Source organism: Simochromis diagramma, unplaced genomic scaffold (genome assembly GCF_900408965.1).
Source record: "Simochromis diagramma unplaced genomic scaffold, fSimDia1.1 OVJJ01000304.1, whole genome shotgun sequence".
NCBI lineage: Eukaryota > Metazoa > Chordata > Actinopteri > Cichliformes > Cichlidae > Simochromis > Simochromis diagramma.
In genome coordinates this window covers 15,145,379-15,285,866 of record NW_024387030.1, presented here as the reverse complement: position 1 = coordinate 15,285,866, position 140,488 = coordinate 15,145,379, and the positions used below count along the sequence as shown (strand labels likewise).

Genomic DNA, 140,488 nt, shown 5'->3' with positions numbered 1-140,488 from the left:
CTGCAAAGTCATTTCAAACTGTGACATTTTGAGGGTCAGAAAAACATCTTCTGTGGCAAAACACTGAAATATTAGATCGCAGCTGCAGTTTAATGATGAATTCAAATGGTATTTAAGATGCTTGACGTGTGTTTGATTGATGTGAGCCTCAAGAGAAGAATAAAAACATTCAAATTTTCTTAAATAATGTAACAAACACTCGCTGGCCACTTGCTAAGACAAATACTTAATTGGCGAACCTCATGGAAGCAACTTTGCATTCAGGCGTGTAAACATGGTCAAGATGACCTGCTGAAGTTCAAACTGAGCTTCAGAATGGTTAAGAAAGGCATTTTAAGTGACTTTGAATGTGGGACGGTTGTTGGTGCGAGACAAACTGGTGTCCTGTTTTGAACCATATGGTTCAAAAGAAGACTGGAAAAACACTGCCTGGTCTGATTAATCTTGATTTCTGCAGAAACATTTAGATCACAGGGTCAGAATTTGGTGTAAACAGCATGACAGCATGAAACCATCCTCCTTTTATCAGACAGCGGCTGTTGTGTAATTTTGTGAGGGATATTTTCTTGGCACAATTTGGGCTTGTTAGTACCAACTGAATATTATAAACACCACAGCCCAACTGAGTATTATATCCATCATTTTATGACCTTTTCAGATTTAAAAATAAATATTTGTATTTTCTGGTATAGTGCTAGTGTGTGGTTGTCCGTCTCTCTTGCATTTAGCCTAGCATGGGAGAGTTTTGAGCTCCCCGTTAACCGATGTTGGATAAACCGTTAAGAAATGATGGGATGGAAGGGATGGATGCCATCGAATATTTCCTGGCATGCACCTATATAAACCATTGTTACATCTACAATAAAACAATCCTGTTTTGCATATGTAACATGGTGCTCCTGACATTTAATTACATGCATTCTAAAATCCATTCGGTATGCCTTCTCACGAGAAGCACAGACATACTCCAAGAAAATGTACATGGTAAAACAGAATACAATTTCATGGAGAGAAGCCATGGAAAATCTCCTTGTTAAGGAGGATAGATTAGTTTCTGTGGTTGTCTTTTTCAGTGTTTCTCCTGTTGTGTCTGTTTACAATGGGGCTTTAATAGAGAGCGAATAATCTGGATGTTGATGAGTGGAACATTTTATCAAATTCTGATGTGTTTATGGCTGTGCTCTCTTCCACTTAGTAATATAATGAATGCCGTCATTCTCTGAGAGGAAAAAGCCAAACCGCAGGCCTGTTCATGCACAAGCACAAACCTCAGTATAACCCTCGGGGCTGCACTGTCTTAAATAATGGGATTTTTTTAATTTATTGACCGATAGTAATACATCAGGTGAGGACAAGATACGTTTTGTTTTTAAATGCTTGAGACCATTTAATTTATTTCAAAGCATGTTACAAATTCTTTCTGGCCACAATGGTGCATAACTTATGACACATGTTAATATAAGCCGATTAAGGAAGCTAATAAAAGCCTATGGAAGCCCATTTCCGCCATTAAAAAAAAAAAAAAAAGTATCCACGACTCAAAATTTCGAGTTATCTTTCTCGAAATTTTGACACGTTTAGAAAAGTAACTTGAAAATTTCGAGAAAAGTAACTCGTAATTTCGAGTTAGCGCTGCCAATCAGTAATCTACACGAATGATGTCATTTCCTTGTTACCCGGAAACTGAAGCCCTCAGCTACAGATGCTACAGCTAAGCTACCGGTATTACAGCCAGTCATGAATGCATATTTGCTGAGTATTTTCAGCGTGGCTTCACAAATGATGAAATCCTCGTTTTATTAGCTGAATCACATGGCGTTACTATCAGGAAACGTACTCTCAAAGTCACCAATTTGTTGTGATCTGGTTTATCCTTCCGGGTAACAAGAAAATGACATCATTCATGTAGATTACTGATTGGCAGAGCTAACTTGAAATTTCGAGTTACTTTTCTCAAAATTTCAAGCTAATAAGTGGAAATTTCGAGTTAATGAGTCAAAATTTCGAGAAACTAACTCGAAATTTTGAGAAACATATGGATACTTTTTCTTTTAGTGGCAGAAACGGGCTTCCATAAAAGCCTATTTAGATATTAGCAGATTTAAAGGCTATTTCTCTGTCACTCTGACCAATAAGAATGTCAGTTAATTTCTTGAACCCTTCTTTTGTTTTTTTGCCACCTTCTGAGAATTTGTGGATGATTCTGATAGACTTCTTCCACATTACATTTAGTCCATCTGTTATTTCATTTGGGAGAGATCCATAGAAAGAATGAACTGATTTACTGATGTACAGAATTTAGAGGTATTTGGTGGTTAGACTCTGATGGCCCGTTTCGATAGGGATTAGACCAGGACCGGAGATGCTGGTGGTGGAGATGAAGATGGAGTGATGAGAGGCGGTGATGGGGAGGACTTCGGCTGCACAAAGGCGTCTGCAAAGGAGAATGACAGATCCACAGCAAGATAGAGCATGCAGCGTGAATGCTGATTGGCCCGACGAAGGCGAAGGAGAAGATGACTGGACTAGACTGGTGAGGTCACAAACAGCTTGACTGCATGTTTGTCAAAATGCAATAATTTGCAAATCTCATATTTATTTTAACAAATTGGTGTGATTTAGATTTGTCAACCCTGGAGTTTCTAAATTTGGTTTGGTGCCATGGAATCCCATTTGTTGGGAATGCACATACTCCTCAGAATTTGAATGAATTTAACTGAAACTGTGATGAATTTGAATACCTCATCACCTAAAATTTCACCATCTGATACATCATGAAATGAAAAATATGACAAAAAAGAACCAGGACTGCTAAGCAACAAGAGTGGTATGTCAGACAACAACCGTTCTCCTTAGTTCCCAGATGTTTACAAGGTTTTGTTAAGGGGAAGCTATACAATGGCCCTGTCTCAGTTTTTTTTTTGGGATACGTGTTATTGTTAAGTACGTTTTTTTTTCTTCTTATTAAAATTTTCTCAGTTTAAATATTTGAATTTTTCTGCTTTCCTCTGTGAATAAAATATGGGTTGTGATAAATAAAGTCTTCCTTTATTTGAACCCTATTATGTCTTTTATCAAGGGCTTTTACAGGAACCACAAAGCGAAACACTGCCTATCAGCCAGCCAGTATTGGTTTGAATTAGGCTGAATGGTGACTTCAAGCAAACTCACAAGCAGCCACTGTGCAGTAATCTGTGAACCTCAGACATGACGTGTTGGAGACAACTTATCCATTGAGAAAGCTCCAAATGTTTATTAATGAGCCCTTCAGACTCACCACAGTTATGTTGCTGGATGCTTAAAAAGACATGATCTAACTCCATAACCCTCTCAGGCTGTCCGATTACAGCTTTACTCTTCCCTGCGCAGCCTGAAGATCACTTTGTAATGTCATCTAAGATGGTATTGTCTCAGATGTTAATCGTCATAGTACATCGGGGCTATTTGAGAGTGAGGTACTGGTCACGTTCACTGAGATCTCCCAGCTTGCCGAGGAAGTTGTGTTGGAAATATTAACATTATTGTGAGTCCAAATGCAAGTCAAAATCATTAGCGGTCTGATACCCCGTCTTTGTGGTATGGATATATCTTTCGCCATTTCTCAAGAGCAACACAAAGGCAGTGACCCTATCAGAGCACTAAGTGATCTAGCAGAAGGAAATTGGCTGTCTAATGTCTACAGAGAGGTTTGAGCAGAGATATGCTCCCAAGTTTTCCATGATTGCATGTTCAAATCACAATAAATATCTCTCTGTTGAGCCACTGAGCACGAGGTAAAATGTTCTGTTGCTCTGCTGCACGAGATTGCCATTTAAAGAGCCTGGCAAAGTGCTTATAGTGTAAAATACCTGCAGTGGTGCTTACTGCTCACACCGCTAGATGGGGGAACCTGGAGCCTGGCTGCACTGCTGAAAGCACTGAAGCTGAATTCACTGGAGCACAATCTGCTCAACATTTATCCTTAGAAGAACAAGAGCCAAGAGTTACCCTCCACGTGTATTTATGTTATATCAAGTCTGCAGGAAAGTTCACAAAATGTGCAGCCATGTTTCCGATAATTTTAAGGGAATAGGTGAATCCCTCTAGTTATGGTTCTTTTTATTAACCTTGCCGTCTCCATGTTCTCCTACTGAACAACAGAAGAATTTTCCTCCTCATGCGAAAACTGTGTCATAAACCAAGCCTTTCGGTAAAGGAAATCATCAAAATTAAGAAGGAAACGGGGTCTGAAAATAGCTTAAAGGGCTCCTGACATTCTTTTAGCTGTAGATAATTTGCTGTGCAGACAGACACCACATGGAAATGTGTTTTTGGGCAATAATCCCAACACAACAACGCAGAAAAACGTGACAGCAATTTCTGCTGTTGTGATTTTTGTGTGCAACACGAAGATCAGAAAAAAAAATAGCCTGCCACAATTTATTTTTTTGCTCAAACACAAGGTCGGAACAGCAGAAAAGAGCTGGATGCAGGAGGTTCAAAGCACTAATACCACAACTTTCCAGAAGCCTTTTTTCAGCTCAGTTTGTTGAACCTTTGGCTGTTAGGCCCCCTATTACTATAGAGGTATAGACACATTCAGCTTTTCCATGTGGTGGACATTCCAGGCCACATCTGCTTTCTATATATACACACATCCAGCTGTTTAAAGCCTATAGTCTAACAGTCATTTCCCAGTCAGTCCACCGCTGCTATAAATGTGAATGGCATTAAATGCATGCACTGCTGCATCATTGTTTTAATGTAAGAAAGTAGAATAAGCAGTAATCACTGCATACAATACTATATTGGGAACATATGCAATCAGATATCTGTTTAAACGACATCACACATTTCATTTGCTGTAAACAGCTTACTTATCACTATAAGTATTTCGTACTTAAGTATATTCGATGTATGTTCATTTATCATGTTACTTTTTGTGTTCATGGTATCAATGCATATAGTCAGATGGCAAAAACAGCTGTTCATCAAAACCAAGAACCTGAATAATAAAAACTCCTCTTAGATGCATTTTTCAATCTGGGTGAAATTACTGTATAAACTGCCTGGGGTACGTCATAGCAGATCCTGGGTCTGCTGGAGGAGCTTCCTGTTAAAAGGGAGTTTTTCTTTCCCACTGTCGCCAAGTGCTTACGCAGAGGGAGTCTTATGATTGTTGTGGGTTCTTTCTGATATTGTAGTGTCCTTACCATAAAACATAAAGTGCCTTGAGGTAACTGTTGTTGTACTGAAGATGATTTTAGATTTTATTTTTGTGTCCTCTGTCCACGTTTGTTATTTAAGTGTGGGGCGAGCATATTCTTTGCCTTGATTTATCAGAAAACCTGCATCTAATCAAGTTTCTACTTGATCAGCTTGATCTCTTTCTCCAGAAAGGCCCAGTCTGTTCCGATTAGTCAGCTGGTTGCACGCTGTGAGTCAGAGAATTTACTTGTTGTCTTCTAATGAAATCTTACACATTTGAACCAGAACCAGGCCCAGAAAAAACAGACTGCAGAAGTTGTTAAATTACACAAGAAATAATGGCTGCCATCACGTTGCTATTTCAGGAAATACTTGCATCGTGATCATTTGTTCCTTAACCAAAAGTTTAAGCTTCAGCTATTTCAGCTATTTTTACAGTTCCGTTTGTAAGTCTGTTGGAAAGAATACACAAATTCCACGAAACTTGGTGGAGGTGTGGGAGATGTGGCAAAAGTAGAATACAATACATTGTGGTATAGAGCCGAATCACTTAATTTAAAACGGTGGAAGAGGTGAAGTGTCCCATCCTTATTTTGTCGTGTCTGACATCAAAGAATGCTAACAAAAAAGCCAAAGTTGAGTCAAGACACGAATAACAGTAACCCACACCCAGTCCATGTTTACTGAATTTGTGGACATGCAGTTAAAGTGAAAGGCCACATTAGCCACATTAGCTGCACGTCATCACTGAAAATCCACTGTTTCTCAAATGATTTTAGTGCATGGTGACTTCTGTCCTCTCTTGCACCCAGTGGTTGTAACAGTGTGTCGGCTCTGTCTGCATTTGCTTCTGGCAGGACGCTAAAAGAGGTCTTCTAAGAATTTGTTACACAGTGCTTTGGATAAAGGTAAAAACCATTCAATTCTTTGCACCGTTGTCAATTAATTGTGGTTTGTCGCCCATTTACTGTGCACAGTGCGCGCCAAAAGATAAAACTAAGTGACATTTTTGCATCTTCCCTCCCTAGCTGGCTGTCTGCATTCATGAATTGCATGTTTGAGTCTGTCTTATCTGATCTCGACTTGCTGTCAAACAAATATTTCCTCCCTTCATGAACCCAAAATAGCCTTTTGCCATCAACTCAAGTTGATAGAGTTGCCGTGCTGATGAGACCCTGGTTCTCATCTGAACTTCAGAACCGTGTCAAGCTGCCCTGCAGGCAGCGGGCCGGGCTGGAAAGACCCTTTTCCTGGACTGCTGCAGAGGGACTTCAGCCAGTTGTACTTTTGCTGTTTATTTGTCTTTCATGAAGCATTTTTTGATGCTTTTCTTGATTTTTATTTACAAGTTTGTTGCTTTTGATTGTTAAAGATAAGATTAATTGTTGCATGGTTGTGCATATTGTGACCACATATCTTGTGGTCAAACTAAATAACAGAAGTGAATCCAGAGCCCTGATTTACAGCAAGTCTTTATCTGCTCCCAGGCTGCCAAAATGTTAAACTGTTTCACAGATGAAGAGCACAATGCTTGTTTCTCTGTAAATACGTGTGCCTGCAGGAGCAGCACAGGTAATTTTAAAATCACAGTTCACAGGTCAAGTTCTCACGGACAAGACATTGTCCTCACTGAGCCTTAAGGCCAAAAACAACCAGCTTCCACTGGTTGCTGGAGATGGTCAGGAATCACCCAGTGTTACTATCACTCAAGTAGCTTAACCTGTCGCACATATAGTTTAGTATTAACCAGTTCATCAAATCATTTAAACTTGGGTACCACACAGCTCTAAATGCATTTTAAACTTTCGTTCTGAACTTTAAAAAATGAGGATAGGCAATAGATGTAAAAGGATTCTGAGAGACAAATAGAAGAACTATAAAGCAGCTGCTGTGTCAGCAGTTTGCAATTTGAATTCCAGCTAGAGTCCTCCCATAAGGGAGGGAATTTCCAGCTTGGAAACTGCTTGTTTTTGGCCCATTAAAGGGCTTGTAAATGTAGAAAGATGCACAGCAACAGTTTCCTCGCTCCTTATAGGGTCTATCTGCAGCACCCAAATAAAAATTTCTCTCATCAAAGTTTACCAACCACCATGGCCTTTAAACCAGCACAGGCTCCGCTGCATAGTTTTTCAAGATATTTTGCATTCTCTTATTTCAAACATCACAGAAAGCTTTCCAAAGTTCTTCTGTGGATTTTTGTCCATTCATGTAATCAAAGAATGACTCGGTTATATTAAGACCGCAGCCAAACCAGTCTCTTGCAGGACTCTATGTTCTTCTTGTCACTGAAAATTGTTTGTTATGACTGAAATGGTACTCTTTTTTGCTGTCATGGACTGCGAGGAACTGCACGTCAATGGAACAGTGGAAAAAGACAAGCAAAAGAAGAGAAGCGAGTTACGTTTTTAAAAAATCAACGACTTATGGCAACTTATGACACACATCAAGAGCCTGGATGGCAGATTGGGGATATGAACTGAAACCGTATATGAAAGTAAATGTTTTGGTTGTGGGTAATGGAAGAGTGGATCAAACTTAGTCACTTCCCATTGTTATTGCCAAGCAACATCATTTATAACCCTGCCAAAAAAATGACAATGTCAAATGGAAGCAAAGACAGAGTTTAGTGACTTATAAATCATTAGAAACCTACTGCCATACACCAGATCTAAAAATGCTAGGATACTGCTAGGATACTTATCAGTTACTGTGTGTAACTGATAAGTATGTACCATTTAAAAAAAATAAATGTTTCATGTGGTGAATTTTAATTTTTTTGGCGCCAACATGTCTCAAAAAAATTGGGGCAGAGGTGAAGTTAGAGACGCAGGCTTCGAGAAGGTGGCAACATTTTTGATCACGTTCACTTGTGGCTTTAACTTTGTGGTTGGCACGGTGAACTGAGTTGACAGCAGTCACTTGAAAATAGTAATTAGTGATTACTGATTACTTCTCCAAGAAAGCAATCCCATTACTTTACTGTTTACTTATTTTCAAAAGTAATTAGTTACTTTATTACTTTGTTACTTTTTAAAAACATGACACACAATCTGAATACGTAATAAAGCAACAGACCTTTAAGCCCAATTCTAATTTTTCTGTGTAATTCATCATATAGAATCAATAGAATCAATCAATGTAATCAAATGAAAAAGTCTCTTTTAAAAACTTGTTTTATTAGTTTTAAATCTTTTAACTTTATGCACATTGCATCAAGCAAAAATTAAATTGTATGCAACAGTTTCTGACTGGAAGACATTTGTTTAACATTTAAACCTATTTTCTACATATAAAATAACATAATTTTTGTGTTTACACTCACTCTTTCAAATAGATTCAAGTAAAACACAGCAAAAACCTGTATAGCAGGAGTTGGGCGGGTCGAGGTTTGCCGCAGCGGTCATGGGGATCCGGGGGTTTCTCTGTGAATTTTATATTCCCGTGGCAGCGTGCGAGGTGCTTGCTCAGATTTGAGGTATACATTTTTGCTGTAGAAAGATGTTTTCTTCCCACAGAGAGTGGACAGCGCTAATTTTTTTTGTCACTTTTTAAAGAATCAAACTCAAAGTAATGTCAGTACTTCCATGCTTTAACACTGCATGGTCGTTCTCTCTCCCGCTCTCTATATTATCCAGTGTTGAGCTACACATGTCTGTTGCTACTAGCGACGTTGCACGCTTGTACGTCATTGTCATGAGACACACTCACAAACAAAACCACGGTTTAGTAGTGCAGTAACCCAGCGTGCTTACGGGAAAGTAACAGTAATCGAATTACTTTTTTTGCAATCGTAATCCCTTACTTTACTCATTACTTGAAAAAAGTAATCAGATTACAGTTACTGCCCATCTCTGATTGAGAGACGATGATTTCAGGAAGTTGAAGAACATTATTATTTGCACTATTTTTGTTCCACAATAAGATTTTGGGTTTGAGAACATCTCCTTGTTTAAAGGAGTTTTTTGACAATAAGCAGAAAAGGTTGCCAAACATTCCCAATCACATCCTTCCAGCAAAGACGCACTTTCATGTTGATGTTACAGTCGGCCCATTTTTTCTGTCAGCACATTATAAAATTTCCTGGACTGTTTGTACTTAATCATTTTGTGATTGCTATCCTAGTGGCGCTGAAGCCGGAGCTTGTCAAACCATCATCTAAACAGGAATGTCCAAAACTCCAGTAATTTCCACTTTGGAAAACTAAGCAACTACAGCCACATAAAATCCCATCCCTGTATTTCTACAGTTGCATAAAAATATCACTCAGTCCGGACCGCAATCTCTGAAACAATATTATGATGGAAAGTGAACAACGCAGCTGTCTAATCGTGAGACGTCGACCCGATGATTTTTAAGGTGATATTTTCCATTTCTACTGGCTCCGAGTCGTTTCCTTCACAAACCTACAAAGCCATCCGTTTCAAAGAGTATTCTCAAAGTGCTTGTATTGATCCTGTTTTATCTAAGTTTTCCTGCCAAAGTAGGTGATGTCAAACTCCTATATACCTTTCACTTGAGCTCATTCAAACATCACACATCTGTTAGATGTGTTGCAGGGTGGATGAAAAAAGAGCAGTGATTGTCTGTAAAGTCATAATAAGAGATGTTAAAGTGATCCAGGTACTGATAAGGGATGCGAAAGTCATTTATGCATCTGCAGTGTGATAGCTGTATCAGGCATCTGTCCTGAAAAATAGGCAACGTTCCTTTTGGCTCTCCAAGAACAGGGAACATACATACAGCTGTGTTTTGTAGAAAGACCAAAATGGAGAAAAGAACCAAAAGCAGACCACAGTCGAGTGACATTTCTGTTGCTATACATTTTTGCGCGACGCTCAGTTGTTACTAAGTTGAACAATGCGTAAGCACTTGCAGATTCCAGGTAACCTTTCTACCTGCCAGCTTCCACACATCTCTCTGTTTGTCCGACAAAACTCTTCAAACCAGCAGTTTTCTTTAAATTCAAACCTCTGTGAAATGTAGTCTTAGCAGCTGATTGCTGTGCAGTAAAGAATCCTTCCAAGCTCTGCATTTCCATTTATGCAGATGATCCTTTATTACGTGGACATGGATCTCCTCCAAGACAAGTCTGGCATAGATTATGGCAAAGCCTTTACTTTTATTGTCGGGCATTGGCCTCAAACTCTTGCTTAACAGTAAGACAAAATTTCTCAAGTGCTATAAGATTTAAACTCAAGCAGTCAGGAGTGACTGACTCATCCTCTTTGCTCGAACTTTTATATAACTACAGATTAGATCGAGAAATGAATACGCACACTGGTATTGTAAAGTGGAAAATAGGCAGCCAAATTAGCCCGCGTGGCTTAATGATCCTGGAAAACAAAGACAAAAGTGAGTCAAGGAAATGCCGGTGAAGACTGGGGTCGAGAGCAGGCCTCGCACAGTGTTGTGTAAAACAGAACTTGTTATTCTATTTTTTAAGACGTATCTTTTGATTCTCAGTAAATGGACTGGTTCTTATAGAGCTCTACTCTATTATACATATTTAGACTTCATTAGCAACCAAGGAGACTTTAGCATGCAGGCTGGAGCAGCCAGGGATCAAACCATCAACCTTCTGATTAATAGAGGATGTGCACTAGCTCCATGCTCTTCTTTAGAAAAGTAACATTTCCAGCCTCTGTGGTAGACCACAACAACCCAACACATCTGTCAAACAACTGCTTTGACGGACACTACCTGAGACTAAATGCATATTGCATGAGCAATTAACAAGTAGGTGAGAAAGATGAGTGTTCCTGTGCACATACTCTCTCTTACAATTGAAACTTTACTCAGAAGTGACTCAGTGAGGGTTTTCTCAAGAAGGTATCCAAGTCTGGGAGGATATGTACTGTGTTACTCAGACACTAACTGTGGTGATTAATCAGTGGACAAGTATGTAATAAAAATACTACGCTTATTTCTGATAATTATCACAATATGAAATTGTATAACTGATGCTTATGATATGTTGCTGTTAATAAAACCACTTATCAAAATGAAAAGCTACATGCACTGACTTTCTGATTATCAACACTGTGTATTTGATAGTCTTTTCACTCAAAATGCCACATCACACCTTACACTCGCTGAGCTTTGTTTTTCTAAGGTGTGCAGTAGCAGGACTCCTGTACTGAGGCTGTGGCGCTGGCTGGGAAACATGAGAGCCCCTCAGGAGGAAAAGGGGATTCAAATAAATCCTTCAGCTGAGGGAGAGGGAGCTCTATAAAAACTGCCCTCCATTTAAAACACTCAGCTGTCACGGCTTGTCTTTGTGCTCGGCACTATGAGTGATTGCACTCTCAGCCTCTATACTGTTGGTGCCATTCTGAGAGCAGAAACGAATGAGGGGATTTTAAATGTCTGTTTGTTTGGGCACTTTGGCATAGAGGGCTGTTATATAATTCTGTGTGACAGAGTTTTGGAAATTGGGTTTACATTCTTCTCATATATAGTAAAACCTTTTTTACATGTTGGAATTTGCAGCCACAAAGAAGTTATATAAGCATTAATATTTGCATAGAAGCCCAGCAGAAAATAACCATTCTCAAACAGACGAGCAAAGTCTAATCATGCAAGAAGTCGCACAGCAACAACTCGTTATGGAACGCACAAAAGCACAAATGCTCTGTCCAGCCCAGAAATCAGTAATCAGAAAAAGAATATCAATAAATTAAATGAAATAAACAAATATCATAAATAAATAAATAATATGAGAAGAAAACACAAAAATTAGGATAGATAAAATAAAGACATTAAAGATAATTGCTGACAGTTAGTAACTGAGACAATATCCAGGATAAATAAGGATGTTTATGCGTGTTTTTGTGTATTAGAGCAGCGGTCCCCAACCTTTTTTGAGCCATGGACCGGTTTATATCCGACAATATTGTCACAGCCCGGCCTTTAAGGTGTCGCGGATAAATACACCCAGGGAAACCGAGTTAATGATAAAAACAATTTAAAAAATAACGATTAAACCCCTGAAAACCATCAATTTCACACCCAAACCTGAACTCTTGTGCCCCGGTACCAAACGACTCACGGACCAGTGCCACTGCATTAGAGCCCCGACTTCAGTTAAAGCTTTATGCAAGGAGGAAAAGGATGAAAATTTATTAAAATGTAGTTTTTTCCTTTACGTTTTCGCTTCTTTGGTAAAGGGAACCCCTTTTCTGATGATAAAACATAGCCACGAGTTTCTGAGGTGCAAATTTAAATGTCCCTCCATGACAAGCGAACGCCTATAACTATTATCTTCTCCTCGCCTTTGGTGTACTACGTATGTGGCTGGTCCCTAGCCATTAGTAGAAAGAGGGTCCTTCCTGAGCACTGTAGTCAAATATGGTGGGGGGGCATTAAGTGACCCAGACGACCCCTTGATTATTCAGCAATAAGCTTTCTTCTGCTGGGGATCTGGAAGAAGGCTCTTCCTGTTAAAAGTAAGTTTTTCCTTCCCACTGTTGCCAGCTGCTTGCTCAGTTGTGTATTGTCTTTACCTTACAGTATGTGCAGTAGACAAATATGGGATGTGTATGTGCAACTATGTGATGCTTTCATGTCAATATGACCCAGAAATCGGAGGAACATTTCCAGAACTTTGTTGAATCTATGCCAAGACGAATTAAGCAGGATCTGAAAGCTCGAGGATCCAACCAAAGGTGTACTGAATAAAGTGGTCGCTGAGTGTGTTTCACTCAAATTGTCTGTTTATTTTGCTGAAACATCATCCAAGATAGCAAAATGACGTAAAATATTCCGAGTAGGAATATCACGAGTGACTTATGGAAAACTCCTTTTGTTTTCATTATTAGAATTACTCTTCTTAAGGGGCTAATTTGTCATAATATGTCTACCCCTTGATATCTGCATTAACTTGGTCAGAGATGTTGTGATTCAGGCCCCAGAGGAGAGGCCTTTTGACTTGGCTGACTAACTAATTAACTTGCAATTATTTTCAGCAGTTGCATGGCATCATTTTGCCTGTTTCCACTTATTACATTTACATCATTTTCATCAGGACAGAATCTCAGTCCTGTTTTGTGTCAGTTGTGTGTGTGACACTCACTGAGGGATTTAACATTTTAAAACATAATTACAGTCTTTAAAAGACAAGATTTTTCATGCTTTTTACACCTGGATACGACAGATAGTTATTTTAAAAAAAATCATGGAACACAAATAACAGCTTTTTTTCCTACAGTGAATCTTAGGCGTGCTAGCAGCTTTTCTTGGCCCTGTTTCTGCCTCCTAGTGAAGTCTGGAAAACATATATCACTGCAGGAGGCTCCAGTAGATGCTGCTGCACACTGGTTTGGCCCAGCAGGCAGCACACCACTGTATTATGTCTCCCAATGGGAGCACCACCGGAAAGTGTCAGTCACAAGTATTTGGCACGTGCAACCCGAGGGAAGCAAAACTCTAAGCTTCTGTTTCTCCACTTTTCCTGACACAGCACATTACCAAAGGCTCATGCACAACTTCGCAAGACCTCCAATGGAGTGTCACACAAAATGCTGTAGGGAAGAGATGGGGGGGGGGAGCTAGACATGAATACCGGCAAGCTTGCGTCTGGCTCCTTTGGAGAAACTGCTCTGCTGTACGTCGTTTCATATTTAAAGTCTCATCCATCAGCGGCCTCGGTTGGCTTGTGCTAAATCTCTTTTCAGCAGATGACAAAATATCCTAAAAGGGCCAACGCTCATAGACCCCACCATCTCCAAACACACATTGCATGATTGGATTGTCAGTTTAATCGACTTGTTGTGACACACGGAGCTTGGTACTGCATATCTCTTATCCTGGAGTCGCAATTTTGATGCTGGTGTGCACATTGGAAAGATCTTAGTGTAAATATCAAAATTAAACCAAAATGTTAGAGGAAACATCCTCAATAAATGACAGGAGGTGGAATGGAGGGGGTTAGATATTTCCTGGCGCGCTTGTCATCCAATCAGCAGTGTCTGAGGAAAGTTGTCAGGGAAAACAAAAGGACTTCAGTGCAGGGGTGCTTCTTGGTGCACTCTCTCTAATTGAACTGCCAGTTCGTCTTCATGAGCATTTCAAGTTTGATGAAAGAGATTTTGACCTTTCTGTTGCTTTGGAACATTACTCATCCCTCGGCATGTCTTAAAGCTCTAGATGGAAGTTTTTCTTCCTCTCATATATCTGGAATAGTTTGTGAAAGAAATCCCGAGTTAGCTTTCAGAATTGGATTTGGTCAGTGAAGCTGCACTAATAACCTGTGCAACAGAGTAAAACTTGCTGACACAAAAAACACATTATTCATGATTTTTTTATCTAGCAAATTAAAATCTTATGCCTTATGTAAGCTGGTGTATACTGCAGCTTAAGAAACCCAAATAAATGAAAGAAACCTCTTTTTAGAACCAGCTGGAAGTAATGGAGCAGATGCAGGAATGCATCTGAACACGTGTTTTTGTTTAGTAGCTTTATCTGTTACCTCTCCCCAGAGAGGATCACACCGATTCCTAATGTGCTACACATCTATGTCCACTGTCATCTTGCTTCAAGATCTAATAGCGTAAACGCAACTCTTTAGATCTGTTCACCGACTTTCAAGCAGATTCCCGTTTATACTGTCCAACTTGCCAACGCTCCCAAAGTGGAAAATGTTGCCTGCAGCTGTGTGGCGACATGGTTGCAAGTGTTCCTCGTGTGCAGAACAAATCACAAGGCGAAATAAAGTCCCTGACATTTGTTTCTGGCAGCTGATCAGATATTATCTGATTGCCTATATGAACTGCAGAAGTGCAACATGATATTGTTGCTGATAGTGTCATAAGGAACATGTGCGTATTTCCATTTCACGCTTGAAATAGTTGGTTGCACACCGTAAAGAAGCTCTAACATTCAATGATCTGTATTTTACTCGTGGTGTGGTATGCAAAGTAATTATTTGCAGCTGAAACAACGCTACATTCCTCCTAACTCGGTGAATAAACCTCCTTTTTTTTCATTGGAGGAAACCGTTTTGTCCAACCTGACATCCACCCTCACCTCTCTTCAGAAGTGCCGGCCAAAAAATGCAGCCTCTCCATTTGGTCCCCTGAGACATAACTTGAGCATAGTTCAGCTTTTACCGTGAATGCTCAGACATGACAGCAAGAGTTACAACTCCACCAGTGGAGGGAACCACCGATGTGGGGCATGGAAAGAAAATGTACAAAAGGAAGGGGGCGGGATGGGGTTCCCGTTACTCTCCAAGGGTGACGTCCCGATATTTTATGCCCTTTTCAGAGAAATCACCTCTTTTTGTGAGGTGGGGAGGTGGGGAAGTCCTAAAAACGTCTGGAAAATGTTGGAATCTTTGTTTGGCGATCAGCATGTTCTAATAATTTCTTCTCTTTTATAGATGTTTGAAAAAAATGAAATAAAAACCCTCACCACGCAAATAAAATCGAATCTAAAAAACAAATATTTATTGACCGATATTTTGTGAAATAAACCTCACATGTGGCACACACATTGAGCAAGAATTGCTCACCTTTAAACCTGTACACACATAAAATTACTCTTGATGTTGTTGTTGTGTTTTTTTTAATCAGCCAATACTCTTAATAAATAAATGTAGTTGTGATTATGGGAGAAAGTTTTGGCAACAATGAATCTGTGCTGACAGCGTTCCAGTCGGCCTGATGTGATGTACATGAGACACATAAATTTAAGCCCCGGGTCTTCGAGTGAACATCTGCGTGTTCTGGCGTGTCCCACATTACGAGTGACTGGAAGTGATGCACGCTCCCTCTGAGACCTGCTAAAACTTTTTGGAATTAATCTTTTTTCACAACATGCGTGTTACCCAGAATGTAGCCAGTACACAAGTCATTGGTTTGGCTCGATAAAGCACAATAACATAGTAGTAATGCGCTTTTAAGGACATTGGCTCAGTGTTAGTCAGACAATAGCAATGTACCATGAAGTTTAATTGGGATATGTAACACAAAGTCCTGGTCAAAGGTAGCACCTGCTATTCCTGTTAGTGGTGTGAAATCCCCACTAACTTCCATTAATCCCCAAAAATTGAAAATAACAAACATTAGAAATAATTTTTTGCTAGTGCGAGTCGGGGATGGAAATGACTTCAAAGAAGGAAAATACATGTATTATATTCTCCACATGTCTGAAAGTGAAGCCAGGGCAGAAAACATGAAGAGGCTCATCATTCTATGTGTTATTTTCATCTTAACAGGACTGATTACCCAGCAGTCATGTTCAGCTCTGTACTTATCGCACGGCCGTATTTCAGACGCTGCTGTGGCGGTTCACTGATGTTGAACCGTGGGGAAAACGATCAGTCACGGTTTGTTTTAGCGCCCTCCAGAGCAACCAGGGCAACACAAAGGTAAGCTCAGACCCCAGGCTGCTGCTGAATACAGCTCAAGTTTAGACAAGTTATTGTATGTGACCTCTTAAACCTGGCATTACAATAAATCACCTGTTATTGACTTCATAATAATGCTATATGTTTCATTGTAATGGAGGTGTATGAGGGCCTCCGTTTGAATCATATATTTAATCGTTTGCTTGCAAAGGATTCCTTTTTCATCACTGTTGTTCAGTAAAACAAGTTAAATCACATTGGGCTTACAATACCAGAACCCCTTGTTGTAAGTCACTGTTGCACATACTTGATGCCTACTGGTGGGAACTTCCAGTTCTCAGAGACCCTTTGCAAAAGTGGCTGAAGGAATGACACCAGTGAGGAATTGCATTGATGGCTTTTCAAGATGCAGGGACTCCAAACAGTAGTCCGCTATTCTTCCTTTAAGTGCTCTCCAAGCTGTAAAGAGGCGCTCGCAGGCCTCGTGGTAACAGATTCAGTTAGTGTTGAAAACAAAAAAATAAAAAAATCCAAGACGATAGCTGTATTTGGGTACATTCTTCGGCAGCATTCCCAGACACCGACAGTGGCTTCAGTGAAGTCAGAGACACTGGTGAGTTTGCCAGGTTTAGCTAAAATACAGGAACAACTGACAGATTGTCCACGTTGGTGAATGATGGAAAGATTGGAAAGTAAATGGAATGAGATGGCAAGCACGGTAACCGAATCAAGGGAAAAAAGATAGCACGGATCTGTATACAGTATATTGAATACAGATACTTTTGCAAATGGTTTTTTTTTTGGGTGTAAAGGTGTCTCAGTGGTACTTTGCCTGTTTGGCAGACGCAGTTTCTGCTGACTGGAAGAATCATCACAAGCAGTCATAAATTTAAAAGGGCCCTTGTCTCTATCAAGCACAAAGAACATAATAAACAGAAGCTGCTGTTATTAATTAGTTTCTTCACTGTGGACCTGACAGAAACCGTTCATCCGTTTCCAGGAGAAGAGCGGTGGAATGGCCTCAGATGGCATACGCCCCAGAACACGGTGGACACTTACCTTACTTAGCCAACCGTTTTGAATCAGCAGTAAATACTCCATGGTACATTTACAGACCCTAAAAGTGGTGCCAAATGGAGAAAAAGAAAACTTTTAAAGTAAACTGGACAGAATTGTAAGAGTGCGTGCCATCAGTCTTCACATGCAAATCTCTGCATAAGGACAGCATGCAAATATGGAAGGGTAATATTTTTCCAACGTATCCCCAAAAACCCCCAAACATACATGAGGTGTCAAAGATTTGCATATAGATGTTAAGTCACGTGAGAGATAAACTTATCACGTTGAGTCTGAGCCAGAGATTCCTGAACAAATGGAGCACGAACTGATGATCTATAGCTTAAGGCGAATCTGTGCAATGAAGCGTTTTGAAAATATGAAAACTGCACCTGGTTCTTCTCAGCAAAAACATGTGTAAGAATGTAAGGAATAGGATGACTTTTGCCTGACACCCCAGGCTTTTACATCATTAAAAAACAGCAACAAAAAATTTAATTTAAATCAGCGTACTTGCTAGCATAGCATGCTAGCAACATGCTAACATACATGGACAATGCACCCTGGAAATTTGGGAGGAGCAGCATTACACTTTCAGTTTATTTATTTTGATCAGTATCAAGAAGGTTACAGCATCAAGAACACCATGCTGTAGTGGATTTGTTGTTGTCTTCGAAGTAGGTCAGCCAGGTGCCATGACTTGCTAAAGGAACATGAATGTCCCTGTGCACTGGTGGGTAAAGGGATGGAGATTGATGCCTAGCTTCTCCCTCTTGGCTCAATCCTCTCTGATCTTCTCACCTACATAATAAAGAATGTTTATCCCACACATGACCTATGCTTTCCAAGTGTGCATACAACTTGGTTTCCACACCCTCTTATCTCAAAGCACACACGTGATTAAGTCTCCACATGGGTCTGCAACAGGTCTGTGTAAAGCAATTCCACAAACAGACACGTGATCCAGGGATGCATGCATGTGTAACTTTGTTTTCTTGAACTTTCTGCTAGTATGTTGAATTTGGAAGTGATATTTTAACCCTTATAAATGAGAACTGGTCTTTTTTACCCAATAATGCATTACTTTTACGAACATATTTACTTTATTGGCGTCATATTATTTTGGTTTTACAGCCCACAATTTTTGAGTTAAGTGCTGGAAAAAAATTTAAAAATGCAAAATTCTAAATCTTTCTTGCACTGACACAATCCAAGTATACAAAAGGACAAGCAATTATACTGCATGTATTTTCAGTCTGGGTGGGTCAATAATGCTACTGCTTATCAAGTGGACAGAAAGGAAATTCTTCATTGTCAAAGCAAAGTTGAGTGCTTATCAGTTAACCCATCCGCCCATGGTTCGTTTAATTTTCAGGGTCATCGCAGTCTGGGACAGTCTGGGACAGTCTGGGGCAGATATGAGCAGACACAACATCCCATGATATAAATGTTAAAAGGAATGAACTGCATTTAAAAACACCCTTTTTCCCTTTTTAAGACTTAAAACATTCAAAGTCAAAAAACTAACCACCGCCAATCTGGCTGCACATGCAAGTGCAGTGTAAAGGCCAGCGAGTATTTTGGCTAAACTTGGTGAAAATATATGGTGGGTGATAATTTACTTTATCTGTACAGCATGACTTAATTAGTCTGTCAAGATTGTATTGACTTAACTAACATCTTTATTCAGATATAAGGAATAACTAGGCCAAGGGTCATTACTTCAGATTGTGAAAGCTCAGAGCTCAGTAGAAGTGCACACCTTAGCAGTTCTCCGTGGGTTTCCATCCAACTCCATTATGTTATTTTGACAGGATTAGGCCTTGTACTTTATCAGAGGCCCATGATGTCATGAGAAAGACATACTGGCTATGGACCACTGAGCTGTGAAAGACTGTTCAATATCTGAGGAGGAACATGTCAGCATGAAGGTGTCTTTGCCTCACCTGCCTGCCTCCGCTGAAGGTTGTTACATTAAAAGTTTAATATCCTTCAGGGTCGACATGCTGAAACACTCTTCCTAAAAGCTGTGGAGCGAGCCAAGAAAAGCAAGCTGAACTGGAAGTTTGTGCATGTGGGAGGATAAAACAGTACTGTTAACTCTTAGTTTGTTCTATACAACCCAATGCAAAAAACAATCAAGGGGATATTTTGTCTTAAAAACACCCCCTAGTATTTGGCACACAGAGACAGTTGGAGAAACGGGCTCCAGTGGTGCTCTTTGTGAAGGCTGCAAATGTTCTTTTCTCATACAGATTTAAACAAGGGGTGTTAAAACAATACTATATTCACATAAACCGGAAACTAATTTAAAGTTCCAAGTTTGTAATATTTTCAGGTAGATTTTGTATTTCATAGTAGAACCAAGAGCTAACAGGTGTAGCTCTTGGTTATTAGGTTCGTTAGATTAGGTTAAATTAGCCTTTATTTTGGACAAATGAGGGAGACATCATATAGGATAATACACATCCAAACACAAACTTACAATTTCACCTATTACCACTCAATAATGACAAAGATAAAAATAATAATGGCACAAGAGAAAACCTTTACTTATTTAACAGTTTGGTACCTTTTCCCTGAGTGCATCAACTCTTACTCTTTATATAGGATGTGATTTTTATCCGTAGTGATTTCAGACTCTGCTTTGTCACCAATTATTCAAATATCTCCCAGAGGGGAGACGAAAGGAGAATTTCAATTATCTTTCCGGCCCTTTTTATCAGATTTTGAATTTTGGATCTGAGCTTAACAGAAAGGTTGTATTGTAGTATTGTAATTTAACAGGGATACATTACCAGCTGTGTCCAATCCATAAACTTTGTGCAAAATATGAAAATAGACCCCAAAAAATCAAAGCATTTCTAAAGTCCAGCAGGGCATGACCTCTGTGGTTGCAAAAAGAAGTCTATGGAAAGACAACCCTTGACCTTGACCTCAGGAGACAATTTCTTTGGAAGTCTTAATCAGCAGTTTTAAGTCATACTAAATGCAACAGGCTTATGTTTTGTGATTGATGAGTCAACTGACATTAAAGCATAAACTTCTTGGAACATCAAAGCAGGTCATATTTTTTGCAACTGTTTGTAATTCCACTAAAAGCACCAACAATACAAAGATGGTCTGTTCAGAGTTTCCAATTAGTGGAGGTGAGGCCTTGCTTGTCAGTCAAAGCAGTCATGCGCGAGTATATTATAAAATGATCACCCATCCTACAGTTTTTAATGCCATGAGAAACTATTCATTCAATCTCTATTTTGGAGTTTAATGCTGTTTAGTTGAGAATTTGGAAGCCTATTTGGACTGACTTGCTGTTTGGGTCTTCCGAGTTGACTTTTTTCCAGATGTTGCAACTGACTGGTGTAACAGGACCGTCTGGGGTGCAAGGTAGCAGGAAGGAGTGAGGCAATGGTGACCAAAGTGTTGTGTATGATACTGTAGGATGTGTTGTAACCCATTTTGTAGAACACTTCCACAACTTTCCCAACACCTTTATACATGATATTTGGGAATGCAGTTGCTGTATTTTTCCACTCTTATTTACAACCAAATGTCTTAAAGGTCTAAAATTAGCTGGATAAAATCACGCAAAGAGCATTCTCTTTGTTTTGCTTTAAGGTGGACTTGTTATTAGGAAGTATAACTTCTGGTCAAACCATTTCGATACACTTTCCAAAAAGTCATTATCCATTTGTGTGGCCATCAGGAACTCCAGCCTGACGGGCCTCGGGGTCTCTCACAAACCACACACTCTCTTGTTCTTCTTCCAAAACATCTTTAACATTCCTGGGTACAGTTCTTGCAGCTAAGGGGCTGATGATCTGTCAGCTCATCAGTCAAAGGTTTGCATTCAGCACCGCAGCAGAACAGTCATGGCACAGCAGCAAACATTCACCATCATCACTCACTGAAAGGGCCGCTTGGACAACTAGCATGCCATGAGCAGCGTGACTGAGTCGATGTCCATCTGTAAACATTAAGAGGTTGTCAGAGCGCCTGTCCAACATAATCAGACTCTGACATCACTTGCCGGAATCATGCAGAGTCACTGAAACCAATTAATTATTTTCTTCCGTGCATACATCCAAGGACAATGTAGCTCAATGCCACAAAAAAGTGGCATCTAAATCCACCAAAGGTTCTTTGCAGTTTTGGTGTTAAGCATATTAAAAAAACTAGTGATCAGTGGTGTGTTGCAATTGAGCAGAAATGCTTAAACATGTAATATTTTCTACACAACAGACAGAACAGGTTCTTATAAATTTCTGTTTCACAGAATATCATTTTTGCCAAGCTCGAAAGCCACCGGTAATATCCACATTTCCTTCTTTCATCCCTCCAAGGCCAAGCATGGATTATGATCAATGATTTACAACGGCCAGCGCATCCAAGTCATTTTCGTCTCCTGTCTTGTTCCAAAGACAAAACAGCTGAAAGAATTAAAACAAATAGTTTAGTTTGGCAACATGCATTCTGTTCTTTTCATAAAGATACTATTGATTCCCAGATTTCCTTGGAAGAGCCTTCAACCACTCTGTTAGATAAGATTCCTTGTTAAAGCATGTGCCACGCAAAATTCAATATACACCTGACGAGGCAAGATTTCAGGATGAGTGTTACTGTGAAGATTAATCACACTTTTTATCACGAACTACATTTTCTGACTAGTTGGCACATTTCCTTCTTACTAACACTTTCTATTTTATTTATCCAGATTGGACGGGGGGTGTTGAGCGATTTTCGTAAGCTTGCACCACCCTGGGCATGTCTTGTGACAGATAAGATGATGACTGACACATCATCCTGCTAATAAATGAGAGTCTTTCATAAACATCTTTTTTTTCTCATTTAAATAATAGATTTTATTCTGTGTTTAAAAAAAATAGCTGCAGGGAACACAGACTATGCCCAGGCTAAAGCTGGTATTTGACACTTGATGAATTAGTCATACAGAGTTTCTAGTGAAAGCCTCAACCTGTCAATACAATACCAGCGATGTGCTACGTCATACATTGCTTAATATCAGTCCCATAAACTGCCCGTTGTCAGATGTTAAGCACGCTGTTGCCAATGCGGTTGTAAACACACAGTGGATGGAAAAACCCCAGAGCGGCTTGGAGTTAATAAACAATGGAGGAGAGTTTGTATCCAACTACAAAATAGTTCAGATTTAACATTCAAGGCTTACAAGCATTCAAATTAGAAGTGAACGTCTCAGCTCTTATTTTTTATTTTTTTGTAGTAACTAAAATGGGATTTGCGCCTGTCTCTATTGTAGTGGCACCTCTGTAACACACTATCATGGACCAAGCAGCCAGGAACACACAGGCACAAATTTAATCTTCAAAAAATGGGTTTTATTATACCCCAAAGTCACAAAATGATTACAAAAATTCAAAAACAAACTTTTTTAAGAACCAAGTGAGCCCATAAAAGAGGTTAACTTAACAAAACACAACTCAACAAACTCACTATATGTCAAAGGTGAAAAGTACAGAGATAACCAATAACCATCATTCAAGAAGAACCCCATTCGCCCCGACATTATCACAACAGATGGTTCAGTCCATTTTATTGGCTTCTGCATTTAAACCAGCTTCACCCTCAGCCTGCTCTTTCACCCAAACCAGGAAGGACTGGAGCGGCAGCCAGGTAACTCAAAAAGAACAGAAATCTAATTAACATAACATATACCCATATAAAATAACAAACAAGGCAAAAAAGAGTCTATGCCAGCATTTGGACTATAGCTTAGTCATGCATTACAGGTAAACTCAAAATATTAAATTGGCTAACTTATGATCACAGAAGCTTTAGAGCACAATGAGAGAAAACGATAAAATGAATATTACCCAAGTATTTCAATTGTGGGGTTGCATGCAGCCATCACACACCCAAAGGTTCATTTAGCGATTCCATTCAATTCAATTCAGTTTTATTTATACAGCGCCAAATCACAACAACAGTCGCTTCAAGGTGCTTTATAATGTAAGACCCTACAATAATACATATAGAGAAAAACCCAACAATCATATGACCCCTATGAACAAGCACTTTGGCAACAGTGGGAAGGAAAAACTCCCTTTTAACAGGAAGAAACCTCCAGCAGAACCAGGCTCAGGGAGGGGCGGGGCCATCTGCTGCGACCGGTTGGGGTGAGAGAAGGAAGACAGGATAAAGACATGCTGTGGAAGAGAGACAGAGGTTAATAACAAGTATTCATTCACTTTCTAAACCATGAATCAAACCTATTGCAGCTGGGTGACAGACACAACTGCACCGCCACAATCTAGTTTTAGAATCACTCGTTAACTTAACATGCATACCTTTTGGATGTGTAAACCAGAACAGTGCTGTGGTTTTTGTATTTTTATAATAATACTTGCAGTTTTCCCCCAAGCTCCAAAGCTCAGCCAGGTAAGCTAGCTGAGAAGGCCTTTTATAGAAGACAATGGACTGGAAGCAGGGGACGTCACACTGGGATATGGGGACTATCTGGAATTTGTTGACTGTAGTCCTGGTAGGGTATCAGGGTTTATGTATTATTGTTTGTGTAACACTCCTATCTTGTATCTGGCAGGCTGCCCTATGTCTAGATATGCCCTTTTGTGTTAATTGCCAGGGAAGGCCAGTTATGTTCATGTAACTATAGTGTTTTTTGCTAATCTTTTAGTTGACCTCATTTTGAGTTGAGCTACTATTGGATCCTTTATATCATTTTGGATGTGAATACTGTTATTTAACTTTCTGCTTGTGCTTTCCAACTAAAACCACCTTTTGCAATAAAGCATATCTTATCTTTGTTTTATAATTTCTATTACTTTTTCTTTCATTTTGTTACTCTTCACAAGGTGTGTTACTGTGCAGCGCGTGTGTCATCACTTCTCCTTTGTATATATAAAGCGCAGCTCTCGCTGTAGTTTCACAAGATTGACTGCGTTGCCATAGTGCTCTTCCTACCTTTGTATTCTGCTTTTCTGCGTCATTAGTTTTGATTTGTTTGACTGTTGGACTGACTGTTGCCAGTGCAAGGCCTACAGTAACTACAGAGTAAGAATTTTCTGTTACATGGGTCTCTCTGCCTCATGTCTTTTTGAAACTTTGATTCATGCACGTTATGGAAACAGTGCTTGATCATTGATCATGATGAACTGATCTGATCTGAACTGATCATCGGCCTCCATGATCAACATTTGACACTGATATTTGTGGCAATCTGAGCATGACATGATCAGAGCACTAGTGCTAAGGGAAATGATTTGTCCTTCCGTGGTATATCTATGAAATTCACACATGACAGGGTAACTGCTGCTGCTCATGCTAACTTTATTATAAACAAACCTGGAGTGTGTTAAATGGTTTTCTCAGTGTTAAAATAAACTCATATCTGTAAAAAAAAAAAAAAAAAACTTCCTAGTGTTTTAAACAATAAATGCAGAAGTTATTTGGAACTCAGCTTGATTTGGTGCACAAAAACAGGATATATACTTACTGGATATATTTATCCAGTAAGGCAGAGATAAACTCAACAAAATGAGGTAGTTTTATCCATGTGGAAAAAGAGCAGATTAAACACAAACGAACACCCACCCACGGACACTGCTTCTTAGCACCCCCAGTTTATAGAAACTGGCTTGGGAACACACTCGGAGTAAACACTTGCTATCTATGGATCGTTTCCGTTTTGGCTCAGCTTACTGGGTATTCATCAGTACTTGCCCCGCGCTATGAGCTCACAGTGAAATGTGTCCAGTCACACCTACATACGATATCTCCCAAATTCTTTTCCATGAAACCAGAGTCTCTTGTCCCACCTTAATCCCATTTCACATCCCCGAAGCCTTTTTCCACTTCAATAACAGTTTGACCTTTTAAAATCCACTGCTGCCTCATCACCTCCTGCAGACTTATGTTTCACTAAGGTGAGTAGTACACGCTGTAAATCCTGTATGTCACAGAAATGCCAGGGGGTTATAAAACTGTTGCATTCCTGCGGTATGTACACACTGGCCACAGAACAGGTATCCAGATGCGTCTCATCTCAATTAGAACTCCATAACCTATTTCTAGTCATCTGCTCTATTTTAGAATCAAAGTCTTCGCAGCATGCGAGACGCCTCAGCTCCCTCGTTTTTCCAGAAGCCTTTAATCTCTGTCATACTCTCGCTCTCTCTCCTCAACTTTCCTGTCTGCAAGAGTCTGCAAGAGTTAGCAGACAGTCATTTTTAGTGAAAAACGCCAAATGCAGCAAACTTTGAACAAGTCTCTGTGAAGAGGACTGTCTTTACTTGGTGGTGGCGTGGGAAAGACAAGAGAGACACAGAACATGAGGCCACAGGCACAGAGCTTTAACCTTTAACATGGTGGACAGAGATGTTGTCTTAACAAACACTATTTTCATGATTTCACTTTATTTTTTTCTATTAGTATTAATCACATTGTTGACCCTACAATATTAGAAAGAAACCCTAACAATCACACACGCTCTATGAGCAAGCACTTGGTGACAGTAGGAAGGAAAAACTCCCTTTAAACAGGAAGAAACCTGCTGCAGAACCAGACTCAGGGACTGGCAGACATCTATGGTGACCGGCTGGAGGTGAGGAGAGGGAGGCAGGACAGAAGACACGATGTGGAAGAGAGCCAGAGATTAAATGCAAAATGGTGTACAAACGCATACGTCATATTTTATATGAATGCACCTAAATACTGGACAAAGGTGTTCAGCCACTTCTATAGACTAAAATCTGTCCAAACAAACATAATACTAATGACACATGTCATAAAATACAGCATTTAAAAAAAAAAAAAAAAGTGTTTTAGGGATTTTCTTCATGTAACGTTAACAGATAGTTGCACATCCCTTTAAACCACAGTAAATATTTGCTTCTATTTTCTCCTAGAGAAAATATTCTGTCCTCGGTATCCTCAGCATTTACATTTTCCACTTTTTGTGCGTAGATCACAAATTTATTGTATATTTAGTAATAAACTCTTTCCAAAAGTAAAACCAAGCTTTTTCCTGGACACCCCTTTAAATATTTTGTTTTCCACACATCACTGGTACAAAGAAATTTAGACAAGATTCTTCCAGCGTATCTCTCACTCCCCCAGACCAGTACACCGTGTTCGTTACTCAATGAGTCCCCTGGTGGCCACCAGAGTAATAACAAAAGAATAAGCAGGGAGACTTTTTTCTTTCTTTTTTTTACCAGTAATGATGCCCTGCGCGTGAGGAATAAGTATAGGCTCGCATTAATAGGTGAGTGCAGGGTATGAAATATAATTTAATGTTTTATATGGCTTTTAAATCCATTCATAGCTGGTTTTGTGTTACCAGTCTAGAAAGATTATTGCCCTTTGAATCATATTCAGTCAAATTAATATATACTTTTCCCGCCCGAAATGGTATTTAAATGAAATTAAGACTATTTGATAATTACTTTTATTTGACCGGAAGCGGCCAAGTCTTGGCTTGAGCGCGTGGATGAAATACTTGTCCGATGATGGAAATTCTGCTCAGGAATGCATTTTTCCCTCCTCCGTGTGTGTGTGTGTGTCGGATATTCCTCTGACTGGCTGTGAGGTAACAAAATAAGTCCGTCCCCCTCTCTTCCGATTGGTCCAGAGTGCATTCAGGAATGTGCTTAAACTGGTTAAATAGCGCTTATGTCCACTGGATAGGTCAGTAGAATAAGTGGAAGCATCAAAATAAACGGGAGCTCAAAGAGATTTTACTATCTGCTGAGCTTCTGTTAGAGCTGAACGAGGAGGACAGGATAAATAATAGGAATTGCAAGGACTTTTTTTCTTCCTCTTTATCCAGCTTCCAGTGGTATTTTTTCTTTTTTAAGGTTTGTAAATCATTTTTAGACGATTATTTGATATTTTATTAATGCACAGGATCTTGTCCGGATGTGTTCAGTAACTGTTTGTTATTCTTTGGTTGCGATAGGGTTCACTTGAGGTTTCGAGATGATGCTGTGTGGCATCTCTTTGCTCTTGATGCTTTGGAGTTGTGAGGGCGCACGGCTGGCAGGTGAGAATGGAAAAACTGCCCGTTGTTGAGTTTTTAAACCTTTTGTTTCATATTAAAACTGCAGGGAAATTGAAGGTGGTTTTCAGCTAATTCATTAAAGATAAAATTGATGCATTTACGTGTTTTTTGGTTGTTGTTTTTACACGTAACGTTATCGTGTTATAGCCTGTTTCTTTTGTGGTTTTCTTTGTTTTCTGTGAGCTGTTATGAGACACAACGAGGAGGGAAAAAAAGTAAATGCTGCTTTTCTTTTCTTTGACCGCAGAGAGTCGGGATGATAACAGTGTCTATGACTTATTTGATTTGGCCCGGGTAAATAAGAGACACCATGGCGTGAGCACGGTCAAAGGCCAAGACCCATACAGCCTAGCGTACAAGGTCCTGAACGCGAACCTGATCCCCCCCGTCCCCGACAGCTCCTTCAGGGACCTCCTCGACTCCATCCAAACAGAGCGAGGCTTCCTTCTCCTGGTCAACCTGAAGCAGTTCAAAAAAACCAGAGGCAGCCTTTTAACTGTTGAAAAAACCGACGGATCCGGGCCCATCTTCGAGATTATTTCCAACGGGAAGGCGAACACGCTGGATTTGGTGTACTCCACCGTTGACCAGCAGCAGGTCGTATCTATCGATGAGGTCGATTTGGCCACCGGGCAATGGAAGAACATCACCCTGTTCGTTCAGGATGACCAGGCGCAACTTTTCGTCGGCTGTGAAGGGTTCAAACACTCAGAGTTGGAGGTGCCAATCCAGAAAGTGCTCTCCCAGGAGGTGGCAGACACAGCCAGACTCAGGATTGGAAAGGGAGCTCTAAAGGACAAATTTTACGTAAGATGTGCTTTATTTTGGAAGAACCCAGTAACAGTAATGATAAACCAAAATACCATTTAATGCACTATATTGTGTCTTTAAATATTTATGATTTCTTATTTCAGGGAGTACTCCAGAATGTGCGCTTTGTCTTTGGTACAACTCTGGATGCTATACTGAGAAATAAAGGATGCCAAACTGGAGGTAAGTCTTAAAACTGCATAAATAAAACATCAGTATAGTGTGCATATGATTAGACTTAGACTTCTCCCCTCTTCTCTCCTGAAGCTGCTATAACTGATGTCATGACCTTGGATATCCCAGTCAATGGCTCAAGCCCTGCCATTAGGACCGATTACACTGGTCACAAAGCCAAAGGTAACACCTGTCTTCTGTAATAAATCAAATCTTTGTACATTTAAAAGTGGAGATAATTCAATGAACTCCTCCTTCCCACATCCAGATCTGCAGTCCGTCTGCGGCTTCTCCTGTGAAGACATTGCCAACATGTTTAACGAGCTCAATGGACTCAATAAGGTTGTTAGACAGCTGTCAAATAACCTCCAAAGACTGGTAAGTGCAAAAGGCGATTAGGATCTTCTCTTTGTCATAATTCACTCCCTCGTTTCCCTCTCCGCTCCCTCTCCTCCTCTGCTTCCACTTAATGCATTCCCAGTGCGTAACCACTTGTCGCTGTAATGGCTTGTCCCCAGCCAAGTCCTTAATGAGACCCATGTGAATACACAAATATGTTTGGCTGTCAGCGGCATTTGCACTGCTTCGCTAAATTCAAGCGATGTCTTAATCACGGCATCGGTCAGTGATTCATTTGTACTGAAACCTTGGCAAAGTGAAAGTTTTCCATCCTTAGTAATTAACCCCCTTTCTGTACCTCCTTCCCTCCAGACTGAGGAAAGCAAATCCACAAGAATTTATATGGATTTGCACAAAGGAGTTTGCATCCACAACGGCATCAGGTACCAGGACAGAGATGAATGGACCGTCGATAGCTGCACCGAGTGCACATGCCAGGTAGGCGTCATCACACCTGCTGGAATGCAGGATTGGTCGGGGGAAAGCCATAGCCGAGCTTCCTCTGTCCCCGCTGCAGTAAAGTCATAATCCGGTTTACATTATCACCTGCCTTTATAATCACCGTGCTCCTGCCTGAAGGCTATCAACACTTTGTCTGAAAGCATCAAGAGAGCAGCATGGGGCTTTTTCTGCTGGTGTTGTGTAATGAGTTGGGTGTTCAGTGAGGATTATGTCTTGTAGTAACACAGTAGTAGTGTCATGTCGCTGATAAGTTCACTCCGTCGTGAAATATATCAATTAGGCTTGGAATAGCACCAGCAAAGCCTCGTTTTTTTTCTTCCCCTTCCTGCTAACTCATTATACTTGTACTAATTAATGTTTTCCTTTGTCCAGAAATCTGCGACCGTGTGTCGCAAAATCACCTGCCCTCTGATCCCATGCGCTAATGCCACCGTGCCCGACGGAGAGTGCTGCCCTCGCTGTGGAACACGTAGGTTTTTAATTTTTTCTGACTTTAATCAGATTTTCTTCCTCGATGACTTTCCAGCAAAGAAACAAGCCCCTATGGCCAATCATTTATGCCTCCTCTCCCTTTACAGCAAGCGACTACGCAGAAGACGGCTGGTCCGCCTGGTCTGAGTGGACCCAGTGTTCTGTGACTTGCGGCCGTGGCATCCAGCAGCGCGGCCGCTCCTGCGACCGCATCAACAGCAAGTGTGAGGGCACCTCTGTGCAGACCCGTGACTGCTACCCACAAGAATGTGACAAACGCTGTAAGTCGCCAAACATTCTTAACGCTGACGTTGTTACAGTACGTTTTCCCAGAACATGATGAATTAATGGCGTACGCGTCCATTCACAGTCAAGCAGGATGGAGCCTGGAGCCACTGGTCACCCTGGTCTTCCTGCTCTGTGACCTGCGGTGAGGGGGTCATGACTCAAATTCGCCTCTGTAACTCCCCCACGCCCCAGATGGGCGGCAAGGACTGCGAGGGAGAGGGACGTCACACCAACGTCTGCAGGAAGTCGCCCTGTCCTAGTAAGTCAAATGCCACCATTGAATTCTAAAGTGCATAATTATACAGGGCACAAAAAAACTAATTTCTTTTGTACGCCTTAGTCAATGGAGGCTGGGGACCTTGGTCACCTTGGGACATCTGCTCTGTTACCTGCGGAGGAGGGGTTCAGACCCGTAAACGTCTCTGTTCCGACCCTGCCCCCAAATATGGCGGCAAGGACTGTATCGGCGATGCTTCTGAATCTCAAATTTGCAACAAACAGGAGTGTCCTATTGGTGAGCATCTGAGCCTATTAGCCTAACGTAAACTTGCAGCACAATTTATAGCCTCATTCTTAAGTTAGGAAATCTTTGTCTTTGCAGATGGCTGTCTCTCCAGCCCCTGCTTCCCAGGCGCAAAGTGCACCAGCTTCCGAGACGGCTCATTCAAGTGTGGCAGGTGTCCATCCGGCTACACAGGGAACGGCATCACCTGCAAAGACATCGACGAATGCAAAGAGGTCCCCGATGCTTGCCATATTCATAACGGAGTCCACCGTTGCGAAAACACGGAGCCGGGTTACAACTGTCTTCCCTGTCCCCCGCGTTTCTCTGGTCCTCAGCCGTTTGGAAGAGGTGTGGCAGAGGCAACTGCTAAAAAACAGGTTTGGATTATTACTTAAATCTGTTTTGTTTCTGTTGTTGTTGTTGCCTGGTTCACTAGCAGCTTGCATGTTTTTTAATCATCTGTAATTTTCCTTAGGTTTGCGTTCCTCGCAACCCTTGCAAGGACGGAAGCCACAACTGCCATAAAAATGCAAACTGCATCTACTTGGGTGTCTTCTCCGAGTCTATGTTCCGCTGTGAGTGCAAGCCAGGATATGCCGGGAATGGACGCATTTGCGGAGAGGACAGCGACCTGGATGGATGGCCCAACACTGACCTGCCGTGTGTGGAAAATGCCACTTATCACTGCAAGAAGGTACGCCAGACCCCACATGGACAAAAATACACAAAGGCCGTTATTATCCATGTGCGCTCTATTATTGTGATGATTGCCTCCTGAACCTCTCCTTTTGTCTCTTTACAGGATAACTGCCCCAACCTTCCCAACTCCGGCCAAGAAGATCATGACAAAGACGGCCTGGGTGATGAATGTGACCACGATGATGACAATGATGGGATCCCCGATGATAGGGTGAGTAATCACGGCAGTTTCTTTTTTAGCCACGCTTTCCTCGGAGACCAGACATAGTAATCAGCTGTAGCCATCCTTCCTCTGGGCGGTAGAAATGCAAAGTCTTCGTGTTTATGTGCTTTCACCATAGAATCAAAGTGGAAAGTAAGTAAGCAGAGGAGTAGCGTAATATAATTTCTGCAAAAAAAAAAAAAAACAGAATTGAGGACAACGTGGCTTGTTGCCCGTAATTCTTAGTGTGGATTCGGAAAGTTGGGCAAGAAATATGCAGTGGTAAAAAAAAATCACCAGTGGAATATCACATTCCAGCTTAAGCAATGAAAAAAAGTCTGGAAGAGCAAAGTTTTATTCCTATAAATATGACTTCTCTGAGTCGTGACCCATTTTAGTAATTAAACTGTGATCGCTCCATTATTTAGGACAACTGCCCGAGAGTGTACAACCCCTCCCAGGATGATGCAGACAGGGATGAAGTTGGTGATAACTGTGACAACTGTGTATATGTAGCCAACACTGACCAAACAGACACTGACAACAACGGAGAGGGTGATGCCTGCGCTGTTGACATTGATGGTGATGGTAAGTTATTTCTCCATATTCTTGCTTTAATCTTGAAACAAAAAAAGCATTCAGTTTGTGAAGGCTAAAAATTAAATCAAAATTGCTCAACAGGCATCCTGAATGAGAATGACAACTGCCCGTATGTCTACAACGTGGACCAGAGAGATACCGACAGGGACGGCGTTGGAGATCACTGCGATAACTGCCCTCTGGAGCACAATCCCGATCAGGTAACATCATCTTTCACTTCTACTTCACTGCTGTGGGGACTTACAAGGTTAAATCACATCTGCTTTAATCAAGAGAGGAATGTGACAGCTCTAAAGAAAACGAGCACAGTGCTCCCTCTTCTCTTTTCTCTTCCTTTGTCTGGAGGGACATTGCTTGCATACCTGAAAACAAGGGTCTGCTTTTTAAAATTGCAACCAGGGCAGCACCTCTCATACTGAGGCCGATGAAAAACAGAGGAGGGAATTATGTGAAGCGAGTGCGAGGGTCTCATCAAAAAGGAATTTTGCTCTTTTGCAGATCGACTCTGACTCGGATCGCGTGGGAGACAAGTGCGACAGCAACCAGGACATTGACGAGGACGGTCACCAGAACAACTTGGATAACTGCCCCTACATTCCGAATGCGAACCAGGCAGACCACGACAAGGATGGCAAGGGTGACGCCTGCGACCACGATGATGACAATGATGGCATTCCAGATGACAAAGACAACTGCAGACTGGCCTTTAACCCTGATCAGCTGGACTCTGATGGTAAGTCCATCTCTCGGTTAACAGTCCTGTAAAACGCTGGTGCCTTGATTTTCTAAATCTTTGTTGTAGAGCATTTTTTTTGATTTCCAATGTATTTACTTTCCTCTCAGGTGATGGACGTGGTGATGTGTGCAAAGATGATTTTGATCAAGATAATGTTTTGGACATCTATGATGTATGCCCGGAAAACTTTGCCATCAGTGAAACCGACTTCCGCAGATTCCAGATGGTTCCTCTGGACCCCAAGGGTACCTCCCAGATCGACCCCAACTGGGTTGTCCGGCATCAGGGCAAGGAGCTGGTCCAGACTGTCAACTGCGACCCTGGCATTGCTGTCGGTATGTAATATACGGACAGACGTTTTTTCTGCAATGAACACAAACTGGTAGCAAATTGATACTAACCCATCTTTCTTTAAAATTCAGGTTATGATGAGTTCAGCGCGGTGGACTTCAGTGGAACATTCTTCATCAACACGGACAGAGACGATGACTACGCTGGTTTCGTGTTTGGCTACCAATCCAGCTCGCGCTTCTACACAGTGATGTGGAAACAGATCACCCAGACGTACTGGTCCAACACACCCACAAGAGCTCAGGGCTACTCCGGCTTGTCAATCAAAGTGGTCAACTCCACCACAGGGCCCGGTGAGCACCTGAGGAACGCCCTGTGGCACACCGGAGACACCCCAGGACAGGTGAGCACAGCTGAACTGACTCAGAGTTTGAGGCGTAATTGAGGAAAACGTTTGAGACTTTTCTCATTGTAACTTTTGCTAATTGTAACTTTTAGGTGCGCACTTTGTGGCACGACCGCAAGAATATTGGCTGGAAAGACTTCACTGCCTACAGATGGCATCTGACCCACAGACCCAAGACTGGACTTATCAGGTGAGACCAAAACCCCAGAAGAAGAAGGAAAAAAGCTCTTTCATTCAGTTGCATAGTTTAAAACTTCTCCACTGCTCCACTGACTGTATTTTATTTTGTAGAGTGGTCATGTATGAAGGCAAGAGAATCATGGCTGACTCCGGAAACATCTACGACAAAACCTACGCCGGTGGGCGGCTAGGCTTGTATGTCTTCTCTCAGGAGATGGTTTACTTCTCAGACCTCAAATACGAATGCAGAGGTAAGCACACATTTGAAGGTTAGATGCATTTGAAACCACTTACCTGAAACTTTATTCCTAACATCCTTTCTATCTGCAACTCCTTTCAGATACATAATCGGAGCACAGAGGCTTTTAGAAGAATGTATCAGTGTGAAACGAGACCTGGATCGACTTATTTAACTCCTTTCCTTTGAGAAATACGCGTTGGAGGTATGAAGAGCAAGCGAGCTAACGTGAGGTGAGGTGACCTCAGGAGTCTAAGCCAAATGAAAGTAAATTCTGCACCACAGCACCAAACTCAAATTTTGAGCACGGCTCTGCTCAGAAGACGATTGGCTCTCTCACTCTGTTTGCTCTGATCTGCGTTGAAAGAGGGCCACATTTTATTGCTTTGCACACCTGAACTGTTGTCGGTATTCCTCTGTGGATGAGGGACCAAAGGGAAGAGTGTTTCTGTTTGTTTTTGTTTTTTTAAGAAAAGATATTTTTGTGTATTAATATGCATCTGCTGTGGACTCAGATATACTTGTTTCAGTATGAAGAAAACAGTAGGAGAACTTTGTTAAGTTTGGAGGGTGAGATTACCCTTTGAAGGAACTCTTGAGGGACAATGGACAGTATGGACTGACTGTTACTATCAAAGAGAGTGAATGCTATGTGTGTTTGTGCATTTGTTCCACCTGATGAGCGCAATTATTGAGATAACCGAGTCGAAATTTGATTTTAATTCCCTGTGACAGCCCCCTTTTTAAAGGCACGTGCGTGTATCCCAGGCGCAGGGCTGGCCCGAAATATTCGTTTTCTCAGGAAAAGAGCACTAGAAGAAACAAGGAGAGCACAATATTAAGGATAGCACAGGGCCCCAAGGCAGGCACGCTGCTTTGGAACAGTAATTATGAGCAAATATAACGTGGATAACTAATATGTGAGGGGCCAGTCTGTTTCCTAAGATTATTGTAAGTGTAACTGTTTATAGCTTTAATTGTTGCTCATTTTTCCACCTTTAAATGTCAGCAGCAACCCGTGAAATCGGGATCCTCTAAAGATTAAGAGTTATTAACCTCGGACCAAAACAAAACAAAAAACATCAACAACACCATCTCTAAATATTCCACTTCTGCAGTGTGCGTGGCTGGTGTGCCTGAGCTTGTGTGTACAATTTCTGACAATGGAAAACAAAAAGGAAACCCTTTATGTACAAATATTACCTCATTAGTTCTTTTTGTGCTGAGACCAGCAATACACGAGAATCCCTTGTCTTATCAACAGAGTAGAAATTGGTTGGCTTCTATTTTTTCTCTCTTTTTTTCTTTAAAGCAAGACTTTTACTATCATTTATATGCTGTATATAAGATATTTTTGTAGCAAAAGAAGCCCAAACGGGAACGTAAAGGATTAAAGAAATGTTGCCTTGACTGTGTTTTGCGATATGTATTGTGGCGTCTTGATAAATTATTCTGTTTGTTTTATGTTGAGGGTATTTCATTTTGTGTAGATGTATGCTATTTAAATAATTTATCTAGAAGCGTAGCCTCATATGGAAGCGTTTCTGTCTGTATAAACTTATTTGCACACTGACACGAGGATGTCTTTGTCATTTTGGTTTTTGTATGTCTTTTTTTTAATATTAGTGAAGCTTTTCTATAAACATTTGTCCCATAGTTTTTACCCAAAGTGCTGTTTTTTACTCCTACTTGTTATTTTACTATGTAAAGTGAACATTAAACTCTCTAGAAAAAAGTTCCAAAGGTTCTTGGTGTCTTTTTGGGAAAACAAACAGTTAAATACTAACCCAAGCATCTGTCGCTGTGATTTTTGAAATTCATATCTAATTCAACTAAGGTCTTCTTAGAAAAGCAAAGAGAGCCAAGTCATGCTGTGTCAAACAACTGGAATCCATTAGTTGGGTCTTGTGAATCCTCTGAGAAAGGGAGTATCCTTGGGAGTCAACAGCAGCAAAACTCAACATGAAATATAACCTACTTAAGCAGCACATCGACACAGATATGGCCACACATCGCATTGCTTCACTACCACTGGACAGGTAGACATAAGGAATTTAGCCCTCCAGAGTAATAAAGGTGCTAACTTTAAGGAATATGGAGCTAAGTTATGGCTGTGTGCCACTTTTGCCAGTAAGAACTTGCAATGAAATTCCATACTTTTCATAAAAAACATCTAAATATAACCTGTCAAAAGTCAAGATGACTTCCTATCCACAGACCAGCTCTATAGCTTGCTAGCTGCTGTGCTGTAAGACACCGCGGCAGTATATAACTGCAAACTGAAATATGACTGCTAATTTAAATCTTTCTTGGGGTCAGAAAGAGCTGGAATGTGCGTCAGTGAGGGTCCCGCCAGAAAACCCAGATTTTCTCAGTGTGCCGCAGGTCTCTTTACATTAGCACTGACCTCATTCTTGCCATAATGAGCTCAGTGTTTTTCCATTACCCTAAATGAGCAGTTTATCTTACTCTTCTGAAAATATACTGTTTCAGTTACGCACACATTATTTGTGTACAGGAGACAAATACGCTACATATGCTGTGATTAATGACATGAGTTGCACATGTATGACAAATAAAAGTTTAAAATAGACAGTTTTAATCTAGTCCCATCAGTTAGAAAAGCCTTTAGGTTTGGGAAAACAGTGACGCAGAGTTCACCGTGTTTGGAAAGTGTCCTTGGAGGTTCACCTGGCTGATTCCAGTGTAGAGGAATGTGAGATAATTCCTGCCGTTTAGACGAGGTCAGAATGCGGGGGTAAGGTGAAGAGTGAGATGAACAGGCCTATAGGTGTCCAGTGCAAGGGGAGTAAAAAGGCAGGGCCTCTGGGCTGAGGTTGAACCGGGTGTGGATTAGCTCCTAAGATTTTGCATGCACGGAGCAAAAAAGGAGCAACGTCAAGGGCTTCCAGAGGTCTCTCAAACAAACTAAAACTCGTCATTCTTAAAGCTGCCAATCTTTTGTCAGGGTGAACCACTTATGTAAATGACAACTGAGCTCGAAAGAGGTCACACAGGGTCCCATTTCAGAGGATCTCGCTAACCCATCCGCTCTGGAGGAGATCACCTACAGAGCCAGGAATGAGCGGAATGCTTGGAGCTGAGCTACAGCCGACTATCACCGCCGTAGAGCACACATCCTCCCTTCTCATTAGCAGCAACGCTGGATGTCTGACCACGCATTACTAACACAGACGTTCTATATTTTGTCGGAAAAAGCTTTAATGCACGGCAGCGCTCAGAGTTCACCCCCACAGACACGCTGCTATAAGCTGATGTTTATGTGTGCATTAGAACATTCTGCGGCTACAGCACCCGGTTATTAGATTTAATGACAGCAATTTTCTGTTCTGATCTATGATACTTTGGTTAATAGAAAGCATGGCCCTGCTGCTCTGTTTCCTCATGCAGACATATAAACACAAATAGAAGCAGTGTTATAATCGAGCTACATGTTCAAAACATGCAGACCAATTAGGATTAAAAAAACCCAAACAAAAAAGAACAAAACAGTTCCCATCCTAAAGTAACCAAATTTGATGACTATAATTTTTCCACTTTTAACACATTGTAAATAAAATATCCATCAGTTTATGCTGCTATACACTGATCAGCTGCAATATTAAAACAATGGACAGGAGATGTGGATATCATTGAAGACTTCATTACAAGACAACATTTAAAATCTCTGGATTTTCCATGAAAGGTATCCCACTTTTTGTGGAAACTTGCACTGATGGTCGGCACCACCTTGCGCCAGCAGGACAGTGCACCCTGCCACAATGCAAAACAATGCTCGAGAACACATCAAGGAATATGACCAAGAGCCCAAGGCATTGACCCGATCTTCAAACTCCCTGCACTTAATCCCATCAAGCATCCATGTGTTCTGCTGCAACAAGCCCAAACCTTAGAAGTGTCATTTCAAGACACCCCAGAAGCCCAGCGTCCTCATCCTCACAGGCCAGGGATGTCTTAATATCACAAACAGGCGCACACGACTTCCCCTAGGTAGCTTTAATTTTGTAAGTATATAAATGAAGAGACTGTTCTATCATCAGAGATCTAATGCCAAAGTCTAACCACATAGAATCATTAATAAGTCCCAGAAATGATCCCGTCTGGTAGCAGTCAAATCATTTCTTCAGGTCTTTATGTTGAGTCATTCATTTCAAGGTCCTGGCTCCAACTTTTTGCCAGCTCACATCCATCCATCAGGCAAAGTAACTGTTCGTCCGTCAGGTCCGGAGACTCATTCTGCAAAAAAAAAAAAACAACCCACCAACAGATGTAAGATTTCAGTGATGCTTGTGTGAATTTAGAGTTTCAAAATCAATTAAACAGACACAACAATATGTGTGTATTTGCAGATTCGTTCCACATGCAGGCCTACGGTGCGGATGTGTAGATGTGTAACTGTTTCCAGGTCACGTCTGCCGAATATTATAAAAAGTGACCAACTGCTGACATCATTCCTGCATTTCTTCCAAACAAATTTTACTGGGTCTAAAGCTTAGTTTCTGACAAGTCCAGACAAAGTGCTGTATTAATACATGACCTCACATAACAGTGGCACTTCATAATAATGTACTGCACCGCTCTGCTTTGTTGGAAGGTGTGTGGGAAAAACACTTCCACTTGGATGCTAGTTTTGTTTTTCTACGCATAAGCCAGACTCCTCACAGGCAGCCTGGGACAGCGAGTGAGTTCAAGGATGAAAGAAAACTAGGTTATGAGGAAAAGGTCTTGAAAGTTAAATAAACGTCAAAATCTATTCCTGGGAATGACGCGTCATTTGGCGCTATATGCAAAGTCTGAATTCCTGGCGACCGTAACTAATTTACCTACGCACGTGTGCTCATAGACAAGCGCAAGTTCACGGTGTAAGGACTCTGCACTTTGTTTAAACAGCTGCAACTCAACACTCAATTTGTTCCAATATTATCGACTCATTACCTTCCGTGACACGAGCACCGTGCCAAGAAAGTGTCAAGAAGAGACAAACGTTAAATCTCTGAGTTGAACAGAAATCGCTGTCATCATTCTCTCTGCGCTCGTGTTTTTAGCTGTCAGCCCTAAGTGAAATGAACGTCCCTGGCCTTGAAGTAAGGATGCGATCCAGATATTCTGTCCCTAATCTCAATCACAGTCTTTAGTTAGTATTAACTGATCTTTCCCCCTGCTACTTTTGATCAGCAAAACAATACAACACTGACATTTTAGGGAGTAAGTGGACATGTCCTCAAAGTTAGTGTGCTAGAAGCAGAAAAATGGGCAAGTGTGAGGATTTGAATGACTTTAACATGGACTAAATTGTGATGGTTAGACGGCATCTCCAAAACTGCAGCTCTTTGTAGGGTGGTCCGAGGAAGGAACCGTAGTGTCATGGGTGGCCAAGGCTCACTGATGAAGGCATAAGGTGCTCACATTGCCAAAAATGTAATACAGGCTCTGATAGAAAGAGTCCCAGACACATTACGACTGCCAAAACCCCCAATGCTTTGGACAATAAAAGAGCAAGTTCGAAAAAAACAAACAAACCAAAAAGGTAAATAAATATAGAGTATGCAAAAAAAATATAGAGTTTAAATAAATGTCTATCCATTCTAGAGCCGCTTAGCTATTCTTTATATATATTCTTATGTAACAACTGACACCTCGGTCACAGAAAAAGTTTGTTAAGGAAAGGAGACGTACATTTTTCTGAACGTAAGTGAGTAATTCCTGCAACTTGAGACAAATGGCAGAAGAAAAAAAATTACAAGTCAATTAGAGGCTTGTCATTATTTTCTGTGTACATGAATGGGGCAATAAAAAGTGCCCCACTGGCTGGAGTCTTAATGGTCTGAAATGCCTCTAACTGATACCAGCCGTCTTGGAGATGGGAACAGGTTAGACTTTCCAACAGAGAGGAGAGGAAAGGAAAGAAGGAAGAAAGAATGTTCTTTTTACTGCTTTGACAAAATGCTACAACTCTTTAAAAGTGGTTGACCTCCGATGACCTTGGTACTTGAGGAGGCCAGGGGTGTCTGTGGGTGACTGATATGTGCTTTCGTGCTGCTACACAACCATTTAAGGTCCTTCACACGGGTGTTCACTGTTCGTAGACTTAAATTACACCTTTCTTGGCTGCTACTTCAAGGCACATTGTGCGCTGTCTGTCCTGCGTGCTGCACAACAACATTGAATATTTAGTATTTACTGCTGTTTACACTTAGCTAGATTAATGCGATGGTGTTGTGTTTAGTATGTTTGTTTGGGTTTTTTTGCTTGTTGTCTCTTCTTTTTCTCTCAACAGGTGATCCAGGAGATTCCCCCCCCCCTTCTCACTGTCCCTCTCCCCTTCTGTTTTTCTTTTCCTTCCTCTTTCTCTCTCCCTTTCCTATCCCTCACTCATGTCTGTCCCGTCTGTAACATCTGAAAATAAAATATAATAAATAATAAAAACAAAGGTCGATCAAATGGACCAATACGGCAATGCCACGATGATCCATTTGGCAAAATAAATCCATCGGGTCTCCTTGTTGGTCTTCAGACAACAATTCTGACGGCTAAAGAACCAAATGGGACAGGCAAAAAAAAAAAGGTCCTTCATTTCTTCTTGGTGGAAGGTTTCGGTTTCCTAGCAGCAGGGAACACATGAATTTTGGTAAACAGCACAGAAAACTGCTGGGATTACAGGAAAGCTTTCCAAAGAAAATGTTTGATAAAATTGATTAAGGTGCTTCCAGGGAGCATCTCTTTGTTCCACTGTGTTATCAGTGAGACAGGAACAACAATGCTGGGCTTACATGACAGCTCATAAACGCAGAATTCACAATCCGAGCGATTCTGAAGGGAAGTGAATGAGTAAGCAGGAATAGATAAAAACTTTGTTTCTGGGTGGCTTTGGGTCGTGTACAAACAAGCATCTCACATACGCAATCTACAGTGAAGAGAAGAGCTGTGTATGCTGCAAAGCCTTAAGCTGGCAATCCCAACCATGATTCTCTGTAATAAACATGTGGAATCCAAGGTGGAAGTGGAAAATCTTGAGTTTGTCAAGTTACAGGCCTTTGACAGTTTCTGTTTTATTGTCACCGGGGTCATTAAATAGTTTTTATTTTAAAGTGAATCCAGTTCTTCCACCAGCAAACAATGGCAAGGCGAGTGAACTTCTTGACCTGAAAGATCAGAACTCTCCGCCACTCTCAGAGCATGATCAGCTTTCCACAGGCAGATAAATCTGGCAAAGACAGAGATGTGGAGCCCTCCAGCTACATTCTGCAGAGGACTACCACCTCTACCACAGCTCATCCTGCGCTTCTGCACACACAGGATGCAAGACCAGGTTTGAGCACAAGTGTGGGCCGCTCAGCTTTCAGGGTCACCGACTTCAGTTGCATACCTGAGCTCTATAGTCCACAGACCCAGAAGTTACTCCTCCGGGAGAAAGACGAACTTAGAATGAATGGGAGTGCAATAACTTAATTATTGCACTCCCATTCTGCTATAGAGTAGCATAGCACCAACATTGTATATATGTCATGTCAAATAGCAGATAATATATATTTTAACATTTTTTTAAATGCATAGTAACTCTCCTAAATACCCAAAGAGCCTCTGCTTCAACTCTAACAGCTATATCAACATAAAATAGTCTTTGGTTTTAACTCTAAGAGCCATGTGTGTCAATTGTTTTGTTCATCCTAGTCTCCTCTGCAGAGCCTGAACAGAAGCAGAAGAGGTTGCAGCAGCAAAAGGTTCAAATCTGACAGATTTAAAGTTGAGAGCTTTGGATTGCATACTTAACAATGACACTTTGTAATTGGGAAAAAAAGACTCTGGCTTTTCTTTACTGTATACTTCCATAGTTTGAATCACAGGTTAAAGTGCAGCAGTCAGGAGTGTTGACTGCCTGAGACGGCTAACGCTAGCTAGACAATGTTCCTATGTTTAATGTGGGACAAACATCTCTGTGCACATGAGAGCTGCTGCTAAAAGTATCTTTCAGTTTCTGAGCTTGCTAACATATTACATATCCTCCCAAATGACACATGTTGTAAAAGTTCAAAATTACTAAATCACCAATCATAACTTCAATATTTAATATTTAGGAGGCTAGGCAGGCTCAGGCGTGCCCCGTGTCATTAAACCTATATTGCATCCATATTTCAAACAGCGTCTGCCATGGTCTGTCCCGAGGCTTGAAGCTTAGGAGCTGTTTCCGCAAATATATCCAAAAGCGGTGTCACCTCCTAAATTTGAATTTATATATTTGAAGTTGAGTTATAGAGCACGTACAGGAGATAGGAGAGATCATAGTGACACTGAAAAACCTGAGACCAGTGGAGAAGAGACTTTTCTCAAATTGAGCCCTTTCCAAAGATCATACGGTGACAAAGCAGAGCCGATGAGGGAGATAAGCTAGCAGCTAACAGCCATCAGCTGTGGATGCAGTGAAGTGAGGAAAGTGGTGAAGCATGCATAGAGACAGATAATTGATTTTAAGATTCAGATCCAGATAAGTCAATTTATTATTATTTTTTTTAACCTAGACTGCTGTTCCGATAAATGCTAGAAATAATGAGGTAATAACAAACTGCTGTAAGTGAGGAAGTATGACTGATAGTGTTGGCCTGATTAAAACAAGACCGCTGGGCTGGAACTATCCTGTTTTACAGTAAATGCTGAGATTGTCCTTCCTTTTGCTGTAGATTTAGGAAGGCAGCCAAAACAGGCTGCAGGAAAACGAGCACCAGATCAACTGTCGAGCATCACACAGTTTCTTCAGAAAAATAGGCTTGTTAACCTCGTCAAATCTGCTATTTTAAGATATCTTTGTTTTACCGTATTTCAAGCATGTTTAAATAAATAGCTACGAAAAACCTAATACTTCACCTTCCTAACTTCTCCTTTAATCACACACTTGAATTTGGTCAAACTCAATAACAGGATTTCTTTTTAAAAGTGCTCTTAAGCAGTGGTTCACCAGACTCTCTGAAGTTTTTCTTTTCTTCTCTCATTTTCAGTCCAGTCCTTGTACCATTTTACTTTTTTTACATACATGTTTTTTAAGCCACTCAACACTGACATATGAATCACTCAAGCATAAAAAAGGCACTCGACCCAAGGGATGAACCACTGTTGTGTTTACACATAACAGAGAAACCCATTTGTATCTTTAGGCACTTTGTTACTAGCAACCTGTTGCAAAAGCATATCATTTGTTCTCCTTTCCTTAGTCGAGTCTATGAAAAATGCCAAAGATAACACAGTTCGACAGGCATAAAATAATATTTTTGCACCAACAAGGTAAGAAGCGTAGTGGTTGCCTCACAGCAAGAAGGTCAAAGCCTTTCTGTTTGGATTGCATGCTCTCCCCGTGTCTGTGTGGGCTCTCCCCAGGTTAGAGGAAGAGGTTAGTTGAGGTTAGAGGGGTTGGGTTAACTGGTGATTCCTTTGCTATAAATGTAAATGGTTGTCTGTTTCTGTGCTGGCCCTGTGAGAAATTGGCCACCTGTCCAGGATGTATGGCTGCTGGTTTAGACTCCAGTCTCACCCACAACCCTGAATTGGATAAGCAGAAGAAAACAGATGGATGTATGGATGGATAGATTTCTCCTTATCACATTTTTAATCCAATAGAAAACTACACAGAAACACTGCATAGCTAGCAGACAGTCGGTGTAACTGGGAATACAGCCTTTGGTTCTATGGATAAGTTGCAGTTTACACACAGATCTATTGAAATCATTACAGTGCTCAAGTGAATATTTGTCCCGAAGGCATTCACGGCATTCTGTCTTCACAAGAATGGGATCTTGGGATATATGCATAACGTTATCCCTCTGGGGACGGCTGTCACCCAACGTGGAGGCCCAAAAGTCTTGTGAGAGTCTCTGAGTTATGTATGTTATACAAATCAACTTTATGAGTATACTGCAGCTGTGTGAGACTGGTTAAGTATGCCCTCCCAGACAAAATCTGTACAAATAAATCTTTTTCTAGCCACAAAACAAGGCCCGTGGCACTAAAAATATATACACTGTGAGGCTGCTGTTTACATTGAAGTCACTCGCTGGGTTCACTCATTTAGTCACACTATATAAAAATGCAGTGACACATGGTCAAACGCAAAGAGTGTGTTGCAGCACCAGTAGTTAAGGGACTGGTGGGTTTGATGTTTTGGAATCACGATGAAAGAACGGTTTTCCTCGAATGGAGCTCGGCTTAATTAGCAACAAAATTCCACTTGTCTCTCCTTAATTAGGCCAGGAATAGGCCTCAGTTGCATGGCGTGATGCCGTGTGATGTAAGGGTGTGGCTGCCGCTCGGTGGTTTTATTACCTCACTATTTGTCAGAGAAATGCCCATCTTTTATGTTTAAATTAGGCATACTGAATATACAGTGGGGCAAAAAAGTATTTAGTCAGCCACCGATTGTGCAAGTTCCCCCACTTAAAATGATGACAGAGGTCAGTAATTTGCACCAGAGGTACACTTCAACTGTGAGAGACAGAATGTGAAAAAAAAATCCATGAATCCACATGGTAGGATTTGTAAAGAATTTATTCGTAAATTAGGGTGGAAAATAAGTATTTGGTCACCTCAAACAAGGAAAATCTCTGGCTCTCACAGACCTGTAACGTCCTCTGTAAGAAGCTTTTCTGTCCCCCACTCGTTACCTGTATGAATGGCACCTGTTTGAACTCATCATCTGTATAAAAGACACCTGTCCACAGCCTCAAACAGTCAGACTCCAAACTCCGCCATGGCCAAGACCAAAGAGCTTTCGAAGGACACCAGGAAAAGTATTGTAGACCTGCACCAGACTGGGAAGAGTGAATCTACAATAGGCAAGCAGCTTGGTGTGAAAAAATCAACTGTGGGAGCAATCATCAGAAAATGGAAGACATACAAGACCACTGATAATCTCCCTCGATCTGGGGCTCCACGCAAGATCTCATCCCGTGGGGTCAAAATGATCATGAGAACGGTGAGCAAAGATCCCAGAACCACACGGGGGGACCTGGTGAATGACCTGCAGAGAGCTGGGACCAAAGTAACAAAGGTCACCATCAGTAACACACTACAACGGCAGGGAATCAAATCCCGCAGTGCCAGACGTGTTCCGCTGCTGAAGCCAGTGCATGTCCAGGCCCGTCTGAAGTTTGCCAGAGAGCACATGGATGATACAGCAGAGGATTGGGAGAATGTCATGTGGTCAGATGAAACCAAAGTAGAACTTTTTGGTATAAACTCAACTCGTCGTGTTTGGAGGAAGAAGAATACTGAGTTGCATCCCAAGAACACCATACCTACTGTGAAGCATGGGGGTGGAAACATCATGCTATGGGGCTGTTTTTCTGCCAAGGGGACAGGACGACTGATCCGTGTTAAGGACAGAATGAATGGGGCCATGTATCGTGAGATTTTGAGCCAAAACCTCCTTCCATCAGTGAGAACTTTGAAGATGAAACGAGGCTGGGTCTTCCAACATGACAATGATCCAAAACACACCGCCCGGGCAACAAAGGAGTGGCTCCGTAAGAAGCATTTGAAAGTCCTGGAGTGGCCTAGCCAGTCTCCAGACCTCAACCCCATAGAAAATCTGTGGCGGGAGTTGAAAGTCCGTGTTGCTCGGCGACAGCCCCAAAACATCACTGCTCTCGAGAAGATCTGCATGGAGGAATGGGCCAAAATACCAGCTACTGTGTGTGCAAACCTGGTAAAGACCTATAGTAAACGTTTGACCTCTGTTATTGCCAACAAAGGTTATGTTACAAAGTACTGAGTTGTATTTTTGTTATTGACCAAATACTTATTTTCCACCCTGATTTACGAATAAATTCTTTACAAATCCTACCATGTGGATTCATGGATTTTTTTTTTCACATTCTGTCTCTCACAGTTGAAGTGTACCTCTGGTGCAAATTACTGACCTCTGTCATCATTTTAAGTGGGGGAACTTGCACAATCGGTGGCTGACTAAATACTTTTTTGCCCCACTGTACATCACGCTGTGATTCATCAGTGTGGGAACTGATGAAAAGAATTCCATAAACAGCAGCAGGAGCTTCCCTTTTAACACCAACAAAGTCTAACAAATAAATGTATTAACCCTGATGTTTTCCTTTTATCTAACAGAAAATTTAAAGTCATAAGAGCCAGAGAGAGCAGAAATCAGGCCCGTCCACCTTTGTTCTTGGAACATTCTTGCATTGTGCCTTTAGTGACAGTCCTCTGGTTGTAACTCTGCAGACTCCTAAGATCAGACGGTGCTCAATGGTTTCTAGGGAACACTGTGGAGCGAAGACACTGAATCTTGGCAAAGATCGCGAGAAAGCAATTAAACGTGGAGGAGGACAAAAAGGCTATCAGTGGAGAAAATGACCATCCTGGCCTTCTGATCAAAACCATGCATCAAGATTTATCATCGGTATAAACCAGACATGAGACTGTAAACTGAAAAGAGAGAGAAGTGAAATGAGGGAAAAAGAGGAAAAATTATGGGTCTGCAGAGACACGAATGTTGCATGTGATTTCATCTTCTCACTCTAAGAATGACAGAGAATGAGCTGTATGCTTGTAATAATTTGTTACACACGTGTCTACAGATGAACGCTGTGGAGCATTATAATGCACACAACACAGTCATATTGTGTGTATGCAAGTATTTGGGTGCGCATGAGCATGTGTTTTCCCGTGAGCGTGTAGCTGCTTTGAACTCACAGTCATCTCTTGGCTTTGACCCAGGAGCTCCAGCTGCCGTTGGATCTCTTGGAGCCGCCTCTCCTGCCCTCTCCTCTCCTTTATATCCTGCAGGACCTTCTCTCCTGGCTGCGGGTCCCCATCGCACTTCCAACTAACCTCCGAGCCAAGGCCCTGATACACAACAGACACGAGAGGTTCTCACGGGGGGAAGAAACACCTCATCTCCCGTGGGTGCTCTCCTAGAGTTGTGCTCGCGGCTTCTGGCTGTCACTTGGAAGCATTTAAATGGTGATAAAAGCACATAGAAGTTCACCACAATTAATTCCTGTGAAAGCTTTCCATACTCCTACAGACGAGGAGTAAAACCCGGAACTCATTACAAAGACCTGAAAAAGTCCAAACGGGGGTCAAACATAAATCACCCGTTTGTGGCATCCACGTGCACTGACACATGAACCCCACTCTCATCCAAAACAAACCCTGAAAATGGGTCAGGAGGAAATAGGAGTCACGCTTGGAGGATTATCAACAGATAGCTGATAAGTGGGAGGTCTGTCTTTCCCGACCAAAGTGTGCGCCATTCTCTTTGTATCGTGCACAGAGACCGAAAGAGAGCGTCTTTAAAGCCACTGAATATATGTCAGATTCTTTGTAAATCATAAGTCTGTCATCCTACATCAGCATCAGTATTTGAAAAACAGTTGGCACTTAAAAAAAGAAAAGAGACCCTGCCCGCCTCTTACGCCTTCATAAGTAATAATGCAAACATGAAAAATGCTGTAGACACTGTCCGGTACGTGACCTCCGCTAGAGTCGCGTTTTAACCTCTAAAAATAAACAGCTTCTCCATAAAAGCATGCAGCTAGGTTTAAAACAAAAATTGTTGGGTCTGTGTGGACGTTGCCAACCGCACGACTGTTTTGCAGTGTTCGTCCAGCGCCGTGTGGTTAAAATCTCTCGGTTAGTCCGGATGGCAGGCGGGCGTGTGTATGATCTAATAACGTTGAAATTGATGGACATTTCATAAAATTGTTGACATCTCAATAGGGACTCGCATACACCGAAATAGTAGGTTGGTGAAGACAGGGAGGTCCAGAAGAAATTATGAACTTAAACACTGAGCTACTAAATCTGTTATGACACATTTATGGTGGGATGTAATCTTAGTTTAAGCCGGGGTAGGAGGGGGTGCTCGCTAAAGCTGAATAAATGCCTCTTCCCTTGTCAATAAGCCAAACAGACATGCCTATTCAGCTAATATTGTGCATTGCATTTACACAGATTTTTTGGAAATTAGTGATATGACTGCACTTTAATACTCAAGACTTGGCAAAAGCGAATATCTCCTAAATGTTCCAAAGTGTGTGTGGCCTCACCTAGCCGTGCCCTCTGTGTCCTTATAAGGAAATAATGACAGCTTCTATCTGAAGTCTCTTTTAAGTGGTTGTCACTAGAGCCCTTCGGTTCAGACTCAGTCATCCTAGACTACAAAAGCGAGGACCACGATGGGATCAGACTCCTGTCACGCACCAGAGTGAGAGATACAGCATTCCAACCAGGAAAAATAAAAATTAAAGTCTAGCTTTACCCTCATCATCACACCACTAAATGCATGTTGCTAAAAAAGCCCAAATCTTTGGGAGAAACAGTTTATTTAATTTGGAAACGACAGCTGTCCTACTTTTTACTATAGGACTGCAAACATGCAGGGCACAGCTGCCATACAGGCTGCAAACTTCAAAACTGTCTGCGAAAGTTTAACAATAAAATAAGCCATTACTGGCCAGTTCAAGTGACTTGCTACAGATTTTCAAACTTAACCAACACCCTCTGACTAAATTAACACCCTATAAAATACTTACTTTGTATTCAAGGCACAGCACGAAGGTTCTGTTTTGTGGAACCTCCTGATCTGCTGTGTCCTTTATGAGAGAAGCTTGCTTGTTCTCCCGCAGTCCAAAGACATGTTTAAGGCAGCTGGTGATCTAAAATGGCTATAGGTGTGAATGTGATGTGAATGACGAGTGTCTCATTGTCTTGTGTTGTCCCTGTGATGAGCTGGTTACCTGTCTAGGGTGTACTTTACCTCTCACCTTCTGACAGATAGGATGGGCATCTCCACACAAAAGATTATCTTTTAAACTCTTCTAATCTGTCCATTGGTCAAGGATCTTCTCTCATGGTAACAGCTAACAGAAAACAGATGATAGAAGATAATCTAGGATGTTTACGTAGTTTGTTTCACACTGTGAGTATTAATAATACTAAGTGTTAATAAAAACTCCAGTTCCTTGATATCAAAACAGCTCTAGGACCTGTAGCTTATTTCCCCCTCATGTTAACTGTATGTTCTGTTCATAATACATATGCTGAAATTACAGTAAGGGTTCATTATATTGATTAATATGAGCGTGAGTTGGTCGCGCATGGTCCATCTGGACATACAGCATCAGTTGTAATTCTAAAAAATGAAGTGCCAAGTAAAATAGTTTTTATATTGCTGGAAACTTTAAAGTTACAGTGTGTAAAATCTCACCACTAGATGTCAGTAGGTTGCAGATTGCAGTCAACTGAATTCTGTTTTCTTTCCCATCCCGTTTCCCCCTAAGTGTATGAACCTAACTATAGTGACCACTATAGGACAAACAACTGTGTCCACCATTTATTTGTAGTGAGTACAAGCCATCACTGAGCCGTGTACCTCAGCTGTCAATATGCTGGGTGTCCACCTGTATTTCCTCTGGAAGAGACTGTAAATATTCAAGCTCACTTCTGTCCAATGGCAGCAATAATGAGATGAGTTGTTGAGGATATCCTAAACTTTTTTGCAACTGTTACCTGCTGTTAGTTGGCGTTAGGTAACTTCTTTAAACTTTCATATGATGTGCGAAGTGGGAAGTGGGATTTTTAGGATACTTGAGCCTAACATTAATTGGCACGATATTAGCTTATAACCAGCTGCTGTTGTTTAGCTGTCTGGAGGCGAACAGCTGACAATAATTAACTGCAACAATATCAGGAATAAATAAGCATGTTTATCCCCGACTCTGTGTGTCACAGCCCTGATTTCAGTTCAGAAGATGACGCTGAATGTGAGGAGGACGAGGATGAGATGGAAACGAGGGAGTAGAGCACTGGTGGAGGAGAAAGACATAATGAGAAAGAGATGACAATATCTTACGTGTACAAATGTTAAATGGACAGATATATTTTAAAAGAGCCATTTGTGATTTTGATTACAAAGCGTACAATATATGTAACCACATACATAAAACACGATTAGGCGCAGAGGCAATGACCATCTCGTCCGCTCTTAGTTGGAAAATGTAATCACACACTAATGAATGGATATTTCTGAGTATTTGATACCTTTTTTCTATTAAACAACCTCAAAAAATTCCTTACAGTACCTTTACTGACCTCTGTATATTGTTGCTTTGATGAGGAACATGTGAAAAATGTGTGTAATAAGCTGACATGTGGTTCATGTGTGTTCCATCAAAGAGTCAGTGGATTACAGTCTATTAATTGCCTTACTTTTCCAGCAATGTTTCTAAAAATATAATAGATTAGGCACTTATGATAAACGAGCACAACAAGTTTAGTTCATTTTCCAGGACATTGGCAAGCATTAACAGTAAATTACCATTTGCTCTTGTGCCAGTTAAACAGTAGTAATCACCTCTTGGAAGAGAATGAAGGATTTGTGCATTGACCTTAGCATACTCCAGCTATTGCTCTACTATTTTGTGCGTCTTCTTCTTAAATGCTTGATAGCTTTAACTCAGTATGTGACTGAGAGTGACTTCCAAAAAGAACAGGGAAGAGAGAGTGAGGTAGTGTTTATCTGAACAACACAAAGAAATGTGGTAATTGTCCTTTTTGGAGTAACTACTTGACAGGATGTACTAGATCTCCAATAATCACATCACCTATCTGGGTCACAGAATTGCTGGGAGGCCTCAAAAACCTGGATATGTCTCGTTTGAGCATGAAAAACATGTCAAACATAATTAGCTTTATACAGAAAAGTAGGTCTGCCAATCGCTGAAATGTGAATTGACTGCTTCGAACTTTGCTCTGGTGTCACAAACTGAAACATCTTGAATTCAAAATAAATGTTATTAAAAAGAAAAGAAAAACAGTCATTCATGCATGGTATCGTGTCGACTGAGAAGCTGCCCTTGTTTTACCTAACAGTTCACATATTTTTTTTCTTGCCAGAGTATAAAATAAGAAGCGTAACCACGGTTATTATGGTTATGCTGCTTGTATGACTTTCAGATAACTCAAACCAGGCGTGCTTTTCACGTTCACTAATTGATTTTTAATATCCCGTGATCAGCTTTATGATCTCTATTAGAAGCATTACATTCCATCCAGACGTTGTCACGGTGTTTGAGTGTGAACCAGCTGCAGCGTTTGATGGATGATCCGCTGTTGTCCAAAGTGACAAAACGAGAAAAATAGCGGGGGGCTTTTTGTGCCAAAAGCTTCGCTTCAAATTAATTCAAAAAAAATCTTGGATGCCCAACACTCAGAAATACTGAATGTGCTACATGCTGATGTTCCCATTAAAGCAGCATTTTATTAAATAACGTCAATCATATTAGCTTTAATAGCAAAGGGAGCCAGTAAGATTGGCAGACCGGTCTCATTCTCAGATGCATCTCATAAAAACAAAACAAATATTTCGGTCGTCATCACGCATCAGTGCTCTGCTGCAGCCTACACTGAAGAGCATATGTTATTACGTAGTAATAGCACATACCAGCCCACCGGTTACTTCAGCTTCCTTCGTAGTACGTTATAGATATTAAGGAGGAGAGTCTTAAGCCTGACCAAAACCAATGCGACAGCTTGATGACCTTGTTCACACTTTCAAGACAAGCTAAACAGTGACACATGCTCCGAGGCAGGAAATCCAAGGAAGTGTCAAAAGTAAAATCATAAAAGCTACCGCACATGCCAAATAAACTAATTGGTACGATGTGTGGTCTCTCGAGCAAAGTTCACAGGAAAATGACGACTTCTGGATATTTTTCTACATATACTGCAAAGAGTTACGCAAACAGAAGAAAAATACGTTTTTTTCTTTGGAAAACAATTATGTGATGTGAACACAGGCCAGCGTTTGTAACAGCAGTTTGTTCAAGCATGCAGTGGTTCACTGGGCTTGATTCTCTGGGTCTTTGTTATATTAAAAGTGCCTGTTGGTCACATTAAGTCACTCGGTCATTAAAGAAAACAGGCCGCATATATAATGGAAACAGCCTGCTTTTGTTATACTTTGAGTTACCAGTTTATTAAACAATCGATTGCAGTTAATTGCAATAGCCCTGCAATAATCGGTGTCCTTTCCAGCCTTAAAACTTGAGTTATTTGTTTCAAATCTACAATATGCTGCGGGGCTTTTTTCAGACTGTGCTTAGTGGTTGACTTCAGTACTCTGAAAGAATGTTATTCGCATCCAAATCCAAGAAACACTTTTCATTATAATAAAACACAGTTTGACAGAAGTCCCATACAAAACTCCAATATATTTTCCACTATGACTTGGGATTCTGTTGGAAGGTTGATTACTGACCGCTCAGTTTGACTCCTGGTAACGCTGTAGAAACTGATTCCTGTTGATTGGAAAATATTCTCCCCCTTGTGTTTGACTTGTTAATGCCCTGTGGCTGTGCACTGCACAGGGGCCGTGCTGTGATGATAAAAGAAGGCCAGCCGTGCTGACTCACGCAAAGATGTCTGCTGTTGTTCAGGACAGCGCACTTCTCTTTCTTCTGCGTTTCTCTGTTTTCACTCACACTGAATCTTTTTTTTTTTAATCTGAAGCATAGAAGGAGCTCAAGCTGTGCCACGTGGACCCAGGCTACCTGCCAAGGCCTGTCCGCATGCCTTGCCACGAGCACTCCCTGTGAGAGCTCAGGAGCAAGCTGTTCAGCAGCTATAGAAGAGCGTTTTCACTTTTCCCTGTTTCTTTCTCGTTCTTACCCAGCTATGACCTGCAGTCATGTGTCAATTTCTCAATCAGAGATTCTGCAACACAGCTGCATGGCATACACAGCCTGTATATAATACCCATTAGGAGCTGACACTCGGGGAAGCAAGGTAATGCAAACAAATGTGCATGTTTTTGCACCACTCGCCACGCACAGAGGCGTATTTTTACCTCTTGAAACCACTCCTCCCTCCTCTGTAAAGTTATGCCACAAATCTGCACCCTAAGAAACAGTGTCAGGGTTTGTATATCACAATCTTAAAAATGTCCCAGATACCAAAATTTGTTTGTATCCAAGCTGTCATTTTTCCCCTCCTGAGGTCATGTTTTCCCATCAGTACTTTGGATCCCTGTAGATAACTCGGTGATTGGTGAGCATTCCTAAAGTATTAGAAGATTCACTTGTGGGTCATCTGGATTTTATAGTTGCTTTCTCTTTTAGTATTGAGGGTGGTCCGTAGCAATCACTGCTGCATAGATCATAACCTCCTGGCAGTCCAAAAAGGATGTTAAATGTGAAACGGGTTTAAAGAAAACACACACACACGCCACCTGTGTGTTCACAACAACTCAGCATTATCCAGAGAATAATCAGAGAACAATAACCTGTGTGAAAATTTCACTGCCTCAGGTCACTAAAGAAACATTTGCATTCACAGTCCCTTTAAACCATCGAAAATGCTTCACAGTCTGATTCTACTATTAAGAGACACTGCTCATAAAACTGTCTCCACTCAGCCCCACTTTGCTAACAAAAGGTAGTTTAACTCTCTTCCAAATAATGACACAGTTGAGATCGATGTGAACACAGAGCTTAAGAAGCAGGCCACTTTCAATATTTATCAGAAGCATCTGGAGAAGAAACGCATCCAAGCATCTTTTTGCACTTCTTGTCCATCAATGCTGTGCACTGTCAGGCAATATCTGGCCTATAGTTCAGCTGCTAACATTACACATTGAGTGGACTTTTTTTTTATATCAATAATAAAAATGAAAGACTGAGAATTGACAAGGCAATACAACCCTGTGAAGTTTATGATATCAATTTAAGTATATTTTTTCCAAAATGTGGAATTATTCCTTAAAAATACGGTTAGCTCTACCCCGCGTATTAAAATGCAAAGGATAGCAGGTTGTGATTTGGATCATAAAGACAGGAGATCAGCAGATATTTAAAGCTTTGCTAATTGTTAACAGATGTCTGTGCGACTAAGTTACCCACCATCGAGTGCCATAATGAGTGGAACAGTCAGATCTGAACCATGACAAGGAAAAACCTCTCTACACCACTTAACACAACTGCTGGTGTGGAGAACACCAGTGGGAGAGGCGTTTATAAGAAGACAATAAACTGGGTCTCGCGGGAATTATAGGGTGGGGAAGGGTGTGGAGTCTGTGCTTTTTAGCCAAGTTAACCTCGTGAAAAACACCCGGCGTGCCACACGACAACACTGACACCTCAGCTCTGACCAGCTGTCCAGCCAAAACTCGTGTTAGATGTTTCATAAACCTATTCAAAAAAAAGGAAAGAACGGTTACCAGTGTGATGAATACCAAAGTTCAACTGCTGTTAATGATTAAAAAGAAAACACTGTCACATTGTTTTCTGTTGCGAGTTAGCATATCTTCCATATTTCAGCGGGGACATGACATCGTATTCCAGGGAGGACCGTTTCTCCCCGAGTTCTGAGGATACATTGTCCTTTTTGTTTTCCAACTGTCATCACTATTAACAAGAAACATATTTTTTATTATTATTTTACACAATATTTTTCACCTAATAGTTATGTTTTTGTTTTAAAAGTGTACTACATGATGCTTAAATCTGTGAAGATTCAAACTATGAGTCGACAGATAGGCGGAAATGTGCAGGTAGGAAGAGAGCCTGGGGAGGTGAAGGTATGCTCTGGAGAGAAGAGGAATGATATGCGTGTGAATGAGGGGTGCACCAGCGAAGATTCAAGCAGTAAAGGTAGTGAAGGTGGATGAGATTAAATATCTGGGATCAACCATTCAAAGCAACAGAGGGTGCAAAAGAGAGGTGAAGAAGAGAGTGCATGCAGGTGGAGTCTCAGGGGTGATTTGTGACAGAAGAATAGCAGCAGGAGCAAAAGGAAAGGTTTCCAACATGGCACTGAGACCTGCTGTGGTATATGATTTATAGACACTAACAAAAAGACAGGTGGGAGTGCTGGAGATGGCAGTTAAAGGATTTCATCCTGTTTTAATGGCAGTCTGGATGCCATTAAAACAGGAAATAAATCCACACACATCCTCAGCACCCTGTGGGGTGGGCGAAGAGCTGGAAAAAAAACATTAAAAAGAATAATTCCGGGTGCCGTTGCCTAGCCTGTAGAGATCTGTGCATCCCTGCATTGATATCCCAGACGATCACTAACTCACCACCAAATCGGCCGTACTAAACGATGTTACAGGCAGCGTAACGTTCTCCATGACTTTTCCAGACTCTTTCACATCTGTCACATGTGGTCAGGGTGAACCTGCTCTCATCTATAAAAATCCCAAACGTGGTATTCTACTTCATATTCCAATCAGGCTTTACAGTACTGATCAGCGAGCACAGGCCCCATTAGAAGCAGTACTCAGTACTGGCAGTACTCATCCTTTTCCTCCTTGCACAAAGGATCAGATACCGGTCCTCCTGATGGATTAAAGACCTTCTACAGCCCTGTCCAGCTCTCCTAAAGTAACTGTCTTTAATCTCGTCCATGCTCTTGAGACGGTGCTGGAAGACACAGCAAACCTTCTGCCAATGGCACATACTGATGTGACATTCTGCAGGAGCTAAGCTACCTGTGTAACCTCTGTAGGATCCAGACATCACCTCATGCTACCAGTAGTGACACTGACCCTAGCCCAAAACACAACTAGTGAAAAAACAATCAGAAAAGATGAGGAAGTAAAAAATTTCAGTGGTCTGTAAAACAATCCCTGTTTTGGGGGGTTTCATTAACACAAAAGCAGCTTAAACTACTTAACAACAATGCCTTGTTTATTAACTGACCACATCAATATCTCAGAAGTTGAACAAACGTGAGTCTATACTCTGAAAAGTGTTTCTCTATCTATTTTTGAGCAGTATATATATTTATATATACATATAAACGAATCTTTACCACAGCTTTAATTATATGAATGAACTGAATAAGATACGTTTGCAAACTGTTAGTCAAAAGGGCGTTTTCTGCCCAGGACTCTGGTCTCCCACTTAACATTTGTTACAGTTAGAATTATGGGCACTCATCAGCAACCACACAGTGTGACTAAGTGACCTCATGCTCTTACATCAAAATATAGCTGACCGGTGCACAACAAAAACACAGCTGGACTTGCACTTCAAATACAGGAGAAGCTTTTGGGGCTTTCAGAGCACATGAACTGTGACACTGATTGAAAACCAAGACTGAAAACCATGACAGCATAAAATGTTAATTTTTATTGCAACCAGACATTCAAAAAAAAGCCAGATTTGAAAGGATGACATATGTAACTCTGATGTAAAGAACTCATACACACCCATGTCACCAAACACCCAATAGCAGCTACTTCTCATGACAGAATCGTCTCTGCTGGCTTCGAGCTGTGGGTGGTGCAGGCATTACCACACAGTGGTACAGTAGGAGGGTGTATTGTACATTAATTCTGCAACCCAACAGATGTTTTTAATGACAGCGAGGCTATTTCATCTGAAGCCTGAGAAAAGGGGAGCAGAGTGAAGAATGCAAAGGGATCGGTGCTGTCATAGGCCCAAAACTGACAGTGTCCAAGGGAAACAGTGATTAAAGTTGTGTTTTATTTCCTTTCACTCCAGGTCTTCAGTGGTTTGTAGCTACCTGAACTTTTTCCTATCATCATAAATGACCAGAGGCAAAGAAAACACTGCTTTTTCCACTAAAGCCTCACCATGACTCACCATGTAGCAATGCAATGATGAATGCAGTGCATTGAAAAACAATCTTCCTATGCTTTATGGACCGATACATGGACATGTGCTTGGATATCTTAATAGCGTACCATTCAGTCATTACAGTCTAATGACTGACACAGAAAAAGTTCGGTGATATCAAATCTCAAAGCATTGATATTAAAATCTCGTGTGCAAATATTGTACAAGTAGATAATTTGCGATATATGAGGTAGTTTACTCTCGCAGTAGGCTTTATACGGTATGCAGTAAAGATCGCTGGATGTGTTAATATGAAAAGGAAATGCCTAATGAAAGAGGAAAGCAACGTTGGCACTCCTCTACCTCCACCAGGTCTGAAATTACATTCTAATGGGGAGCAACTCTCCTCTGTGGCAGCATCCCAGCTGGTGTCGGGCCTCCCAGACTCCATCAGCCCTCATAGCCTCAACAGAGAGGCTGTGTCGCCAGGGAGAATTTACTATTAAGGTGGCTAGGAATGAAAGAGGGATTATCAATCGCAACTCACTGGGAAAGAACACCGCAGAGTTCGGAACACGCAGATTTAAGACTTCGGATTCTTTATTAGGGAGTGCACGCTCGAGAGAGAATGACTCCCTCTTCTATGTAAAACGTGACAATCTGACACAGCCAGAAAAGAAGAGACAGTGGAAAACATGGAAATCTAGGTCATGACTTAATACGAATGGGGAAAAAACACTTTCGGTGTTGTTGAAACTAATATATCAACGTCGTGTACATTACAGTCGGCTCTGGAATGAGTCGGCAAACAAGCAGGTCCACGCTACGCGAATGGTTTCGGTTAGAAGCTCAGGAGCTGCTGCCTAAGAAGAAAGGTGAGTTGAAAACAAAGGCGTATTTCCTTTTATGAGCACCTTAAGGATTTACAGCCACTGGTGCGATTTATTGTTGCGGATGGCTGTTTTTTAATCTGCGCCACAACAGCAAGACGGGAGCGAGCTGAGGTTAGAAAACACTTGATTTTTCACACCTGTGGGCTGCATTTTGAAGTTTAACATGTATCATTTGCTCAACTGGTTATTTGCTTTTCATAATCTGAGTGTCATTGTTCAATTCACATTTTACATCAATTGAAAAGGAATGCCTGAATTAGCCATTTCAACACTAATGGAGAGCAGATGATGGATGGATGATAGGGGGGGTTACTTTTCCAGGATCTCTTTTGAGCAGGCGAGATGATTAAAGGGGTGGGAAGGGAGGCTGCACAAAGTGACACATCCAGCTGTCTAGTATTATCACGATTTCATACTACTGGCCAGAAGTCCAGTTCACATCATGTGGGGAGAACCTTGCACAAGAGAGGATCGTTTTATTTTGAATGGTATTACTTATAGTACCAGATTACTGAGTAGTGACAGTAATGAGTAATGATAATATGGTTCAACCTAAGTATCAGTTTAGCCATTTAAAACAGTGGTGTTTGAAGAGGCAGTGTGTCACCTTTGCCAAAGACTTCACCTTTTTTGATGGTATGCATCTGGCACTCTACTCAGCCAGGTTACAGATCCGTTTATCATCCGGAGAGATGCTGTGCATAGATGAACCGACGTGGAATAATTACTGCATCCAACTCAACTTTAAATGCTACACTTGGTTAAACTGCCATTTCCACATATGATTGACTACACTTACAGTGTGAGAGTGAAATAATTAGATCGGCGCCATAAACATTCTGGACATCATATCAGACGTACTTCACATGTTGTTCCAGCACCGAGATTCAAGGTTTGCAGTTTTTCCTAGACTAGATCCAGTAGTGATAGTAGAAAATGGCACCCTGGGTTCTCAACATTGACTTCAAAAAAACATCATTTTCCACCGGCAGGTTACGCACATGCCATCTGGCTTTGAAAACACAGTGATATAAAGTCCTGAGATAACTCACTGAGCTCACGTCTAGGATTGGGCCAGGATAGAGGACTGAGGCCTGGAAAATTCTTTTTACAGTTATAAATATCGGTAAAAATGGAATATTTGATGTTGTAGTGATGTACAGGTCAGAGTCAAAACTTGGAAAATGTACAGCATTTAAGAGGTAAAGGTTAGCAGGTAGCATTTGATTCTAACTGTATAAATACCATATTTAGCACATACAAGTCCCCCTTACTCACATGGGAAGAACATACACTACCAGTCAAAAGTCTGGACACACCTTCTCATTTAATTGTTTTTCTTTATTTTTACTACTCTCTACATTGTAGATACTCACTGAAGACATCAAATATATGAAGCAAGAGTGTGCAAAGCAGTAATCTAAGCAAAGGGTGGCTATTAAGAAGAATCTAAAATATAAAACGTGCTTTGAGTTAGTTCATAGTTCATAGTTTTTGCATTCATAGTTTTGATCCCTTCATTGAGAATCTACAATGTAAATAGTCATAAAAATAAAGAAAAACCTTTAAATGAGAAGCTGTGTCCAAACTTTTGACTGGTAGTGTTTGTAAGAAAACTTTTTGCATTAAAATCTGCCAGCAGCTAATACCGCATGAAAAGCATTGTAATATGCTCTTTACATGGAAATGTGGAAAATTGGATGGAAACATGAGACAAAGCCTCTGCACTTGCACAATAATATTTCCCACCACTGGTGAACGGGGGTGAGATCTCCGAGGTCTAGTATAGAGTATAAACCCAATTGCCCTTACAACTCTACTACACTGGCTTACCTGTGACATGGTTACGTTGGTGTATGAGCTGTGCACAGAGTGAAATTCTTCCACAGGAAGGAGAAGGCCAATTTTGGAGTCAATGTCAATCAGCTGCTCCAGGTCAGAGGGCTCCGGGGTGTAACCCTGGACTGTGGGGACAGACACGGCCCACATGGTCTCCTGAAAGAAACACAAGGTCCAATGCGTGTTAGCCTGCTTTATTATGTGGCAACCTAAATGAGAGACTGATGAACATTATCTGCCAACTTAGTTATTTAGCAACTTTGTAATATTAAAGTACAAAAAAAAAGGAAAAACATGAGAGCGATACAACTTTAGGTCCTGGTATTTTTGTCTGGACGGCTCGATTGCCAAACTCTGACAAATGCATCTTCCTCAGAGTAACTGTCTATCCCAGTGGGGCTCACGTGGGAAACAATGTGTGGATGATGAGCTCATCACAGTGCGGCGGTGAGATAAGATCTCGCAATAAGACTATCATGCCAAAGAGGATCGTAACTCTCCAAAGAACGCAGCTGTAACCTCTGAACACTGGGTTCGGAGGAAAACTGGCAAAAGAAAACAGCAAACATTGGGGTCTATTAAGTAGGTGGAACACATCACAACGCAAAAATGTAAAAGCTGAGACCCGTAATTTTTTTTATGACACAAATTAGTGCTTCATATGTCGATCTATTCTATTGTTTCAGTCGCTGCAATTATTTCCTTGGATATGGCAGAATATCTCGCTGCCAGACTTCAGACAGGGTCCGTATGTCCTTTTGGTTCACATGCATGCATTTTGTTCCATTGCATGACAGAATGCGAGGTTTTGACAGACATCGCATAAAAACATCAAGCATAGAGTGATTTAATCCTGCTGCTGCTCACCATGGAAGAGAGGAATTCACAGATAAAGAAGAAAAACAAGCTCTTGGACCAGAATTTTACTTTTACCCTAAACTGAGCAGCACTGACATACAGATATAACACTGACAGATATATAACTCACATTAATAACTTGATAGAGGGGTCAGATTCGAAGGTCTGAACCCAGACCAGTGGGCACAGCTCTGTCTGATCATGAAGCCTCTAATTGATATTAAATAAATCTTCATCTGTGGTCACAAAAAAAAAGAGATAATGCTGGAGGAGGGAATCTACAAAGCCTTTAAAGGGAGCAGTATGGAAAAGCCCAAATCCATCCAAGCAACTCAAAGCTCACCAGTTTCAACAATTAAAGCACTGAAATTTCATTTTCTTTCTAATTATAGGGCAGAAAAAAATATACTGAGAGAACTCAAAAATTTCCTGTGTTGGATGTGTGCAAGAAGATGTGTGCAAGAAGATGTGTGCAAGAAGATGTGTGCAAGAATACGGGACATTATTACCCCATGTATTCTTCGTTAATGATTCCCTCGTTGACCCGCCACGTGCATAAATGCGCATGTGAAAGTAGTTACCATTTCAGCTGCATTGTGATACTGTAGGTATTTATCAAAGTCAAGGAAAAATTCGTACACACAGCCAGCCGTGGCCAACAAACAGCACTGATGTTTCCAACAAAATAAAAAATACCAGAGTAAAACTCACATCATGACAGATATTTTAATGTGCTCTGTCAAATTTGCGATACAAGATGGAAGGAGCCTAAAAGAGGCACAATGGAGAGCTTTTCGTCTTTTTCCTCTGCCAAGTAAAGGTGGGCAAACTGAACTCTCTGAAGCTTCCAGTAAGGACCAGTTTCTGTGTAGGAATGTGAACAGAGACCTGAAAATGGATAAATAAAGACCGAGTTAATCTGCGTGTTGATAGAGCTTTGGTGCTTCCTATAGCCAGATATAGTGAAAGGATCTCGCTCAAGGCCTTTCCTAAGGGATAAACGCGTTCTGCGATTACTGACTGCTCCTGATTTATCGGGTTACACAAAACTGCAGAGCTTGTGAGAACAGGAGTCAGTAACATCCAAATCAATGTGTGAGGCAAACAGTAAGCAGCAAATTTTGGTTGATGTGTCCCAAAGGACTCTACCAAGAACTTGGTGAAGTCCTCAGAACTAAGAACACTTCGCTGCCAGAGTCATGGTGACATAAATAATATGCTTGCTACGTTATTGCTATTCATAATAGCATGTCTTGCAATAACAGGAAGTCTTCTTGCAGCCAATGAAAAGACTCTGAGCATCTGTGCTTCCCCCAGTTTGGTATCTGCCACCAAAATGATTTCAGTACTGTTTTAAAAGTCAAGAGAAGCATCACGAATAGAGCACCAAGACATCACAAAACCTTGGCAAGCTGTGCCACGGATGCAGAGCTGTCAGTGTTGAACTAAATGGAACCGCATGTTAAAGGTAAGCAGGGTGTTTTTTCTTGCATTCCAGAGGGTTTCATCTCATCGGACTTCAAACTGGTCGCACAGCTGCCAAAAGAGTTATTAAGGCAAATTAAAAGTGAAAACAAAATCATTTGAAGTTAGAATGGAGTGGGTGGGTTCACAGAGAAATCCAGGTGGCAGGGTCTCAGATAAATCCTCAAAGGAAAACAAAAGGTCCATTCTCTTAGCTTTAAGCTCTATCAGCACAGTGTGTGCAGCTGTAGGGATCCTGGCTTCTGAATTGTGCTGAAACACGGCAGAGGGAATAGTTTTGAAAACATAATTATAAAACTAATGGATAACATGGAGCATTCCGTGTGAACCACATGTGGCACTTGACATCTGGCTCATAATGTGAAGCGCTTTCAGAAGTCAGAATCTTCTGCCCGTCGGCTGTCTAAGCTGCCAAGCAGTCTTTAAAACATGGATATCTGACCCATATGCTCTTCTGAGAGGCAAAGTGTGGCTGAGTTATTTAACAATTTTAACAACGATAATATATTTCCACCTACAGTTATGTGAAAAAGAATGTTTCAAACTCAGTACACCATTACTGCTTTCTGAATTAAGGGCTAAGTAACAGCCAGGTGCTGCTAATCAAACTCAGTTAACTGATCATCACCAAATCTGAGTACCTCTATAAAAAATGAGGTTTTTACTGTTTGCTGGTTGGTAGTATTCATGTGTGTGTTATCATAGTGCCACAATCTTTATAGTGGACATTACAGCAAACCCACCCCCAAAGCTACATCTCAGACTCTACAGGACTCAGTTAGCATGTGAAACATTAAAGGTTGTGCCAGTACTCTGAGAAAAAGCATGAGTTGTTTGCCAGGGTTGCGAGGAAAGCCTCTGTTCGCTAAAAAAAAAAACACGACAGCACGGCTTAGGTTTGCAAAACTGCATCTGAACAGTCCCCAGTAGTTCTGGAGCAATGTCTGTCCTCAATGCACGGTGCCACAAACCAAAAACAGCATAACAGCGCAAACCTCCTCATACCCACTGTCAAGCATGGTGGTGGAGGAGTGCTGATTTCGGCTTGTTTTGTGGACATGGGCACCTTGGTGTTATTGAGTCAACCACAGAGTCAAATATGAGGCCATCTGTCCGACAGATTAAACTAGGCCTAAACTGGATCATGCAACAGGACAATGACCCCAAACACAGCAGCAAATCTACAACAGCATGGCTGAAAAAGAAAAAGATTCAAGGTGTTGCAAAGGCCCGGTCAAAGTCAGAACCTCAAGCCAACTAAAATGCTGTAAAAGAGCTGAGAATAAACAACTGCATGGAAACTTTAATGAACTGAAGCAACAGTTTAAAGAAAAGTGGAACCTCCACAATGATGTGACAGACTGATAGTGTCACACAGAAAAAAATACTTCAGATTCTTGCTGCTAAAGACGATTCTCCAAACTCATGGATTATAGTGCTGTATGTACAGGGCTGCATACAGTCCTGTGAAAGCTCCTTTTTACAGGACTGTATAATATCACAAAAGAAACTATTTATTGAAAAAATGAAGGGATTGTATTAAAAGGTCATTATAAGAATTATAAGTTTTATTATATGTAGAAAGCAGAAAGGATCAACGTGTTGGTAGAGGAGGCAGCTGATGAGATCATCTCCTCCGACTGTGCTATTGCACAAGGCCTCTGAGACACAAAGGGTAAGTACAAAGAAACTTGAAAAAGAGAGACTCATTCTACAGCATATGTTGCCTGTTAGGGCTTCTTGTCAGCCTACCTTGCTGTCTGCGCCTCTGGCAGGGTCGTCTTCCTCTTCATCTATTTCTCGGAGGAGCTCAGCCAGACGCCTTTTCTCTGCCTGGGTCAAAAGCACTTCATCTCCTCCGCCATTTACAAGCTATTGCATAACACAACATTTGTGATAGAAACTAAAAATCATTATTTGCCCGGCATTTCTTTTCTTTTTAGTGGTGTCCTATTATGTATAAATTATTGGGGGGGTGGGGTTGTTGTTTTTTTAACAAGAGACCAAATATTTTCCTCAGTGGAAAAACCAACAGTGGAGAGACTCACTTTAAGTCATGCGATATATCCAAGTACTCCATTTGGCCCAGTCTGAACTTTGACATACCTCAATGTTTTTCTTGACAAAGTCCTTCTGTTTATTCATGCCTTTGGAATCTCCAGAGTGGCTGCGTTCAAATTGGTCTTCCCTAGTGTCTTCATAATCTCCTTCAAATGATCGGATCAAGCTGTCTGGCCTCTGTTTACCTGTCAAGGAAAGTATGCAATGCCTCTCTGAAGATAAATATTGAAATAGTAAGTCAAGACTCTAATAACCAGTTAAATCTGATAATGTTATTTTACAAATGTGGTTCTGTGATCCTATTGACATGATGAGTTTGCAGCTGCTCAAATCAGAGTGATCAGAGTAAAATATACAAATATAAGTAGTTTGTAAAGAAGTAGACTAAAAATATTCTTACAAGGTGGCATAGCAGGCAGGAGGACAATCTACTAACTACATCTTGGGCCTCTATGATAACAAGCAGCTAATCTGCCTAAGAATCTTTGAATGGAGCAATTAGCATTGAATTGACTGCTGTTTCGGGAAGAGATTTATTTCTTAGGGAATCAATATCATAAAAAAGGCACATGATCCTGAAGAGAAAAATGTTTATGAGTCACACAGGGCCAGTTGCTATACATTCACTTCTTGGAAATATTTCCTTTAGCACATTAATGCCTGCAGCAGGCTGAAGTGATGCAAGAATCAAATGCTAAAGTTCCCTGACCCTGTGGCGCCATCGTGTGCACAATTTTGGAAGCACAAACAAGAACGTATTTTCTGTTGCAGTCTTTCCACAAGCTCACTTGGCTCCAAGTGCTGGTTGTTTCCATTCTGCTCATGTTCAGGAATCTGAGTGTCAAACACAGGTATAACGTTGTTGTCCTCATCTGTTCCTAGAGGGCGATAAGAAAGTCTTCATCAGTGACTCAGTGATGATATGAACTGCATGTTCCCCACACACTTGTTGCTGTTCTGAATATTACCTTCGGGTACTTCCAAAGCCAAAAACAACCTTGTGTTCAAAGCTTCCTGAGCACATCCAGAGTGACCTCCAGGTTTATTCTGCTGCAGATCAACACACATATAGGTGATTTTTTTTATCTTTTAGATTGTTTTAATTTAACACTCAGGGCCGTGGGAGTATTGCAATTTCAAATTCCTGCGTATGAGCTGTACATATGGTTTTTAAAAATCAAGCTGACTTCGACTTCTGACTTTGAGGTGATAAGAATGAAAATATTTTAGTTTTAAAACAGTCTAATAAACTGATCAAGGAAGGAGAATGGATACAAAGGTGTGTCTACCTTGAACTCTTGCCAGAGTTTTGCTTGAAACTCCTTTCTTTGTCGCCGGACTTCTTTTAGTTTGAAGATTTTTGCAGACAGTATCTCATCGAGTCTTTTAATTTCTTCAATAGCTCTCTGCAGTTTAAAATGTTCATTCTGTCCCTCGGAAGCATCAGCGTGAGACTGATCTGCAGTCCAATATTTTTGTAAGTGAGTGACCGTCAATAAAAGTCAACGACACAGCACACTGTGTGGAATTATTACCTTTGCCAGGACATGTGACTGATGAGTGGCCTGTAGTCTCTTCAGAGCTGTTCGGAATCTACAGGAAATTGTAGTCTAAAGTTACGAGATGCACACCAATGACATATACAATGCTAATATGTCGTGTTTAGTTAATTACCTGAGCATCAGGAGCATCGCTGGGCAAAACAACAAGGGAAAATGGAGCTGTAGGACAAATTCTGCCACTTTGAGGTAATGATACGCTGGACACGCGGCTAGCTGTTTGCTCGCTCGACGCAGGTCGGGAAATGTCATCTAAAGTGCCTCTGGTGATTTCCATAATGTGTGTTTTTAGCAGCGCTTCAATGCTAAAGTTACAAGGGTGTATTTGTAACCATTAAATAACTAACTACAGTCAAAGACTTTTCCGCTAAATGTTTGGTAACTAAGGACGCAATCACCTCTGATGGGGTAGCTATGGACATTTGTTACTATGGCTACTGAACGAAATCCAGGCGGCTCAGCTGACGCTTCAATCAATGCGGCTAGCTAGCGTAGCGGGTCAAGCTTGGAGCTAGCTGGCGCTTAGCTGGGGCGGTAACGCTCGGCGCGTTAAATCATATATTTTGTTGTTTCTGTTGTAGAATTAAATTCTTTCGGCGTAGCTGGAATATTGCTTATTTATGTCTGCTCTGTGAGGGTGCGACGTTGGAGGTTTCGAGGCCGTGTTTTAGTGGTGAGTAACGTTTAATAGTGAGCAGTTTCTGTCTATTTAGCATTAGCAAGCTAAAACGGTAAATGTTGAACTACAGTAACAATGAAATCAGATGATATACTTTGTCGGATAATACATTTTCATTGGCTATAGCACAAGCGGTACCCACTTATCAACATTTTATACTATTTGTGTAAAAATTACATCTTTTGTCCGGGCCTTGTCCTGTAACGTTATTAAAGGGAGCTGCGAATGCTAAAAACGAAACAGTGAAAATGGGTGTGTAATCGCTGAGACGGAACCACCGTAGTTATATTTTATCTGTCGTATGTATTTAGATGAAGCAATTGCTTCTTAAATAATGTATATTTAACGCATGAAAGCGAGTGTTTGGTTTTGCTCTCCGTTTAATGCTCTTCTGCCAGATGCTAATACCAATATCTTTACAGTGCTGTCATTGTAGCACTTCCCCATAATCACACCCATTTCGCTGGCAGCTGCCCAAGCTCTGCAGTGTACCTGCACCAAGCAGGTGTCAGTATATAGAGGCTGTGGAGGATAACCTTTAAAGCATTGTGTATCGACAGTTTTGTAATAATGTTATTTTCTGATTCTGCCAGGTTGAATTGACTCTGAAGGGGAAGATGTGCAATGGAATGATAGAGTCAATATCAAAAGCCTTTTGGGCCCACACCTCAGCCACTAAACGGTCCTTCCTGTTGCTGCTGTTTCTGATTGTAGTGTCCACTGGGCAGGGGTCAGGTATGGGACAGAATTTATTATGTTCACATCTTTTTCTCACAATAGACTTATTAAATTAGGTTTATCATGACACAGATTGAATGGGTGAATATTAGAAGTCAGTAGCCCTACTCCATCTACTACACAGTAGATGTCATCAGATGTATTATGTTGTAGCCCTAATAAAGCAGCTCTGTGTAGCATACCTATTAACTTTATAGCTCAACTAAATAATTATTATACTTAAATTTCTAGTTCAACTCTTGAGTTGTTAGGCAATTTGAAGAATTTGCATTGGAAACATTAAAAAGGCTCTGTATACGCTTCTTAAATCAAAGAGGCTATGGCTACCGTTCAGCCATGTCTGAGACCGGGAGGGAAAAGATACAAAGCTGTGTTTTTAAAAAAAAAAAAAAAAATGTCACAAACAAAGGAGAAAATCAATTATACCTCAGATGAAAGTGTTATCAAACCATGATGGCAATAAATAAAATAATAATTTTGTTTCATATGTATCAACACTGAAGAGGATCACCACGAGTTTCACCTGGAAAACACCAGGGATGCAATCAATTAATTACCTCTAACGTCTGCCCGTACATGGCTAATTAAAAGGCAGCCATGATGTCTCTATACCTTTCAGTTTCATGGTGAGGTTTATAAATAAAAATGGATCGTATAGACTGATGTTATCATATATCATATATTGATACTTGTTAATTAATAAATATGTTAATTAAATTGTGAATGTCTTGAAAAGCTTAAACAGATTTTGGTGATCCACTGACCTTTCCTAATTTGCCTCTCTTGCACCAAAATCTTCTATTTACACACAGTATTGTGGTATCTTCCATAGTAGAGTGATTGTAATGACACGTTGACTTTCTGGAAAGCTGAGATTAGTCAGTCTCTTGGAACAAAAGCCTTTCTGCTCTACATTTATAAGGTCCTTTATATTTGTTAAAAAGTCTTTATCATTAGGAGGTACTTTTTAATAGTGTTCAGGATTACCAGTGAGTCATGCAGGAATAACTCAGTTTGTTTTGTAACATTTGGCTCCCTCTTTTGTAATATGTCCAGCTGTTTCTTTTGTTAATCCAGAGAAAATAGTTTTCATGTGATCATCTTGAATTAAATTTGTAAGATTGCAAAAAGGTGTGAAAAAGTGTGTCTGGAAGCGGCCTTACCTCATACAGTAGTTTACTTTTAGATTTGAGATTATAATAATAATAATAATAATAATAATAATAATAATGGATTGCATTTATATAGCACTTTTCGAGACCCTCAAAGTGCTTTACAATGCCACTATTCATTCACTCCCACATTCACACACTGGTGGAGGCAGCTACAGTTGTAGCCACAGCTGCCCTGCGGCAGACTGACAGAAGCGAGGCTGCCATATTGCACCATCGGCCCCTCTGGCCAACACCAGTAGGTGGTAGGTGAAGTATTTTGCCCAAGGACACAACGACCGAGACAGTCCGAGCCGGGGCTCGAACCGGCAACCTTCCGATTACAAGACAAACGTCACGATCGCCTCAGATTAGCTGAAATAACAATCTGAACTCTTTGTTGCCTTGAAAAAGCAGTTTTAAAGAAATTCTTCTGAGTTCTTCCTCTCTTCCCAGGATGTGTGAGGCCGTACATGGTTCAGAACAGCTGGGTAAATCTCACAGAAACCAACAGGGGCTCATTCCCTGTGGGCACAGTATTGCAGTACAGCTGTGACCCCGGGTACCTCCCAGATGGACCCAACATCCTCACCTGCACCGCAGTGGGACGATGGTCCTCTGAACCTCCACGCTGTATACGCAGTGGTGGTAAGATATTCTCTCCACTGTTGTCTTTCTTTATGATCTGTAAAATAGTGAGTGGCTAATGTGTTTTGAGCAGTTTACCTAACATCTTTATCTCATGATTTAAACCCTTTTTTTAAAAACCATCAGTTCTTTTCAAGTTTTATGTATGTTGCACTTTGCTGTCTAATATTTTTTCAGCCAGATTTTTTTACATAAGTACTTTTCTGCATAAGTACTTTTAAAGATAAGTTGTTTTGTTCTTCTTTTTTTCTCCTCTCTTTAGCATGCCTCCCCCTCTCCAAACCGGATAACGGGGGCTACACCTGCCACCCATCCCCTTGTCGACTGTTCGCCCATGGCACTGTGATCGAGTTCTTCTGTAATGAGGGCTTCATGCTCAGCGGAGACTATAACTACCTGACATGTCAAGATGGAGAATGGGACGGCCCCATGGAAATCAGCTGTGTAAGCCAAGGTTGGTCAGTCCTTAGATTGATCCCATCTCTTCAAAGTTTAACACATTGGCTAAACATGAGCGTGCAGCAAATTAATGCCAGGGAGATTTGGATTTGTGGAGATGTTCTGGTTATCATATGCACATTTTGCCCTGCAATTAAAAAAGTCTTCGAAAGACATAATTTCAAATTAATTGTGTTTATTCAAATATATTTATTTTCTCTTGATCTGTTACAATTTCTTGTAAAGCATTTTGTGTTTGTATTTAATAATAAAAATGTAATGAATAACATAAATTACCCCTGCCGCCACCACCTTCTTTAGGGTGTATAAGACCTTCCATGGTGCAGCATGGCTCAGCTAATCTGACAGACAGCAACAGGAGCTTGTTCCCTGTGGGCACAGTACTACATTATGGCTGTGATCCTGGTTACCTGCCAGCTGGACCCACCAGCCTCACCTGCACCAAACTGGGAGACTGGTCCTCTGAACCTCCTCGCTGCATACGCAGTGATGGTAAAGACAAACCTCCTATCAATTCTTAATTTGCCTAATTCTTAGGTGCATTGTATCCTTAAAAGAAAATGATTTTTTTTTTTTTTTATTATTCCAGATAAAATAAGATAAGACATAACACATCTTACTGTTTCTATACATTTATCCTATTTCTTTCTTTTTCATGGACAGTATGCCAGCCTCCATATCAGCCAAAAAATGGTAGCTACACGTGCCACCCCTCTCCATGCAAAAGATTTTCTCATGGCACTGTGATTCAGTATTTCTGTGATGACGGCTATATTCTGAAGGGAGACTATAAATTCATCACTTGTCAGTATGGGAAATGGGACACTGTAATGCCAGTCAGCTGCCTCATTGAGCAAGGTAAAATGGGATTCGCTGATACATCAGTTCATACTGTATCAAAAGGCTTTTCTTATCTGTTATAACTATTTTATTCTTTCATCTGTTTTTATAGCTTAGAAAATGTTTTATGAACAAAGCCTGTAGTTATTGCTGGAGTTGAGCTGTTTACAGCTATCAACTATATTTTCCTTATCATCTCCTTTTTAAGGTTGTAGAAGACCCTCGATGGTGCAGCATGGCTCAGCCAATCTGACAGACACCAGTAGGAGCTTCTTCCCAGTTGGCACAGCACTACAGTATACCTGCAATCCCGGTTACCTCCTGGATGGACCCAGAACTGTCACCTGCACCACACTGGGACACTGGTCCTCTGAGTCTCCTCGCTGCATACACAGTGATGGTAATTTTCTTGTTACATACAACACCAGTGACATGTTAATGCTAGGTGTAAGGTAAGAATTGTTGTCAAGATCGTTTGTTCACCACCTTCAACAACAAGGCATTTATGAATAATGGGAATAAAGTTTCTCTGTCCTGCTAGGTCTTAACTCTTTTCAGTGTTTATAGTGATGGTTTGCCCATTTTATCTCAGTATAACAGTTATTTCAGAATTCCGTTTGATTTTGCTGTTCTGTCATCCTATCACTCATTTATTATTTCTACCCTTAACAGTATGCCAGCGTCCATATCAGCCAGAGAACGGAGGCTTCACCTGCCACCCCTTCCCATGCCAAAGACTTTCTCATGGCACTGTGATTGAGTATTTCTGCAATGAAGGATACATTCTCAAGGGAGACTATAAATATCTTACCTGTCAGTATGGGGAGTGGGACAGCCAAATGAAGCTAAGCTGCATTATGAAGCAAGGTGACGATAAGAAAATGGATTTCAGCTAATAATTTAAAAAATCTGCACAGATAACCATATAACTGCTTGTCTGCCCCACAGACCACAGTCCGACTTTGCCACTGGGGATGCCAACTTTATCCATAGTGGCATCCACAGCTTGTTCGGTGGCTTTTATCCTGCTTCTGGTTGTGCTGTTTGTGCTTCTTCAGCCAAAACTTAAGTCTCTCCATCGGTAAGTCTGCCCAAAGATTCCCCTGAATTTGACCACGAACAAAGGGTGCAGAGTATGGAAGCTAGATAAAAATGTGACTGTGTTCTTGTCCTCTGCACCTAGACGCGATCAGGGCGTGTCAGGACAGCCTGTGTCGATCATGGTGGAGGGAGTACAGGTGACTCTACCTTCATATGAGGAAGCCGTGAGCAGCAGTGGAGCTTCTGCTCTCAGTTCAGAATCTCGAGTTCAGATAGTGCTGTCGGAGGGTCAGCATGCTACAGCGCCAGAGGCTGGCCCCTCTAGGCCTTCTTCCCTCAAGCAGCAGCAGCAGCAGTCTGAGATGGCTGTGGTCCATCCCGTCCCACCGTCTTCATCCTCTTCATCTCCTTCTTCCTCTACCTGGGCTTTGGAGCACGCAGGTGCTGCAGCAGGCACCTCTTCATCACAAAGAAGGCCGTCTGGAGGAAGCGACCACCATAGCCTGTCTCTGGACTCTGAGATGGATTACTCTGATGGTGAAGCTAAATTTATTTAGATGTCTTTGTATTTATTTAAAACACTTCTTAAATGTTGTAATAATCAAACTTTCGTCTTTCCTTCACAGATATTCCATTGCTGAAGGAGGCTTGAAACATGCTGCAGCCTTTGGACTTACCCAAAACAACCAGCTTTGCGACTAACCTGTAATGATGAGCAGGAGTTTCTCACCACAGCTGTCAACATAGATAAACTCAACTACAGAGGCCCCGAGGGAAGCTGTGGGTCAGTCAGAGTTCATCTGGCCATTGCAAAGGAGAAGACAGAAAGGATTCACATGTACATACATGCTTACAGTTTCATGACATTTCACACACTATGTATGTATGTATGTCTAATATCTAAAACTCAGTTTGAAAATGTTGAACAAAGCAGAAAGGAGCAGGCACTTCTGAGGGAGTTTATATTCAGTTCTGTTGGGGTAAATTGTCTATTGTGTTTCAGTTGACTGGGCAAAGCCGCAAACTCATCTTAGGAGCTATAAAGTAATTTGTCTTATTTGCTTTTCTTTTCTTTAACCACTCGTCACACCATTCATGAAACATGGTCGCAATGATACATAAAGGCTAGTCAAATAAATTGCTGTCCATGTTATGTAAGCTCACAGCATCATCTTGAAAGATTTTCTGATTAATCATAACTTACATTTTTCGAGTCTCACTGTATATTATAAAATTCTTTGTCCCCCCTCCTTCCCCAAGAGTTCACACTGCTGAATTCAGGGTTTATATTCAACATACTTCATTCCTCCAAATATATTCTCCTCTTAATACTCATACCCCTCTCCCCAATGCCTTAGCTTTCCACTTCTATGCACAGGTATCTATAATTTGTGAAATTTTAAAAATGAATGTCAGTAAAATGCCTCCACTGCTTAGTGACATTATATGTGGCTTTGCCAGACACATTACTTGTACACAGGTAAATATTTTGTTATTAATTTATTCAGGCTGCTTGGGGATTCCTGTTTTCGTTCTAAATGGGAAGTTAAAAGGTGTATTTAATTTATTTGTGCCCAAAATGCTGTTGATCAGCCATGGCTTCTTTTGCTTTTTTGTTGTTTTTTTTCCTCTACAGCTCATGGAAACCTTAAAAAGTAGGTATTTTCACTTTGCAGCTTCACTTTGAAATCTACTGCAGGCACGTTATATGTGACACTGTAAATGTGGTTGGGAAGATCCAACACAAAAAATAAGTGTACAGATTGTGTAATGTTAAGTGTTCACTTTGTTTGGTGGTCCATTGAGTTTACCTTGGGATTGATGAATGGATTTTATTTTTTGTGTGAAAATGGTATTTTAATATATGTAAAAACCAAAAGATTTAAGTTTCCTCTGTATATATCCCACAGTCATTTTAATTAAATATAATTTAAGGTGTTACAGTTGGCTGTTGGACAGTTTTTTTTATTGTTGCATCTGAGATGTATATGTATATAATAAATATATATATATATATATTATGAAGAGACCCCCCCCACACACACACACACACACACACACAGAGTCCTTCAGTGTCGCAGCCCTGATCTTTGAACGGGCAGATGACATTTATAAAGTAAGGGCACTGGGTGGCTTTATTCTCTGATGTACGAATCTGTTCCTTGTACCCTTCGCCAGCGCTGGAATATCATCAGTGATGCTCTCATGGTCGCTTCGCCTCTTTGTCTTGAGGATCAACAATCTGGTCTTCCTCTTTTTCTGTATCTGTGTATTAAAGGGGTAACACAATATTTAGTTTGACCTCATTTTCAACAGATCAGAACATCACAGTGTGGAGTGAGTGCATCTGCTCTGACCCCTTGGAGCTTTGCTGCAGAAAAACATGCAGGCAGCTGTCACACTTACCCTCAGCTGGTGGTTTGACTCTTTGATAACATTTGAAGCCCAGAGCGAAGAGAAAGACCTCAGCGCACTGGAATGTGATGTATAACAGAGGGAAGAGAAACATGGCCCCAATAACCTCAAGAGGAAAGGCCACCTTTAGGATTGTAACGCACAGCTGGATGTTTTGACATCCAGTCTCCATGGAGATGGTCCTGCTGCATCTAAAAATAGGTGAAGCAGTTTTCTTTATTAACTTTTGAGACTACATATTTTAAATTTGAGAGCTGAATCCTCCTCTGCTGTAAAATATATGTTCTACTGAACATCTCATTCATATGTAAATTGTTTATATGTTAATTATTTATGTGAGTGAACACAAATCTGGGCAGAAATTGGTTAGTAATTAGAACACAAGTAGTTTTGGCAAAGTGTAAAAGATGTGGTTATGATTGTTTTTTGCAGTTGTGTGAAGTAGTTTTTTATTGATATGTTTAGATGAGGTGAAGCTAATCTTAATTTATCTATGTGCTGTTGGTTAGTTAAAGATTTCTAAAAATATAATTAAATATTTCCTAAACAGTCATTTTTTGCATCTATACACATTTTTCTTTTGAATAGACTCAAGAAGACTCAACAAGTTTATTGTCATTTCGTATGGTGTTACCCAGCCTGAAACGAAATACTGTTTCTCACCAGCCTCTACAGTGCAATAAGCAACACGGTTTAAAAAGAGCAGTAAAAAGGCAGCAATGAATTGCAACAATAGTTATGGATAAATAAATAGCATAAAATCTAAGTTCTAAAACAAACTCAAGACACATTAGATAGCGGCACTATTTTCACAGAAGGGGATGGTTAAATTAGGTAGTGTATCTGGGAAATGTATTGTAATGTGTGTGTGCGTGTGTGTGCGTGTGTGTGTAGAATAGAAACATAACATACTTTTATTAATACATGGAGGCCATATTATTAGGTACGCATGTTCAATGCAAATGTCATTGAATGTCGACATGGTCATAAGAACCTGCTGAAGATCCAGCTGAGCATTAAATGTGGTGTGGTTGCTGGTGCCAGTTAGGCTGGTCTGAGTATTTCTAAAACTGCTGATCTACTGGTTTCAATACACCCATCTGCAGGGTTTACAGAGAATGGTCTAACAGAGGAAATATCCAGGCAGTAAAATGCCTTCGTTGATGCTCCAAGCTGATAGGAAGACAACAGTGACCCTCCGGCCCCACGACACATTGAACCTTGAAGCAGATGGGCTACAGCAACAAAAAACTACAACGGATGCTTCTCCAGCCTGCTACGAACAGGACACTGAGACTACATTTTGCACGGGTGCATGAACTGAACAATATAAGATTGGTAAAGCGACACCTGGTCTGATAAGTCTTGACTTCTGCTGTGGCAGTGGGATGGCAGTATCACAATTCCATCCTGCCTTGTATCAATGTTTCAGACTGCTAGTGATGGTGTAATGGTGTGAGTGACATTTTCTTGGCACTCTTTGGGCCTCATGGTGTCAACTGAGCATCATTTAAATGCCACAGCCTTCCTAAGCATTGGTGCTGGCCATGTCCATCCATTTATGGCCACTGTGTATCCATCTTTTGCTGGCTGCTATCAAGCAGGACGAAACATCACGAGAACCTTTCAGTTTAGTAGCAGGCGTACACTTGTGGTGCCATTTCCCCACCAAAAATATTATTTTAAATTGCAAAAATAAAACCTGCTTACAGTGGCAATTCATGAAAGACAATATTTAAAAAAACGTTCTGCTTTCTCTTTGAAACTGCATCGCAGCAGTAGTTCCAGTAAGAGTTTACACATTAACTGCCTTATTTCCTCTTGCATAAACAGTGCAAGAACACTGACTATTGTTCAAGAGCAGTGCAGTATGAGAAGCAGAATATACTGCAGAGAGCCTCTGTTTAGATTTAACATGAAGCATAAAGTTTAGGCACAACCTGCTTGTTTTAGAGTCAAGGAGAACACTTAGTGTGTATTCACTTACTGTGGACTGAGTCTGCATAAGACAGACATGACATATCCCAGTGTAAAGCCAATCAGGGGCATCAGTGAAGCTGCAATAAGAGCATCGGGCATGAGGATCATCCATATTACATTTCTGACAATATAGAAGGACAGGATGCAAATAATGATGCTGGAGATGATCAAAACACTGAGACCAACCTGTTGAAAAAGAGAAAACAGATTACAGTAGTCAAGAACTGGTTTTGATTAGGAGTGAAAAACGAAAGCCTTCTTGTTTTACAAACTCTGCCGGTAACGTAAGCCACAAATTACCCAAACTGCGTGCAATAAATCAGTTCTGGTAAACACAACTTGAAGATATTTCATGCCACAGTGTAAAAACCACAGGTGAAAATAATAAACTGACTTTTTTTTTTTTTTGGCTGGGTCATTTTCAAAGTCCTGAAACCGGAAACGATTTTTTAGCAATTTATAAGAACAACTGCTCTTATAAATCTGAACATCTGCTGTGAAACCTGCTTAAATCTAGTCATGCGATGGCATGTGTCTGAGTGTGGGAGTCTCACTTTTTTGACCGTCACTGCGGTGTTTGGTTTGAAGTGATTAATAGCGATGCCAAAAGCACAAGGCACCAGGGTGAAAGCAAGAGCGGTGAGGATGCCGGCGTACGGCACGGCATTTTCCAATCCAGTGAAGCCTTGAGAGAAGATATACAGCAGCAAAGGCATCAGACCCAGGGCTGCAATGTTGGAGCAAGTGGTCATCACGATGCTGGGAGGGCAATAAAGTGAAGAAGGAAAATCATTGCACTAATGTGCAAAGTATCTCACTGCATTATTTACTTTAAAAGCAGTGCAATTACTGCAAACAGGAGCATCAGCTTACCTGAGGTTCATGTCGCCTTTCACAACAAGAGAAAAAAGGTTTGATAAGGTTCCCCCGGGACAGCACCCACAGATAAGCACGGTCACTGCCTTTATGGGCTCCATCTGCAGGATTTTGGCAAGACTGAAAGCGGTAATGGGCATGATGCAGAACTGGGACAGCAGGGCAATGGCTACTCCTTTTGGCTTGAAGAGATAGCCCTTAATTTTGAAAATCTCCATTGTGCAGCCCAGGGATATCATGGTGATAAAAAGGTTGAGGACAGTCAGTATATTGACGGTCTTGTTTATTGGTCCCTGTATGTTCAGGGTGGCCAGGGTGACATTGTCAGATGCATTTGCTTCATTAAAAAGGCTCCCGCCATGAACTTCTGTCAGGTTCATCATAGCACTTGCACCAGTGTTGCGATTTTACTGAGATTTGGCTTTCACCTGTCACGTGAAAGAAGAGGAAATGCAAACATAAAGACATTAACATTTCAGAATTAAAGGTCAACAATATGTCTGTAAGCACAATAGCTCCAGAAGTTTTAAATGAATTCTGATAAAACTTTGTAGGGGTGCAGAGTGGGGTCATGTTAGGGACACATTAAAATTTGGCTTACATCCACCAAGGTCTTCAAGGTCAACTGAACGATTTACTGGTTAAAAATTGACGCAGGTCTTATAACTTAAAAATTTTGATTCTTACAAGTGAACTGTGTATCGTCAGCATATAGAAAGTACCATATAAAGATTTAAAGTATCATGTCACATTTGACCTCTGACCTCTCCTTCAAGGTCAATAGATTGATCTGAAGGTCAAAGTGCTACATAAAACTGTTTGAAACTTTGTTTCTTCTTCTTCTTTTTTATTTTTTGGAAAACTAACTTTTATCACTTGATACTGATTAGTAACCATTTGATGAATTGTAGTAAACAATGCTATGCGTGTATATCTACACCCACATAGATTTTGAAAAAGTATTATACTCAGAATTAGGTGATGTATATCAAAAATTGGTTTTATTAGGGCAAATAACAAAAGCCTGCTCTCTGCAGCAATCTGTCGAAATGTGCTAATCCGTTTGAAGTGCATGGTTGCAAGTTCCAAGTTCCAGCTAGATTACGAACATTAACAACTTTAGTGGTTAAAGCACTGTCAAAGATAAATCCTTGAGACTAGAGCTTCTCTCCAAAGGTTTGCTTGGTGTGCACAAAGAGGATCTTTTGGGGCAATTAAACCTCTTTGTTGTCATCCGCCATGTGAAGTATCTTATGTTGTCTAGTATCTAGTAGTAACTGATACTTAATATTCATGGCATGCTCTCTGCAGGGAGAAAAACAAGCCTTTTTTTAAAAAAATGTGGACAGTGTGTGGTGTTAAACTAGAAGTTTTCAGTTCTGTGAAAAAAGAAAGCACATGTTGCAGTGCTAGCTTTACTCTAGATCCTGTTTTTATTTGTTTGCATTGTGTTTTTAGTGCTCTTTAAATTTTTTAACTGGAGTTGCCAGAATGTGCATAACACGATAAGAAAGCCTCTTTATCCCTTTTTATTTATGGGGCGACCGTGGCTCAGGGGGTTGGGAATCGCATCTGTAACCGGAAGGTCGCCGGTTCGATCCCTGGGCTCTCTGTCCTGGTTGTTGTGTCCCTGGGCAAGACACTTTACCCTACTTGCCTACTGGTGTTGGCCAGAGGGGCCGATGGCGCGATATGGCAGCCTCGCTTCTGTCAGTTTGCCCAAGGGCAGCTGTGGCTACAACTGTAGCTTGCCTCCACCAGTGTATGAATGTGAGAGTGAATGAATAGTGGTATTGTAAAGCGCTATATCAATCCACTCCATTATTATTATTATTTATTGAAGGTTCTGTAAAATTCAAGATTTTTAGCAGTGTACGTTGCTCTCATTCGAAACAAACTCCAGTTCCAAGCAGAGTAAACTTTAAGTCTTATACACAACACAACACAGTCCAACACTAAAACACTGGAATCGGTGCCAGTCTTTCCCTTTTCAAATAAATGACAGGTGAATAAAAACAACACTTTCTTACCTTAATTTCAGGCCACTGGCAGCAGCGTTTACTCACTCACACACTTGTGTCCAGCTAGCCTTGTGTGGTCCAAGTGCTTTTCTCAGTGCTTACCCCCTCCCCCCCAACTTTGTCCTCCCTTATTTATCACATGATCTCAGGAAAAACATGATGGTAGGTGGCTGACACTGCAATCCAGAAATCTGTGATTCATGCAAAGATTTCCCCTCAGTCAGGCTTTTATGTGAAGTTATCCTCTTTTGTGGGGCACAATGATGTGAAAGGAATGCAACGATCTGTTTATAAAGGCAAAGGGGCACGTAATTCATTCATCCTTGCTTTCATTTAAACAGACGTGCAATTAATATTGTGCAGCGAGGCAGAACACTGAGGTTACTTGGCAAAGTTAACGGTCTTTGTGTCAGCACATGTTATCAGTGTGCTTTTTAGACAGAACACAAATGTTGTCAAGATAAGATAAGATAAGATAAGATAAGATAAGATAAGATAAGATACCTTTAAATCTGTAGAATATGACCCAGACTGTCCATGGTAGCCCACCTGCAGCTATTTCACTGCATTCCTTACCAGGACCTGTCTGTGTAGGTTCTCAGTCATGCGGGACACAGTAACCTGAGGAACTTGGAAAGAAAAAGCGACTGGACTTCTTTAAGTTTCTTGAAAATGTTTCACCTCTCATGTGAGATGCTTCTTCAGTTCTAACACTAAATGGTGAAGAGTCCAGTATTACTGGTTGTAATCCGGATACTGCTCTTAATTAATAAAGAGTAAAATATAAAGAATACTTCAAGTGACTGATACATTAATGAAGCGCTAGGATTTTATAGAGATTTGAATGAAAGCAGATTATAAAATGATGAAATAAACTAATGATTACATAAATAAAAATAAAATAAATAGATAAATAAATAAATAAATAAATAAATAAAGCTCCTTAACAAATAGTACTTTGTTAAGGACTTTGTTATGAAGTTGTGCGCATCACACAGCTTCATAACTCATAAGCGAGCAAGAGAAACTTAAAGGCAACACGTCAGTTTGTTCACAGCTTTGTTCGTAGCTGTCAAACATTCGGCATCGACCACAAAAGACTTTGGAAACATCTGGATCTTGTACAGTGTCACTGTATCGAGGTACCAGGATGTCTCAGAGACAACATCACTCAAGCCAAAGGGATCACCCCAGCACTGCTCACTTAAGAGAATTTAAAGCCCTCAGAAGAGCATTTAAAATTTGTTGCAAGGTAAAACAAGACCTGGAGAACAGGATGAAACAAATGCAAGAAGAGAAAAGTGCAGAAATGATAAAAATGCAAGAAATTACAGTGATGAGAAAAAAAAATGAAGGCTTGCAAGTGATGTTTAATGAAGCTCTGGGAAGAAATACACAACTTTTAAACAAGAAGCAAGCTGGAGGTTTTACCCCAAGAGCTGCTATGCAAGATCCAAGACAAATCCTCCCAAACTTTGAAAAGAAAAATACAGAATTATGACTATTTTACAATGAAACACTGAACTAGAGGAAGAGGAACAGCAACTGGAGAAAAATTGCAGAGATATGCAGTGGAAAGTCCAAGAAATGGTGACCAAAAACACCCATTTACAAGAACTGTACAACAAAGTCCAGTGCGCAAATACTGAAATGCAGGAGAAGCAACGACAGGAGCGATCTCAGAAAAACGAGCAGTCTTTACTTGAAGAATTGCTGATGATGACAAGCCGTCCATGAAAATGAACAACAAAGGAACAAGGACATGCATGAAGAAAGCAAAGAGCTGCAAGACAAGAATGATGAGAAACATTAGAAGAACTGGAGAAAAGGTTTAAGAAACTGGAGGTGCAGCATGAAGATCTGTTTAGTGAGATGACCAACCTCACAGCACAGAACAAAGACCTGCAGGAGCTGTGCCTATAACAGAAGAAAATGCAGATTGGGTTTTTGTGGAAGAACTACTCAGCTGCTTCTTCAGTTAAGCCTGGACAAGAGTAGCCTCATCTTCCTCATTCAGGGGCAAATAAACAATAAAATATTCTAATAAATTAACTTTGCTTCAACGTCTTATTCAAATTCATGCTGTTAAGAATCATTACTGATGGAAATCACCATTTAGCAGTACTTAAGAAAGCTGAATAACTTTAACTGAGCTTTCTTTAACATGACTTCCTGAACTTAGAGTCAGGTTTGAGTTGGATAACAGACAGCAGTTTGAGAAAAACTTGTGTTCATTGGAAAATAAAATGTATGAATCGTTTCACTTCAATCATTTGCCTTCATTTCATGAATAGTTTTATGTGTTAGTGTTGACTGATCGTCGTTGTTGCTTTCCCAAAGAGAACAAACATTAAAAAAAAAACCCACATGAATGAAACTGGAAGACAAGTTGAAAATAGAAGGAACAAAATGATTTTCACATTTCTTTCTCTGTAAAACAAAATCAAGGAATGAACAAACACAGATGTACTTTTAGGAGGCAAAGAGGACAAATAGGCAAGAGTTTATTTTTCATGTACGTTTATAAAGAGTGCATTTAATGTATATCACGATCTAATAACTTCAATTAGAAAACTGAGAAATATAGTGATGGACTGACTTCTTTATAGGTGCGGTGGTATGGTTTGTGACTCGGCTGGAGAGGAGGGGTGGAGTAGCGGGTTTACAGTGTGGTGTCAGGGGGAGGCTTCTTGTCACAGCTGGCGAACATCATCTAATCATGCCTTCCCCATTTTAGTAGCTGCCAGTGCCGGAGAAGAGAAAGAGCAGAGACTCGGAGCTGACGGAGCAAAAGCATGAGCAGCGTTAACGAGCCGTTAAGCACTGAGTGTGAGGGTGTTTGAGGATTTGCTGTAAAGCAATTAGGACTGTAGAAGTGTCATGTGGGGAAGTGGGAGAAACTGTCAAACACGAGCATAAACAACATATAGGTCATTTCACAATATGCCATAATAGCTTATCGTGATACTCATGTCTTAACGCTCTACTGTTAATACAACATGTTAACATTAGACAGCCTTCACCTTTGATATGTTGGGGTATTTTTGGTATTTTGCAGTATGAATAATTGATTCTTGATATCCTCCTGTTGACATCTGAATCTCAATGAGATTAACTGAGCACAAAGATTCAGTTGATTTATATATTTTTTATTGAACTTTCATCTCCTTTTAGAAACACGTGTTGCAGACATTTCTATTAATGTGAACATTAATCAGGATTAGTTTTCTTAAACATTCCTGATTATTAAGGAGTATATTTGCAAAGCTGCAGCTATTTGAAGTTCGTATGCTCTGACAATGAACAGCTATGGGTAGAAGGTGGGGGAGGGCAGCTGAAATGAGCTAGGCCACCATCTGGCCTTATAATTATATGCTGGGAATAGAAAAGAGCAGATATTGTCGCACACAACACTGCTAATAATCTCCACTTGAACAGTAAACTGTTGAATCTAAGCTAATATGTCATGTCTGATATCATAATGTAAATATACAGTCAAGATTCTGCAAAATGACTGATGTCTGTGTATTTGACTCAATGATATGTAAAGCAGTTTATAATGTTTGTGTAATGTGTTTAATCAATCAGTCAATCAATTACTGATATTACTGATCTCAGCCCATTATGTGTATAGAGCACGCTTCTCCACAGAATCAATTTCTTCTATTCCAGCGTCTCCACCACCACGAATGAGACCAAAGAGCTGTCAAAGGACGTCAGGGATGAGAGTGTAGAGTTGCACACGGCTGGAATGGACTATAAGAACATCAGCAGGAAGCGTGGTGACATGGTGATCACTGCTAGTGTGATTATTCGGAAACAGGAAATATAAAATGACCATCAATCACCTTCTGTCTTAAGGTGGGTCATTCCAAAACTACACGGGAGATGCTTGTTTATTATATGAAGGGAAGTTAGACCACAGTCACCAAGACGACCACATAATGGAGTGAAATCATGGCGCACCCATAGGGTCCAATCACTCAAGAAGGTGCATCTTTAGTTTGCCAGTGAACATCTAAATGATTTAGAAAAGGCGTGGGAGAAAGTGTTTGGAGGAAGAGGGATGATGTTCTTTGGATCACACTCATCATTTCTCTTCCTCCAAACACAGTAAAGTACAGACATGTAGATTAAAGACATGTAGATGAGAACCTCCTTCAGAAATGTTATAATGAGCTGTGAATGGGTCAGCATGGCAGTGATCCAACACATACAAAGGCAGTAAAGGAGTGTCTAAACAAGAAACATGTTAAGCTCATGGAGTGGTCAAGCCAGTCTCCACACAGCCCTGTAGAAAATCTGTGGAGGGAGCTTAAGTTTCAAACAGCAGCCAAGATACCTAAAGGATTTCTGTAAAGGGGAGTTGGCCAGAATTCCTCCTCAGATGTGTGCAAACCTCATGACCAACTACAGGAAACGTCTTACCGCTATGCATACCAACAAGGATTTCTCCACCAAGAACTAAGTCATGTTTTGCTTGGATATTAAATACTTATTCCACTCAGTGACATCCAAATAATTGTATAACTTTTATGTAACGTGTTTTTTTGTTTCTGCATTTTTGGTTGATATTCTGCCTCTCTCCGTTACAAAGAAACTACCATAAAAATCAGAGGCTGTTCATTTCTTTTTACTGGAGCAAACTTACAAATTCAGCAGGTGATTAAATCATTTTTCTGCCATTGTAATATACCACAGTACAACAAAGAACATCATGTTCTATTTGAGAAACCACACTGAGATTTCTCATATCCAAGCTGCTGTGATTGTAGGGGATAAAATGTATTTTGAAGGCGACCCAACTCCGCGGACTTGTGGGAAATATAGTTTCAGCTCCAAAAACATGACATATGCAAATCAGCTTTGTGTTGGACCAAGTTACTTCAATTACCATAGGCCTTTGCTTTACTGCGCCTGCGCTGTAGATGTTTTCCCCGTGCATGTGTGTAGGCGAATCACGTGTGGAGAAGCGGTTGGTTGTCATGTCTCTGCCGTAGCAGAGTTCCGTGCTTGGTTTTATTATCTGCTTCCAGCTTTTGCTATACTTTCTATTTCTTTTTTCCCCTCATACCTTTTTTTAAATCGAAGAATGAGCGAAAACGATGACATCGAAGTCGACAGCGATGTATGTCTTTTTGTTTCCTCTAGAAGTAGCTAGCCAGTTTGTTAGCTACACAGTAACTCACATTCCTCTCAAAATATGCTATATGATTGTGCTAGCTAGTTAGCGGGGGTTTCTCTGGGCTAGCACTAGGTTTTGAAGCCTGTATGGAGATAGCTGTTAGGGGGGAGCGTTTGAGCTCTTAATTGCTGGCTTTCAAATGAAAGTCGCACACGGAACTGGTGAATAAGTTGGGTAGCCTCGCTACGACATTTGTCGTTTGTTTGGGGCAGCTCAGCAAAATAAAGAGGGCTGTTTTATGCTCTTATAACTTAAATCACTCGTTCTGGTGGACCGTATTCCTGCTGTCACGTGATCAATAAAACTTGAAATAAAACTCTGTGTTAAAATTGCAAATATGGGGAAAAAAACAGAAATAAAACAAATCATAAACAGCAGTTAAGCTCTTCCAGGACACAAGGTCAGCTCTTCTGAGAGGTGAACTGACGGCTTGCTTGGACATAATGTTCCTTTCAGAAATATAACACGGTTCTGTCGGCTGTACCACGCATGCTTTTACTATTTATTTAGTTTAGATGCTAAATGCAGCCCTTGTTTATTCGTTGCATAAAAGGGTAATCCCTTCACGTCTACCTAGATATAGTTAGCATACTTGACAGCTAGCTGGTTGAAGTGTCGTGGTTGGTTGTATCTTTAGCTCTGACGTGTGATTTAAGTCAGGCTATGATGCACACACATTTAATACAGCAAACCGAGGCTCAATGAGAATACAGTACTCGATGTTCTCCTATCGTACAATTGAATTCATGTCATGTTATTGTGTTTTCTTGATTATAAGCCCGGCGATTTATTCAGTATTTCTCTGCAAGCCCTTGTTACCTGTTAAATTGTGGTTTCTTGCTAAAAATCCAGCGCTGTAGTTGCATTACAACTAACCACTCTGCCAATGTATCAGTACGCCCACTGTGCGTGCAGGTTTGAATTCCTCGTGTTGCAATAAGCAGTTGCATTTTCCCACCCCAAAGTGCGATGTGGTGTTTTAATTGAGCATGAATCTGAGAGCATGACCTAAATATGGCCACATATTTCTCAGAACTATGGATTCCAACTCTAGTGTAGATCCTATTAGAGCCACCTATACATTTACTGTAAGGCTTCATAAGCCCTCATTGTGCCGTGCATCTAACGCTACTGAGCCATTAAGTTTAGAAATGCTTCCTAAAAACAGTTTTCAGCAAAGGCTCAAATTTCACATCCATATTTCAAGTGATGAGCTTTAACTTTGTGAGGCAGATTGTTTGTATTTGTCTTTGTTTATGTTTGTTTTGATGTATATGTTTATGTCTTTTGCATTTTGTGTAGTTTTACATGATGTGTTCAGGAGATATTAGCAGTTTTAGTCAAATCTGCCATGTTTGAATCTACATTTTTACGTTGATATCCATTGACATGTAGTGTTGCTCTTAAATAAACAAAGAAAATGAAAGTAAAATGTTCCTTCTAATCTCTGCCAGTACCTAAATTAAAAATGATCCGTTTTATACTAACTTTAATATCTGGCCTAGCAACATGTTGTAATGAGTGAGATATAGATAGATAATAATAGATTGGATTTATTATTAGCGCTTTTCGAGACCCTCAAAGTGCTTTACAATGCCACTATTCATTCACTCTCACATTCACACACTGGTGGAGGCAGCTACAGTTGTAGCCACAGCTGCCCTGGGGCAGACTGACAGAAGCCAGGCTGCCATATCGCGCCATCGGCCCCTCTGGCCAGCACCAGTAGGTGGTAGGTGCAGTGTCTTGCCCAAGGACACAACGATCAGAACAGAGTGAGCTGGGGATCAAATCGGTAACTTTGCGGTTACAAGATGAGCTTCCCAACCCCCTGAACCACGGCCGCCCAGATAGATAGATAGATACACACTCTATTGATCTCACAAGACAAAGTCCAGCGACAGGATACAGAATAAAAATAGTACAGTTAGTGAGTTAATAGTTAAAGTAAAACCCTCACTTAGTGAGAGACATCTTTTATCAAATATATACAACAGTGAGAAAAAAAACCCTAAAAAATAAGAATGAGGTTAATTTAAAGAAGAGCAAAAAGCTACAATAATACCATACCAATATTTGAATTTACCTGATCTGCATCCCGTCCGTCCAGTTCTGGGTTGTGGATGGGGGAGCGGGAGCCTATTCTAGCTGCCATAGGGCAAGAGGTGGGGTACAGACTGGCAGTCTTTTGCAGCGCCAACACAGACAGCCAGACAACCATTCGCGCTCACATTCACAGAGAAATGGGGAGAACACGCACAGGTCCTGGGTGCAAATCTAGCCGCAGCCTTTCCATATAGAGTTTGCATGTTCTCCCCATCTCTTCATTTGGAAAATTTTCACACATATTTGTAATCACTACATTTAAAAGCTAGTTATTAACCACAAACGGATCTTACATGACTCTTAGTGACTCACGAAACAAGGAACACCTTGTTTTAAGACAAAAAATTTGATTTTTTATCTATCATCCAGTCCGTGTTAAGAAAAAAAGGCAAAGGAAGAGTTGAGACTGAGTTAATGTTGAATTTTAGTTACGACTAAGATTTGCTGGTGCAACCCTGAAAGCAAACATATCATGTCCTTGTAAATACTTCCTGCTTGTGTGCATATATTGATATTAACCCAGATACACGCAATAACCGTCTAAAGATGAGGCCTTCTCTTACTGCAGTTTAAATCACTTCTGTATGTTAAAGAAGCGGACGTATGTAGTTTTTGTGTAAATGACCTAAACTTTCTCTCTCCCCTTTGCAGGCAGACAAGCGAGCACATCACAATGCGCTGGAGCGTAAACGCAGGGACCACATTAAAGACAGCTTTCACAGTTTACGAGACTCTGTGCCTGCACTACAAGGGGAGAAGGTGAGGAAACTATCTATATATTGCCATAGACCATTCATATTGTGGCCCAGAATCCAGATCTATGCTCGTCATCTCTCTGTCATGCCTAGAGGAAGGAGGAAATTGTTATTTGTAGAAACAGATGCCTCGCCAAATATCAACGACGTGTCTGATAATCATTCACAAGATCATTCATCTCGTTGGTGGATTTTAACAAGCTTGTAGACACTGCTGTCAAAGCAAGCAGCTCTGTAAACTCTGGCAGCTTTGCCAAATAAATGCTGGATGAAGAGTGATGTTTCTGCTTATGCTGTCCATTTCATATTTAATACTATTCAAGTTCAAAAGGCAGTTAACGTACAGTTGTTGTGTCAACATGGAGATGAGATCATTTTCTCCTCTGTTAAGCCTGATTTGTAGTACTGTGTTGAATCCCAGCTGCTTCATCTTCGTTTGCTTTTAACTTGTACCTGCGCTGGTCTGCCATCACAAGTGAAACTGAAGCTGATAATGCTCAACCTGGAGTTAATAGATATGCAGTGCTATGCAAATCTAAAAGCCACCCCTCATTTCTTTATATTTTGCTAGGAAAATGGGAAATTCTGTCAAAACACGTGCAAACGTACATGAAAGTACAGTATGTAAGTTAAAAACAGAGTCTGTACAGTTTTAATGAGCTTGAAAATCACTATGTGGTATGACGGCTTTTATTCTTCAGCACAGCCTGAACTCTCTTAGGCAGCTTTCTTATAGTAGTCTTCAGGAACAGTTCATTGAAAGCTCTTCTCTGGATGTTGGCTTTCTGTTGTTACATTTGCTGTCATGATGATCCAACACTGCTTCAATAATGTTGAGGTCCAGCCTGTGGGGAGGCCAATCCACGACCGAGAGTGTTGTAATTGCGTTGTTTTCTGTCCAGGTACGCAGTGTGTTTGGGATCATTGTCATTTAGGAAAATGAAGCTGTTGGCTGCACGGTGGAAAAATATCCAATGATTGTTTTCTGCATTGATAATTCCATGAATTTTGACAGGATCCCAAACACCACTGACTGAAATGCAGGTCCAAATAATGACAGAGCCTTTACGGATTGCTGCAGGCACTCACTCTTTTACCTCAGATTAATACTGAAGATGATTTAGACCAGAAATTTCTAATTTGAATTGATCACTGCCCACTGCCACTGATTTTCAGTCTGGTTAGTAATCTGTATACTGTGTTAACACTGCATATTTCTAACAAACACAGTCGCTGTTGCTCAAGTTTGCATTGCTGCAAAGTTGTGGCATCAACATTTGTTGTCAGCCTGCGCTGTTGGTTTAATACGGTACTACAAAACAAGCGTTGACCCATCTGCCCGAGGTCGCTGACTCCTGGAATAGTTCTTGTTAACTTCTTATTTTAATCCAGATTAAATTGCAACACACTCTGAACTTTGTATAACAGATTCATGCACTTTATTGGCTGCTTTTTCACACGGGCCTGACAGAATTCTGTTAAACAGGCTTCCCGAGCACAGATTCTAGACAAAGCCACGGAGTACATCCAGTACATGAGACGAAAAAACCACACCCACCAGCAAGATATTGACGATCTAAAGAAGCAGAATGCACTGCTGGAGCAGCAGGGTAAGCGGTGCTCTTGTTAAATAAGTATCGCACATTTTTGTCACGTGGATTCAATCTCAGATGCCGTAAACAACGTTTGTTTCTATCTTTGTGTACGACTTGCAGTTCGTGCACTTGAGAAGGCCAAGGGGAACACTCAGCTCCAGACCAACTACTCTTCCGATAGCAGCTTGTACACAAACCGCAAAGGGAGCGCCGTGTCCGCTTTTGATGGCGGGTCCGACTCCAGCTCTGAATCAGAATCAGACGAGACACCAAACAGGAAGAAGCTGCGCCTGGAGCTAAGCTAGATTTGGGTGGACCCCGGCTCCTTAGACAGACTCTTTTTACCCACCAGCCCCAGCTCCTCTTGCCTGTCCGCACTGAGCCCTGCCTTCTTGCGCTAGCCCAGGAGACGAGGTGGAGATCGTGTGTGAGAGAGGTGCTATTATGTATAAAACGCTTCTACCTTCTTTTATCCTTCTGGCAAGCATCCTGTCACTCCTTTCGTGGCCCAGCAACAAAGTTAAAAATCCCCAAATTGAGGCAGCTCTGCAGATTTGAAGGACTTTATGCCTTTCAGACCTCATAATAACCAGTCATATATGTGGAGATGACAAGACTTGAGTAAAGCTACAAAAATAACCTTTCCCTATTGGTTGTTTTGGTCAACCTCTCCAATCCGGTGGAGGTGTGAGACTTTTGACAAACGGTAAGGGTAGGAATACCTTACCTTTTAATAATAATAATATTAATATTTTTCCAGAAAAGAATGTGAAGTTGCTTTTGGAAAAACAAACCCTGTCTGTTATGCAAAATGCAGCCCTCCTTATTCTGTGTAGTTGGCTAAAAGTTTTGTCTTTTGAAATGTTGTGTAATCAAAGAAATCCCTCTATTTATAGTCATGCACCAAGAAGAATTTCTTACCCTTATATCTATATACCTATATAATCTGATGTCTGAACTCCCATTATGTTTGGCTTGATATTTCAAAGTTTCAGCTATTTATTTTCCTCTATTTTTAATATTTTTAAATAAATTGTGGTTAAAAAAATCCCCTCATTGATATTGAATGTTGCACAATGCAGTTAAAGGCATTGTCCTTTATTTTTGTCGATGGAAGTTCCTTTTCAGTGTGTGGTATATAACACTGTATACTCTTAAATGGTGTCGTTTCTGCAAAGAAAAGCCTTCCCTTTGATTTGCCTGTGCTGGGAATGTTTCTCTTTTTTTTGCAGAGATAAATTAGTGTGTACCTTATAAGATTTGTTTGTTCCATTCCATGGAAATTACAGGTATGTTGTACATACTGCCAACGGTTGTCTTGCAAGATAAGGCATACCTTTATTATGAAACTATAAATAAACTATTTTATCCATTTTGGATGAATTTGTGACTCCTGTGTTTTTAGTGTAAAAAAAAAAAATAGCCTGATTTTTGCACATTAGGCATCCCCAACAGCATCCTTTTTTTGGTGTTAAATGCAGGTTTAGTTAAAGAGCCAGTTAATTCAATAATCTGGCAGGTTTAATAGGATTTGAGAATCAGAATTTGCTGATGGAATTAAGGTAAATGATAAGAAGGATTTGTTGAAACTTTGGTAGAAATAAACCTTTAAATGTTCCTAGATCACAAGGACTGGATTGGCTACACACGGAGATATATGTGTTTGTCTTTTCACTCATATTTAGAGATAAAGTAGAAAATATGAGCATCGAGGAACATATACACTTTTATTTGCGACATAAAATGACATCAATCATTGTTTAAATATTGAATTTAGACTTGGGCCAGTGTGATGTGTCCTGACGCTCCCTCTACAGGAAACAACGTTCAAAGACGCAGGTTGTGTGCTGCTTTCCAGTGCCGTAGGAAATTGCAGGCGTAACCAAGAACGACATGTAGGATGGTGAAGTACTACTGAAATATTTGAAGGTGATAGTAAAGCACACGACGAACCACAAAAATGTTCGAAAAACGTTCCAAGACATCTGACTTTGTAAAGTGCATCAAGTGGCGCTCTTTGAGTTCAGCATGAAAGTTTCCGAGGGGCCTTGAACGCATCACCCAAGCAGAGGACAAGCAGCCAGTTTCAAGCGCCGCATCAGACAGGCATGTTTTTTCATCATCGCTTAGTTTTGGGTCATGGCTAAACAGTACGACTTCTTGTTCCGGCTGCTCATGCTCGGAGACTCGGGGGTTGGGAAGACTTGCATGTTGCGCCGGTTCACGGAAAGTGACTTTGACACTACACACATTTCCACCATCGGTAAGCCATCCAACAGGTTTTCAGTGAAGCTTTCTCCAAAACTCATATCAGTTTTTTTTTCCACAGGTTGAACCAGTTAAACACCGGGAAATTCTTTTCTCTGGATGAATGTAGATGCAGGGTTTTAACATTCAGCGCATTTTATTTTAGCTTTCACATTTGTTCAGAATATAAAAGTGGGCCTACTTATAGGATTAAAGGGCCTCAAGTTCAAACAGCCTCACATGGGAAAGTTTGCCTAGAAGGCTTTCTGTTGCCCACGCTAAAGCACAATGAAAGTATAAGATGGAATGTTTTTGCTTAATTAAAGGTTAGACACGTAGAAGAGGTCTGATAAAGTACGTCTCTGTCACGAGCGTACTGGAAATGGGAAGGGAGACGATTATTTCTTCTGCTCTCAAATTATTTGATATGCTATCTTATATCTTTTCCCCCTTGATTGGAACTTGCAGATTGATGAGGCCATTAGTGCTTCATATCAGTACTGCCACTTTTCCTGATTGTGTCACATACTAATGAGTTGGAACAAAATGTGGTAGGCCCTGTTTACCCTCTTTACCTGTTAGACTGTGGAGCATAATCAGGGTCAAGTCTCACCAGAAAATGCAGAGTGGAAAGGCTTTACATGGGATTTGGATATTTGGAATAGTGTCTGATGATGAAATCATTGCTAAAAGAAAATCACCAGCCGTGCCTTTAGATCTGCATCAGGCAGTGAGAGAAGCGCTGGAACAAAAGGATACTGATATGCAGGATGAATGGACAGCTTTGCATATATTACATAAACGCAGATTCTTACATGATAAAAGTGAACAATTGCAAAAAGAGGAAAGCCATCCTTAAGGCGAGACAGAAACGGGCTACAGGAGGAGCTCATTCACAGACACTGAAAACGGTAAGATCGGGATTTGATTGTTATGTAAAGTAGGTGCATTTTCAGATTCAGTAGCACCTCTTCATTTCACTCAAACTGGGCTAGGAAGCTGCATCGCCAACAGAAAGGTATTTATGGTCAATGATCATATGAAATGCCTGACAGAAAACTTTTTTATGAGCACAATGTTGGGATTGGATTACACAGAGTTTATTGATTCCACAAAGTGTGGTGGCAGCGTAACGGAAAGAAAAAACAAAAACTGTTCAGGGTTTAATGTTAAATGTAACAGAGCCAAATATGGAAGGAAACAGAGAACAGATTCCAAGTTGTCCAATTGATCAGAATCACACGTTTCCTTTTTTTCCTGCTCTACTTCTTTCCTATTCTAACTTCAGTCATGCCACTAGTGTTAAAAAATCTTATAAATATCCATCACAGGAGCCAAATGAAAGGATCTCTTCAGTCTTTTCATTAATCTTTTCTTGCAAGATATATCGACAGTAGTATAGTCGTCATAGTTGTAGTGTCATGGCTTATTGGCACATTGGACTATAACAGAAACTATTGAATTTGCTAATTTCGGTCATGCTTTAGTTGGCGGGCCAATAACCTCATGCGACTCCAGAATACTTTGGTATACAGAGGAGTTCATGGTCGACTTAATGACTGCAAGGTGCCCAGGTAAAACAAGCCCAAATCATCACCCCTCCACCACCGTGCATGACAGATGGTATGAGGGGTTCGTGCTGATATGCTGTGTTTGTTTCTTGCCAAATGTAGTGCTGTGCATCATGGCCAAACATCTCCACCTTGGTCTGGTTTGTCCAAAAGACATTGGAGGTGTGATGGTTAGTACGATCTGGGTTCTTGCTGCCTCTTACAGCAAGAATGTCCTGTGTTCAAAGCCAATGGCTGGTTGGTCTCTCTGTTCCTGCATGGGTTCCTTCCAGGTTCTTTGCCTCCGCCCCCCACAGTCCAAAGACATGCATGGCTGGCAAATTGGTGATTCTAAACTGGCCCTAGGACGTATGCTAATTTAGGCATGTAGGGTCTGAGATGTAGCTCCAGGGTTGGTTTTGTTTTTTTTTTTTTTTTTTTTGCCATTTTCTGCCACTGAACTCGGGTTAAACTTACTGTCATATCCACTTCTGGGATATGCGACAGATCAGCAAACCTTTCATAACTTCTGGCTTTATAGATGTGATGACACTTGTTGATGATCAGTTAAGTACATCTGAGTACACTTCCTCACAGGACTGCAGAGAGTCTTTAACATGACTGTACATAGTGTAGGATCAGAAATTCATGTTTGTCTTTGAGTGGATTTTGGCTTTGCTAGCATGATGAAAACTAAATAAGAAGTAGATTAAAAGAACTAGTTGAATAGAAACCAGCAAAGTTACGTTGCAAACCTTTATTCTGTCTCCTAGCACAGAAATCCCTCAGTGTCGTTTACACCTGTTTAGATAACGGTATCTCCGAGGAATCCTCAATGAACCTCAGGGACATTTGTTGGCAGTTTGTGATTGTATTTTTGGAGGTTGCATCCCAGCTTACATCTGTATTTGCGTTTTCTTTGTTTTGGTCAGGAATTGATTTTAAGATGAAAACACTGGAGGTAGATGGAACCAAGGTGCGAGTACAGATATGGTAAGTGACATTTTTCTTTCATTGCATTCACACTTGCTGCCATGGGTGATTCCCTTTTGCTGATATGTGTTTGGTCCTCCATGCAGGGACACAGCTGGTCAGGAGCGCTATCAGACCATCACCAAACAGTACTACAGGAGGGCGCAAGTATGAGCAGCCAAGAGTAAACTTAGATTTCTGTAACGCAGCTTTGATTCCTTAGTCCTCTTTCCACTTTTTATGCAGGGTGTCATCTTTGTCTACGACGTCACAGACAAGCTGTCCTTTAAGCACATAGCCAAGTGGGTCAGTGATGTGGATGAAGTAAGGCAATAAGCACTCTGTTCGCTGCCCTTCACAGCTGTCCAGTATTTGTGTTCTGGCTGACTGAACTTTAGCTGCTTGCTAAACAATCAGTGGCTTAGAGTGACTGACAGGATGATGAAGTCCACTATCCCTGTGCTTGACTTCAGTTTTTGTTGTTTTCTTCTAGTATACTACCCAAAAAATGGAGACCATATTGGTAGGAAACAAATGTGATGATTCACTCAAGAGGGAAGTGTCAAAGAACCAAGGAACCAAGGTTTGATTGAGCCTTATTTTCCGCTGTGCTTTAATTAGTATATTATTGATTTTAATTTGGAGATTGTGTTTTAAGTGCTCAACATCATAATATACATTAGTCCCATATTGTAAGTCAGTCTCCTGGTGGCCTCCAGTTTCTTCCATTAAACTTAAACTTGATGATGATTACTGTAATACCTGCACTGGAAAGCTTTGTGTGTTTCATAAATGTCACTTAAGCTGCCAGATCAGCTCGAAACACAGTCTACATAAACAATCCACACACTGCATACAAATTCAACCTGTCTGTCGGGCAACTTGGCAGCTCGATTCGAGAAGTGTGCGCACAACTATCTCTGTGCTGGCAGGCTCTTAGTTGTTTCTATTGCTCAGACAGCCTCAGGCCTTTTTACCACAAAGACACGGTGAAGACTTGAAAACACTCCCAAATAAAATCCGGACGGTTGTACAGATCTTGTGTGTGATGAGTAGTTGTTCATGTTGTAGAAACACCAATATGAACTCTTTCTGACCCTGTTAAATTAGACGATGAATTACAGCCACATGTCATTCATCAGAATGAACGTTCCTCCGAGCTCTTCACACAGACCAGGACCATCTAGATACTAAATACTACAAAATATTCAGTTATACTAGACTCAGTCGCTGCTCTCATGTTGGGAATAAAGTTGACTTTATTTTTGAGGTTTTAAAAAAACACTTTTGCATATTTGAGAAGAACTTTTATTGAGAAAATATGCAATATGGTTCTGGCATAACTTATTTCAGGGAGAAAAGGCTTTTAGAGGCACTACTATCAAAGTCAGCTTCCAAACACTAATGGCTGATACCAGCATGTCTCTTAAAATAGAATACTGTTCAACTGGTTAGGCTGAGACAGACAAACGCTTCCTCCCACGTTTAAAACATTTAGTGAAATCTTTTTAAAAATCATATCGCTAAATAAGATAAACTTTTTATAAACCTCTTACTGCATGTTATAATATTAACACAGCACACAGCAAAGCCTGAAGGATACACCTACATCCATGCAAGTGCATAATATGTATAAATCTTCACACTGTTGACACCCTGTGCTGTTTAATCAGTATTATTGTGCCAGAGTGTCGCCTTTGCATTTAATTGATTTTTTTAAATTATATTTATATAGTTTTGGAGAAAAAAGGTTTAAAATAGTTTTATTATTTCTAAATATATGCGCTTCAATTGTCTGTAGTTAGCAGGATCCTATGGGATGGAGTTCTTTGAAACCAGTGCCTCCAAGAATATCAACATCAGTGAGGTAGTGGGTTTTCTTGGCAACATTTTTTTTCTGGGTAATTCCCCGCCGCATTCTTTTGTTTTCTTTCTTCCTTCTTCCTCCAGTCATTCGAACGTCTGACAGAACTCGTGCTACAGGCTCACAAGAGGGACGTGGACAACCTGTTGGGATCTCTGGACAGCTATCTGGATAAGGCAGGTCTGGAGGAAGACAAAGAGAGCACAGTCCCTCACCTTCCTCAGAGGAGCTGCGCCTGTTAGAAACAAGATGGCCATCATGGTGCCACAGCTTATAGTTGAAGGCGGTCTGACTTGATTCGGTCCCCCTCTGCCCTCTTTGTGGATGCGGTGACTTGTTGGCCCAGGGGTTTAATGAATGGGTTTCACTTTTTGTAAGTTTTTTTTTTTTTTATCACACTGTGTTAAATGCATTTAGAAGCAGCTACCAGCAGAGGGCCAGTTTTGTTCCATGATCGCTGAATCTTAAAGCTGCTGAGGTTCCTGGAGAACACGGTTTTGTGTAATAAAACTATCCATACCCACAATTTCTTCCTTTAAAATACAGGTTTGCACCGAGCAGCTGCTTCGTCACTTGTTCTTCATATTTTGTTAATATTTTTTTTAAAATTGAATAATTTGGTTGGTGCTGTAGGTGAATTGTGGATTCAAATCAACAATCATTTATTTGAGGAGGGCGGAGGAAGAGGATGGAGGCAATGACGAAGAAGCCGGAGGACGGAGCTGAATTATTTACACCTCGAAATTCAAACCCAGCAGGGGTGGAGTTATTTACATAATTCACTATCCTCCTTTGACGGAGACTCTGTCGTGCCATGTTCGAAGACCTTGAATGCTTGCTCATGCATTATCATCACAAATGTGTGCATTTGCGTTACAAATGTGATTGGCATTGTGTGCTAAAGGAGTGTTACCGCTCTTTGAAGTAATGTACTCAGGCTCTGCCAAGTTGCCACTTGTATGTAATTTTTTTTAAATGATACGTGCAGGTTGTTACAAAAAAAATATCAAAGCCACTGTACGGGTTAATAAATTAAAGTTTTCATATTAAAGCTAATGAGATGTGTCGGGACCTTGCTGAGTCATTACATTAGAATGCAAGGAGTCAAGTCCTGAAAGAGTTCAGACAGATTCATTCATTTTTAATCACCCTCTGTGAAAGACGGGGATCATGTTAAATTTTTGATGACAGAGAAAACTGATACATGTTACAGAGATGCCGTAAAGTAGGAAGTACGTGCAAGTTTTATCCCTAAAACACTCTTTGAGAATATAATTACATTCACTTCAAGAAAGTCAGTTTACTTGATAAAACTTTAAAAATCCTGATAAGAAGACAATTACAGTTACGTTAATCTATTTCGGACTTCTTCAGAGTATAGGATGGCAGATGGAGATCACTTTCCCGCAGGGCCATTTGATCCTTGTCAAAGGCAACTTTCTGCCCTAAATGAATCAGGTGACCAAGCGCTTGGATACAGGCAGCTCGAGATCCCCTCTGCCTCCACTGTGGCAGAACCAGAGGACGAGATGACGTTCATCGCGAAGACTTTCTACGACCTGAGGGCCACCACGCTGGAGGGAGACTCGGTGGACTTCAACGTCTTCAGAGGACGGGTGGTCCTCATAGAGAATGTGGCCTCGCTCTGAGGAACCACCACCCGGGACTTCAGCGAGCTCAACCAGCTGCAGAGCAAGTACCCCCATCGGCTGGTGGTCCTGGGTTTTCCTTGCAATCAGTTTGGCTATCAGGTGAGTTCAGCAGCAGAGTTTGAAGTCACTTAAAAACCTCTAAAATTTATTACTTAATGTACCAGTTCTGTGTTATTGTTGTTGTCACAGACATTTTCCTTTTCCCAATCCTACCTGGGTCTGGTTTGAGTTAAAGTCTGACTTGTATTATTGGCATTAGTGTATTTCCTCTTTCCTAAAGCAAGTTACAGGAATTGCATCATTTAATAGTGTGCAAACTGTATCTGGTACTGATGGTTTGATACTGAAGTAGGATTTTAATCATCTTCGCTATCATAGTGAAACCAATGAATGCTTGTGCTCTGCAGGAGAACTGCACCAATGGTGAAATCCTGAATTCACTGCAGCACGTGCGTCCAGGCGGAGGCTTCAAGCCCATCTTTACCATCTTCGAGAAGTGTGACGTCAATGGAACAAATACCCACCCAGTTTTTGCCTATCTGAAAGACAAACTCCCCTATCCCGATGACGACCCAAATTCTCTCATTCAGGACCCCAAATTTCTGGTTTGGAGCCCCATCAGCAGGACGGATATCTCCTGGAACTTTGAGAAATTCCTCATTGGGCCAGAGGGAGAACCCTTTAAGCGATACAGCAAAAAATTCCCCACCATTGACATAGAGCCTGACATTCAAAGACTGCTAAGATTAACTAAGACCTAAGAATAGCCTCCATCTCTTAATGACTTCTCATCCATAACTCTCAAAGCTGTCATGCTGTCCTCCACACCGTTGAGTCTTATTAAATGAGGGTGATGTTCTAAAACAGAATAAGGGAATATCATCGGAGGCCTTATAAGTGCTTAACAGTTGTGGATGAATGAACAGTGTAGTTAAAAGTTTACACATATGTACATTATGCATGAGGCAAATGATCACTTTGATGTTGTTGTTTTTTTTATCACATCCTTTTGTTTCTTGTTCTTTTCCTGTTCGTCCAGCAGATGGTGCTGCTGATTTAATCCTAAACTTCTCTCGTGAATTAACATTCATCACACACACATAATGTTTGCACTGGAATAAAACCTTCAAACCAAATTCGTCTCCCACTGAGGTGTGATTTTTAATTGGACCATATATAAACATAAAGATGCGCTCCACTGATGTAAGCACGACCAAAATAGAGCTGGAGTAGGCATAATAATGAAGCTTTAAATACAGTGGGGAGGATGTGGAATTATTTGAAACAGCCTTTCAAATAATTCACAGCGCAATCTTCTAATTATGCATCCTCTTGCCCGATGAATCCCTTTTTAAAATTATCTCAGAGCCTCCCACACTAATTTTCCAGACCTACATTTTTAAAGTAAAAACATGCTGAAACCATGCAGCTACATGAATGCTTTATCACTACAGTGACACCTTAAGACAAACCCAAAGTCATCCATGTAGGGTAAACAGTGACCTCGTTACCTGTGTTATGACCTGCCATGCAGCTTTAGCTTTTTATGCAAAGTCTGCACTGTTTGCAAGGCCTGCTTTGCAGGTTCGCGCAGGGCTTTGTGCACATATGCTGACATCTACGTCAGCACAACATGCCACACGGTGACCTCATGGCAGGTGGGTACATTTAGAAACACTAAAGTGATACTTTTCACGGGTTTTACTTCCACTTATAGTGGCTGTGGTTATTGTAGTAATACTTAGTCTCGTTGCATATTATATTTACATATCCATGCTGTCGTGATGCGCCAGGGCATTTGATTTCCCTCAGTGTGACTGCAAGGAAAAGCTTCACGCCCGTTGGGGAGAAGCAAGAGGAGCAGCGCAAGGGGCCTCTCCTTAAACCCTCTACACTGCTCCCATCTACTCACAGCTTGCAGAAAAATATCACCAAAGATCAGTTATTTTCAACAGGTGACTCACTCTCCCCTCCATCCATCCATCAATTCGCTTCCGACTCTAAAAGTTCGTTTAAAGACAGCTTTAGTAAAAGCTCTGAACACACTAAGAAAAATATGGACTCCTATAGCTTTCCAATTCAATGAAATGCTTTTAAAATTGCACACTGACCCCGCAACAGTGGGCTGTAGGTCGCAATACACAGTTTGCAACGTGGATACGTCATAAACTCAAAAGGGCTTTTTGTTTAACCAATCAGATTTGACTGATGATTTGAAACAATTGAAACTGAAGTCGATTTAGATAATGGTTCAAAGGTCAAACCTAATGGCCTTAACTGTCTGTTTCACATTAAACTCCGCAGCAGTAAACATGCACGAGCGGTGTGACTGGAGCGAGCTTAAAGAGCTTTGGGCTAAAACATGACAAGTTTCATCTGCTATTGAATAAACTGCGTACTTTTTAACCTGGGGTCACTTGAAGCAGAGTGAGACTTCTTCGTTTCCCCTCTGACCATCCACTCACTACAGGTGAGCACTGTTGCCACGGCAACGTTTGCTTTTCCCCCCGCTAAGCCTTCTCGCGAGACTCCGGGGCAGAAAAGAGAGGGAGAGGGAGAGAGAGGGAGAGGGGAGGCTGCCTGAATGATCTCATCCCTCCAGCAGCTGCATACCGCAGCGAGGCAAAGCCGTAACTTTCTATCAAACTTCCAAGTTGCCGTTCAGAGGAAGACGTCGGGCCGTCCTCGGTCTGAACCGGAGCCAGCACGTTTTTTTTGTGTGTGTGTCCCCCCCGCGAGGGCAGCCAACAGAGCTGCTGCGTAGTTTGTGTCTCGGACTTGGAGCACCTTGTTACGAGTTGAAACAAAAGGGGGGAGAGGAAAGAAAAGCAAGACTGCTTCGTGTTGTGTGACAACCACTATGAGAAAAGGTGAGTGGCGTTACGAAGTCATGCGCGGGGGTGCCTGCACCCAACATCTGTGTGAGGAGGACAAAGCACATCCTCGTGCTGTGTGAAGGTGCAGCGGGAAAGCCAGTGCGCAGTGTTAGTGTTATTATTGTTATTAGAACTAATGGGGCTGGCGTGGTGAGGCTATCAGGGTGGCTGTCAAAACATATCCGCTGCGTCGCCGTGTATGTCAAGGGCATTGTTCTCTGCGATTCACAGGTGGCATCGTTCAAGCCACACCGTTGCATACTGGAGGATATACGTCTGTCACCACCCGGAAAAAAAATTCCGAGGTGGCGTATCCCGCGTTGTTGCCACACGAGAAGGCTTGTCAGGCACCAGGTGATTGCCACATCTGTCTTGAGAGATTTGTTTACAGCCTGCCCTGGCTCAGCATCTGCTTGTATAGATTAGGCCACCAGGGCTCTCTGCAAGTCATGCCCCCCTCCCTCCACGCTGAGTATCCAGTGCCATTCTTGATGAGATTATCAGTTTATTTCTGCCTGATGTGGATGTGTGGAGTGCACTCCAGCCTCTGTGTCCAACTGTGCTCACATAGGCTGTTTTGGAATACAGAGTGCATGCACACCAGTGCAGTGGTGGCAGCAGCGCGTGTGAATAGGAAAGATCTGGTAATGAAGGGCTGGGAGTTTTGTTTTGACAGAAACAAACAGACCTTAACCTTTCAGAGTTTACTTTCACAGGGCAGCGTTGTGTCCAGAGGGGGCCATATTTTACAAAATACCAACTACAGTGAAACTGTTACAAGTAAGCAGGTAGGGAATTAAATACAATAGAGGGGTGGCTGCTCATAACTGAATCATGGTGTGTGAGCGTGTGTTACAGAAGCACTGTTTATTGCAGTTGGACAACTTGAGTCAGGTGAAAAAGGGGGAACTTTGTAGTTTGGTTTTGGGCAAGGATCTGGGATTTTTAGCTTTCTTGATAAGCTTAGCTGACCCACTGTGGCTGGCATGACTGATCATACAGCTTCACTTCCACTTTTACTGCTTAGTTACTCTCAGTTTTGTCCCTTTTTTGCCTTCTGCAAATACATTGGATTGCTTCTTGCTTTTTTCTATTGTTATTTTTATTATAGATGATGAAAATTATCTTGTTGGATGGGGAAAAAATACTTGCTCTGTTTTATTTCTTTCACTGTGTGGGCCTGTAACGGTTCATTTGGGGATGAGAGGCTAGTTCAGTTGATAAGATCTGCCCAAAGATTTGGATGAGACTACTTTCAGAATAGATAACTCTGCTTGTTTAGCAGAGTCTCTGCTTCTCACGTTCCTTATCAGCATACGTAGTCCTCCCCTTGTTTTATTACTGGAGGACAGTGTTGCTATTTTCACTTTGTGTTGCATCTCTCGCACAACAATTGTTGGTGTTCTTCATTCGTAGTAGGGTCTTTTCTATAACGTGCCCGCACGTTCACACAAGGATGCTTCCTGTTGCTAAATTGAGCTTATGTTATCATCGTCTCCTGTGCATTGGCTCGGAGGGAATAGTTTGAGCAAAGATAAAAGGGAACAACAAGAGAAGCATTGTGCTGATTTATAATTTGTTACTCTGGAATGTATGCGCTGCAGATATGCTAAGTGGTCTTCATAACATGCTTAAATTAACTGTTTATATTATACAAAGAAAGATGAGGTTAGTATTATTATTATTTTTTCATTAATGCTCAGGTTCAAAGTGCATCAGCGCTCTTAAAGTCGATACTGACTGAACTCTATTCATTGTGGTGTGGTGACTCTTACCGTCACAAAGTCATTTCTGAGACTGTGACGCCCCCGCACACACCTCTCACTGGACAGCAAAATAAACAGACCTTGAGATGCATCCCTGGATAAAAAGTGGTGTACCAATGTGGTCAATGTCAGTTACAAGGCAGATTTTTCCCCCTCCTACATGAGTCACTTTTTCCTGGATTTTGACAGAAGCTTTTGTAACAGATTTGACAAAAAAAAAAAGAAATGAAAGGGGAAGCTTCCTCAGTTTTTACCAGTGAAGTGTCTGACTGGTATTAGTCAGCTCATAGTCAGAAGTCAAATGACCTGATGGTAACATGGCCTCTGATGATTCTTCAGAGTGAGTGTCTTTTTTTCTTTTTTTTTTGCTGGTGACTGAGAGGTTGATGAGTTTGACTTTAATGAGGTGTGACTGTGGGTCTGAATTTCCTGCTTGCTAAACTGTTGGAATGCTCTGTCTTTGTCTGGATGGGACGGTCCACTTTATACCACCCGGCGGAGGAAAGCAGAGGGCTCGGAAGCCACAATAGTGATGATGTAATCCCCTTTCAGAGCTCTGTCACACAGTAAATGGGTCCAGACAAAGAGGAAATCACTCCCTTCTCCATCCCACCTGACGCAAAGTTTCTGACCTCGCAAAAATGTGCAGCGGTTTGGACGCACTGTGATTATTGGTGTGGGAGATCGCCGACCCTGGGAGGCTGAGCGGTGGGACAGGTGGAAGGTGTTGCAAGCTGGCTGGGCTCTGACCTTGACTGAAGGGTTTGGTCTCCGTTTGGTGGTCTGTCACAATATACACTGCATTCATAAACTAAAGAGACCTCTCTGGTTTCTGTCATCCTGCTTCCAACTCTCAAACCCAAACCAAAACCCACAGTCATGCCGAGATCAGACGCTGTGTAATTCCCCTTTTCTGCTCCCATCGAACCTCGCACACAAGCTGAAAATAGTCTGACGTGGGACAGAGATGAGAACGTTTTTAAAAAATAAGAAGAAGGATTGGTAAACAACCACTTAAAAAAAGTGAAATGTTCCATAATGAAAACTAGGGATTCTGATGATGATGTGTTGCTGCAGGCTATCCCCGCTGCCACACAGCAGCGACGTGCTTGGTATTGTCTCGACATGTCTGCCAGTTGCTACACTGTCTCTTTTTGGCCTGCACACTCTCTCTGGAATGGATTACAGAACTCCGACTCAGTGAAGAATCCAAACATCAAGCAGAGCTGCAGGCCCGAGCCTCATACAGAGACTATGCGGGCAGCTTTGGAAAATAATTCCACGTACAAAAACCGCAGAGGTTCTGCCGTTGTCCCCCCTCCTGTGGACCGAAATCTGAGAAGCAGGCAGGAATGTGCGAGGGCTCTGCCACGGCTGATCTCAGAACAGATCTCAATACGTAGACAGGTCTGATCAGCTTATCCTCATTCTTGTTCATGTTTACGATTGTATTATTATGTTCAGGAGCCTTTTACCATGTGACGTGTAGTAAAACTGGAATGCTGGCACAACAAAACGCTGCGTAAGGTTTGCCCCAGAACGCTATTTAACAACACCAGCTGTAGTCCGTGTTGTGCTTTGTTTCCTGTACCGAAATTCCCCTCTTCTCATATGGTTCCAAAATTCCACATCCTTTGCCTTTGGAACCAGGGAATCTCTTTCCACTCTGTGAGTCCCTGTTTTGCTCTTGTTTGAGAGGGAAGAATGAGACCACTGTGGACCAAAGGCTCAGTCTGTAAGGTTCAGATGACTTTTTAGATAAATAGCCTCAAGTGGACTGACTGAAGTGTGCAGGAGAATGTCCTACTCACTTGTCTTGTAATAGTTTTTTTTTAGTACCTCACTCAATTTTATAATGAGCAAATACTGTAAGTTTCTCTCTGTCTCTCTCTCTATAAATATATGTTGTAAATAGTCTAACCGGGGTGCAATAGTATGCTCTCTGATAAAATAGGCCATAGTTTTTTTCCATGTTGCTCCAGGTGCAAAGGCCAGATAGAGCTGGTTAATAACAAACATGGCTGCTTTCCCAGCCTTTCCTCTCTCACTGCCTGTTTCCTGTGTATTTCATTGATGTATTCCTGGATACCCGGCCAGGCTAGCTTTGCAACTCAAAGAATTCAGCTGAAACTGAAAGCTGGGCATGTGCTATGTTTGATAGACATTCTTGAAGTTGAATATGTCACCTTACGCTGGCCACTTCTTTCAGTCCCTCAATGGCTCTGGTGCTTAGTTCAGCAGTTGTCTTTATCGGCACTGGGAGGAGGTAAGGTGAAGTCGTTGCTTTGCTTGTGTTTACACGGTACATACACTCGAGTAGAATACTGATAAGGAAGAAGTCAGAAGTGGCTTGTTTGCTATTGACAAAGCGAACACATACAACTGGACAAATTTTTAGTTTGGTGTGTCCTAAATGTCCAACTTCTGCCTCACTTTCAAAAGATCCTAGAAGGCTAAATGTGTTCAAATGCCCAGCAGGAGCTAGAAAAACATAGTGAAAGGTGCAAATGAGGGGCTCACACAAAGCTTCAGTCTTCATCAGTACACCAAAATCAAAACAGAACAATTACTGGGACAAGTGCCTGACACTGTGTGATTAGCAAAGCAGATGTTAATTTACTTGTATTTATTTATTTATTTGGGGGGGTTGTACATTTCGGCACCAGGGGGAACAAAAGCATTAGAAACCCTCCTCCCTGAGCTGTTGTTTGTAGTTAAATGTGGTTTGCATAAGACTGGCTCAATAATAGGTTCAAACTCCAGTTGCAGGGCTGGCTGGAGTGTGCCATTAATGTGGTGCAGTACAAGCCAGCAGCAGGAGCAGCATGCTGTGCAGGTTTGCACTGTGATTTTTTTTTCTTTTTCTTTTGGCAGAGTGTGATTTAGCAGGGCACCACTGTTATGCAACACTAGCTGACTTATCGTAGTCCAAATGACTGTATGAATTGATTAACTTTGTGGCCTGACTGTAATTGGACTGGAAGTGCACTGGGCCGTGCACTGGACACGTGCCCAAATCAATGACTGGAAACAGTTTACATGTATAAGTTTGCCACGCTGCTGCTGTTGCTGTTGTTGAAATTTGAGTCCTCATCGAGCCTCACAGCTGCTCAACTGTGCATCAAGAAGCTACCTGCCATTTCTGACCTCCTGATTACTGAAGCATACCTGCCTTCAGTTCGGAAATTAGACTGCCCTGCAAGCTGTGAGGGCGTTGAGGGGACAGCACAGTCAGCAAGGCTTCTTGAGAGACATCCCAGAGAATCCCCTGAGCTTTCCCGTGAGAGTAACAACAAGAAGGTCTTCCTTTGTTGCCGTCTCTGTGTTGTACTGAAGTACCCATGTCCTTTGTACTGACTGCATCACATTGCCGTTACCTTAGTAAAATGCTTATCTGGCAAGAACTAATCCTTATTTTTCAACTTAAAAGGGCTAATTATAAAACTGTGGACATCTTGTGCACTAGCGGTGGCCTCAGAGGAGATACCGGTGTAAGGGGCTATTAATCAAGCCTTCACCTTGACTTTGGCACTCCAGGATGACTGGCTGTATTTTCCTTTTTACCCACTGCTCTCTCAGCTAAAGGTCCCATTGTGTCCGTCATATGTTTGTCTGTGGTAAAATCCGTACTGCTGCAATACATCCCAGTCATCAATTTGTGTAATTGAATGAGTTTATGTGCATTTCCTTATTGCTGCAGAGGCATGCTTAGGGGCTAAACAGCTGTTGATCGATTGAAAGATCAGTTTGACTGAGGGAAATTAACTGAAGAGGATGCACAGAGCAACTTATGGTAGATTAGATTACATTCTCTGTGGGCTTTTTAAATAGGCCGTGGTCAGTTCTGCTGTTGCTGTGGAGGTCATGTTTCTCAAGTTGGCTCAGCAAGGTCCCAGCCTCCCCCAACCTGCTTAATCACACTGTAAGAACTGCGCCGCTTCTTTTAACAGCACTTTGCTACAACATGCCCAGACAAACCATTTAAAATGAATCTACATAATTCTATAAATGCGAGTTCAGCCCCTTGGAGTATCTGCTGTGACTGTGTCACACTGCTTTCATTCTTTTTTCCTAACTGATTCAGTGCATCCGAATGTTGAGTTAGTGTCTGTTCCAGCAATAGATACAAGGTTGCTGTTGCATTATCCATGCTATGATTGTTTTCTGCCTTTGTGATAAATAAATGCGCTTTACTTTACTGTGGTAAGGGCGATCTTATCAGGATTCCTTTTTCACATCTCTCTGTGATTCAGCTTGTTTGCTACCTGTGCAATCAGGCAGAGGACAGGGCAGTGGATGACTTCCAAACATTGCAGGCATCTGTCATATCAACACCTCAGCTGTAAAAATGTGACAGGTTGCCGTTAGCTGACCTTGCTGCTAATCCACGGTTGTATGCAAAGATGTAAATGCTTTCTCTTGACCCTTCCTGCATTCCAAACCACTGGTCTTGCTCATGAATACAGTTGAACTTTTTTGCATTTTATGCAGCAGTAAATATAGAACTTATACAGACTTATACACTTTCTCCGGGACATTTGCATGGTGTCCTTGGACTCTGTGGACTTTCCCCGGGTGCTCTGGTTTCCTCCCACAGTCCAAAGGTTAATTAGTGATTCTAAATTGGCTTTAAGCGTGGATGTGGGTGGTTGTAAGTCTGTGTCAGTCTGGTGGCGGTCTGGCAAACTGTGTTTGGTTGACGCTGCCTCTCTCTCATTGTCAGCTGGGATGGGCTCCAGATCCCGTGGCTGTAGCTGGATAAGTGGTTAAGAAAGTGAATGGATGGACTTACAAGGAAGTACAACAGGGTCCAAGCACATTGATGCAATTTGATCTGGAAGCTCACAGACACAAGACAATAGAGAAGCCAAGGATTATGCAGGTGCACTGGAGGTGCTTTGTAGGTTATGCTGCTCCTTTTACCCCATATGACAGAGCAATGTGATCCAACTGATTGGCCAACATCCTGAGAGCCCTAAGCTCGAACTCATAGGGCTAAAATTTTAACATTGATTGGTTTGTTTCCAATTGGAACAATGTGGCCATAAACTGGATTTCTAACAACAACTGTGTGTAGCTCACGTGTTTTCTGTTTCCAAGTGTGTTGATTTTCAGGAATATTATTGATTACTCTATTGGTATTTGGACAGCTAGGACATGAGTTTCCTGGCATGCAGTGTGTATATGACCACTGGGTGCCCCCAGCCTGGGGCGTCCAGTGATGTTCAATCAGAAAACCATGATCTACTTAACATTTTGATTGACATCTCATGACCCCCGGTATTTATCCCAGTTCAAACTTTCATACAGCTCCACTGCTGTGCTGCAAATGACGATGAAGAGACGCTGCTCCAGTGGAACAGTCAAAATTAATCTGTGCACGTTACTGTGAGAAGCACTAAGGGCTTACTCTGATTTGCTTTGCTCACAAGTGCCTGTGATCCAAGAATGAAGTAATAGCAGGCTTGGAAGTGTTTGCTGGGACCCCTGGCTGAGTCCCATCCCCCGTCTTTTAGCATGTGAAGGGGCTCAATTATAGACAGCAAGCCCACAGATTCTTCTCTCAACCCTCCTCCTTGCATCAACACTGTTAATTATGCCGCAGCTTCGCCCTCCCATCCTTCTATTTTAATCCTCAATTGATGAAACTGCTTCATCCCAGCACATATACATGAGCACATAGAGTGGAGCGTGCCAGACCCATGCTGAGCTGGGAGTATTTGTTTGGTAACAAATAGGTTCACTGCTCTTCAGATATTAAGAGAGGGAATTTACCTTTTGTAGGGTGAATAAAGTAAACAGACTAGCCCTAGAAACACCTCCCAGTCGTCACAGCCGTGTTTAACAAGGCCCGCTGCTGGGAAATGCTCTCTTTGCATTGTTGGCCCCGTTGCTCAGGTCAGTTTCTTTTTTCAGTTCAGTGTGGAAAGTTGAGGTTTTCTTTTATAATAGAAGTAAAACTGCGGTTAAATTCAAATGCATTAGAACAACAACAGGAACTGCCTTTCATTTTCTTTTGGTCGTTGTCTGTAAAAGCAGAAGCTGAAAGATGAGTTGGTCGAGAATACTGAAGCTTTCTCTCTCAGGACGTTGCAGGGAAACTTTCCCACATAAATTGCAGATATTGTTCACCTGCAGGAAATGACAGAATAGTTGATGAGAGGTAGACTGTTTTAGAAATGGTTCTAAATAGATTTCCTGTGTGGTGCAGGGCAGACAAATTACATTTCTCAAGCTGTTTTTTTTTCCTTCCTTTTTTAAAGGGTCTTACATTAGAGTTGGTATGACTTTCAGCAGGCTGACTTTTCTGATGTTCAGACTGTGTCCAAAGTACTCATTATGTACAGATAGATGCTAGCTCTATATAGACATCTATGTCTGCCTTATATAGATATAGCTATAAATAAAAGTTTGGGTTCAATAATATGAAAATATGTGTTTATATCGCACCTCATCACAACAACAGTTGCCTCAAGGTGCTTTTTATCCTAAGGTAAAGACCCTACAGTGATATACAGTAAAGAAGACAGAGAAAACCCCCAACAATCATATGAGCACGCTCTTTGGAGGCAGTGGGAAGAAAAAACTCCTTTTTAACAGGAAGAAATCTCCAGCAGAACCAGGTTCGGGGATAGGTGGCCATCTGTCGCAACCGGTTGGGGGTAAGTGGATGAAGACAGGACAAAAGACATGCTGTGGAAGAGAACCAGAGATGAATAATAACAAGCAAGTAAATGCAGAGAAGTGTATAAACACATGGTGAGTGAAAACGGTGGCTGAAGAAGAAACACTGCATCGTGGGAATCCCCCAGCAGCCTGGACGTATTGCAGCAGAACTAAGAGAGGATTCAGGGTCACCTGATCCAGCCATAACTATATGCTTTATCAAAAAGGGAAGTTTTAAGACTAATCTTAAGAGTAGAGTGATTCCACAGAAGAGGGGCCTGGAAGTTGAAGGCTCTGCCTCCCATTCTACTTTTAAATACTCTGGGAACCACAAGTAAGCCTGCAGTCTGAGAGTGAAGACCTCTAATGGGGTAATAAGGTCCTATAAGATAAGATGGGGCCTGATTATTCAAGACCTTGTATGTGAGGCGCAGGATTTAAAATTCAATTCTGCATTTACCAGGAAGCCAATATAGGAGAAATCTGCTCTCTCTGTCTAGTCCCTGTCAGGACTCTTGCTGCAGCATGTTTTGATCAACTGAAGGCTTTTCAGTGAGTTTTTAGGACATCCTGATAATAATGAATTACAGTCGTCCAGCCTGGAAGTAATAAATACATGAACTAGTTTTTCAGCGTCACTCTGAGACAGGATATTTCTAATTTTGGAGATATTGCACAAATGGAAAAAAGCAGTCCTACATATTTGTTCAAAATGCATATTGAATGACATCAAAAATGACTCCAAGATTCCTAAAAGTGTTATTCAGAGTAAGCATCTGGCTCGAAACCACATTTCTAGGATTTTTAGAGTACAGTAACCTCAATTTTATCTCCAGGCTCTGGGGAGGCCTGTCCATGACTGAGGGTGGTCTGTTGTATGTTTTTCTATCCAGGGATGACAGCGTGTTTGGAATCATTGCCGTGCTGAAAAAGGAAGCCATTACCAATCCATCCTATTGCATGGAGGATCAACTTCTGATTATACTTTTTTGTGTTCATAACTCTATCAATTTTGGAAAAATCACCAACAGCACTGGTTGAAGTACAGCCCCAAACCATGACAGAACCTCTGTCAAGAGAGGTTTCTTGATCTCTTTACTTCTTGACACCAGTTTGAACTAAACATGTTGTGGATTTATCACTTCATAAGACCTGTTATCATTGATTTTCAGTCCAGTTCTTTTGTAATTTGGTATACCTCAGTCTTTTTTCTCCCTTTTTCATTTATTAAGAATGGCCTATTGACCTGCATGGGCCAACCCTCATGGAGACTCAAAAGGGCAAAACTGCTATGGGCCCCATGTGGGCAACCCTACATGTACCTCGTATGGGTTTTCTGTGGGCAAAGTCACTGTGGGATGCTCACAGATTTCCCTCTAAGGTGCCCCAAAAAGCAAAATTCCTATGGGACATGGCAACCAACCTATAAGGGTACCATATGGGTTTTCTGTGGGCTTACCCATAGAAAAGCCATATAAGGGCCCCAAAGGGCAGAACTGCTGTGGACACGCTTACTGTGGGCCAACTTGTGTTTGGTGGCTACTCAGGAAAAACAGCTCAAATGATAGTGCCAGTTTGACTGTGCTTAATGAGTACCACCAGGTGAGAGTCAGGTGACAGTGCTCTTTGGTCTTTATCATCAGCTACTGGCAACATGCCACCAGTTGTACCAAGGTTTCCTGCAGTTATCTTCATGGCACTATATCGACATAGTGCCGGTGCCACACACAGAGAATCTCTTTGTTTTAGAGCCAAGCTTTTTCCAAAGCGTTCATGCTTCCGATGGAGAAACTGAGAAAGTGAATGCACGTAAACTGTGCCCAGAAATGGAGACTCCAAAGATGCCTCTTGGTACCGAGGTAGAAAAATTGTTAACCCTTGTTGCTGTGTTGAAAAAGAAGAAGAAATTGTTCACAGAAATGGATGTACAAAGTTGTTCACTACTTTGCTGAATTAATTATTTGACCATGATTTTCGGTGCTTATCCAAGACTGCGGTGCTGGCCAGTCTTAAACGCTTATACTTGGATAAAATAATTGTATTAATTCAGCATACACCTCCGTAAAAGTCCACAAGCAACACAGATCTGTAGTGAGAGAACAGGTTATTCACCAGGAAATGAACAGCAGGCTAGTCAGAGCATCCGTGTAAATTACATGCTCATTGCAACATCCTCACATCGCTAGGCAACAAGAATAAAATCCCTCACCAGCTTCCACCTGGGAACAGTGTCTGCAGTGTACAGTTTGAGAAGAAATGGCAATAAAGATTTCCAGTGACAACAGAAGCATTTAAAAAAGATTATATTTGGCCAGCCTCTTTATTTTCACAGACATTTTACATTTTATTGTTTATTTTTGTTAAGAGGTATCTTTGGAAAGTTGAATTGTGCATAGGGTGATCTTTTTATTCTGGGCAGTCCGAGTAGTTTCTGCACGGAGATCATAAAGAGACCATAATTTGCATGTCAAACATGAAATTTCAAAGAAAAGATATTTTTGGTTTGAGACAGGTTTTCCAGAAATAACATCTCAGCGGACCGGTGCGAGACACAAAAGTGCTGTTTATGATTAAACAACAAGTGGTTTAGCTTCAGAAACGGGTATCCATCAGTCATCAGTTCCCAGGGATTGTTCTCATAAGCACAATCTCTGTTGTTGTGTAGATGTTGCTGTCTTATTTTCTAGGTTTTGCTGTGCATGAATGTGTGTGCACGTGTGTGTGTGCTCGGGTCTTTGTCTCTGCATGTACCTGTCTATGTGCATCAGTAGCTCCCTGTCTCTAATGGAGTCCTAGGGTTGTAGGCAGGCAGGGAGGAAGGGCAAGGAGAGGGAAAGTACAGCCTTGAGCAGACTTCCACTTTTAAAACCCAGCTCCGAACTGCTGCAGTTCAGCAGCTAGGCGGCCACCTCATTAGAATTTTTTACATTCCTCTTCAGGCAGCAGCACACTGCTTCTTCTCCACTGCTCTTTCTAAGCCACAATCTGTAAAAGATGATGGGATTATATCTAAACTGTCTCAGTCAAATATGAGGCTCTAAACCATTGTCTTTATAAATTAAATGACTGTACATAATGTTATAGCATAGCATAATTCAAATCAACTATGAACCTATTTAAGACAATTTTCTTTGACAGATTATCATCAGGTGTTAAACAGAAGCGGTAGTAATTCTTCTTTAGTCTAGATAAGTAGACCACCTAAGCACTTAGCTGTGCAATTAGCTTTGGGTTTTTTGTTTTTTTAAAAGTGTCACTGTAGGAGTTGGACAAAGGCTTTCATTGTCAGAACTTGGGGCCCACCCAGATAATTGGATATAGGAATGGGTTTACTGTTGCTAACTATAAACTATGTAAAGTGTTTCAAGTGTCTGTTTATTCTGCTGTGTCTCCCACGTGAAACCCTGCTGAAGTGCTTTCTGTATAAGAGGAGAGGAAGGAACGAGGACGCCCTGCTGGAGATAATGGCAATGAATGTGTTCTGGCTCTCCTCCAGAACTGTCGTCTCGTGTACGGCCGTGAGTGAAATTCACTTTGCCAGCGGTTAGCGCTGCCCATTACTCACTGAACTGTGCTGCAGTGATAGCGAGGGGGGCCCAGCGTTAAGGCAGAGGAGCGTTAGCACAACGGCGCACTACAGGACAATGGATGTGATGAATGTCGATACACTGCCACTGGGTTTTCAAGTCCTCCAACTACACATCGGCCCAGTTCTCAGTGTGGCACTCCACTTCACCCAGAGCGGGTACAACCTAGACCAAAGCTTTCAGTCTAAGGTAACTGCAAGAATAGAAGACAAGCTTTTTTTTTTTTTTTTTTTTTTTAAAAGGTGTTTTATAACTCTTGGGCAGACAGCATTGCCTAAACATGCCCGACTTCTTCCCCTCCATGCACACAGATGTTCATCACTTCCTCCACTGAAATTGGTGGAATTCCAGGATCTTTGCTCGCAGTTGGATGATGCTAGTGTTGTTTGTCTGCCAGCATGCCTGCCTTGTTTTCCCCTGAAGGTGTCAGGTTCTCAGGTTTGCTCAATCAGATGGACGGGCAGGTTCGTGCCTGGTTCTCAGCCAGATCTGTGAACAGGAGGAGGCAGCAGGGAGAGGTGGGGAAGGGCAGAGAGAAAGACAGGGAGAGTCAAACAGAGAGAAGGAACTAGTGAAGTTGCTCTGCTACGTCCTGTGCATCTGGAAGTTCAGCGGCTACCTCAGTTCACCCCTCACTCACTTACACGCCCTACATGAAAAGAAATGCTGTGTAGGAGTCTGGCTTGACTATTATTACATCAGTCTCTTTCTGACTGGTGCATGACATTGTGGCCAGTTGTAGATGAGTTTTTGCTTCCCCATGTATTCTGCCTTTTTTTCTCTTTGGCTCCTTTTATAGTGTATTCATCTTTCCCAGACATGATAGCTTTCCCTTTTTCTCCCTAACCCTCAGTTATCTGCTAGTTAATATGTGTTGCAGCTGTGAGTGAGTGGATTACAGAACAGCTAATCGGTCCTGTTATGAATCTCATACAGATAGTTTTTCCCCTTTTTTTGACATTATTCTTTTGCCTTTTACTTTTTTTTTTTTTAGAAAAATAAGTCTGCTTCCCTTCTTTCCAAATCCTGGTTTGATATTTGCTCCATCTCTATCTCTCCAGTTCCGCTTTGCATTTAATTCATCTGGTTTTTCCTGGCGGCCGCATACACACAGCTATAGTGAGGTTCCCGTGCCAGGCAATTTTCAAAGACTTCACTGTGCTGGAATGAGGCCCCAGTTTTTGACCAAGCTTGGACAGAGGGACCTTTGTGTCTGTTGCCCAACAGCCCTGTCAACCCTTAGAGCGGGGAAAGATTAGTACACAGAGAGAGCCGATGGACTAAATGGTAGGGTGCCTGTTTGAAAGCCAATGGTGTCAGGCAAACAGCCCCTTAGCCTCATTCAAGCACGCAGTAATTACAAGCTTGTAGGGCAATCCTTCGGCTCTTTTGTCTCGGCTTTGGATACACTTGCCTGTTGTACTGGGAAACTTCATTCCCTCTCTGTTGGGAGACCCGAGGGGGAAGACTCTTTCAACTGCAGCATGTTGTCCTTTCTCTCATCAACATCAGCAAATGGGACTCCCCTTCAGGAGACAGAGTCTTTTTTTTAATATAAGTCTAGTAAGCCAAGCTGTGCCTTAATGATGATGACTCAGGACATTCTCATACCCTTGCTTGTGATTCACTGCACGATTCGCCGTTCCTGCTGACTGACTGCTGTCTGTCTTCCACCTTTGATTTCATGGGTGTCTGGAAGGCCCCACTGCATGAGCTGAATTAAACACACACTGAGGCTTCCAAGAAACTCATTACTCTGTCTCATCCCCAGAAGCACACAATCAACAAATTGTAGATCATGAGAGGTATGTCATAAAATCATCACCTCTTTATTGCTCTTTTTCTCATCTCTAGGTAGGGTCACATGGTCTACACTCAGAGGTTAGAGCCCCAATTACAGGAAGTTAACCAAATTTGGTCAGCATGCAGAAGCTGTCTAGACACGTCCCACTGAGATGTGGAAAAATCTTCTTTCTTTTTTTTTTAAATAGAAAAAGACTGATAGGATGGTTTAGAACAAGACAGCATTATCCTGTGAATCGTTAGGTTTTATCTTTGTTTCTTATAAAGTTTTCCCCGCTCTCAGCCAACACAAGACTCTAAGTCTCAGTGCTATAGCTATTCTTTTAATCTGACAGGACCATGAAGTCAGCCGTCTGTCTGCGTAACTGTCAGCGAGGAGATTAGAGGCCTGTTTTCTGGGACATGTGTGTGCGCACGTGTGTCGTGTGTTAGTTCAATTCATCTCTCTGTCCCTGTGGACGCTCGGCGGCATAAGGGAATGAGGCCCAACGCTCTGGGACTAGACGCGTGGTTTAACTTGCATTCCCTGACTATTTTCACTCCTATAAACGTGAGAGAAAGAGAGATTTAGTAGGACATGAATTAGTTTTTTTAAATAAATAATGAGTGTTTATTAATTTGCTCCAGGCACATAATCTACTGCCATGCCCCAAACAATTGATGTCCATTCAGCTAAGCAGGAAACCCTCCTTGTGTGACAGACTGAAGATCATATTGGAGATACTGCCTGTCATCCTACTTGATTATGCTCTCGCTGAAGATTTCAAAAGATACATGAAGGTCGAATGATGTGATCCGAGGCCATTTTTGCTTGTAAGCTCTACCCATTAAAATGATATACTGGGTTTGATTTGAAAGTCTTCATGTTTGTTTCAGCTCACAGTTTTTGTGCAAAAACAGTGCAAAAGCCTGTAAGCACATTAGCCTCCGCATGCTACATTTTGCAAGCAGGATTTATGACTTTAATTGCTACTGCATGATTTAATGCTGCATGTTTTTTGCACAATATTGGGCCTGCAGAATCCCACTCTGCTGCATAATATGCACAGGCTTAAAGATTTGTTGTCAGAAAGCACTCTTCTGTGTACTGAAGCTAGGCTGACTCTGGCTGATTTGCCTAAGGCTTTCTGAAAACTGAATCATCTGCAGAGCTTTGAGATTTTGTGCTTACACTCTTTGCATGACTTATAAATCGATGTTGATATATCAAACATATGAGGAAAGCATCTAGGGAATATTTGGCCCATCTCTCACTTAACTGTGCCACTGTGGCAACGTTGCCGGTCACGTGATACTGTGCACCACTTTCACATACATTGTAGTTTGTTGCCTTTGATGAAAAGCTTCCATTTCCTTAATTCTGTATGGTTTAAACAAAGGCGAGGGCCTTCTTTCTGCTAAGGACTGCATGATTTTGAGCTGCTCCTGATGTTTTGATGCAGTGTGAAGGTGGCTGTGCTATAGGACCGTCACAGTGCTCTCGTTGCTGGTGGCTAATGTGATCACAGCCACAGCCAGTCAGGGCCAAGTGAAAGTAAAGCCTTAATCTCCCTCAGTGTCTCACTGCCAAATTGGCCTGATTTGTCAGGCAGAGGATCATCACCCACTTTTCAGATGACTTTCAAAGGGCCACTTTGCTTTTTGATGTGCAGCTTGGCATATTTGATCCTGACAAGTGCGACTAAGCAATACAAATCACTAATGTTTGGCTATTTAAAGGGGCATTCGAGGAGATGTCAGAGAAGGGGTGAGCTAGAAGTCTGCCAGCTGAAGATATTTAGATTGTTCTCTCACTCGTGTTCCATCTACATAAATGATCTTATTAAGGAAATGGCTTCGGCTTTCAAGGAAAAAAAAAACATGCACTCACTGTTAACCTCTTTTTATAATTTGGCAGACTTTCTGTGTTTCCCCACAATGGTTATGCTGAAATTGGTTTGAAAAGTAGGCTCCCTTATCTGAAATTGAACGTGCCGTTGAATTTTCACCGGTTTTTAAAAAGAGAAAAGAATTCACATTCTGTTCTCCAGGCAGGTCTGTGCATCCCACATATATATACTGCTTTTTATAGAAAATAAGCATTTGCATATTTCTGAAGATGTCCTTGTGTGTTTTGTTTTTGGTTTTTGGGGAAAGGTTGGAAGAAAGGATGCCCTCTATTCGTGCGAGTAGATATTTTACACTAATATAAAATGTACTGCAGAGGTGGTGTTAATTAATAAATATAAAGAATGCTCTAAATAATATCTGCTACACTGCTTGTTTTCCTTTATTTCCAGTCTTATTTATGACAGGAAAAAGCCTTGTGACTCATCATGCGTATTCATTTATGGCTCTTTAGAATATTACTCTATGCACTTACTGATTTCTCTTTTGTTTCCAGGAGCGGGTGTTTGGAGTGTGGAAAATGCCGTGTGGCAGTCTCGACACATGTAAGGAGGCATAAAGCCGTCTTGAGCGCTGATGAGGTGAATTTGCCTCTTAATCCAGACAATCAAATGGCTCATGAGGTCAGAGAGCAGTGTCCCATCCCAGAGGCAGCCATGCTCACCTGCTGAGTGCCTTTTGCCTTTGGCACTTATGTAATGACCAGCCTGAAGCACCCACCCATGGAGCGTACCGTTGGGGGTTCGGTCCCCGCCAGCGATGAGTTTTACACCCGCCACCTGCGTATGGCCAATGGGGTTCCTGTTTCAAGCCGCACTGACAACATCCACGCCACTGTGAGCACAGGAGTGCCTAAAATGGGTGTACGGGCTCGTGTGGCCGACTGGCCCCCAAGGAAAGACGTTACGATGCCTCTGTGGCATTCATCTACGGAGCCTGAGAACTCTGCTGTGCCCTCAGCTGGAAAAAGTCACATAAAGTTAGGCTCTATAATGAGCCCTCAGGACTCAACAATGCTGCGTAACATCCACAACACTTTAAAGAATCGAGCCCAGTCCCAGGCTAACAATTACAGCCCTGACACCCGTTACCTCGCTCCAGGAGACTATAGAGGTCCTGCACATAGAAACCCACGGCAGAGACGCATCCGCCAGCGCAGCAACAGTGACATGACTGTTGGTGAGATGGAAGGCAGTGGAGACAGTGGGGAGGAGTGGGGTCCATCATCGGGAGCCAAATTGTCCCCTCTTCACCGTGAATATGGCAGCACCTCCTCGATAGATCAACATGGAGTAGCTGGAGACAGCTTCTTTGAAATGCTTAAGGGCTATCAAGGCGACAAAGTTGATCAACGTAGCCCTGCTCCAGAGAAACTGGAGGACATGCTGAATATTGCATCCAAGCAAGGGATTCTTGATCTTCAGGAGGATGTCACAGACGGTCATCCTCCTAAGGCGAAGGACAGAGATAAGCCCCCAAAGAGACGCACAAAGTCTGAAACAGGAGGCGAGTCTATATTCCGTAAACTTAGGAACGTGCGAGGTGAGTCCGACTCCCCCAGAGCGGGGTCTGATGTGGAGGACAGCCGAACGGATGACACGGGCCCTCCTCTCAAGCCCTGGGTGTGTCAGAAGGGGTTCGCTCACTACGATGTTCAGAGCATGCTTTTTGACCTCAATGAAATTATTCAGTTGCGACAGACTGCAGGCAAGAGGAAAAACACCACCACGGGAGCGTCTGCTGCTGCCGTGGCCTCTGCTACCTCTACTCTGTCATCCACCCACAGCCTGCCTTATAGCTCTCCTAGTGGAAGCCAGGAAGATCTCAATTCCAGGGACAGTCCTAGCCTGGATGCTGGAGATGAACAAAGCAACGAAATGTTGCTAAGCTGCCCTTGCTTCCGCAATGAGATCGGTGCCGATGGCATTGCGAGGCGCAAGCTGGGGGCTAACGGGCCAGGGTATCATGGGCTTGTGGGTGGCGGAGCTGGAAACTGTGGCTCAGGGACCCTGAGTGGGGAAAATAACTTGTACGAAACATCTGTGAGCACACACTTAACCAATGCTGGAGTAGCAGTTCTTGAGGGACCAAAGGAGGGCCCGAGCACGCTCAGCGAAAAGGGCAAACAATACATCGTGGAGCACGTGGACCTGGGAGCCTACTACTATCGGAAGTTCTTCTACCTGAGGGGTGAGATGCATTCACCTGCTTTCATTACAGCTGTCATAGCATGTAGATGGATTTATTGTTTAAAGAAGTAGTGCTGTTGAATATACATGATCTGTTTTTAATTGTACTACTACTTCTACCTCAGATCATTGGAACTACTTTGGGTTGGATGAGGCATTGGGTCCAGTGGCAGTGAGCATGCGCAGAGAGAAGCTGGAGGAGGACAAGGAGCATGGCCAGCAGTATAACTATCGTGTCATCTTCAGGACCAGCGAGGTCAGATATAGTGTCCGTCCTGCATGGAACCTCAGCGTAACTTCATGCTATTCCTGTCTACTGTGGAAAAATATGCCCACAGCATTTCACCAGTTTGGGAAACAAATTACTTTGCTTGTCTGTGAAGCAAGCTTCTTTGGATTTAGGGTGTTATACATACACCACAGACCTTATATAACCATATAGAAGGTGTGTTTATTGCAACAACTCTATGCATCCCATATTAGGAAGACCAGCTCAAGGTAAAATAAGTCTCAGTCCTTGTTTGGGGTTTATTTTTTTTTGGTTATGCAACCAACCCCTGGGCTATTCAGCTGTCTCACAATATCAGCAATGTGTGAAGAAACTTCAGGAAGTGCGCTCATCCTCCAGCCTCCAAGGCCTGTCAGCAACCTAAAACCGCTGTGCGGAGAACTTTACGTCTTTGTTTCAGTAAAAATAGACTGTCATATTTAGTAGTTGTGTTAGCTCCCCTGTCTTCTGTGTTTGGCTTGGGATATTGGATTTTGAATTTTGCGTTATGGGATTATATGGACATGCATTCCCAGACAGTGGATAAAGGCATCTGCCTGGGGCTGTTTGTTGTGGACTGAGGCAGGACAGGTGCATGTGATTAAACCCCCACACTTTAGCCTGAATTACCTAAGCACACCCCCACCATACCTTCTAGACATGGGGAACACAGGTCTATTGTAAAAACAAGCCCAGCACAGCCTCAAGCTTGCAGGAGAGAGAAAGTCTCCATCCGTTCCAGCTGCTCATGATAGCCAAGTGATTGAGCTCAGTCCCAGAGCCCGGCACAATGCACACTTTGTGTACACAGAACGCTTAGACAAGCCCTTCCACCTCCTCTTCTTCCTCGGTTGCACTTTGTGATTGTTCTGTGTTTTCACATAACTTCTTAATGGTTGAATAAGAGGCAGCTATGACTTTAAGAACCACAGCAGCCTGTGTTTCCTTCCATGTGTCAGGGCAGGCATGTTTTGTTATCACTGTGTTTCATCTCCAAGAGTTCAAAGCGCATTAAAAATTCCTGAGGTGCATTCCTTTGGTTCTCGCGCTCCTCACTGTAATCTCCTGTTCTTCATCTCTGCGTTTCCAGCTGATAACTCTTCGAGGTTCTATACTAGAAGATGCAGTGCCTTCCACCTCTAAGCATGGCACCAGCCGAGGTCTGCCCATTAAAGATGTACTGGAGTATCTTCTGCCTGAGCTGGATCTCTCCTGCCTCAGACTGGCTCTCAACACACCCAAAGTCACTGAGCAGCTGATGAAACTGGATGAACAAGGGGTAGGCGGAAAATAAACAATTTTCCAAAGGATCGAAAGTTTAAAGTGTTGCAACGTGTGTTTATAATAACTGAATAGGAATTCTTTTATTCAACCTGCTCACTGCTGAAGTAGATTAAAGAAATAAATTGACTGTCATGTTTGTGTCTTTGCTTGTTCCCAGCTGAGTTTTCAGGTAAAAGTGGGAGTGATGTACTGCCGAGCAGGGCAGAGCACAGAGGAGGAAATGTACAACAACGAAGTAGCCGGTCCCGCCCTGGAAGAGTTCCTCCAGCTGCTGGGGGAGAAGGTTCGCCTCAGGGGCTTCACCAAGTACAGAGCCCAGCTGGACACAAAAAGTAACAGTCCCCCAGCATACTTATAGATGACACACACAGTAAATAGTACTAAGTTGTGACACATCTTTAAACCCGCTGATCACTGAAACTGATTGCATATAAGAGTGTAGATATCTTTCGTTTTGGTAGTGAAAGTAAGACATGATGTGAATGGTGACTTGGATTTCCCCTTCTTCATATTACACTTTATAGTTTTTGAACTTTGGCCCTTTATCTTCTCCGCTTTTATCTCACTTTCTGTTCCTTCTGACCAACATGCCCGCTACAACAGTCTATTAGTGCTGGCACTAGACAATAAAATGACACCTGATGTGTTGTGACTATATCAGGACTTTTACGTTGCCTGGCATGACTAAACAGATTCGTTAGGTGAATGAATGAGGCCATAGATCATTTACCCTACATTTATTGTTGGTTTACAATAGTACAAAACTTTTGGCTTTCAAATAAAATTGTTTTGGGATTTGCTAAAGAGACGCCGTAAGATGTTTCTGACTGAAAGGCATGGGCAGAGTTATTTTAGCTGAGCTTATCACACACAATCCTCTTTCAGACCTCGTAATTTGGGGAGGAGTGTATTTAAATGAATCATACATGTGATTTCCTGCAAATTGCGCCATTATTTAATGCTGAAACAAAAGCATGTCTTATTTTGTGCCTGATATGGCTGTGATAGTTGTTCCTAGGAGAGTTGATTTATTTGGAGATGTTATCAGAATTAACATGTAATTGCCATGGGTGGATTGCTCAAAGCTGTGGGGGTTAGCATTGCTAAAGCTTGGCCTCTGTCCTCTTCACTGAGTTCTCAGCCTAAACACATACTGCTGGTTTCCTATACTGTTATTTTAATGTAACAGAGCAGAAGTGGAGCATATAGTAATCTTTTCTTTTACACATTTGATACAGACAGGTTTGAATCCTCTGTTTCCAGGTCTTTAACCAGCAGCACGTGTACGCAGAGCTGTGTTTAAACGCCACAAATCTACCTTCTCTTTATTATCAGATCAATTAAATAACATGCTATATGTCAAAATGAAACTACCATTGTGACAGATGTGAGAAGTGTGCTGTAATAATGACGCTCAGGTTTCACTCAATATAATTTTGTATTTTGCCACAATTCAGATTTTGTCCGTTGCCCACAGGTGGCTGTGCTGTACGTGACTTTAATAAAGATCTGCAGCCTCACACAGCAAATTTTAAAAAAATGAGATCGATGCGCACATTTTCAATAAATGCGTTAGCATTCGATTAATCAGAATGTGATAGTAAATAATTATTATTTACATTAATCTGACAGGTCAGCTGTAACACTGGAAATGAATTAAACTTCCATACATTTGCACATTGAACTCTCTGCTCCTATATTTGTTTATTATTGTTTTTGCGATTGTGGTCTCGGCCTATTTTTCCCTGCTTAGTCATTCTAGCCCTTTGTTGTGCAATGGCAGGGAAAAATGTAACGAGCTTCCCTTACAGGATGCATGAGTAAAACAATTAATTGTTCTCTTTATTAACATTAGCTTTGACAGGCTGACATTGATCCACAGCTGACTATTGTGTAGCTGTTTGTGCTACAGTGAAATTGCATCCTGTCTTGCACAAAAAAAGCACTGAAAAGAAAAATGAATGGCAGTAGCGATACAATGAGTCTGAACACTGTATTCCTATTTTTCCTGCAGCGGATTCCACGGGCACTCACTCCCTGTACACTTCATACAAGGATTATGAGATCATGTTCCATGTGTCTACTCTGCTGCCTTACACGCCCAACAACAAACAGCAGGTAAAGATGGGGAGTACATATTTCGTGGTATGTCCTGAGTTGTGCTTTCGGAAATGAAAAACTTCTTTTTATTTGCGCCACAAAGACACCAGAGAGGAATGTTATGACTTATCATTCAGGAATCAGGTTTCATTTTAAAGAATGTGGGTTTTTTTGAATGCCAGTAAATGGAACGTACCAAATCCTTTGTATGACTTTTACATTCAGTTGTCACGCCTCTCTAAAAATTCCTTGTTTTTCAATGACTAGTTGCTGAGAAAGCGGCACATTGGGAACGACATAGTGACCATAGTGTTCCAGGAGCCCGGAGCTCACCCTTTCACTCCCAAGACTATTCGCTCCCACTTTCAACATGTCTTCATCATCGTACGAGTACACAACCCCTGCTCCGACAGCACATGCTACAGGTGGGTCTTTAAGCGTGACCAGCAGAGATGAAACATGAGCAGCCTGTTTTGAATCTGTAAACTAACCAAGTACTTTTTAGTGCCTAAACTTGACCCGAAATTGAAAATGAAAAGAATTCACAAAAGACAATAAAGGGAAAACAAGTTTTAAAACAACTGTGGTCTCTTGGCTGACAAGCTCGTGACTCTGCTTTTAATTGTACCCTTTCTGGTTCTTTAAAAGAGGCCTATTATACCTCAGCAAGCCTTTATGTATTATATCTCAAGCTGTCTTGTTGTGAGGGGGAAGATCATCAAAAGAGGAATAAAGCTAGCTGAACAAAGGACTGACTTTAGACTTTAGTTTCCTTAACTGAATTAAGGAAACTAAAGTCTAGCTTGGAACCAAATTAAGTGTTTATACAGATCAAGGACAAAGAGGTATTCTTCCCTGATAAATCTGATACTGAATCAGAGCACATGCTCATATTTAGTTTTAATATGGATTTCAGCACAGTGTGTTGGTTCACATACTTTCTAACAAACAGATCCCAGGGAGCCCCGTCCAGTACGACCTCATCTTCTACTTAAGCTTGTGTACTTTAACCATTTTTTTGTATACTCAGAGTATATATACTCTGAGTATACAATCATAGCTTATGGTATTTCTGGGGACTGGGCCAAGATGAATTTGTTAACTGGTGTGACCAGTTTTACTCCAGATTAACATGGCTTAGGTTAAAGAAATGGGCCCGTTTCCCTTATCACTCCTCCGTCTAGTGGCAGCTGTGCTGCAATATAAATACATGAGCGATGTTATAGATGAGGAGCTATATTTTCTGTTAATTATCAAAAGTCACTGGATGTTATTTTTAAGCAAATTATGGTGAAAATATTTTATTCTTCCTTTTCGCAGTCAGTGCTTTCCTGTTCTGTGATTTGCTGTTTCTTAAAAAGAGGAAGTAGCTTTGCTGCAAGATTATTGGTGTGATCCTTCATGATCTTTAGGCTCAAAGGCACAGAACATCGCTTTGGACCTGCAGAGTCCTTAACAAGGTTTAGCCTCCTCAAAGGTAGTGGTTATACATTAACATAAATTAATGTACATAAATTACATAAAGTAAACCTTGTGCATATCTTTGCAAAGCAGGTTGTGTCTGAGACCAGACAGCAGAATTTTATGCTGAATGACGATGCTTTGGCAGTGTATGAGCATATGCAGTGAAAACGAGATGCATTGCAATTTTAAATGGGTCAAACTGACAAACCTCAGCAGTGACGTTGACTGAAAATCTGATTTTGGCTTCGCATCTCTGTCTGGGACCGGATCCTTTTATGGGACTCTTAAAAGCTCCACACCACTTTTCAGAGCTTGTAGATGTGTTTTCATGCAGGTAGCTACAGTAGCATTAAGACAAAAGCACTGACTGGAAGGCAAAAGCTAGCATAAAAGCCTGTTGCCTGGCTGCTGTCCCGTCTTCGTGAGCTGCGTTTCCACTGCACATCTGTATGTGTGTGAATTAGTTTGATTATTGTCAGATAGAAGAAATTACTTGTGCAGTAGCTGTCACATTGATGGGGGTTCTCCCGCGGATCTGTGTGGCGTTGACACTTATGCGTTTCTACCCCACTGCACATGCTCTTTCTGTGCTTTGAACACACAGATATTATACACATGTAGTTGCTCCCACTCGCTCCCCTACTCCCATTTCTCCTCTTACCTCTTTCTCATGCTCACTTGCACACACTGCCCCCCACCCGCCGTACACTAATTCACTCAAAGACTCACTCTTCACACACTCATATAAATACAAGTCTCAACCCTCCCTCCCCCTCCTTTCCTTGCTTGCCACTTTGCCTTTGGGCAGCATGAGTTGGAGTGGTCTGAAGGAGTTAGCGCCATGCACATGAAGTGCTCTCTTCACTGGACATGCATGTGAGTGGGGAGGACTGTTAAGAGCAGTGTTTCTCAGAGCTCACAGAGCCAACCTGAGGAGCAGACAGGTCGAGCCAACCTTCTGTCTGTTCAGCCACGGCGGCGTCATATTTGGGCTAATTTATTTCGAGCCCTTTTATTTTTCTTCTCCGTGCTGACTTTTCTTTTTTTCTGATGAGCTACTCCATCTCAATGACTCGTGGCTGCTTTCGTTTGTTTTTCTTTTTGCATAAAGGGTTCATCTTTTAGTTTATACTCTGAAAGAAAGAGAGAAATCTTTGTTGTTTACCTTATGGAAGAAATGGAGAGGCCCAAGACACCGAATCCTTGAAGACAATCCTGCTACCCTACGCAAGAATCATCCGCACAATCTCAGTCTTCGAATTCACCTCATATTCTGTGTGGACTGAGGCACCATGTGTTAAGACTTCACTCCTGACTGTTTGTCACAAGTCTTTCCCTGGATGCCTTCCCCTGATGGTTTAAGGGGGGAGAAAAAAAAGAGTCTGGACACGAGAACTCAGTTACAAGGATTTGCTACACAGCATTGCGTGGTTTATGTTGAGTGTTGTATTATAGGAACAAGGGAAAATTAAGTTAGCATCGGCACAGTTTGTCTACCGCCTTGATTGAATATAAGTGTTTCGATGCAGTAATCTGAAGAGCTTGGTTACTTTTTGATGAAGACAGGAGGTAAGTTACACATGTTTGTGTTGAGTTCAGCATGCTATGGTGTGGTGGTCAAAACCATACAAGAGTACCTGATGCAGGGATTTACAGTTCAGCTGCTCAGTAGCCCTCCCTTTCACACTCCTTCCTTAAATTGTTGCACATCATATATGCTAGCTTGAAACTTTGTTTTACATGAAGAGATTCTTTCCTCCCCTGTTTCCCTTTACTATAATACAATGCATTTGCCTCTTTAATCTCTATTAATAAAGGGCATGTTTTTATTTGTTGAGTCATCTAGTTATTAATAGCCTGTCATTGCCTGCTGCTGAGATCTGGATAATTCTCAGGTCATATTGAGCCAAACCGGAGCATTAAAGGAGTAAGTGGCCTGGGGCCAGCGGGGTGCTAATCTGCTGCTTTCAACCGCTGCCTCAAAGTCACACGGGGCCAGCGAGGCAGGATTGCGTAACCAGATCTTTGTTTAGGAAATGATCTTTGTTTGTGCTTGCGAGCCAGAGCCACAGTGCTGCTCCTCCATATACCGTGATGTAGCAGAGAGTGGCAGGGTGTCATCACTGGGAGCTGGCTTGTCATCTAGGATTGGATGTATAGCATTTATATGCTGAGTGCAGTCGGCCATGGTTTGCAGCATTTCTGCTACAGTTATCTGTTTAATGGGCTGGATGGAGTTTTGTCAGGACTGTCAAAGTAGCTTATCCGAGACCACGTCTTGGTTTTTTCGGTTTTTAGTGTACATGCACGTATGCACTTATAGCTATATATAGCCCCTATACTTATATAAAGGAAGAAGGCAGACAAGTTTTTTCCTCATTGGTAGTTTAAAGTCTTTTGAAAGGTTTTTCTTGTAAAGTTTCCCAGATTTCTAATGAAGAACATGTAGAAGGCAGCATCGCCTCACAGTTACTAATTGATAGTAATTTAACTCAAACGGCCATTGTGTAGAAATGTAATATGAGCAGTGGACAAGACGCGAGCTTTGCCTGTAGGAATTAGAACACCCTCCTTTTTAGAGCAAAGGTCAGAGGTGAGGTAACCATACAGTAAACTGTATGTTGTGTTGTGTTAATTCAGTCTATTTATCTTTGCATGTGCATATTCTATACTCCACTTTTTATGAATGTGTTTAAAAAAAAAAAGTTATATGCAATTTTAAAATGCATTTTAAAATAATTGAATATACATGCTTATGCAGTAAACTCATCCTTACCAGAGCCAATCCTGGGGTATCATTCTACTTTCTGTTAATCTGGCTACAAAGAAATTCAGCCTGGCCGCTTGGGAGATAGGAGTCAATGAAGCTAAAAGGCTGAAATAATTATTTATACCTGCTTCTGGACCTTAACCCCAACTCAAAGAAACAAAAACTAATTATCAATGCATAATAACACTTCCTTCCTCCGTGTCCTTTGGTTTTCTTTTGGGATTTTTTCTTACAGGAAGAAAATTTTGCCATCAAAACACTTGCATTCTTGTAATGCATTCTGATTGGTCAGTTCGGAATTCATGACTAGACTAATGCCCTTCCTTTAAAGTAGGGGTGGGGGAAATCCAGGCCTTAAAGCCTGCAGGTTTTAGATGTGTTCTTGATCCAATGGAGCTGATTTAAATGGCTAAATTAGCTCCTCAACATGTTTTGCAGTTCTCCAGAGGCCTGCTAACGAACGAATCATTTGATTCAGGTATGTTGACCAGGGTGATATCTGAAACCTGCAGGACACCGACGCTTGAGGCCTGGAGTTCCCCACCCTTGCTTTAAAGCCATAACGTTGCTCATGGTGTCCCAGTGCTTACAGAAAAGTATTTCGCTGTCATGGCAACCTTTAAAAATGAATGCATAATGAATCTATAACTGGAACAAAACATACAGCTGTCTTTCTTGACAATTTTGCTAATGGGAAGTCCAGAGAATATGAATTCTTGAGTATTTAAAACTTCTTTTTCTCTTTTTCTTCTGCAGTGTTGCTGTCACCCGTTCCCAGGACGTTCCCTCCTTTGGCCCACCAATCCCGAAAGGCGTGACCTTTCCCAAGTCCACTGTGTTCAGGGACTTCCTTTTGGCCAAAGTCATCAACGCTGAGAACGCAGCTCATAAGTCAAATAAATTTGGCGCCATGGCAACACGGACACGGCAGGAGTATCTGCGGGATTTGGCAGAGCGACACGTGACCAGTACATCAGTGGAGCCCTCTGGGAAGTTCCCCTTCATCTCTCTGGCACACAAACGGCGGGAGAAGGTGCGTCCGTACAGCGGGGCGGAGCTACGGAGCCTCGGGGCTATAACCTGGCAGGTTCATGCCGAAGATCAAGTAGCCGGGGCTGAACGCGAGTGCCTGTTGGCCATTTCAAACGACTTCATCATCCTGCTGGATCAAGAGGCCAAAGCGGTCGTGTTTAACTGTGCCACACGCGATGTGATTGGCTGGTCAACCGGGAGCCCCGCCTCTATGAAGATCTACTATGAGCGCGGTGAGAGCGTATCGCTGCGCTCCATTAATAACAACACGGAGGACTTTGGAGAGGTTGTCAAAAGACTGGAGGTCAGTGGGGCACCGTTACCTTCTGTAGCCACGCATGTGTATAGCATACACCATCTGCTGCAGATATCAGAGGCTGCAGACCTTAAAAAGTGCACCTCTGACAAGCATCTTGTAATAAACACACACAGAGATGCTTTGAGCTGTGACTATCGTGAAAGCATTCTTACTTTTACATCAGCACATTTACTCTTTAGCTGGTTATCTTCTAGTATCATCTAGTAAAAATCCAAATCACCCAGCTAACCAGTCCCAGTCTGTGAGTCACTGTGTATGTGAACAATAATGCAGCCAAAAGCTTGGTGAAGTCTTTAAGTGTTAGGACACACTCTCCCTTTGTCCACTTCCCTGACAACAGTAGCTTGAAAAAAAATAACTATTGTTGATGATTACAGCAACATAAGGGCGTAGCCTGAAATTATGGACTCACCAGAAAGCCACACATGCTGCACTGACCCTGTGATTAAAAGTCATGCCAAGCATAATGCATAGTAGTTTAATTCATATCATTACTGAGGGTTTCCTTGTGGTCTAGATAAAGCGGCACTTTTGATGGGATATTTCAATCATTCATCAGACACTGCAGTTCTGCTTAATGATAAAGTAAAAAAGGATTTCCTGCTGACAGTACAGGAAAGAGCTCTTTCTTCTTCATCTTATTTATTTAACATCCAAAACTCAGACCACTGTTTTCTACTTGGTGAACTCAATAAAGAAAGGCATATACAGGATCTGTGAAAGCCTATGGTGCTTTTTATCCAGATTCATCTGGATTGTTTTGACATTGCTCGTCCAGTTTTATAGAGATCACCTGCAGAATTTGCTCTCTTCTTTTGGAAATACTGAACAAATTAGCATTTTCCATGTGGTGCTCAAAGGGCCGAAAAATTGAAAAATTTGACAGACACCAATTTTAAGAAATTATAACCGGATTGCTCAAAAAATTATCTTCAACCCTTGGAGCCGTGGATCAGACTAACTGTGCAGAAAGATGCATTATGATATGCGTGTTATGTTATTGACATATGTGCGTCAGCTTGTGACTAACAATACATTTCATCCACCCTTTTTTTTTTTTCCACCACCTTTCTGACTCAACCTTGATCTTTCACACCGTCTTTTCTCTAGTTGTTGACCAAGGGAAGCCAAACCACAGAGATGACCTTACGTCGTAACGCCCTGGGCCAGCTGGGCTTTCATGTCAACTTCGAGGGGATCGTAGCAGAGGTGGAGCCCTACGGCTATGCCTGGCAGGCTGGGCTCAGGCAGGGCAGCCGCTTAGTGGAGATTTGCAAGGTGTCCGTGGCCTCGCTGTCCCACGAGCAAATGATTGATCTTCTTAGAACCTCTGTCACTGTAAAGGTGGTCATCATTCCTCCACATGAAGACTCAACGCCACGCAGGTACTGTGGATATAAGTCACAAATGGATACAAGAGAGACTGTAGTTGATGTGTTGGTTTGTGGCTTTTGAAGCTATCCTTAAAGTATTCTGACTGCGATTGCTTCATGTGCCAACAGAGGCTGCTCAGAAATCTACCACATGCCACTTGTGGACTACAAGAACCACAAAGAGGGCATGCCCTATGAGTTAAAGTTTCCCTTTCGCTCCACAAACAACAACACCAAGTGGCCACGCACCTCATCCAGCCCTCAAACGCGTGCTGCTGGCATGGGAGGAACCCTCATCAAGGCCCCGCCCACAGACTTAAGTAATCCTGCTGCTATTCCCCGCAGTGTGTCTAGCGATGGTCGACCGCTCAACCCCAAAAGGTCACATAATAACGATAATGCTGTTATGAAACTTGCAGACATGCAGAGCAACTTCTGTCTGGTTGTAACATATGTCTTTAATCGCATCCATATGTGTCCACAGATATTCCCCAGGGAATGACAACTATGCCCTTGCCTGCTCCATTGTGATGGGACGCACACTGCACAACACAAACTCCCCTTCCAGTCTCTCCTACACAGACACCATGGCCTCCACCCACTGGAGGCAAAAGTCTATGCCTGACGGGTGAGTTCATTATGTACAAATTATGCAGACTAAATTTCATAAATATATGTTTTCTTAAAACTTGATGTGTGCTACACAGCAACATAGATAACATTCTTTATGTCTCTTCAGGTTTAATAACAACTGCCAGTCCCCCGTTTCATCTGTGCGCCATGTGGCAGGTGAGGGCGCCAATGGGATCAAAGTATCGTCGAGCTCAGGTGTTGGATGGTCACGACCTGGGGAGGGTGATCCCGCTAGCAGATCAGGGGACAAACCCAGCTCAGGTAGGCAGAACTCCTACCTCAGTGTTGGTGAATCAAAAAACATGTTTTGCATTATGGGCTCTAAATTTTCCGTACGTCTTAGACACCGTGGTTTCCAAGGTGGTGATTCCTCGACTTCAGCCGTCAGAGCAGAGCAGCCACGTGTCTCCTAACAAGAGCACCAAGGTGAGTGATAGCCAACACCACCACATGTAATTTCCTTCCTGAATTGATAAAGGAGGCCCTGTGCTAACAAGAGGTCTGCTGTTTAATCACAGTTAGCATCGTATGACTGTGAGCTAAAGTTTGTGTGCCATGAACCAATCTACGCTAAGCACACTAATTAAAATGTTTCCAACATTGGGGTAAATATGATCGCAGCATGAGGAGTTATGGGAGGTGATAAAAAACAAACAGTCTTTGGGGGAAGGCTGCAGCAAAATGTCCTGTTTTTCTATCTAGAAACTGATCACAGATTTCTCATCTGGTAACAGGCAGATGCTCCCTATTCATCCAGCCAGTCAAGCAGCAACACACTGTCAAGCAACGCCTCCAGCTCCACCCACAGCGACGAGAAGTGGTACGAAGTCGGCTCCCGTTCCGGAGTGCGGAGTGAACTGGATCTCAGTGGCTATCTTCAGGGTACCTCCAGCGACAGCGGCATTGACGCAACCTCCTTCACTGCCACGCAGAGCAGCACGGCTTCCTCCACTGGTGCCTTCATGGCCAAAGACAAAATCCCTTGGCAGGATGAGCCACCGGACGACCAGACGGCCGCTGACACTTCACCTCCAACTCCAGACTCTCTTGTCATCTCTCAAGGCACCGAGATCCCAGGGAAGAGCCCCTTATCCTTGCCACTTGGTCCCGATAGCGGCTCCTATAGCCCAAGTGATGGCGCCGCCCACTCCAGGTGTGCTGCTGTTCTGTTAGAATTTAGCTACATAGGCAGTCTAGGAATCTGATCCTTTGCATCAGTGTTTCATTAAACAGACAGTGATTCATTGTAGTCCAGATATATCCTGCACTGTCCCGGCTGAAAAGAAGTCCAAAGCTCTGCGGTTTGGCACTAACAAAGGGGGAGCGGAAGAATGAAATATCTGTGTCTGTGGTTTTGCATTTGCATGTATCTCCGTCTCTGGGTATCCATGATAGAAAGGAAGTGCTTGAAGTTGCTAGAAATGCAGACTGTGAGCTCAGCACTGTTCCCCCCTCCTCTAAATCCCACTTCCTTTGAATCAACTAAAGCTTTCCTGCCTCTCTTCTTCACTCAGCCAGAAATAACTCGGCTCCACCAGACCTGTACATTGGCAGCTTTGTTTTATAGTTCGTGCACAGACACAAAACTCGATGTTGGAAAATTCAAGCATTAATGTCAAACTCTGTAGGAATGCTATTTTAAAGAGCTGAAAATGAAGTGCAAGGACACGGTGTTCTTATTTAATATTTATGAATTCATCGGTTTATCCAGTCTGCAGAGATATCTGGATATATATATATTGAAGGAACACCTTTACTAATGGGTTTTAAGGATGCCTGGCTCTTTGTTGTTTGTTCAGCTTTATTAAAGGTAACTAAGGTAATTTGATAGTTAAACATTAAGAAAAATAAAATATATCAGTGCAATGAAAATGCATCACTAATGCATTTTCTTTTCAATCAGTCTGGTCTCTGTGTTTGATACTGATGAAATTATAAGGCTGTGTCACACTTTTCTGCCCTTGCTTTTTGTTTTGTCCCCAGCTCAGCCTCTTCTGGTCCATCAGGCTGCAGGCCCATGTCCCCCCAGGATGAGGCTGCTCCTGTGCCCACATCACCCACATCCTCAAACTCCCAGTCCCCAGGTTCCAAGAGCTTCTACCCTCGTCAAGGAGCCACCTCAAAGTATCTCATTGGCTGGAGGAAGCCTGGGGGAACTGTTAACTCGGTGGATTTTGGCAGCACTCGCAAGTAAGATGGAAATAATTATTTTACTAAACATCTGTTCAAAATTGTTTCTAAAGCACCATTGCATGCAGATAAAATATTATAACTTAGTGCAGAGTGGATCCTGCTGTCAATCATGTCGCCATATTTTATCTTTGTCTCACTGAGTGGTCAGCTAATTTTAAAGGTGTTGTTTAAAAAGTTGGTCAGCAGCGCCACCGTGTGGTGAGTTTTTATTTTTTCCCACATCAATTCAACTCTATTCAGTTTTATTTATAGTTTTCTGAAGGTGCTTTGCATTGTACCCTGTAATATTGTAGATCAATATTCTTTGGTTTGTAGGAAGACAAAAAAAATTTCCACTCTTATTCTCACATATTGAATTTGGTCAGAAAGCCGATTCCTATCTTTTGTGTTGGTGGTAAATGTTTTCACACAAACCGTTTTTTCCTGGCGCAATAAATCAGTAATTTATTCGACTACAGATCACCAACAGCTTGGTTGGGAACAGTTACAGCTGCCATTGCCATTCTGAGCATTTGAACTGGTTGCTGCTAATCACAGACATGCTTTGTCGTTTCTAGAGATTTCTGCCTGAATTCGGTTTTTTTGTTTTTTTTATGTTAATCTTCAGACGGCACCAGAGTGATGGTTTGCTGGGTGGTCAACCCCAGCTCAGGGCCAATCTCCGGGGCTCCCAGTCTCCCCAGCGGCACACTGCGAAGTCCAGCCTGGAGGAAGACTTAAAGAAGCTCATCACACTTGACAGCCCTCCACCCACTACAAATGAAGAGAAGGTACAGGGAGATGTTTTCGATAAGCTATTATATTACTTTGCCCACTCATGACTACATCTTCACTCTTTGAAAACAAGGCTCTTTGAGGGGAAAACAAAAATAACATAGACACCCAGGTTTGCTTCCTGACTGAGCCTTATTGGTCACAAAAAATTAGGCTAATGTATTTTAACTAATCTTTTACTTTAACTAGAGCCGGACCGATTTATCAGCCGACCGATAACAGCAATTTGACAATCTGTCAGTATTAGCATTTATAGTGGTCAATACTGAAGAAACACCCTTTAACTGTGCTGTCATACTTTGTCCACCAGATGGCACTCCGCAGCTGTTAGGAACACCACAAACAAAACAACACGCTGATCCAAGCAAAGTCGGGCAGCTCTTAAACGAGTAAATAAATAACTACACATAAGAAATGTTAAAGAAATATGTTTACATTTCCTGTGTCAAAGAAAAAAAAATCAGGTGATATAAGAGAAAATCAGTGTTTTGAATCAACCAAATATTGGTACAGTATCGGTATCAGTCAGGCTCTACTCTTTTCCCGCTACTGTAACTGTATGATTATGGATAATGCTCCTGGTACCGCTCTAATAAACCACTACATTTGCTTTGATAACAAATTAAGGCTTGTTTTCTGTCTCTGTGTATACATTATGTTCATCTTGTGCTGCTTAAAATAGCAGTTTCACCTCATCATCAGTCCAAGTAAGGAAGTCTATATGTTCGTGGTCATGTAGTGTTTGTCATTTCACCAAGGACTGTTTTAAAACGAGGTGCCAGCAGTATTATGGTTGCATAGTAGCGAAGCTTCACAAGTCAAATGTAAGCACAATAGCAAGTTAGATAACCTGGAAATCGTAAGCAAAATATAAAACATCTGTTAAATATTTTATGTCTGTGGAGGTTCTCACAAACACAAAAAGTACTTTAGTTTAACAACAGCTAATGTAACCTGATATTGTAACTCTTCAGGGGCCGCACAAGACCACATGATGAAACTACCTGGGATATAACATATTGAGTCGAGGTTTTTAACCAGCTGTTTAAAGCCCTGCTAAAAAGTGTTTATTATTACTATCACGGACAATACGATATGGCACAACCCTAATAGAATATTAGTAAAAACCCTTCAGTGTTTTCATGCAAAGTTTTTCTTTTTCTCGCTTTTTACCTGAGTCTTCTCGTCTGCTTCCATCCCTTCGTGAAGCCGTTGTTTCCAGGCCCCCCACCCAGTCGACGTTCCCTTCAGAGAACCCTGTCTGATGAGAGCATTTACAGCGGGCAGAGGGAGCCATCCTCTAGTGGACAGCGTGAAACGCCTACTGACCTTCTTTTCTCCTGTTCCACCATGCCACGTTCACCCACCGCCCGCCACGGACCGAGTCGGCGAGCATCGCACAAATCCCTCGGTAAACGTCTAGTTTATGTGATTGAACTTGTAGTGGCTCCAAAGTGTAGTGGTTTACGCATCCGCATCAGGAATCGGGAAGAGTTTCCCGCGTTAAAAAACCTTCTAACTCAAACATGGTTCGTTATGTGCTGTGGTGGTGACCTCTTGTTCATAACGGAGCAGATGGACTGCTGTGCAATAGTCTTGAGCCAACCCTTTCTTTTTGTTCCAAGGAGCCTGACTTTGTTGTAATTTTTTAAAGATGTCTTCAGCAAACCTGGATTGAAAAAGAATGTCCTCCCCAGAGCTCAACATTACGCAAGCAGTGTAGGATCATCCTGAGAGAGAACAGAACAGAAATGTAGCCGACATCTAAGGAAGAGCTTTTAATGTCCACCAAGAAGCCCGGAGAACTATTCCCGAGGGATACTTAAAGAAATGAGAGGAAAGCTTGTCTAAAAGAGTTGTGTTGAAGAATAAAAGTGGTCATGCGAAGTATTATTGGAACTTTAAGCTTGTTAGAATTGTACAAACTCTTTTTTTGCCTTATATGTTGTATTACCATGTATGTTTGCATACCTCTTCGCATCCATTTCCAGTTTTCCCAACAAAATCTAAAGATATGAGGGTGGCTAAAGATTTTTACACAATACTGTATATACAGTATGCGTAAATCTGCAGATAATGGAATAAAAGCTTAAACACACTAAGCACACTGCTACTGAAAAAGTCTTTTGGCCATGCCGTGCTAAAAGCGTTGACTATAAAGTTTCCCATCTTCAGCCCCCTAAAAACAGATACAAATCTCATTCATTGTGTTTGACTGTGTTCTTTTCCTTCCCAGGAGACCTGTCAGCCCCAGACAGTTCAGAGCTGGACCAAGAGAGGAAGAAACAACAGCTGCAAGAGCCTGTCCTCATGCCCCTGCCTGACACGGGGGCAGATGGCCCGCTTGACTGGGCCCACCTGGTAGATGCTGCCAAGGCCTTTGAGGGTAACCAGGCGTCATGTTTTCATTTCATCCTTAAAAACAAACCACAAACAAAAAGACATTTGAAGTGAAGGTTAAGTTAGTTTTGTAATAGAGAAATCCACCTGTTATCTTAATTTTTTATCAGAAGAGGGCACTGTTACACTGTATTTGTTCTCTGTTTAGGTCAGATAACACAACATTTGACTTTTTTTTTAACACATCAGAGCAGAGGCTGGTTTTCCTGGCAGCCCAGGAGGAGAACTCCATGGCTGAGAGTGCAGCAGCAGCAGCAGCAGCCACCAGTCCCCAGCAGGCCGAGCCTCAGGCGGCTCCACTGAGACAGCCTTCGCCAGGGTGAGAGGCCTCAGGTCATGGCCTAGATCCAATGTTTGCTTTCATCCACTGGTTTTTCCAGAAGTGTGCCACCAAAAACGCTGATTTTCCACAAATCGCACACCACTGCATCACCGATGAATCCTGCCAGTAGTACAATAGTGTTTGTTGGGGATTGCTAAGCTACATGTATCATCACTGAGAAAGACTGGACTAAGAAACATTTACCCATCATTTAAGGTGAGATGTTGGTCCCAGCTAATGTCAAGCTTTTTCCTCTCACAGAGAGACTCCAGCTTGTTTGATGGGGAAAGTGAGCCAGCTAGAATCCATGGTGAAGGCACTACAGGAGGACCTAAAGAAGGTGATTTGTGATGCTAGATTGATCCTGTTCCTCTTCGGCACAGCCTCAAATATAGATGCAAAATCTAAGTATGAACCTGCCTTTTGTAACCATTAGGAGAAGGATGCCAAGGCATCCCTACAAGCTCAAATTGAGGGCCTGCGAGAGGACAACCAGCGTCTCCTCGAGGAGTCCTACAGCGCCTCCGCCAAGCTGAAGAAGTTTACAGAGTGGGTCTTTAACACCATCGACATGAACTGATGCACGCTGCTGCTGACCTGCTCTCCACTGGGAGAATAACCACTACTCAAGCTGATTTCAAACTCTTCAGTAATGTTCGGTGCACAGCAGAATCACATAAAAACAAAAAAACAGTGTCGCTCTTGTACTGTTACAAACTAGTGCCAACATGGATGTAAACATCATCCTTCCTCAGCCTCATGGATCTGTGTGAACAGTGACCACAAAAGACAAAGGAGAATCCAGGGTGATAGACAAAAAAGAGCAGCGGCGTATCTGTGTGTCAGTTTTCATCGGCATGCTCTCCCTTACTTAGGAGCTCATAAAATATAATGTTTTTGTTTCCCCCCCCTTGAATGGACTGTTGGTATTCCTGCATGTCAGAGAAAGCGAGAGCACGATTTCGAAACTAACCCAAACCTAAAGGGATTTAAAGTCACCGTTTAGCTCCCCAGCTGTAACCTAATTTTAAGTGAACGGATTTCCAATTAAACAAAAAACTCTAACACAAACTAAAATTTCTTCAAGAGTTGCTGAATATAGTCCCTGATCTTAATCGACAGGTGTGCTGTAAATGTGCTGCCGTTAAGACATTCTCCAGTTTTCCCAGTTCACAGATAACAACACTGATCTGATTATTTTTGTATTACTAACAAAGAGAAAAAAGGTGAAGTAAATACTATAAGAGAGGATGGGAGTTGCATTTTTGATGGTTAGTGTTGGTAGGTAGGCACAGACAGACAGACAGACCCTTTGCATAGCACATACTGTAAACACTGTAAGGTCGAGTGCCTGTCTGTATCGCTTATGTAAAAGACTGTGCAAGTGTAGCGAGGGTTATTGCAAGTAAAACTTGTATAGGACTACTGGTCACATGAAAAGATATAAAAATATATATATTACAAACACAATATGGGTGCCATAAAGATAGAAATCGACAATTCAGTGTCACTTATTCAGATTATTGTAAATATGTGATGTTCACATTTATTTTTCTCATGCCTTCCCTTGATATAATAATGTAAAGAGTATTTATGTCAAAGATGATGGCCAAGAAAAGCAAAACAGCCATATGCAGTTAGACATGTACAGTATATACAAGTAATGGTTTCCTACGTGACAAGATGTATCCTCTGACTCAAACGTTTCCAGCAGGAGCCGGGTAACGTTTGATCCAGAGTGCAGTGCTAGAGAACATATTGATATTTTTAATCCTAGAAACGTTTGCCTGCTGCAGTGGATTGATTTGAGAGCGCCACTTAGTGTTGACAAGATGTAAAATACTACTACAGTGAGCTCACATCCTTTTCCTCCCATAGCACGCTAAAATGCCTCAATCTGATCCCTAAAACTTGGATGGAGTCAGTTGGTGCTGTTATATTATTGCAGATAAGATGCTGTGTAAATCCTGAAATCCCAGCTACAGTTTTCTGTACTTCTGTAAATCTGCGCGAAAGCCCACACAGAATCTGATCTGCAGATGACCGAGCTCAGTCCTTATTTAAGCCTCATACTTTAACTATTTCCTTTTGTACCCTGATGCTGTGCAACTGTATATAAGGAGAGTTTAATATTCATCAAAATCGCACCTTCGTTCTTATTTTTTACAGTTATTTTTGATGTCTTTCTGCTTTACTTGCTAGTGCAGAGTGGAACCACAAGCCGGACTCGGACAAAATGAGTCGTAGGCCCGTACGGTAGCAGATTGCCCCTATGCCTTCATTCTTAACATGTGTGTCAGCATGTGATTCTGTTTCCATTGAGCTGTGATGTGTAAAAACAAACACACAAAAAAAAAGTTTATATCTATTAAAGATATTTTGTTCAATTACACTTTGTCTTGCTGAGTGGTCTGTACTAATGTACTGCGATTTAGACATGCCATTCATCAACAAAAGCAAAATAGGAAACTAGCACAACTGCTGGGGGTTATATGAGGTGGCTTTGAGTAAATGGATACCTGTTGGCGGCCTTGTGGCTGCCCGCTGTTGCATTGTGATTAACAGAGAGGTGCTGTTTTTCCACTCAAGCTTGATTACACGAGGCGGTTGTCCAGACACATTCAGGGCTGCGTGGGACAGATCGATTGATCAGGAGAGAAGGCAGGGCGGAGACGTGGACCGTTATGCATCCAGCAGGTGATTGGTGTGATTTAGGTCTGTTTGGATGTTTAGTCATTCAAATAGCAGCTATTCTGTATCAAACCTGCTATTATTAAAATGACCTTCTGAGTTCATGCCATAACTGAAGATGTAATCTATTTCTGCCTGTTTTTAATCAGCGACTGCAGAAATGGAATAGATATTAATGCTTATTTTCGTATTGTAAAAATAAAACAAGGGATGGTGGTGTCTTTTTTTATGTTTGGTAGCACTCTATTATTTTTAACCAATAAGACATCTTTACAAGTGATGTGCTGCTTTGAAATGCTTAAACCTGCCAGAGAGCTGGTAACCAAGTGCAAATACTTTGTTACTGTACTTGAGTAGAATTTTCAATTATCTATACTTGAGTTTTTCTTTTCTGATAGCTTTTTACTTTTACGCCCTACATTTAAAAAAAATATCTGTACTTTTACATTTTCAAAGCAGGCTTGTTACTTTTGGTTTAACCAATTTGTGGGCCTTCAAACATCAAACCAATTTAAGGCTAAACAGGAACAAATAAAAGAAAGTCTGGTTTGTGTATTAATCACCAGGGGACGTCGCATAAAGAAGAGATGAAAGATGCAAAATCGCGTGCCATAGTCTGGGGTTAACACAGATCAGTGTTGTGATGAAATTAAGGCGAAGAACAGTTTGTTAGTGCACAGTGGCTGCAGTGCTCATGGTCAGAGTTACATCAAGTGTGGAAGAGATTCATGTGAATTTTAGCTGATGATGAATTCCAACTTTATAGCATCTAGGAAAAAAAGACAGCATAACCGGTTACTGTCAGTGAAGAGGATGTAAATCAGGACAACTCATGAAACATCTTGTTCAATCAGGTTCTACAATGTAGGCATCAGAAAATAAAGATTCTTTTTAAAATTTTCCTCATTTTTTTTTGTTTAGAAATTAAAGTAAAATTTGTATTCTCCTCTAATATTAGAAGATTTATCATTACATCAGTATAACACAAAAAACAGCTGGTAGAAACATAATTCAAAGAGCTACTTTTACTTACTTACTTTGAGTAGGTTTACTTTTACTTACTTAGATTTCAGACCCTGTACTTTTTAACTTTTACTTGAGTAAAGAAATTGAATCAGTACTTTAACTTTTGCTGGGCTGTTTTTAGACAGTTGTATCTGTACGTCTGATGAAGTATAGGATTTCTGTACTTTTGCCACGACTATTGTTAGTGCCATCAAGTGTTGTTTACTAATATGACAAATGAGAGAGCAGTCTGCTCGGAGACATATGAAGCGCTTTACCCTGGTTAATGGCAAAGCTAAGGTAGGGGTAGCAAAAACATAGTCACTGCTGAGATTGCAGGTTTCTGGCTACTGAGCCACTGCTAAGTAATCATCACTAAAGTAGTTTCTCTTGGCCACACTGGCCTTAGAAGTCCCTTTGTTTTGTGAATCCAGTTAAAACAAATATGAAAGATAATCTAGTCTTATGTGCCTTTAGCAGTGACATTTAGATGAGCTAAATATGATTCTTGCTGTGTTTGAACATCTCAACTGTCTCAACTGTTAATGTTTATATCGTTGGCACTAAATTGATGTTAGATATTGGGACATAAGAGTGGGGTGGACTCTGCTTCTGATTTGATTATCACAAAAGTCATGAAAATTAATATATTGTAACTGTCTACCCGGCAATGACAGCTCTGCTGCCAGCATGGTGGCAGAGAGGGAATTTGTATTTGTCATCATCTTACACTGATAGTCTTTCAATGTGCTACACAGACTGCTGAAGCCGCATTTGCTTAGGACTGATCTTCCTGGGCTATTTTGGACCAGATGTTAACAAAATTGTCATGTTTAAAAGAATTCATAGCTAATCGCTAACACACACACACATATTATATATATCCAGCAGTCAAATTCATCTTTTTGTTTTGTGATTGGAGGCCGTGTTGTTGAGTGTACAGATTAGGCCTCTGTAACCATAACTAAACCTAAAACGAACAAGAACATTTACATAATTGATAATTATGTATTATTAACATTATACCCTATAAATATTTCACTTTTTCTTAATGTCACTGTTATCTTAAAACTGCATCCAGACATGCAAGGCTAGTAGTGCGTATGCAGTACTGTGCAAAAGTCTTGAGCCGCCCTTCGTTTCTTTATATTTTACCTCCAAGCAGATTTTCTTGTAACTTAAAACTTAAAGCGGTCTTGAGCAACAGTTCTCTAGACTTTCTGAAGTCTTTCAAATGTTGTCTTTGGACATTGGCTGCCCTTTCCCTCATGTTCAGTTCAGTCCTTGTAGCTGATCATCTAGAAAGCATCTTTAATATCAACTTCATTTTCAGCATGACAATAATCTCAGTGGTCATGCAGTAAGATGATATCTGAACAGAAAAACACCCAAAAAGTCCTTCAAGAACCCCGGAGAACTACTCCATAAGACTACTTAAATAAACTGAACAAAGCTTGTGGAAGAGAGTTCAGGATTTGTAGAATAAAGGTGGTTATACTAATTATTGAGAGGTTTTTTTGCACAGTACTGTAGACTAGCATGACACTCCCATAGTACCAATAGTAATGCAAATAATATTTTCAGACAGCCTTAAAAAACAGCAAACTAATCCACAATAATTTCTTTAAATAATGAATCTATTCTGTGTATCTCCACATATTTAGATGTAAAATCTGGCAAAAAGCCTAAAAACATTCCTCTTAAGTCTCTCTAAAAGCAAGCGAGATCCTTGCTGTGTTGTGTGTGGCTAGCACTGTTGGTCTCTGGCAGTAGTGTGGATCTGAGCAGGCTGTTCAATAATTTAGCATTAATGCAGATTATGGCAGGACTGGCCCCCTCAAAGCAGATTAGAGTCCCTGCCTGTCTGCCGGCTGCCTGTCTGCCACCTTGTTAAAGATGGTGAATAGAGCATGGATCATATGCAGTTTGTATTCTGCGGGCGAGGTGTGTTATGTATCACTGCAGATGTACGAAAAGGGTAAATGTGTAGTTATCATAGCAGGTTTGTAGTTTTGGGAGGATGTAACACTCCTGCTCTTTCCCTGTCTATAAGTAGTGGGAAAATGTGCAGGGTAAGGGTGAGTATCTGTGACCTCAGTTTCCCTTGGTTACAACATTTACAGAGAACAGTAGCAGCTTCGGGTTGTTCAAATTTTAATCTGCTCTTTGCCTGAAGAAACACACACCGAACAAATTGTACTTCTAATAATGAGAAGTGCGGCTTTTTATCTCTCAGGCTTGATTAAACCTGCGTGTTGTGAAGAACATTTTGAAGCTTCCTCAAATATTTTCAAAAAGCAACGAGGAGAGGTCCGTGCCAAGCAGCACGCTGTGGAAAAAACAGAAGGAAAAGTGCAGTGAAGAGGAGCAGGCTACACAATTCCTTGATAGCTGGTGAACCGGCTTTGTCAAACCCAGACATCTGTGTGTGTGTGTGTGTGTGCGCGCGTCTTTGTGTGCACACTCTGCACGCGTGCACTCACAAATTGGCCATGCCATGTATTTCTGGGCTGTGTTTCTCGGGGGCTTTTGGGATCTAATTTATGGCGGACGGGGGGGAAAAGAAAAAGGTTCATTCGTTTGGGTTTGCCATTTAAGCTTGAATGAGTGTACATGAAGAGAGGACGGGAGGAGAACATGCATTTAGAATGGGTTGAATGGGTGGAGGAAGAAACATGAGAGGATGTTCGGCGTACTCGAGGACATGGAAAGTGGACTTTGTCCGTGATAAAAGAAACACACCCCCGCCCCCCTAAGAAATACAAGAAAAAGTCTAATTTTGGGACCCGGGCGGCTTCTCATACATGAGCTTTGAATGCATAATGAAAGCATTTTCTCTGAGGTTGCTTGCTCAAAGAGTCTGGGATATGTATTTATAGCCAGCGTCTGTGCGTGTGTGTGT

The 140,488-nt window shown here is 41.5% G+C and overlaps 8 protein-coding genes across 16 annotated transcripts; 6 read left to right on the top strand and 2 right to left on the bottom strand.

Moving 5' to 3' along the window:
* Nucleotides 1–27,272: 27,272 nt before the first annotated feature.
* On the top strand, nucleotides 27,273–35,843 carry LOC120739845 (thrombospondin-1-like). The gene is made up of 22 exons (XM_040041762.1): nucleotides 27,273–27,444; nucleotides 27,546–27,629; nucleotides 27,895–28,454; nucleotides 28,562–28,640; nucleotides 28,725–28,814; nucleotides 28,900–29,009; nucleotides 29,343–29,468; nucleotides 29,865–29,961; nucleotides 30,071–30,244; nucleotides 30,334–30,510; nucleotides 30,592–30,765; nucleotides 30,853–31,133; nucleotides 31,232–31,450; nucleotides 31,559–31,666; nucleotides 32,086–32,245; nucleotides 32,339–32,457; nucleotides 32,756–32,990; nucleotides 33,101–33,328; nucleotides 33,416–33,687; nucleotides 33,783–33,880; nucleotides 33,982–34,121; nucleotides 34,211–35,843. Exons 2-22 carry the CDS (start codon nucleotides 27,566–27,568, stop codon nucleotides 34,216–34,218), a joined length of 3,519 nt encoding a protein of 1,172 aa, XP_039897696.1. The 5' UTR covers nucleotides 27,273–27,444; nucleotides 27,546–27,565; the 3' UTR covers nucleotides 34,219–35,843.
* Nucleotides 35,844–37,310: 1,467 nt separating this feature from the next.
* fsip1 (fibrous sheath interacting protein 1) lies at nucleotides 37,311–65,713 on the bottom strand. 5 transcript variants are annotated; one of them, XM_040041766.1, is made up of 10 exons: nucleotides 65,526–65,713; nucleotides 65,387–65,444; nucleotides 65,141–65,310; nucleotides 64,820–64,901; nucleotides 64,640–64,729; nucleotides 63,897–64,036; nucleotides 63,543–63,662; nucleotides 59,442–59,603; nucleotides 46,823–46,975; nucleotides 37,311–38,365 (listed from the first exon to the last, which is right to left on the bottom strand). In XM_040041766.1, the coding sequence occupies exons 1-10, from the start codon at nucleotides 65,685–65,687 to the stop codon at nucleotides 38,261–38,263; spliced, it is 1,242 nt and encodes a 413-aa protein (XP_039897700.1). In that variant the 5' UTR covers nucleotides 65,688–65,713; the 3' UTR covers nucleotides 37,311–38,260. The 5 variants fall into 5 exon arrangements, with proteins under 5 accessions (XP_039897700.1, XP_039897701.1, XP_039897703.1 ...); XM_040041767.1 differs by having other exon boundaries at nucleotides 64,820–64,898; XM_040041768.1 differs by lacking the exon at nucleotides 37,311–38,365 and adding an exon at nucleotides 40,665–43,657.
* LOC120739846 (sushi domain-containing protein 4-like) lies at nucleotides 65,401–72,905 on the top strand. Of its 2 annotated transcripts, none has more exons than XM_040041765.1 (11): nucleotides 65,401–65,599; nucleotides 66,683–66,824; nucleotides 68,435–68,626; nucleotides 68,889–69,080; nucleotides 69,386–69,577; nucleotides 69,749–69,943; nucleotides 70,134–70,325; nucleotides 70,598–70,792; nucleotides 70,874–71,006; nucleotides 71,109–71,503; nucleotides 71,593–72,905. In XM_040041765.1, the coding sequence occupies exons 2-11, from the start codon at nucleotides 66,707–66,709 to the stop codon at nucleotides 71,616–71,618; spliced, it is 1,830 nt and encodes a 609-aa protein (XP_039897699.1). In that variant the 5' UTR covers nucleotides 65,401–65,599; nucleotides 66,683–66,706; the 3' UTR covers nucleotides 71,619–72,905. The 2 variants fall into 2 exon arrangements, with proteins under 2 accessions (XP_039897699.1, XP_039897697.1); XM_040041763.1 differs by lacking the exon at nucleotides 65,401–65,599 and adding an exon at nucleotides 65,977–66,083.
* Nucleotides 72,906–72,932: 27 nt separating this feature from the next.
* Nucleotides 72,933–78,360, bottom strand: LOC120739848 (sodium/bile acid cotransporter-like). Its single transcript, XM_040041771.1, has 6 exons — nucleotides 78,268–78,360; nucleotides 76,235–76,665; nucleotides 75,916–76,120; nucleotides 75,369–75,547; nucleotides 73,373–73,572; nucleotides 72,933–73,231 (listed from the first exon to the last, which is right to left on the bottom strand). The coding sequence occupies exons 2-6, from the start codon at nucleotides 76,618–76,620 to the stop codon at nucleotides 73,170–73,172; spliced, it is 1,032 nt and encodes a 343-aa protein (XP_039897705.1). The 5' UTR covers nucleotides 76,621–76,665; nucleotides 78,268–78,360; the 3' UTR covers nucleotides 72,933–73,169.
* A 4,841-nt stretch (nucleotides 78,361–83,201) lies between these two features.
* Nucleotides 83,202–89,282, top strand: LOC120740352 (protein max-like). 2 transcript variants are annotated; one of them, XM_040042659.1, is made up of 4 exons: nucleotides 83,202–83,386; nucleotides 86,201–86,308; nucleotides 87,776–87,914; nucleotides 88,020–89,282. In XM_040042659.1, exons 1-4 carry the CDS (start codon nucleotides 83,351–83,353, stop codon nucleotides 88,202–88,204), a joined length of 468 nt encoding a protein of 155 aa, XP_039898593.1. In that variant the 5' UTR covers nucleotides 83,202–83,350; the 3' UTR covers nucleotides 88,205–89,282. The 2 variants fall into 2 exon arrangements, with proteins under 2 accessions (XP_039898593.1, XP_039898594.1); XM_040042660.1 differs by having other exon boundaries at nucleotides 83,203–83,386; nucleotides 87,791–87,914.
* Nucleotides 89,283–89,408: 126 nt separating this feature from the next.
* LOC120740351 (ras-related protein Rab-15-like) lies at nucleotides 89,409–95,536 on the top strand. 2 transcript variants are annotated; one of them, XM_040042657.1, is made up of 7 exons: nucleotides 89,409–90,162; nucleotides 92,629–92,689; nucleotides 92,776–92,836; nucleotides 92,915–92,992; nucleotides 93,162–93,251; nucleotides 94,470–94,535; nucleotides 94,619–95,536. In XM_040042657.1, exons 1-7 carry the CDS (start codon nucleotides 90,039–90,041, stop codon nucleotides 94,772–94,774), a joined length of 636 nt encoding a protein of 211 aa, XP_039898591.1. In that variant the 5' UTR covers nucleotides 89,409–90,038; the 3' UTR covers nucleotides 94,775–95,536. The 2 variants fall into 2 exon arrangements, with proteins under 2 accessions (XP_039898591.1, XP_039898592.1); XM_040042658.1 differs by lacking the exon at nucleotides 94,470–94,535.
* A 126-nt stretch (nucleotides 95,537–95,662) lies between these two features.
* Nucleotides 95,663–97,320, top strand: gpx2 (glutathione peroxidase 2). The gene is made up of 2 exons (XM_040042656.1): nucleotides 95,663–96,283; nucleotides 96,592–97,320. The coding sequence occupies exons 1-2, from the start codon at nucleotides 95,915–95,917 to the stop codon at nucleotides 96,943–96,945; spliced, it is 723 nt and encodes a 240-aa protein (XP_039898590.1). The 5' UTR covers nucleotides 95,663–95,914; the 3' UTR covers nucleotides 96,946–97,320.
* A 1,405-nt stretch (nucleotides 97,321–98,725) lies between these two features.
* On the top strand, nucleotides 98,726–136,282 carry LOC120740345 (signal-induced proliferation-associated 1-like protein 1). 2 transcript variants are annotated; one of them, XM_040042645.1, is made up of 21 exons: nucleotides 98,726–99,054; nucleotides 115,266–116,959; nucleotides 117,084–117,214; nucleotides 118,317–118,505; nucleotides 118,668–118,842; nucleotides 120,525–120,628; nucleotides 120,878–121,035; nucleotides 125,601–126,180; nucleotides 127,306–127,580; nucleotides 127,698–127,949; nucleotides 128,053–128,196; nucleotides 128,308–128,462; nucleotides 128,545–128,627; nucleotides 128,936–129,354; nucleotides 130,185–130,391; nucleotides 131,002–131,164; nucleotides 132,378–132,579; nucleotides 133,405–133,554; nucleotides 133,758–133,887; nucleotides 134,152–134,230; nucleotides 134,327–136,282. In XM_040042645.1, exons 2-21 carry the CDS (start codon nucleotides 115,468–115,470, stop codon nucleotides 134,468–134,470), a joined length of 5,232 nt encoding a protein of 1,743 aa, XP_039898579.1. In that variant the 5' UTR covers nucleotides 98,726–99,054; nucleotides 115,266–115,467; the 3' UTR covers nucleotides 134,471–136,282. The 2 variants fall into 2 exon arrangements, with proteins under 2 accessions (XP_039898579.1, XP_039898580.1); XM_040042646.1 differs by lacking the exon at nucleotides 98,726–99,054 and adding an exon at nucleotides 108,155–111,268.
* The last annotated feature ends 4,206 nt before the right edge of the window (nucleotides 136,283–140,488 follow it).

What these genes read in the sequence shown, in the direction of transcription:
- LOC120739845 (XM_040041762.1), top strand. Translation starts at nt 27,566, where the DNA reads ATGATGCTGTGTGGCATCTCTTTGCTCTTGATGCTTTGGAGTTGTGAG. An exon ending in CACTGGTCACAAAGCCAAAG is followed by an intron (nt 28,815 to 28,899) that starts GTAACACCTGTC and finishes TCCCACATCCAG; the next exon opens with ATCTGCAGTCCGTCTGCGGC. An exon ending in ATGGGATCCCCGATGATAGG is followed by an intron (nt 31,667 to 32,085) that starts GTGAGTAATCAC and finishes TCCATTATTTAG; the next exon opens with GACAACTGCCCGAGAGTGTA.
- fsip1 (XM_040041766.1), bottom strand. Translation starts at nt 65,687, where the DNA reads ATGGAAATCACCAGAGGCACTTTAGATGACATTTCCCGACCTGCGTCG. An exon ending in AGTCACATGTCCTGGCAAAG is followed by an intron (nt 65,311 to 65,386) that starts GTAATAATTCCA and finishes ATTGGACTGCAG; the next exon opens with ATCAGTCTCACGCTGATGCT. An exon ending in GGCTTTGGAAGTACCCGAAG is followed by an intron (nt 64,730 to 64,819) that starts GTAATATTCAGA and finishes ATCGCCCTCTAG; the next exon opens with GAACAGATGAGGACAACAAC.
- LOC120739846 (XM_040041765.1), top strand. Translation starts at nt 66,707, where the DNA reads ATGTGCAATGGAATGATAGAGTCAATATCAAAAGCCTTTTGGGCCCAC. An exon ending in ACGCTGTATACGCAGTGGTG is followed by an intron (nt 68,627 to 68,888) that starts GTAAGATATTCT and finishes TCCTCTCTTTAG; the next exon opens with CATGCCTCCCCCTCTCCAAA. An exon ending in TCGCTGCATACACAGTGATG is followed by an intron (nt 70,326 to 70,597) that starts GTAATTTTCTTG and finishes TACCCTTAACAG; the next exon opens with TATGCCAGCGTCCATATCAG.
- LOC120739848 (XM_040041771.1), bottom strand. Translation starts at nt 76,620, where the DNA reads ATGATGAACCTGACAGAAGTTCATGGCGGGAGCCTTTTTAATGAAGCA. An exon ending in AAAGGCGACATGAACCTCAG is followed by an intron (nt 76,121 to 76,234) that starts GTAAGCTGATGC and finishes TTGCCCTCCCAG; the next exon opens with CATCGTGATGACCACTTGCT. An exon ending in TTATGCAGACTCAGTCCACA is followed by an intron (nt 73,573 to 75,368) that starts GTAAGTGAATAC and finishes ACCTATTTTTAG; the next exon opens with ATGCAGCAGGACCATCTCCA.
- LOC120740352 (XM_040042659.1), top strand. Translation starts at nt 83,351, where the DNA reads ATGAGCGAAAACGATGACATCGAAGTCGACAGCGAT. An exon ending in ACATCGAAGTCGACAGCGAT is followed by an intron (nt 83,387 to 86,200) that starts GTATGTCTTTTT and finishes TCCCCTTTGCAG; the next exon opens with GCAGACAAGCGAGCACATCA. An exon ending in TGCACTGCTGGAGCAGCAGG is followed by an intron (nt 87,915 to 88,019) that starts GTAAGCGGTGCT and finishes TACGACTTGCAG; the next exon opens with TTCGTGCACTTGAGAAGGCC.
- LOC120740351 (XM_040042657.1), top strand. Translation starts at nt 90,039, where the DNA reads ATGGCTAAACAGTACGACTTCTTGTTCCGGCTGCTCATGCTCGGAGAC. An exon ending in AGTACTACAGGAGGGCGCAA is followed by an intron (nt 92,837 to 92,914) that starts GTATGAGCAGCC and finishes CTTTTTATGCAG; the next exon opens with GGTGTCATCTTTGTCTACGA. An exon ending in GGGTCAGTGATGTGGATGAA is followed by an intron (nt 92,993 to 93,161) that starts GTAAGGCAATAA and finishes GTTTTCTTCTAG; the next exon opens with TATACTACCCAAAAAATGGA.
- LOC120740345 (XM_040042645.1), top strand. Translation starts at nt 115,468, where the DNA reads ATGACCAGCCTGAAGCACCCACCCATGGAGCGTACCGTTGGGGGTTCG. An exon ending in TCCGACAGCACATGCTACAG is followed by an intron (nt 121,036 to 125,600) that starts GTGGGTCTTTAA and finishes TTTCTTCTGCAG; the next exon opens with TGTTGCTGTCACCCGTTCCC. An exon ending in GATGGCGCCGCCCACTCCAG is followed by an intron (nt 129,355 to 130,184) that starts GTGTGCTGCTGT and finishes TTTTGTCCCCAG; the next exon opens with CTCAGCCTCTTCTGGTCCAT.